The sequence below is a fragment of the Maylandia zebra genome, linkage group LG7 (assembly GCF_041146795.1).
Source record: "Maylandia zebra isolate NMK-2024a linkage group LG7, Mzebra_GT3a, whole genome shotgun sequence".
Classification (NCBI taxonomy): domain Eukaryota; kingdom Metazoa; phylum Chordata; class Actinopteri; order Cichliformes; family Cichlidae; genus Maylandia; species Maylandia zebra.
In genome coordinates, this window is record NC_135173.1 from 29,475,719 (window position 1) to 29,598,864 (window position 123,146).

Genomic DNA, 123,146 nt, shown 5'->3' on the forward strand with positions numbered 1-123,146 from the left:
GAACTCTAATTTCTCTTTCTAAAGAGAAGTGGACTGAGCAACGGGAGCGGAAGCTCTTTAATTGAAACTCTTTGGAGAATTTCCTTAAAGAGGATGTTGTTTTGATTTTATTTTTGGGCCCTTTAATGTGCGTTTGTGCACTGTAGGAAGCCGGCTTTAGACAGGCAGGGTTTGTAAACTTTACAACTTTCAATACAGTTTCTACTCAAATCACATCTATTCTATCATTGTGTGGTTCCTTCTCTGCTGATCCTTTCAAGGCTCCATAGTCTTACCTAGAACTTTCTGATACTGGTCCAAAGTCGTCGAGACAATAATTTAATGCATATCTCATGTTGTTTAATTGTAATACCTGTTACACACTCACCTGCTGTAGTTGAGCGTGAAGGTGAGTGGGGTCAAGGGCTGCATCTCTGCTGTTAACCTCAGGATTTGATCACTTCCTGTTTGTGTGATGCTGTCTGAATAAAGAGTTTGTAATTTATGGAAGAAAACAAACAAACAAACAAAAAAACAACAACACACAAACTGACCACACAGCTACTCTCAGATTTATTTCTAACTTGACCAATATCAAGTTTACAAAAGTGAACTCATCACAAAAGTTACATGTCAGATGCACCAAGCAGCACGAACACCAAACGGATCCACTTAAAGCTCTTTAACAAGTAAGGCACCTGAAAACGGCTTCAACACAGCACGGGAATCAAGATGTGATGAGATCATCACAGGGAACCAGCATGAGATATCAGCGCCCTCTGCTGAGGTCATGCTGTTGCCATCTTTTTATACAGTCTGTGGAATGTGTATGGGTCGACCCGAGCTTACGTTAGGGTCTGCGCCGATGTCATCAGGAAACTGTGGGCTAAAAGAAAAAGAAAAAAAAAAAATCAAGGAAAAAAAACCCAACAACAACAACAACTAAAAAAACATGAAGATTTTGCTCAGAAACCACACACGCAGCCAGCACGTGGGCAACGTGACAGTGTTTATTCAGCCCAACATTTTAATTTTGTAGAAGCTTTATCTTCTTCCTGTTTATTTTCTTCCCTGAACTTTTCACTGTTTTACTGAAGCTCTTTCTGACCTCAGGTTATAGTGAACCAGAACAGCGGGACGCACCTGTGCTACCTGCTCCGAGTCTACAGGTCGTAGACATCGACGTGAGCACCGGAGGTGTAGCTGTCCTCCAGAAGCAGCTTCATCAGCTTGGCGCAGGACGCCTCACAGCTCAGCAGCTTGCCTTCGGCGAACTGGTCACTAAAGAACTTCCTGATGCTGGGGTCAGCTGACCTGGAGCGAGCCTCCACCTGCATGGCCGTATCCAGCGGTCCTGGAGTGGTCACAAAACAAGAAGTGATGACATGGACAGCATGAAGCCTGCTACTGCTCAGCATGGCTAATGAATCATTATGACAGATTTCTTCAGCTCGGTCTGGTATGGCAGGCCAGAGAGGTCAAAACTAAACCGCTTTCAAACCCCCCCCCCCCCCAAAAAAAAAACCACATTTAAAAACATTTAAAACTTATTTTAAAATTTTAATTTTGTCCTTTTTCACAATGAATTCATTTTATTTTGTTTACAGTCTGAATTTTATTTTTTTTAAATTTTTTTTTACTATTCAGCTAAAAGCCATGGAAGTATTTTATTAAACCCACATTCGTAATCTGTGTCCTCACATCCTTCAGTTTGATTTGAATTTTGACCCTTTCAGCCCTCCATACTCACATCTGAAGTATTTTGCCTTCAGTGAGCTTCTTGTCTTTTCATGGAAAACCGAACCAGCTCAGCAGGCCACGCCCCCTGCCTCACCTGGTGAATAGCTGAGCACCCGGACGTCCGGCTCCTCCAGTGCCAGCACCTGGAACATCATGTCCCGGGCAGCCTTCCCAGTGCAGTAGAGTGCCCAGGATGGGAAAGGCTTGATGGCGCAGAGTGAGCTGATGTTCACCACGGTGCGCCTCAGACCTGGGCGCTGCGGGAATGCCTGCAGCACCCGGGCGGTGAGGCACCAGGCGGAGCTCACGTTCAGCGACAGGTACGAGTCCACCTCGGCGAGGTCGCTGAAACTCACAGCGAAGCGTGACACGTCACCCAGAGAGGCTGGAGGAGGTGAGGTAATGAAGGTCAGAGGTGAAACCAGCATGAATCACAGAGGTTTAAAGAGTTCATGCATTAAAACATCAGGAAGCAGAAACATTAAAATTCATTTGGATTATTTAACAAAATCAATAACAACATGTTCAAAAAAAAGTGATTAGGAAGAAGCAAAAACTTATAGAATCCCCCCAACATTCCACCCTTTAGCATCCAGTAATCATAACAGGGACTTGATAAAAGACTATGAAGAGGGGGTTTAAAAGCAATCAATTTTGAAATAATGAATGGCATTTTAAAGATTAATTGGCTCCGATCTTTCTTAAAAAATAATAATGAGATCTGGTTCTTGATACCATCTCTTATTTTCAACAAAGTTGGGGGGATCCAATTCCTTTTAGTATGTGATTTTGAAATTTCTAAACTACCCATAAAACTTTCCAAATTTCATCAACAAGTTTTGTTAAATTGGAAATTAATGTTTAAAAATAACTTTAGTCCCCACAACGTTACATTGTGGAATAATAGGGTGATATTGAATCGGGGGAAATCTATGTTTGTGGAAGAATGGATGACAAAATAAATTTGGTCTGTGACACATAATGGATGGAAATGGACATATACTTGAATTAAACAGGCTTAATGAGAAATATGACATGAGTTGCTCGTTCGAGTTCTATAAAAAGGTTTCACAGAATATCCCAATAGTCCTTGTAAATACGATAAAGAACAATTTTTCAAATATAGGGCTTTGGAGTTGACGTCACGCCGCAATGCATTGTGGGAGCGCAGCTCCATTTTGGGGGTCTACGATCCAAACAAACACACTGTATTGGAACGGCGACTACGACAAGAAACATGCTTAAAAGCAGCTCGAAAGAAAACGGATGGTATAGAGATCGATTGCGTCCAGAGGCGAAGCAGCAGTATTTGAAAAAAATAGAGTGCATCGCAAATCTGGACCCATACGACATATGGCAGTGGAGTAAAGACCCAGACGACTTACCGCCACTGTCCTACCCCGATATCTTCACCTATCTTGTTTGTGGAGTAAGTGCTTACACTGCGAACCAGTTTCGTAATTACAAGTCACTGGAGGCGCATATCCAATTTACAAATGGCTGGGTGCAAGATTTGGCTATTTTCAAGCCGCCAAAATCTGAGTACGTCGTCATTCATACCAAGGTAAGTCAGCTGGAGTGCATCGAGTGACATAGCCATTTTCCACCCCCCACCATAATTAATGTTATACCTCTATCATTGAACTGCTAAAATATCGTTATCATATTATGTGCCCATAATTGTATAGTAGATGCAAATTAACACATTGATAATCGGGCAAATTATTAACGCCAATCAGTGTCCTCCCTGTCTCATTTCATTTATTGTCTTTACATCAACCTTGTCCTTGCATGTTACAGGTACTGCACTCCCAAAGATTGAATGAACCTGCATTACGACCATGGGTAATTGTAAGCACCACAGGGAAGGTCGAAACTGCACACTGCACCTGTATGGCCGGAGTTGCTGAGACCTGCACCCATGTCGCTGCACTTCTGTTTAAAGTGGAGGCAACAGTGAGGATACGTGGCACAAAGACAGTCACAGATGAACCAGCTTACTGGGTTTTGCCGGGGAACACAACCAAGATACAGCCAGAGGTTGGCCATAACATTGACTTTACATCTTCAGCAGCACAAAAAAAGACTCTTGATGAAAATATAAACGGACCGTCTGTGGTGAAAGGCAGAAGAAGCCGTCGTTCAAAAAGAAAGATTCCCTCTGCTACGTTTGAGGAGTTGTCACCAGTGTTAGACACACTTCAAAAACACAATAAAGCAGTGTGTTTGTCTGGATTGGAGAAATACTACACATCACACACTGTACAGTCATCCACATTACCACTGTCTCTGGCGTGTTTGCACAGCACAGGTGCACAGTCCCTTGGCCTTACCGAGCTACAACTGCACTGCGTAAAGTACATAAACACAGCAAAAGTTACTGAAGAACAGGCAGAAGCTATTGAGGTACGCACAAGACTGCAACACAAGAGCCCAGAATGGTATGCTTGGCGTGCTGGGAGGATCACAGCTTCAATGATGCACGCTGTGTTTGCCACCACTGTAGAAAAACCCGCCATTACTGTGATTAATCGTGTTTGCTACCCTGTTAACTCTGTCTGTAATGTGCAAACAACTTGGGGACTGGAGCATGAACAGGATGCTCGACATGCCTACACCCAGACAATGTCAGCATGTCACAAAAACCTACAGGTCCGTATGTGTGGTTTTCTTGTTAACATGGCTTTTCCTGAAGTAGGAGCATCTCCTGATGGACTAACCACGTGTGAATGCTGTGGGAAGGGGTGCCTAGAAATTAAATGTCCATTTAAATATCGATGTGACAGCATTCAGCAAGCGTTGAATGCACATGACAAAGACTTCTGCCTCGAGTTGACAGCAAAAGGACTTAACTTGAAGAAGACACATCGCTTCTACTCACAAGTGCAAACACAGGTCTTTGTGGCCAACGCAAAGCACTGTGACCTCGTGGTATGGACACAAAAAGACATGGCAATTTTACGCATCTTCCCAGATGTGCACTTCTGGGAATCACATTTAAAGAAAGCTCAGGAGTTCTTTCAGAAGGTGTGCCTTCCTGAACTTGTAGGAAAACATTTCTCTAAGCGAAATGCAGCCCCGAGTGGTCACAACGTTTTTTCTTCTGGTGTCTAGTTTTTTGTCAGAAGTGCATTGAAATATGTATAACTTGATTTCAAACGTGCAGCACTTACCATGTACCAATTGTCAAAGTGTGAAATAAAGAGTGCAAAGCAGTTATTTGTTATCTTGCTTTTATTATAACGTAATTTTAGTGAAACAAAGAGTTCAAAGTGATGATAAACTTTCGCTTATAGTATACAGGTACAGAAATGGTTACATAACGCAATGTCAATGTGTTCATACAGTCACACATACAAAAAACTAAAAAGGTTTTCCTTTTTTAAACAATTATTAATTAACAAGTACAAGTCTCAATTGTGCCTGGTTTCACTACCACACTGGGGCACATGTTAACCAAAACACAACACACCCTCACAATTTTATCAAGGAATGTAACGTCTTCACCCTCACATGGAAGAAGAGAACGGATGGGCATGGTAGTATGTAGCATTTTGAATTTGTTGCGCAAACTGCCAATTACTCGTTCAACATGGATTCTTAGGTGTGCAATGGCTCGTGTATTTTCTATGTCCTTGGCATCTAGTTGACAGAAGCCCCTTGTAAATGCTGGGATCTTTACCTCCGCACACATCATTCCCACCGCATCTCTGATGTCAAAGCCTCTGTCAGCCAAAACTACATCCCCTGGTAACAGCTTGTTAAGTATGCCACATTGCTTTGTGATGTGTTTATCTGATGCACGGCCCCCCCACCCCTTAGAAATGAATGAAATTGCACCTTGTGGAGTAATCCCGATCAGATATTTCATGGTGTGTGTACCCTTGTAGTGTGAGTACGTTTGAGCACGAGCCTTTAAATTAGATGGTCGTTCTGTACGAATTTCAAAACAGTCTACAATGATGGCTACACGATTTCCAAAAGTGTCCGTAAATTGTGGTGGCATTGTTGCTTGCAAACAGTGCCTCTCTGGCCAGTGTACAAGTATTCCAAAGCGGGCATACAACACGTCAATTGTATCAGAAAAGACAGAAGAAAGAGTTTTGTGGGAGACATTGAACAGATAACTAAGATGCTGAACAGGAAGATCAAGTCTAAGTCGCATAAGTGTGAGTAAAAGCATTTGGAAATGTGACAGTTTCTTTGATGCTGGTAGGAAAACTTTTACATTCTCGAGCACGGACATAAAAATAGCAAAACAAGTAAAACCGGTGTAATATTTCACTTTTTCCGTGTCACCCTTTAAAAAGTTTTCATTCAGCTCTGTCTTGTCCAACTTTGATTTAAGCTTTCTGTTCTCCTCCAGCAGCCGGTTTATTTCTGCTCTGCTCTGTACACAGCGCACACAATCATTTGTCAGTTGTTGATCTTCTTCGGGGTTTAACGGCAGCTGGCATCCTTGTACATGCAGTGCTGCCATCTTCTGTTTCAATCCGTTATTACACTCTTAAATCCTGCTACATATTCCTGCGTCTTTTGTGATCTTACAAAGCTTCAAACGACGCGTCGACTATTAAATCAGTCGTCGACGATTTTGATAGTAGACATAATCGTGACTAGTCGACTAATCGTGGCAGCCCTAGTCCACATAATAATTATTATAATTATAATATATTAAAAAACACACGCTGTATTTTAAAGAACATACATTAAGAAGCAGATTATATAAGATTTATATTTTAAATAAGACAAAATTTGGATTTTACAGCAGTAAAATGATTGTATCTCTACAGTTTAAAAATGTAATAAGCTTTGCCCCTGCACAGAGTGGATAGTAAAACAAATGGAATCATCATCAATACATTATTTCATATTTATTACTTCCCTCTCCTCATTGCTTTATTATTGTAGCTCTAGTAATAAATAATAATAAAAAAAGATTCTGGATCAGCACAGTGATGCCCGTAGTATATACAGTATTCTGAAGAAGGTCTAAAATGTCCCTGTGTGTGCGTGCATGTGTGTGTTTTATTTAGATGGATTAAAAAAAAAAAAATTACTCATGATATAACATTGTCCAGACATGCCTGGTAAGGACATGAGGAGGAAACAGCAGGAGCTGTGTGAGGCTACTAAAGGCAGTGCTATAACATTTTTCTGTCATCATTTTATTATAGATTAAGTGTAAGAGTTGTTAGGTGTGGATAATTAGATTATAGTTTATTGCAATAGCAAGTTGTGCCTTGTTCTCAGATAGACAGCAAGTGGAGAGTGATATATGAAATGATGGGATGGAAGGAAGAAGAGAAGCAAAGAGTGATTCACAGGCAGAGCCTAAATTATTTCTCACAGTTTTTGTTGCCTTATGGTTCCAAGCGCTGTCACCAATCTTTGCATTTTGTTATTATCTCATGACACTTGTTTAATCAGCTACCATCTCTCCTATGGACTTTTTAATGTCTACAGTCTCAGATCAACACAGCCCTGCCCTCCAGCACTATCAGCAGCAACCTCTCAACAGCAACATTGTACCCATCAGGTAAAGCATCGGCTACGTTTGCTTTGCCTTGTTGCCCATATTAGATTCTTGATGAATGTGTGTTGTTGTTATGCAGCCTGGTTCAATGTGCCCCTTTAAACCTCTCTGCACAGCCCTGCCGCAGACCACATAACTTCACTTCCAAAAACAAACATTTAATTTACAAAACTGATTTTGTTTTTCTTCCAAGTCACTGAGCTAATTTACCACAGGCAGCGAGACAGGCTGCGCATCTGATTGGACGAAGTGAGGGCGTTACAGGTGCCTCCTCTTCAGACATCACTTAGCAGCACAGCCGTGTAATAATAATAATAATAATAATGATGATGACTTTCTGCCAAACACACACTAAACACACGTGACTCCACGCAGCCCGTCCTCACCTGCGTTGTTGACCAGCATCACGTGATCCATCTGCTCGATAAGCGCGTCTTTCGCGGCTCTGATAATTGCCTCTAGCCCCTCCGTCCGACCCACGTCAGCCACTACGCTCTCCACCCTGAGCCCGGCTCGGCCCGCCTCTGAGGCGGCCAGCTCTGCCTGCACATCATGGAGGTCCTCACCGGAGCGAGCCGCCAGCACGAGTCCGGAGCCCGGCGTCACCAGCCGTGACAGCTCCCGGGACACTGCCCGGCCGAAGCCCCTGGAGGCCCCGGTGATGATGCACAACGCTCGGCCCAGACTCGCAGACTCCGCGGAAGACATTGTGGTGATGATGATTCTTCTTCTCCTGGGCTTATATGGCTTCAGTCCAGCGGCACTCTGGCGCCACCTCTCGGCTTCATCTGTCTGCACCTTGAAAGAGTTCATTCACTGAGGCGCGTGATCCCCCCCCCCCCCCCCCCCCCCCCCCCCCCACACACACACACACACACACACACACACGATGACCCGGAGTCAGAGTTATGAAAGACGAAGCTGAACATCATGAGATCATATATGAACGGAGTGCTGAACACAAGCTCACGTCTTTAAAGTTTCACAATTATTAAGATTGTTATTATTGCACATTTCCAGTTTGGACCCAGAGTTCACAGTGCAACACCCTGTCAAACTCAGAGTATGATGGTGGCTAGTTGCAGTCCAAGATGAATGTAAACAGCTGCAAAACTAACTTTTAGTCTGTATTTGTGACTGAGTAAATAAAACAGAGACAGAGCAGTGGCCGGGCTCTGTGCGTGGACGTGCTGCAGTGTGTTGAAGCACAGGAAACAGGTATACGAATGGCTACAGACCAAACCTGTAAGTCACAGGTTGCCCCACCCCAAATCCTACCCGCACTTCCTGTTCATCTCTGACACAGGTGGGATCTGCTTTCAAAAGAAACTTCCTGTTTTTTTCAGGCTTTAATCAGCAACTGAGTCCAGAAACAGCTTACTGAGGTCATAGGTTAGCTGAGCAGGACTCTCATTACCTCATTAATTTCAGAGGAGTTACTTCCTGCTGGACATTAGGGAGAGTGGGTCAGGGGAGGTCAGTTCATCTTCTGTATACAGGCTTTAGGCCCACACTCAGCAGCTCCAGTGGGAAACATCCCTCTTAGTTTGGATTTATTATTATTACAGCTTTGAAATTCATATGAGTTGTTCGCACTAAAGTAAAAAGCACCATCACTTCATGTGGAGACCCTGTCGGCGCCAGCTGCGGTTGCAAGGCTGGAGCCGATCAAAAAAACACCCTGATGACGACTGTGTTTAGACTGTTCCCCCCATTCCATGCAAGGCCACCTGGGTTGGGTGGAAGACTGTTCATCCCCCCTCCCTTTCCAAACGCCTTCCACGCTTATTCCTTTCCGATGCTGACGGTGGATCAAGGAGACCAGCGCACGCAGGCCCAGATGTACTGTCTAAATCGACTGTCTCACCCTTTACCCACCCCTGTTGCTTCTCATGTGTTTCTTTGGTGTATTTTTTTCATGTGTTATGTGCAGAGGTGTTTTTTTCTGTTCTCAAACTGATCTCCCTGTTGGAGCTCAGTCTGGGGGGAGTTATTTTTTCTCCTTATCTTTCCTCATGTGGTGCATTTTCCATTGTTATACCTCTCTGACCTGTCTTCCCCATGTGATTTTTTGTGTAATGTATGTATGGTCGGAGGGTAAGATGGCGCCGCCATTGCATGCAATAGGTCGGCAACCTTATGAAATTAGGAAATTTACCCTTGTGGGACTAATAAAGGTATATCAAATCAAATTACGAGACTCGAGCCGGTGACTGAAGGACTGCAGACTTATCTTCTGAAATATGGACGGAGCTTTAATCCAGGAGTTTAATCAGATCCTGCATCCTCTCTGATGGCCAGCAGGGGGAAACAGGAAGTTTATTTTGAAAGTGACCAATCAGAGTCAGAGAGCAGCAGGAACGAGGAGAGGGTTTATATACTTCCTCGGGCCAAATTTTTTAAATATTTATTCATACAGTGCTTTATTCTAATGATAATGAGAGTCGGTGTAACGAGGGCCACACAACACACCCAGCAGCAGTTAAGAAGCATTTAGCAGAAAGCCAAAAATATGCCACAGATGAAGGTTTGTGAGATGTTTTTATAGTTGTTATAGCTGCCGGCTGCTCGTCCTGATTAGTTACGAGCTTCCTCATGATCGTCAGTTTGTGTCTCCGGTTTGCAAATTGTTCCAAAACCCTCAATGTGCATGACACACTTCATTTGACACGCATGCAAACAAAGCAGCCTTTGTATTTCATACCACACAGATTTCATTATTTCATGTTCCATATTTCAGATGAAAGGACACAGACAGGAAGTGATTTGCTCTGTTTATTTCACTGAAGTCAGAATAAACAAAACACCAATTTACAGCTTTATGATGAAATCATTAACGTTAACACGTTTATGTTTCATGTCTAACGTACATTAGCACTTTATAAAAACCTCAGTGAGTCTTGCTGACTCACACACAGAGTGCAAAGGTTTAGGTGTGTGCATGAGGCGGTATCACTAAGCTATAAAATAATAATAGTAATCACAATATCAGTATGCTAAAGTCAGGAAGATAAAGCAACTCTTTTAGGATTTTAAATTAGGTCAAAATCACCGACTATATGTAAAAGATTGGAACTTCATTCTTGGTAACAACCAACAGGGAGCAACTCTTGTTTCACAGATGTATGTATTGATATGCCCCTCCTCCTCCCTTCACCTTTGACCTCAGTGAATGGTTTATTACCGAGTCGTGTTTAATAAATCGTGAGATTAATGAAGGTCTAGAGTCAAACTAGTGATGACTGTTTCTATCTTTTTATACAGTCTGTGACTGAAACCACAGAGTGTGATTATATTTTTCAGTTTAACAGATGAGCTTTGTCCCCACTTCCTTTTATTGGGGGTCCTTTTATATGGCCGACGCCCAGCCTGTAATTAGAGCAGCAAACACAAGTCGGACACTAGCTAACTATGTGACACACTGATGGATGATGTGGTTTTGGCCTCTGGGATGGACCAGTAAAGGAATGTTAACAAAGCCACGATGTGAAGTCATGACAGTAGATCCGGTCCCCGCTCTGGGAGTCGGGAACCCTACATGCGCACCTGCCGACCTCAGAGCTACATGTTGGATTCGCTGTGGCCGCGTTTGTCATTCTCGAAGTCGCTGTCCTGGGAGATGAGTTTGTAAGGTTTCTTTCTCTCCTTCTCCTCCAGCACTGAGTTTCCCATCTCCACATCTTTGCTGCGGAGCTCGTGTCGGGACAGGAACTCGACAATGCCAGCGCCAATCGAGTCGCCCAGGACATTGGTGGTAGTGCGCAGACGATCCCTATAAGAAACCAGAGGTCAGAGGGCAAAGACACACAAAGGGCGAGCACATGTGCTTTCAGACTGTCCATTCAAAGGAAGAAATCTTTAAAAGATCCACAGAAACACCTTCATTAATCTCCTGATTTATAAAACAATAATTGTGTTCTGGAAGCCTGCTGAAAGCAGAATAAACAGTTTTTATTCTGTGGAAATGGATGCTGCAGAGGTTGTTCCTGTTCGGAAACACTAAGCTTTCTGGAACTTTGTGGATTTAATCTTTATCACAGGTCTACAGTCTGTGAATGAGCTTTCAGAGCGGAGCACGTGAAAGGATTGGCTTACTTTCAAACGTCCTGCACACCTCTCTGAACTTTCTGCTTCCTGCAGGCTTCCATACGCTCTCATTACACAGACGTATGAGTGTCTGAAGCTGCAAACAGCAAAACACGGAGAACACCAGTTGGTCTGAGAGCCAGCTGGTTTTCTGGTTAGGGTATAAAAACAGCAACCACAGACCAAAAAGCTGAACATAGCAGCTGAACAAATCTTAGAAATATGGTATCTAACCAGATTCTTACTCTGGATGGCATTACCTTGGCCTCCAGTAACACTGTGAGGAACCTTGGAGTCATTTTTGACCAGGACATGTCCTTCAATACACGTATTAAACAAATATGTAGAACTGTTTTCTTCCATTTGTGCAATATCTCTAAAATTAGGAATATCCTGTCTCAGAGTGATGCTGAAAAAGTACTTAATGCATTTATCGCATTTATTACTTCTAGGCTGGACTACTGTAATTCGTTATTCGCTCTTCCCTGAAAAGCCTTCAACTAATCCAAAATGCTGCAGCAAGAGTCCTGACAGGGACTAGAAAGAGAGAGCAGATTTCTCCTGTATTGGCTTCACTTAATTAGCTCCCTGTAAAATCTGGAATTTAAAATCCTGCTCCTCACATACAAGGTCTTAAATAATCAGGCCCCATCTTATCTTAATGACCTTGTAGTACCATATCACCCTATTAGAGCACTTCGCTCTCGCACTGCAGGCTTTCTTGTTGTTCCTAGAGTATTTAAAAGTAGAATGGGAGGGAGAGCCTTCAGTTTTCAGGCCCCTCTTCTGTGGAACCAGCTTCTAGTTTGGATTCAGGAGACAGACACTATCTCTACTTTTAAGATTAGGCTTAAAACTTTCACCAGGCTGCTGGGGGATTCCCATGATGCACTGAGTGTTTCTTCTTTACGCATCAAATGTTAATAGACCTTTCTGCATTTAATCATACTTGTTTTTACTCTCTGGCTCTCTTCCACAGCATGTCCTTGTCCTGTCTTCCTCCCCTCACCCCAAACGGTGGTGGCAGATTGCCGCCCCTCCCTGAGCCTGGTTCTGCTGGAAGTTAAAACTTTTCCTTCCCAGTGTCACCAAAGTGCTTGCTCATAGGGGGTCATATGATTGTTGGAGTTTTCTCTGTTTTCTTTGTATTATTGTAAAATATTATACTACTACTAATAACACAATATAAAGTGCCTTGAGGCAACTGTTGTGATTTGGTGCTGTAAAAGTTGAATTAAATTGAATTGAATAGATGGTTGGATGGACAGATGAATGGATGGGCGATAGATATTCGGACTTTGTGGCATAAACCAGGATAACTGAGCAGAGTTGGCATATCAGGCTCTTCACTTCCTTCTGTTCCAGGTGGAAAGTCCTCCTGAAGCATCCTAGTTAGAGCAGAGTTTTTTCTTATTACCCCAGTTAGCTGAGTAATTTCAGGGAAGGGTATTCTAATTGAAACGATTAATTTGGGAAACCTAATTATGTTTCTATGTTAAAACTCACTGCAAAAATATTTAATACAAAAGGGAAGATGTGGAGCGAGACTCATGGGAGCGGGAAAAATGTGTCACTAGGTGGTTGTAGACATGGAGCTGTATTTGACCTTTAAATGAGAGATAATTCATGTACGGGTACTTTACACAACAGCGTTTATACTTGATAAGACTCCTTTCACATTAGCACTGAAAAAGAGTGGTTTCAAAAGCGAAGGTTCTGGAAAGCTACTGATTACAGAGTGGTGAAATAATGTTATTGTTAAGGTAACATCAACACTAACCTCCCTGTGGATCCAATCATCCAGGTACTCAAATCCCACAAAGCTGATCTTGTTCATTAAACAGTTTGTTAAACAGTAGCTTTATTGAATGTATGTGTATGCAATGTTTTCTAATGTCGTCTAGGATGTCTAACTCACATTACTTGATGGATCACTTTGATTTTAAATGGATCACACCAGTGAAACTCGCCTTTCTGTCAGTGTAAGGAGGTTTACCTGCGCGTTTAATGCCTGAAATATTTTAGTATAAGAAAAAGAAGTGTAAGTTTAACAGGATGTCTCAGTTTTTCTGCTTTTCTGCATGATAAATAAAAGTGGCCGTAGAAAATGAAAGAAATATGCCACAATGCAGCTTAAATTGTAAGAACTAAATGGGTAAAACAACAGAGAAGGTTCTGCTAGCTGATTGCCCAGAGTGAGCTGTAGTGATCAAATACAACATTTTTCGTAGTTTCTTTCTTTCCGTCTTTAGTACCATCATAAACACCTTGAGGCAACTGCTGTGATTTTGCATGATATGAATACAATTGAATTGAATATAAATTTGAAATTTCTATCGTAGATGGTGAAAAACAAGATGTTTTCTGATAATGTTTATCTCTTACTTAGATACTTTGGTGTAGTATGAATGGCCATATCAGTAGGAAAGGCTGTGAAACTTGTAAAACATATGAAAATACTGTTAAAAGTCCAAAATCTATGCTTTCCTTCACATTTTCCAAAGCCATCCAGTGGCCTTGTGTTTAAAGGCCTTGGTCTTGGCGAAGCATGTGTAATGGTCCGAGTACAGAGCCCCGTGAAACACCAAGACTCTCTGTTCAAACTGGAATCTGTGGGATAAATCGGAGTCTAACCAGCACAGCGGAGGTCCTTTAAGCACTAAAACAGTGAAGCCACCGGCGATGAAGACAAACACAACAAAGTGCTGATGAAGATCAGCACTTGTGAAGGTCTTGTTGCCTACATTTACATGATGAGTGAGCTGGTCTACCAACAGTGATTACCAACAAGAAGGTACTTACAGGAACCAATCAACTGCAATGATGAGAGTGATGTCATCAGTGGGAAGTCCGACGGAGGTCAGCACAATCACCATGGTAACCAGACCTGCCTGAGGGATGCCGGCAGCACCAATGCTGGCTGCAGTTGCTGTGATACTTTTAGAAGGAGAAAGAGACATAAATCCACAGAGTTTGAGTATGAAGACGCCTGTTAGGACTTTAGTTACCTGATGGTGATAATCTGTCCAAAGTTCATCTCCATGTTGTTGACCTGAGCAATGAAGATGGCTGCCAATGCTTCATACAGTGCGGTTCCGTCCATGTTGATGGTGGCGCCCACGGGCAGCACAAAGCGAGTGATCCTCTTATCGATTCTGTTGTTTTCTTCCAGACATTTAAAGGTGACTGGCAGCGTGGCCGAGCTGCATGATAGCAGAGAGGAGGAGGATTTTAAAGCATCCAGAGAAACAGAGAAAAGTGTTTCAGACACACTATTATAGTGCTCAGCACCGAGAGCGGGTTCATTTTTTACGCCTCATTTACAGACATCTCTAGTTGAAACAATAAATGTGGTAAAAATAACGGAACATGTCAACAAGAAGAACAAGATCGTGTTTTAGAAAGAGGTTTTCACAGAACAATAACCAGCTCATATATCTACGACAACAGCTGCAACTACGTACTGCTCCTGGAACTAAACCATTTACTGCAACTACAGCAGCAAAACAACTGCTGACATTACCCAAACCACTGCAACTGAACAGCAACAACACACCCTACAGCATGTAGCATGTCAACTAAACTGAAAACTGCAACCAACCACCTACAACCAGTTAACCAACTATTCAACTAAACCACCTCTGAACAATGACGGCCATACTGAGATAAGTTGCTTTGGATATGCTACTGTCAGCTGCTGTTAGCTTCTGTTAACTGCTTTTAGCTGCTGTTAGTGAAACAGATTTTGCAGTAGATTTAAACTTATTGCACGCTGAGCACATTAGAAGGAAAGTGTCATTTTTAGTACATCTGATCCTAACATTAGCTAGCTTGATGTTAGAAGCAGCTGTTTTTGTTTAGCTGACTCATTTTCAGCTGTCTGGAGATGGAAGGATCATATATCTAATAACCACATCCACAAAAACGGGAGATGTCCTTCCACAGCTTCCACAAACCGGTGCCCGCTCCTACGTAACAGATGAATCTTAAGTTTATGAGAACAGATCACTTTGTCAGAAAATCTAATTACGGACTAATCAGTGCATATTTATGAGTATAGTATACTTTTTTTGTAAGTAACCTCAAACATGAACAAACCTTGACAAAGTTAAAGCCTGAAAACTAAATGGTGAGATGGAAGACATTTATTTGGATCTTTGAGGGCCCTCAGATATGAATTAATGTGTGATTGACAGAAATTATTTAAGATGAGTTTCACCCAAACGATCCAGTGTACATGTACCTGAAGTCCATATAAACTGGACCATCTTAGTTGTAGTTTTTTAAGTTTCAGCCACATTTGGCTCACTCATTAGACAACGAAACCAACCAACGCAACTTACATCAACCATTACATCTACAGCTACAACTACAGCTGTTTACAACAATGACTGCAACTAGAATGCACCAGTTAAGGTCAAATATTTCTGTCTTTTGAGTAACTTGGCTCATCTTCTCTGGCAAAAGTATATTTAATGAACAAAAAGAAAATTGGTGTGTTTTGGTGTTTCTGTCAATAGAAAACACCAAAACTTCCATTTGTTGAAGTTTGGTAGAAGTTGCTCACCTGGAGGAGGTCCCCAGAGCCGTTACCAAAGCTTGCAGGAGCCCTGCGATGAAGATGAAGGGGTTCTGGCGAGTAATGACAAAATAAAGAGTGGGCAGAATAAGAACAGCATGGATCATCAAGCCGATGATGACCGTGATGGTATACATGCCCAGCTGGCCACCCATCTGGGTCAGATCGTCCATCTCCACAATCTTTCCTGCAATCAGGAACAAGATGCCAATGGGGGCATACCTGAGAAGAAGTGAAGAGTGGTGCGTTACTGCAGATAACTTTCATGGTGGACAGGGAACTGCTTTTTATTCAAAACATTTCCCAGTGAAATCTCAGATGTTTTACCACATAATGATGGCGACCAGGCGCATGATGGCTTCGTTCAGGCTGTCAAAAAAATCCCGCAGGAGCTGGCCCTGCTCTTTCATGTTGCCAATGATTAGACCAAAGCACATGGAGAAGACCACCAGCCCGAGAGCATTGACCCCGTTCACTTGACCTGGCACCGGGATAACTTCCTCTCTTGTGATCTCCATGGTCTCCTGGGTGCCGTTGGTTGAGTTAAAGAGGGTGTCATTCACAGTCACCGTCACATGAACTGTTCGTTTTCCATATTTGGTTTTGAACTGGAGAATGGGAGAATTAAAGGAATAAGGTTAGACGAGCGGAACAGTTCAGCACGCAACAAATCAGAGAGTTTAGATGTAAATGGCTTAAAAGTGTTTATATTGTTTTAAAAATAGGCGCAGTAATATTACTCTGACGTTGTCTCGTCCACCATCATTTAGTAACCAAAAACGATGCATTTTATTTCTTCTTTGCGAATATTTGATCAATATTTATTGAGAAACCATTTGAACTGATTGCTATTCTCTGTCTAAACAGCATCAACATCAGCCTGTCTACAGCTCAGACTTAGCCATCAAATCATGACCGTTTTTTCCAGGAGACCAGGAGATAACGTTATTCAGGAAGTATTACTAGAAGAGAAAAAAAAATCAGTAAGATTTATAATTTCTATTCAAAGTCCTTCTTCACCATCACAAGTAAACCCTCTGGGGTTTGAGTTTGGTTAATGTGCACCCGTGTTTAGAGAGTTTTAATTTTTAGAGGGAAAAATCTGCCCCTAACTGCTTTTTTATCTCATATCAGGATTAAAAATGGACTCCAGTTTGAGTGTCCCTGTTAAGCATTAATTTCTCATCAGGTTCCTCTTCCGAGTGAGCGTGGTTTGGTTCTGATCTACTGATAATCAAGACCAGCTCTTATACAAAAACCTCTCCACCGTCAACATCTGCACAACTTTTATTTAGAAACTTTTTGCAACCAGAAGTTGTCTCTCTCTGTAAAATCAATGAATCTCGGAGTCTCTCACTGATGGATCATTAAAACATGATTGTACACGCGTGTCTTCAACCCCGCTGCTTCAGCAGCAGCAAAACATGCCAGGTTACAAAAATCGAGGGGTGCACGACCTGCAGAAACAACAGTAAACCAGCAGCTTCATCAGTGGATATGAGGCCACTTTTGTCGTACGGCGCCATTAGCCAGTGTGAGAGTGGTGAAGAAGAGCAAGAAGAGTTCTTTAACTTTTCTCATGAATGTAAATGTCAATTATTTAAATGAAACTTTTTAAACAAAGCTAAGTGTTTTTTGGACTGCTGGTAAAGTCATCTTCAGTGCTTTCACTTAAAAGTGTACGTCACTTTAATGTTCAGGCTGGATCTGACTGCAGTGCATACCAGCTCAGCCTGATGGCACGGTCAGGGAGGCTGTATAAAGTGAGACATTCATGTGAATGGACCTGAAATCACAGCACAGCCATCGTCTCACTTCTGTGTCTGCTGATTTTGTCAGATGAAGCTCTGAGTTTGACATGTTTGGAGCTGTTCTGTTGTCTCCTGGAAACCAGTGAGAGGTAAACTTCTGCACCTCAGCATCTCTATGTGAATGAGAGGGTGAAGAAGAGGTGAGAGGTGAAAAGGAGCGAGCTGTGGGTTCATTTCGGGTTCATGCTGAAAGATTCTTGGAGCTGTAATCGTTCAGTGAGCTGGAGTTGGCAGGAAGGAAAATTTCAGACCCAGTGAGAGCTTCAGGGTGACATCAGGTTAAAAAGACTAGTAGCATGTCAAGTTTCATCAGTGCTTAAAGACTGAGCTTTGTTCAGCTGAAATTTCCAAGCACTCTGTACACACCAACATGTAGTTGGAATAAACGATCTATGATCCAGCTGGAGAGATTAACATGCCAACATTTCTGTTCCAGTGATAACAGCTGCAGGAGCTAGTTTACCAGGTATAAAAGATAAAGCTCACCTGTTGCGTGCAGGCTTGGATCAAGTTTGGTGGGAACATATTTCTGAAATGAGAAAACAGGTCATTCTGAGACAGCGTGGACTAACTTCAGTTAAAACTGTGACTGCATCACTGTTGTAGCTACCTGATCAGGTCCAGGAAGGCATCGGCAGGACTGACTTGCTCGATGGTCTGCTGCTTCCCAAACTCATCTTTAGAGCCTTTTCCCGGGTGGATGATGAGCACGATGATGATACCGATGAACACTGCGATAATGGTTGTGGTCATGTAGTAAATCACGGCTCTCATGCCCATCTTTCCTGAGGCTTTGCTGTCCAAAGCTGCCATTCCTGATGGAAAGAGGGCGGGATATGTTTGATCATTAACACAGTTTTTCCAGATCATAGTAGGAATGTTATGAATTAATCGTCTAACAACATATGAGTTTAATGGATGAACATTTGATGGTTTAAAAAACAAATCCTGTCAGAGAAAAACAGGTATTCAGTGAGAGAGGAGAGGGATGACTTATTTTAGTATTAATGGTTAATGGTAATGACTGACTTAGAATTCAGCTACATATTCCAACCCTGGAGGTCGATGCTTGGTTACAGCAGAAAAAAAAGTTCAATTTTGCCTCTTTTGTTAGTGAATCAGTGGGAACCTCTTCATCACCAGACCGGGCTGAAGGCTGACTCTCAGTGAGTATTAGTTTGTAGGGACGACCTCCCTCTGAACCACCTCCATCAGCTCAGCTGGGACACTGCTGATCTTTTCATGGTGTGAAAATTACTACATTTTGTGTCTGTCAGGTTATTACAGCCCAGCATGTACAGTGATTATGTTGTGAAGTCACACAGTAATGCACACCATCCATCAGTGCTTACCTGTAATGTAAAGAGATTTTCACAATCCTCAAAGATTTCTTGAGGTGAAAATGCTAGGAAAATGATTTTAACATAACCCAAACCCCACCTAACCCAGAGGGAGCTTAGTAAAACCAACAAAGCGTTTAGGCCTAATTTAGAGGTAACAGCCAAAGTCCTGACGGTTTGCTGATGATGTTAAGAGGTTTTAAGGAAACAGCTTAATAACAAATCATACCGAGGTTAAAGGTGAACGTAGCTGATGACACTTTACAGCAGTTGTCGCCATCACAGTTACAAACCACTTTTCTGACTGGTTGGTCACCATTTCTTTTCCAAACTTGGAGGATGACCACTGAGCTGTGCACTGTACCTGTTATTAGACTGGAGATCAGCAAAGGCAGGACCAACATCTGCAGCATCCTCATCAGCAGCTCTCCAGGGAAGGAGAAGTACTTCACTTCTCGATAGGTCATTTTGTAGGGGCGCAGCGCGAATCCGAGAACGATTCCTGCAGTCAGAGCACGTTCCTATTAACAACTACAAAACTGAAGAGATGTCTCTGTTTTGCAGCAGGTGTACATACCTACAATAACTGCTCCAACTGTGAAGAGCACAAAGGAGTTCTTCTTCAGGAAGGCCTGGACGTCCTCTTTAGAGATCTCCTCCACTTTTCTCTTGGCCTTCATGGTGCGAATGTGAATGCTTTCCCTGATGCGCTGCATCCTGCTGAAAATATGAAAAATGGAAGCATGATGTCACTAGGTTCGTGAACCTAGATGGTTTCAGAACTCACCAGCACTGAAGCACTGGCTCATTACTGAGGCTTCCGTCAAGGATCCACCTTCTTATATTTTCACCAGGCCTGGATCAACTCCTCAGCCCATACGCTGCTGTGGGTGCCAGTGGTTGTCGAATTTCCTTCACAACTCGTTTCCATGCATTGCGATTGTTGGCGATTGTCCTGGTCTCGTCGAGATTTATTCTGCGATCTCCGATGTCATCTTTGAGCTGTTTTAGCCATGTTTTCTTCTGTGCCGTTCGTTGGATTCTCCACTGTGTTGGTCGTTTTACGCCAGAGGAGTTGGGTACTTGGGTTTGTTTAATATCCAGCCCATTGTATAGAATTATTTCCCTACTTCGAAACAACTAAATATCTTTTAACATAAAAAAAATGCAAGGTCCCAATTAATGTGTGAGATTTCATCTGAGAGGTAACATGATCTAATTTCTAAAACTGTGCCTGTGCCACAGCATGTGGCTGAAACACAAACTGCCCCAACCTGAGACGGGACACCTATGACCTCATAGGTGCTGAGAGGGGAACCCTGTCACATCAAAAGCCTCAATTATACGTCTGTGATCTTGCTTGGGTACGAGTGACGTAAATGTTGTCATCTGATCATGAGTGTGAGGGTCTGTGTGTACTTCCCACTTTGGGACCACAAACTCATCTTTGGAGAATTTACAGTACAATTCATCCCAGGCAATGGACATCAAACATCAGATAAGCGGCACTGAGACTCCAGCTGCCATGTCCGCAGAGTAATCAAGGCAATATTCATCACTGATGATAATCTGAATCCCTAACTGTTCTCCCAAGGCTTCAAAATCAGATGACAGAAAACATAATAACTCTATCAGACATAAAAGACATATTTTTCCTAGACCCAAGTACTTTTTTGCTCCAAAGTTAGGGTGACTTAGCCCTCTGAAGTATTTCTATTACCATTCTGTATTTCATTATCTCTTTCCTCTCTGAGGTCTAAGTTATCGTCAGTAATGACCATCCCCAACCCTAACCCCGGGAGATAATAATGCATCTCGTTTTTAATTACATTTTTGGCAATTAGAGAGCAAACAAATTAATTATTCCAGCTGAAATTGAAAAAGTTTACCATCGCATGAGGAAAGGTTAAGGTAGGGTTACCATCTATGATGGCTTAGATTCAGGCGTTTTAATCCAAATCAGAGATAGATGCTGCTCTTCACCTACCTGTTGGGTGTGGCGTTGGCCCTTCAGACGCTGAGGTTGACCCGGCAGGGAGAGAAAGCAGCAGAGGGACAGAGAGTCTGAGCAATGAAGCTCCTCGGTGTGGGAACCAGAACTCGACTGCAACCAGAAAAGACAGGAGGGGGCATCCAGAGGAGGGGGGCGGGTGAGATAATGATCCTCCCATAATAACACTGTTAGCCCTGTGACACACTTTCAGGTAAAGCCCAGGTGGATGAAAAAGTTTCTGAGAAACATCACAGGATTGTTTCACTGACACATTATCTGCCTTTGAAAGTTCCAGCTCTTCCTCACCTCCAAACGCTCTTCCTCACCTCTTCTGCACTCCTCTCCTTCTTCAGCTTGAAGTGTGACTTTGATGCTCGGTTAGCATCCACATATTTATGTGAAAGGATGCCAATCAAACAATAAGCCGCACCTCCCTCGGGACGTGGTATAGTTTGAGGTTACTCCTTGGAGTAAACGACGCACCACAATTAGCTGAACAAAGTGAAGCTGAGATGAAGAGCGACCTGACTGTATGGAAACATGTTCCTGCGGGGGGATGAGTATAATTAGTGAAGAATACCCCTGAAATCAGGTCGCCTAGCCTCCTACAAACACTGTTCCCCGGTCACTGTGGCAGCAGTGAATGAAGCAGGAACATCGGCCTGTGACAGCTTTACTACACTCGCTACTATTTTTAATACTGCCCTTCGATACCTAAAAACAGGCTGAGCTCAAAGCAGGATCTGACCGACAGAAACAACAGCATCAGCTGATCATCTCAGAGAACCGGCTCTGATCTCTGACACGATGAGGTTGTTAGTGAAGCTGGAGGCGAAGCTTCGGACTGCAGGCTGGGTTTACTTTATGCTGCTCTTGTTTCTCAGACCGAAACTTCTTCATTAAAGCCAGAAACGGTAACATCTTGTGAAAATTGGTTTCATTTTTAGATCGCTGTCAGAAACTCTTCATCCAGTTGTAATGAAACTGGAGTCGTATGGATCCCACAATGTGTGACCTTTGACCTCTACTCTGGCCATGGAACTCACACTAAATATCTTTTTTGAGGTTTGACACACACACACACACACACACACACACACACACCATACTGACAGTTAACCCCGCCTCCCTTCATTGCTGTGATTGGCTGCCCAGTATGCCACCCTGCCCTTAGACTTGGTGTTTCTCAGCTTACGTCACTTCTTCTCGTGCTTTTTAAATGTGTGCAGTAACAAAACGTTGTGCTGTGTTTCTTGTTAGATAAATGTTTTCAGCAGGAAGTGAGTTAAACACCTGAGGATGATGATGTTAGAGTGGGGGGTTGGACACGTTTACCCTTTGATGGTGCTCGGACCTGTGCAGAGGACAGATGAGGCTGCAGGATGTTTCCTTGATACCGAGCTTCATGCTTCATATCATATACTGTGATGAAGATGAGGAGTTCTGTATTCAGCAGGAGCTTCGTCCCTGAACATGATCCTGACCCCGGGTTCACCTGCATCGCTCACACTGCATCAGACAGGAAGCGCTTACACACAGAGCAGCTGCTGCTGTGAGTGAGGCTCAGGTAGAGCGGCTTCATAAGAACCTTTTACTCCTCCTCCTCTTCATCCCTGCCCTGAATGAGAACATCAGACTGTGTACAACACAAGAACAAAGCTTCAGACAGCAGACAGTTCACTCTGACCTCTGACCTTGCTCTCTGTTTCCTGGGAACAGAGTGAGAAAAGAGTGAGCAAAGCCTGAAAATTCACACACCCGAGTTTTTGTTGAACCTCCTGACAAATGAAATATAAACCTTGCACCTGTTTCACATCTATGGGCATTTTTGTACCTTTTTAAAAACTTTCCAGAAAAACTTATTTCAGTTTTTCTGAAAAAGAAATCACACTGCTGATGCGGAAGTCTCTATAACTCCCCCAAACTCTCCAAAGCTCCCATATAAAATATAAATCTCCTGGTGTTCAGGGCCACGCTCAGGTGAGGGGCTGCTCTCAAGTGCTGCCGTTTTTATGGCAGCAGGTTTTCCGTGGGGGGAGTTGATGAAGCATGATGGGTGCAGATGGTTATCAGCACCTTTGACCTCCGTGCTGATGAAGTCAGCAGAGCCGTGCAGGTTCACTGGTTCCTCTGGTCAAGCGTGCCTCCATCTAAACGTGGGAGCTGATAAGACACGTCGATTTTTCCACACCACCCACAAAACGCTGATGAGACAAAGAGCGAGTTTAACTAGATCCAAAAAAGAGAAGCCAAGCACTTCAGACGAACAAGACGAGGAGCAGAGACCTCTGATCACCTGTCCGTGGTTTCTGCTTTTATGGATAATCAAATAATGAAATGAAGGTCTTTGTTTTCACTGGTTCTCACTTTAAAGACATGTTTCATGATTGCTGTGTATAGGTTTTTTTTCCCTTGTGCTTTTCTCGTCTTTAACAAAAGTTTAATTATTGATTACTGAGTGAAACACATCTGACTCTCATTATGATGCATCAATTATCAACCAAGTTAAAATGGTTTCATGAGTTTTTAGATGAGATTCTGACATTTCTGTGGATGGCACACATACCTATATTTAAATAACAGATCTGGCAATACATCACGTTAAACCAGATGTTCTCCCTCTCGCCCTGGTACCGGGGGCATTGGGATTCAAACAATTAAAATGCATTGATACGCTTTTAAGCAGAAAACAGTAAACTTATTTTAAGACAATCATGCAGAAGCTCTCAATGTGGTGGGCCACATTTGGCCTGCAGCCTTCAGTTTGAGACGTGCTGTCAGGTAAGGACCTATAATAACACAGAGAAACCAAGAGCAAGAGCTTGGCGACAGCGGGAAGGAAAAACTCCTTTCAAGCAAGAAGAAACCTCCAGCAGAACCAGGTTCACGAGGGACGGCGACTGGCTGCTGGTGAAAACAATAACATGATTGATTTTATACACAAAACCTGATTAAATATAATTTCCTCATCAACAGCACATTGCTTATTGAAATCTGATTAGATTATCAACAGATCACCATAAAGATACACAAACTTGGGCCCACTTGCTACATTTGCCAAACCTGTCAGGAACCTTGGTGTAACTCTTGACTCAGCTCTGACTAAATCTCTGGTCTGCTCCTGTTTTTATCACCTGAGAAACATTGCTAAGCTGAGTCCATTGTATTAGGCTCAGAATTAGAAATTGTCATTCATGCATTTGTTTCATCTCGTCTGGATTATTGTAATTCTTTGTTTACTTGTTTATGTAAAGCCTCTTTGGAGCATCTGTAAGTTGTTCAGAACGCTGCTGCAAAGCTTCTGACCAAGTCCTCCAAGTACTTCCATGTCACACCCCTACTGATCCAGCTGCACTGGCTCCCTATTAAATTCAGAATCCACTTTAAGGTTTTGACCTTGACTTTCAGGGCTCTGCATGGACAAAAACCAACATATATCAGTGAACTTTTACATCCATACATTCCCAGCAGGTCCCTGAGGTCATGTGATCAGGGCTTGCTGGTTGTCCAACACATGAGGCTGAAAACAAAAGGCGACAAAGCTTTTGGAACTGTGGCCCCCAGACTGTGAAACTCTCTCCCTTTGAGCCTGAGATCTGTGGACTCAGTGGTCGCTTTTAAAAAACAGCTAAAAACTCATCTTTTTAAACTTGCTTTTGGTTGATTTTTATTTTTATGTTTTAGCTTCTGTGAAGCACTTTGTGGTTTTTATCTTGAAAGGTGCTATATAAATTAAATTTTACTTTTTTATTTACTTTACAGCAATCACACACACACAAAGCACGGATCCCATGTACAGGACATGCCGATCCGATCCGGAAACTGGACATCTCACAGATTCCCAAAGTCCAGATTCCATCGCTCTTCAATCAAAATTCACTGAACCAGCAGCAAAAGTAGATCAAAACTACACTACAGGTCAACACCCCCCCACCCCCACCCCTCAAGAAAGCCTAATTTTTACCATTCAGTACTAAAGCAATTTCAAGTTTCACAAATTATGCCAAAATGCAAAACGCTCAGCTGTGTCTAATAAAACCTCTGTCATCATTAATAATAAGTTACCAGTAAAAATCTGTTTAAATAACATAAAGGTTAATAAGTGTCAGGTGAATGATGTCTTTTTTTAAAATAAAGTGCTCATAAATGTTTTCATGTTGTTTTAAACTGAAGGAGAAAACAGAAAGTAGGCTAAGCTTCAGCATCAGGACGACCAGGACGGGACCACCAGACTCCATTCAAAAATCTGCGAAATGTACCTGGACAGACCTGTGAGCAAGTACTAAGTACTTTTACTTTACTCCAGTTCTCGATCCTAGTTTGTGTGTGTCGGTGTGTAAGTGCGTGCTTGTTTGTTTTCTCTCACAGGAAATCTGGAAACGTGACTGGAATTAAACACATCCACTTCCCACGGTAAAGATAACACATCACAGTCACGTCACAGCAGCAGCATAGCGAAACCTTCCGCTTTAATTCCACCGTTAGTGTTAGAGTGAGCGAGGCTGACCTCGTGAATGTGACCTTATCCCGAGTTGATAGGAGACATTAGGCTCGTTTATCCTGATGCTTTTATTCTGATGCGTCACACGTGAGAACGTGTTGACATGTAAACACAGGTGAACCTCCGGATGTTGATCTTCGGTGTTTAGATTCAGGGTTCAGGACTACCACAGGCACAGGCTGTCGCTGACCTGCCGGGAGTCCGTCTGAGTCTCCAATATTGAAATAATATTTATTTAATATTTTTGCAGCATTGAATTAAAAGTATGAATGCAGCAGTGCTGGTGGAGGGTTCGGCTCATTTAACCTTCCACAATGTGAACAGCTGTTCGCTCCGATCAGTTGACCCCATGTTATCATGTTAAAGCTCTGCTGTACCTGACACCATATTCATGTTCAGGTGTGCTGAGGTGACACTTGAGCTCAGGAGAGTTTCTGTCACATTAAATCAAACCTGAAGTCCAAACTTTATGCGCTGAGTTCACTGCTGCTCGGAAATTCCTCCTCTGCGTGTGGAAATAACCAATTAACTCCGCAAGTTCATTACTCCTCAATAAACCATTAACAGCCCCCCCCCCCCCCAACCGAAACCTTCCGCTCTGATTGGTCCGAGCCCCGCTGACTGTGTATAAATGCAGGAGACTCAGCTGGAGACAGCAGACACACAGCACCTCCTCCTCCTGCTGCTTCATCTTTATCCTCAGTGTGAGGCACCATGCTCCGCGGCTCCGCTCTGCTCCTCCTCCTCCTCTGCTCCTCCTCCGCCTTCGAGCCTCTGCCGGAGGAGGCGGCTCCCCGCCGGGCCCGTTTCTCCGCCAACAGCCCGAGTGAGTACTTGTGTTACTGCACTCACAGTAGTCTGCTACAAGTACAAGTACTGCAGTGAACGCATTAATGTTTGGAGTCTGTACCTGATTATTACCGGATCAATAAGCTGATATTTGATCGGTTATTGGCTTTAAATCTTCTAAACACAGCAGCAGGTGTTCTTCATCCTCTCACTTCTGTCTGTCGTTGAAGTATTATTAGCATAAAAACTGTCTTTTAAAAGAAAGCTGAAGTTTGATCAGCGACCATTAATGGACTCATGTATTGTTTTTTGAAGGGGTGGGGGGGTGATCATCTCAGTTCCAGTATGGAGTACTGATAACTTTAGAAAACTTCCTGCCCTCCCTATTTGTAAAAACATAATTTATGCGTCACTTTTTTCTATTCAAATCATATTTTCCTTCCATTTGTTTGCATCATATTCAAGTCACATCTGTCCCATATGCGACTGCTTGATGGGTCAATCATCTGGAAAGCTCTGTGAGTCCAGTGTGAAGCATGTTTGTGTGTTTGCAGCTGATGTGGCCAGATGTTTGAGCGGCGCCGTGACCGTCGGCTGTGGGTTCTTCTCCTGTCTGGAAAACTCCACCTGCGACACCGACGGGATGCACGAGCTCTGCGAGCTGTTCCTGCACACCGCCGCAAGCTTCAACACCGAGGTTAGTGACTTACTGTCCACCTGTCCTCCACCTGTCCTCCACCTGTCGTCTGACCTCAATGTTCTCTCCACAGGGTAAGACGTTCGTCAAGAAGAGTCTGCACTGCATGTCTCAGGGAATTTCGGGCAAAGTCTTCCAGTCCATCCGCCGCTGCAACATCTTCCAGAGGATGATCGCTGAGGTTTGCCAGCTCACAAACTTCTATGCTGCCTTATAAAAATCACTTCAGTTCTTTTTTATTTAGCTTTTGCTCATGAAGTTAAAGCTCCGTATTATATAGATATTAGAAATCCCAAGGAATGTCTCACAGCAGCAGCTGGTGAAGGTGGGGAAGACAAACTCTCCTTTAACTGGAGACAACTCCAGCAGAACCAGGCTAACCTGTTCAGTGTCTCCATCAGTTTATATATGAAAACACCTGTATCACTGTTAGCTTTAACCCCATCCTTTTAGTGTGGTAGCATCCTGTTACCTCTGCAGGTTAGAGGAGAGGAGAAAGTGCTTCTATGATCCTAAGTCAGTGTTTGTCCATCTCATCGAAGGTTCAAGAAGAGTGCTACACCAGCCTGGACATCTGCACTGTGGCTAGGACTAACCCTGACGCCATTGGAGAGGTGGTGCAGGTGCCTACTCATTTTCCCAACAGGTGAGCACCCAGTACACATACAAAATGGTGAGGCAATGCTCGCACCTGCTTTAGAGTGGAGATGCTAAAGCAATAGCACGATAACATACATGGTACCTAATTTAGCTTCTTAGCATGTTTTATAAATCTATAATTATAAAATTGGCCTTAAAGTAAAGTTGCAGCTACACCTAAAAAGTACATGCTACTGCCCCTCAGCTAGTTTCTGGAGGATGGCCAGTTATAAAAGGGGGACATTTAGGGAGGAGTTCTTAGAGAACTTTGGGCTCATACAGTAAATTTCAGTGTGTGGTTTGACAGACATGGTATTCAAGAGTCCCATCTGTCCTCTCACGTGCTGTTGCATGGTACATATTTGCTGCTGACCACTGTTTTTTCATACTGTACATTTTTACTATATAGTTTACTGTGGACACTGTTAAGTGGAGCCTGGAGTAAAACCTTCATGTGATGTTTGTATAGTGGTGGCAATTAAAAATATTGTTGTAAGAACGTAAAAATATCTTAAGAACAAGTTTAAGAGGAATCATTATATTAGCTCCTGTCTCTTTAAGAACTCTTAAAAAAGCCCTTTTTCTTCTGATTGGACACCTTCCGGAAGCCTGCTGAGGGGCGACTCCTGGTGCTTGTGAACTGTATTACTCACTAACAAAGAATTCGTTTTACATTAAAGTTATTTCTCAGTTATAATTTGAGTTTCATCTGGAAATTCCAGAACTTTCTTTTTCTTCTTACAGTTTGTGATATTTGTTCAATTGTGTTATTGAATTAGATTTTTTTTAAAAAAATTAAGAATCGAATGTTCAGACGTATTCTGTGTTGTGTTTTAGTATTATTTAGGTAATGATTTCAGGCTTTCATCTTTGATAGTTTTTGATATATTCATGTTCAAACATGGCCTCAGTCTCAATGTGCAGAAAAAACAGGCCTGAAATGGGTCGACGGACAATTTTTAAGAAATCTTCAGCCGTTAAAAACTTTTTTTGATGTATGAAACTAAACTTTTACACCACTTATTATAAATGTTTAAATTTTGTACTGTAAAATTTTGATGCAAATCTGAAACTGTCAAGCAGAAGGCCAAGGTCTGAGATGAACATGTGTCTGTTTGGCCTGCAGGTACTACAGCACCCTGCTCCAGACGCTGCAGGCCTGCGACGAGCAGACGGTGGTGGCGGTGAGGGCCGGGATCGTGTCCCGGTTGGGCCCCGACATGGAAATCTTCCTCCAGCTCATCCAGAACAAACCCTGCACCGCAGAATCCGGCTCAGCCGCCTACAATAACCCCTCAAGCTGGAGGAACATGCCCGTGTTCAACATCCAGCCGGGCTTCAGAGGCCGAGACCCCACTCACCTGTTCGCCAGGAGGTCCGTAGACAGCCAGGAGGAAGAAGACGGAGTTAAAGCCCACGAGTAGTTGACGCAGCTTGATATAAACACACAGCCAGCCCTGACTACACAAACATCAGTCCAGCCACCGACTGACTATAAAAGCAACTTATTATTATAATGCATATTTATTTTTATTAAGTTAATTTATGCAGGAGGACAAGAGGCCGCGGAGGTGAGGAGATGCTCTCACGCTGGCCGTGGAGCTCATTTACTCCGTGTTGCTCATCTGTGCTGTCTCTGGTTCTGTGTTAGAAATAAACAATGTGATGTGATGGCTTTCGGCTCCTGTCATGTTCTTGTATGAATCCGACTTCCTCTGGGTGGGCGGGGCTTCAGTAGAGTGACAGTGCTGAGCGTGGAGAAACATGAATCGTTCTGGGTCAGTTTGAAACCTTTTATTGACACTGGAATGAGTTCAGGAAGGGCAACAAAAAATAGAACCTCAACTTAAAACAGAGGCCATTGAATAAACTAGAACAAAGCAGAGCTGCAAACCTGAAGCTCAGCTGCCCGACAGTTCAGGAGGAATCGTTATTGAGCTAAGATGATGCCGTTCAAAATCACAAAGCAACAAAGCGTGACACGCAACAGCCGGCCATTTTTATTTATACAGAATGTTTAAAACAACAGAAGCATGTCATGCAGTGCCATTAAAAAGTGTTTATGTTTATTCAGTATTCACATTTAAAGCTATATAGATTCATTCAAGTTGAAATGATTGGTGATACCGGTCCTGTATTTACTGTTTATACGATCATTCTCATGTAAGACCCTGCAATTCACCTTCAAACAGCTTAGAAAGGCCCTGGAGGGATCTGATTGGCTGCAGGGCAGCCAATAGGAAAGTGGAGCAAGCCCAGAGAGCAGGAGGAAAGCAGCACAGCTCACATTCAGATAAAATACAGTAAAATATGTAACATAAGGTCAAATGCGGTGGTATTTTTACTTTTATTTAGTGCTCCTTCACACTCCCAAAGACATCTCTGGTATTAGGAGGGAGCGGACGCGGGATCAGGGTTTTCTGATCAAATGACAACGGCTCAGAGAAAACTGTGAAGCTGCTCCCAAATAGGAAATGACTCACAGAAATGTAGAGACCAGCAATCACAGACAGTCAGTGACGTTCAGCACATACGAGATTAAAAAAAACAACAACTCTGCCAAAGCAAAGTGGGCGGGTCCCAAGAACTCAACTTCAAGGCGAACAATTCAAGCAACTACCAATGAGGGCACAGGATACTGGTAACTGACACATGCTAGTGTCTAAAAAACACACTAGAGGAAGCTTCGATGTGTACTTCCTGCTCCTGCTCAGCGTGTTCCCTCTGTGTTTACCTTCCACTCCTGGAATTTCCAGTATTCTCCGCTTCCTTTGGATTTTGGACTTTGTTTTGTCTGTTTCTGGATTTGTTCATGTGGATTTGACCTTTGTTGTGCTATATCTGCATTCGTGGCCCTTTGATGATACTAATCCTGCTCAAAAATGTAAAAGAATACCAGCGAAACATTTTAAAGTTACATTCTTAGGTACTATTGAAGTACTGTGAATACTGTGAGTAATGCTGCTTTAATATGATGTATTTTTAGTGTCATAGTTGCCCCCACCTGCTGTTATTGAGGGAGCAGCTGTAACAGTCATAGGTTTTGCATTAAAATGAATTTACAGTTTTGTCCCTATTAGTGAAAACGCATAAAGTGCACTGTTATATAATGAGTGTATTTAATAGAGACCGCCTGGCAGATTGTGGTCACTGAGTAAACAGGGACTCCAGAGTAAATATGACCTTGTGTAGGCGTTTCATCTCCGTGTTTCTCTTACAGTAAATGGACGACCCTCGTCCCGCCCTCAGGGGGCATCTGTAATCACACCACCAGGGTTTTAACCATAACTAGAGCCGCTGGTTCAGGCGTAGACGTGCTACGGGACACTTCTGTCGAGGTTGGAGCCTAAATCCCAGGACAAACTAACGTGTCAGTCCTCTCTGTTTCCACTGACGGTGAGTCATCTGCTGCATGAATGACTACAGGTACCACTGCTGTGACCTTTGACCCCACCAGTGCTCAGTCAGGCTGTTTGCTTTTGCTCTGCTCCATCATTTAACTAAAAATAAAATATTAAAGTTAGATGAAAGTGAAAACAAAGTGAAAGCTATAATAAATTTAAAAACAAACAAAGAAATACACAGTGAGTCCAGCTTCTCTAAATCATGCCATAAATGCCATTTCTGTGTTGTGCTGATAATGTTATATATTCTTATATTCAATAAGGAATTAAACATATGTCACACAGAGATGTGGCTTTCCGCTTTCATTAAACCAGGGTTATTATGTTCTAATATTTATTATTATTATTATTTTATTTAGCTTCAAGTTTCCTTTTTATTTCAGCTCTGATGGAGTTTGTTTGATTGTCTGGTTATAATCACAGACGGTAAGTCTGTCAGATTTAAGACATGTAGAACAACATAACAGTAACCCAAAGACTCCAGTGGAGATCCCAGCCACACAAACATCTGCACGAAGCCTCTCGGTAAGTTTACTGTACAATAAAAATAAAATAAATACAGTAAAAGCAAAGAGATCAGTTCATATCAGTGAGAGGTTAAACAAAAGGAGATGATTCAAAGGCCTCTGACCTTCAACAGCCAGCACACTCTGATACTGTTAACAAACACAGATAGACTGAACAGCTGTTTGCACAGAGGGTGAGTGGAGCGCCCTCTGTTTTCAATGATGCTGCAGATGTGTTACAGTCACCTAAAGTCATCCTGTCTTCCTTCTCTCACCCCAACCGGGCGCAGCAGATGGCCGCCCCTCCCTGAGCCTGGTTCTGCCGGAGGTTTCTTCCTGTTAAAAGGGAGTTTTTCCTTCCCACTGTTGCCAAAGTGCTTGCTCATAGGTGGTCATATGATTGTTGGGTTTTTCTCTGTATCTATTATTATAGGATATACAGTACAATATAAACTGCCTTGAGGCGACTGCTGTTGTGATTTGGCGCTATATAAATAAAATTGAATTGAATTGAATTGAAGACTTAGTGACATAATGGTGGTTGAGTTTGGTTTTGTTGTTGCTGCAGAGTGCTCAGAGTGTGGACGTCCCTGTAAGTTGATGCTTAGGACATGATGCATTTCTGGTCCCTGCTGCTGCTGGTTCACTTCTCTCTGGCTCAGTCTGGTCTGGACTCAGAGTACACAGACACAGGTAAGAAGCGTCATGGGCGCTCTGTCTAAATGTGCTTTTGCTGACAAGCATTCTTCAAGAAAAACCATCCCAGTGTTTGCCACCTACCATTGTTCACCCCCAAACACAAACATAATGAGACAGGCAGGGCTGGACTGCGACAAAAAATCGGCCTGGGCGTTTTGACTAGAGACCAGCCCACCAGGTATTATAGGAAAAGCCATAAAGCCTTTGAATGAAAACAAACGCTGTTGTGACAGTGATGTACAGTCTTGTTGGTATATGTATGATTTCTATACATTTTACATCAGATGAAAACTTTGGTTGTAAGATTCAGATAATTATTTAATAAAAGCGAGACATTTTAAATGAGAATAAGAAAGAAAAGTATTTCTTTGTGCCCCCTCTCCCTGCTAATGCCCTACCTGGCCCCCAGGCAAAACTTTGCCAGACCCGACCCTGCACAGTTACCAGCCGTCAGCTACAAAGGATCCTGGTGTTATTTGTCTCTCAGAAACAGTTCATTACTTCCCTTCAACTCATTCTTGTCACCTAAAAGGTAAACCTGTTTCTCCATCACCTGTTCAGCTCTGATGAGTCAGTAAGGACATCTCCTGGTTTCATCTTCATGTTTCCCTCTTACCACATATACAAACCGATATCATGACCAGCAGCTTTACAGCTGTGGCTCCAGCTGATACTAGAAATTAATATTAAATAAATTCTAACAACAGCTAATCAACCTTAAACGTGCTGCTGTTGTTTAGCTCGACATCCGCTGGTTTCCTGTTTCTGGCTCAAAGTGAGCAATAAACAAACAAGAGAGACGATCAGCTGATCATTGATCAGTTTCATGATTGAAGTAGCAACAGGAGAAGTAGTCTGCGTTTAATATGGCTTTTGTGTTGTTAACATGTTTAATGTTATGTATTTTCTTCTATTTAATCTCAAAAAGCTCCTAAAAACAGTCAGTGATCACCAGAGGTGGGTCGAGTATCCAAAAATTGTACTCAAGTAAGAGTAGCATTACTTTAAAATATTATTACTCAAGTAAAAGTGAAAAGTAGTTGTCAAAAAAGTTACTCAAGTAAGAGTAAAAAAGTACTTGGTGAAAAGACTAATCAAGTAGTGAGTAACTGTTTGAAATGTCCGATTTATTTTATAAATAAATGCTATCAGACAAACAAAAATAAATAAATATACAAATTTTAGTATTTTCAAAAGGAATGTATGTAAAAACATCAACAAATTAAGGCACAACAACAGTTTTTTACAACATAAAGCTATTTTCACCAATACCTACGGTGAATAATTTAAATAATTAAACAGTGCAAACCATTTCCAGTGACAAGATAAACTTTATATTCATTTTTGCTCCAAATGGCACAGCAGCCTCAGAGAAAACATTAGAACGATGCATCTTCAACATATGCACATACAAGGCAGCTCAGTTTACCATAAATTGTATGGGTGTGCATCTAGATTAGATTAGATTAGATTAGATAGAACTTTATTAATCCCTCGGGTGGGTTCCTCTGGGAAATTCGATTTCCAAAAAAGCACAGCACCGACAGAAGTTACAGAGTTACAGAATATTATATATATATATATGTATGTATATATATATATATATATATATATATATATATATATATATATATATATATATATATATATATATATATATATATATATAATACACACACACACACACATATATATATAAATACAGAGACAATATAAATAAAATATACGAAGGGGATAAATAGAATAAATAGGAATAAAAATAAAAATACAAGTGAATTGCACATTCTATTTCTGCATATTTAGCAAAAATGTGCCATTTCTTCACTCACTCAGTGAGGTGATGGTTAAGCTTCAGCAGCAGTTTGCTCTCAAGGTTCTTTCTTTGAAGCTGTAACTGTTTAGCAGTGAACAGGAATCCTGCAGGACTAAGAAGTCCTTCACAAGCTCCAGATGCAAGAAGAGCTGTATTGATTTTGATCGAAAGCTTCTTGATGTGGGGAAAGCCATGCAATAAATCCACACCTCCAGTGAATGGACATGAAAGGTACCTCTCCAGCTCCCCTGCTTCTGGCTTTCCCAACCCCATGGATCCATCATATTGTACGAACGTGATAATTATGTATATTGTAATAATGTGATATTATATCGTTCAAACGTGAAATGTATATTGTTAGAACAATATACTTTTCACTCTATATCACGTTATAACGTGATATAGCTCTATACATAACTATATATACATATATACATACATATAAATATACATAACTGTTTTTGGGGTAAATAAAATGCAAGTAGGGATTGAAACTGCAGAATTAATGAATGCTGGAAATGCTAGCACTTGATATAGTGTTTTGATTTTGCTGCCACTGGTACCCACAATGCAATGCGTGAAAGTCACTTGGTCTGTCGGTCCAGCCCGTCGATCTCTATTCTTCCCATTCCTTGCTCAGACGAGCTGTCTGGCAGAAATTGAGGAAGTCTTTTGCTTTCTTGGCCATGCAGCTCTTTTCAGCAAACTACCACTTTCCCTAACAGCCGCATTAGGGGTGGGCGGTATAAACGGTATTCGGTAGAAACGATATGAATTTGGCCAACGGTAGAGATTTTGACTATTCTGCTCTACCGCAATAGCGCATGTTGATGGTGTCATCAAGCTGCGCCTGTTATGGTCAAAGCATCACAGCGGTTGCAAGCAATATCATCTGCAAATTATGCCAGGCGACAGTAATAGCGAAGAGATGAAGCACGTTTTCGAATATGAGTAAAGCCAAAAACTGCGCTTCCTCCACAACCGTACTTTTGATTCATTAATGTTGAATTCTCTCACAGCTGCTCTATTCCTATGTTGCTGCAGTATATTAATGACTAACCTCGTATTGTGGATGGATTATCTCAGTTGTTCTCCTGACTGAAGTTTGGTCTTTTTACAGCATCCTGCCATGCGATTGCATTTGTCCCTAACCATTGGGAACCCCCACTTTTATCGAGTGGGAAAAAGTTAGCTTCACTGTGTTTATGTTATGCTAACATAGCTGTATCGCTAGCGATCACGTAGCACATCATTATATACCAGCTAGTCCAACTTCAGTAACCCTAAAAAAGTCACTGCTGTTTAGTTTTCTGCCTTCATTTATGTCGGGAGTGAAAGCAGAGCTGTGTGTTTAAATTTTTTCAAAAATCTCTCAGTCAGAACATGCTATATCATGTTTAAGTGGAAACTAGTGAGCTAACTTCCTGCTAACTTCTAACTCCGTTAAATTTAATAAATTCTATTTTCATGGATGCCTGGATGTTAAACTTAATTGTTACACCTGGTAAAGCATCAACGCTGATCATTTTATCAAAGATGAAAGAATTTAGACAGTTTTTAACTCTCAGTGATGCAGCAGTGTTCTTTTGACTTTGGGACCTGAAGTGGAAAGTTTTGGACCCAGATTACTCCGCGAGGCTCCTGACTATGGTAGCCATAATGCTCAGACAATCCATCAAGTGGTGCGGCTTCGTAGCTTACCAAATTGGTACTAAAACATTTTTGACAGATTTTTAAGTGACATGTACCACATAAAATTGGTTCGAGGTCAGTAAGCACAACCAGAATTCATACAGGCGCAATGGATTATAAGATGCACTGTTGATTTTTGAGAAAATTAAAGGATTTTAAGTGCGCCTAATAGTGCGGAAAATACGGTATACAGAAGAAAAGAAGATATTGCTAAACATATTGTTACCGCACATGCTTCAAATTATACCGCAATATGGATTTTAGGTCAATTTGCCCAGCCCTAAGCCCCATCCACATGTACCTTCACTCTTTGGTTTAGTCTAGTTTTGAAAGATTATGCCAACTCTTATAACTAACTTTGTGTGAAACAAATGTTATTAAATGACCAACTTACCAGGTCCCAGATACAATAAAAAGAACAGAGGAGGCAAACAGATGTTCTGTGGTTATTTGTTTATTGCTTGACTTGAGGCAGTGCTTGGGGATCAGGAAAGGGCTCCGAAGCTTGACTGAATGTCAAAAATGGGAAAGCCTCCAAAGATAAATGTTCAGATACAGCTCTTGTTGATTCTTTGACTGTCCTGTCTCCTGTCCCAGAACTGGGACCTGGGATGGCACACTACTGGAAAGGCCTGATGTTTAATTGGTATTGGCTCGAAAGCTCTGACTTATCCAATAGCAATACATCTTTCAACATTTTTCAATGTCAGTAAATTTATTTATCTTCAAACACTTCAAACATTTATCACCATAAAATGTTTGAATTGAACAAGGTGGACACTGGGAATGTCTCAGTAATAATGGAAGGTGTTTAGTGGCAAAGAGTTCTTCACTGTAAACTGATGAGGTTTACCTCGTGGTGTCTCCTCACCAGGGATGGCTCCACAGTGGGTACAGCCAAAAATGAAGAAGCTCTATGCTGCGTTTGTCTCCCACATGATAAAAATGCAATGCAAAGCAACAGGACACCCGGTTCCTGCAATACAATGGTACAAGAACGGGAAACTGTTCAGGAGGGATCACAGAATCGGAGGCTTTCAGGTGTGTTTCTGGCTGTAAAGTGGAAATTGTAGAGGCACAACCAGATTTTAAACTTTACTTTATTTTCTGTCTTTACCTGTGCTCAATCTTTCAGATCAGAGAACACACGGGGACTCTAATAATGACGTCATTGGTTCCCTCAGATAAAGGGAACTACACCTGTTTGGTGGAGAATAAATATGGGCGCCTCCAACACACCTACCAGCTGAATGTACTTGGTAAGAGAGATTATCTGGCACACAGGGTCGTAATGTTAGTTTAACATAAAATGACAGAAAGGTCTCGGTCCAAACCAGTCTTGTTATTTTTCTTCAGTGTCCTTCCATGAATGGGTAACAGTATTCATGTCACCCATGACATGAATACTGTTACCCATTCATACTGATTGTGAATGGTACTGTGACCGATAGAACCAGAACACTCAAAAGTTCATTATTAACATTTTGCTCACAAACTGTTTCACTGCTAAATGTAAAAAGCCATTCTAGACTACAGTTAGAAAATCAATCCGCAGGTACGTCCTCCAGGTGTTACTGGTGACATGCTGTTCTCCTCTCTGTGGATATCTAACTCATTCGCAAAGATTACCCCTGTCTTCATCTCCAACCCACCTGTTTCAGAGCGCTCTCCTCACAGGCCCATCCTGCAGCAAGGGCTGCCGGCCAACCAGACGGCAGCTGTTGGCAGCGACGTGGAGTTTGTGTGCCGCGTTTTCAGCGACCCACAGCCTCACATGCAGTGGCTCAAACACATCATCATCAACGGCAGCAGTGTGGGACCGAACGGGCTGCCCTATGTTCGTGTTCTTAAAGTACGTACCAACACCACCAAATTCAGCTTTAGACCAGTTTTAGTAATTTTCTTTTGTTAGCTTTATTTTGCTGTGTGACACTCTTTACATCTATAATGAAGGAGGATAAATCTGATCTCTGTCAGAGCCCTTAGAATATGTTTCGTGAAATAAGCAGATCTTGGCTTAATTGGCTAAGTGATGAGGGTGAATTTGGTAGTACACACCTCTCCAATTAGAAGGAATACACTTTGTATCCCGGTGGTTTTCCCAGTGCTGGGAATGAGAGGTATATTGCGTGTGCATGTCATAATAAAGCTGCTGTGGCAGAATATACATCAGAAGTCCCCAAAATTTGCAATTTGTCTTGAAATCTTTGTTTTTCCTACATGAATAGATGATCCCAGTAGTCTTGGCTCGAGACAGGTGAAAACCCCCCCACAACACTTCTGTCCTGCAGTAATACCAACTGTCCACTATTAGCTGGCATGATGGAGTAACGAGTCAGTCATGTGACCAAAAACTATCAATCAGATGTGCAAATATCTGTGCAGTTATGAACAAAAAAAAATAAACAAACATAAAACCAAACAAATACGAAAATATATCATTATGAATATGAGCAGCTTAAAAACAGAAGAAAACCCTGAGATACATTTCAAAGAAATACACTTAAATTTGTTAAACATCATGACATAATACAAAGGCGCTTGGCACCCACTGCCTAGTACCCACTGCCTAGTTTTAGTCCACAGCTTTCTTAAAACCGCCTGCTCCTGTAAGGAGCTGCATTGGGATCCCTTTCCCAGCACAAGACTAATCCAGGAGGTTGGTCTAACAGAGGAGGTTGCTAAGATAGTGTGAGATGAAGGCACATAATCTGCTGCTCCCAAAGGAACAGATCAAGAAAAAAGAAGACTTTCACTCAGGTGTGTCAACCTCTCATAATTTCCAGCCTCTGAAAACTGTGTGAACAGAACTGGGTAAAGTTGGGTTTTTTTAAAAGACATTTGCAATAACAACATATGGGAACATCACTTTTTGAATCATTGTTCTAACAGCTTACTGCCATTCAGGAAGCAATGTCCTGCTGGGAAAGCTGTTGAATTATGGATGAAAGCTGAGTTAGCTGACTAGACCTCCGATTCATCAGTCCAGTCTCAGCAACAGGAAATCTAACTGAACTGGAAATAAAGCTGAACCAAATCTTTATGCTTCAATTTATGATTTTGTGTTTTTAAATCCTTATATTTTCTCAGATTTGTGACAGGTATAAAGTACCCCCACACACAGCATGACACATTAACAGGTGTTTTATTTCCAGCTGTTTCTGACGCTTACATGGCTTTAAAGCTGCCTCCTCCGGCTTTCAAACCACACAGCTCAGACAGGTGATGAAGAGCAGCTGTGTGGGTAAGCCTCCCCTGACACCACACTCTGAACCCACTTCTCCACCCCCCTGAAATCACTCTGATTTTTCAGAGTGATCTTAGTCTCCTGCACTAGACTGTTGAAGTGGTAAAATTAAAGTTTGCATCCATGAACTGAATTCACTGACTTCGTGAGAGATTTAAGTTTGACTTTTGAGTTTCAGTTTGCTGATGGTGAGGAATTTAACTCAGCTCTGACCTTTGAGGGACACTGATGAAGGATGACACAGATTTTTGTGTGTTTCTCTCTCAGACTGCTGGTTTGAACACCACAGACGAAGAAATTGAGGTGTTGACTCTGAGGAACATAACCCTGGACGATGCTGGAGAGTACACCTGTCTGGCTGGAAACTCTGTTGGGTTTGCCTACAGATCTGCATGGCTCACTGTCTATGATGGTACATGAAGATCTGTACAGGATAGAATACAGAGATATGATGTCAGATCTCTCCTTCTCTGTTAATATTAATATATTGAATAAATATTTGTTCTATGATTCAATGAAAGTATTGAATGAGGGACACAAAATGTTTAGAAGTTGTCAGATGACAAGCAAAGAATCTAAACTGGTAGTTAACCAGTTAATGTTAGTTAATGGGACCACTGTTCGGGTTTGCTCTGGCTTACATGGGTTTTTGGAGACCGGGGCCCTATTTCAGGAAGCCGGTTTAGTGCAAACTCTGAGTAAGTATACCCTGAGTTAATGAAAACTCTGGGTTTTCGGTTTCACAAAGCGAGTTTAGATTAATTCTGAGTGAGTTACTATGACGACACACTCCGTGAAGCTAACCTGCCCCCTAGCAGGTTTACTTCTACTAACCCTGACGTTCTCCGCCTCTTTGTCGGAAACCTGACTGTAGGAAGTGTCAGACATGGCGTGCTCCTTCCTTGAAGAGCCAGTAGATGTTGAAGCCCAAATTCTCCGCAGAGCTCTCCGCCGGGAGAGAGTGATTAGAGCGCGTTTGGACATTTTATCATTTCCTGATGATTTCCTGTGTGAACGTTACCGTTTTTCAGCACAATATATAATTTATTTGAATAACATCCTCAGGCCTAATATTGCTCATGTGACACATCGCGGACATCCTCTCAGTCCTGTACATATTATTTGTATTGCACTTCGGTTTTTTGCAAACGGGAGCTTTCTGTATAATATTGGTGACGCTGAGCACGTTTCCAAGGCTACCGTCTGTCGGGCAGTCAGGAATGTTACAGTTGCACTGAAACGTCTCCTGCACTCGTTTGTGGTGTTCCCCGGTCATAGACCCACAAGATTTATCAAAGAGGGATTCCACAAAATTGCAGGTATCAGGATGAACAAAACTTAATTCATGATGTGGTGATACTTGAACTACTACTTAAATTTTACATTTATTCTCACGGTTCCCAGGCGTGATTGGCTGTAGAGATGGCACTCACATTCCAATCATTGCTCCTTCAGTAAATGAAGGAGACTATGTGAACAGGAAGTCTTTCCACAGCATTAATGTACAGGTACATAGTTCCCTGTAGCATTTCAAACTAACAAATTATTTCATTATAGTAATGGATGCTAATTTGTGTTCTCTGCACTGTGAAGATCATATGTGATGCTGCCAACATTATCACAAATGTGGAAGCCAACTGCTCAGCCTCTGTGAGTGGTGGTGGTGGAGGACCCCCACCTGTTTTTCGGGCCTCCGCTTTTTTTCTGTTGGCTATAACGGGCCACATTTGAGCATACAGAGTAAGCAAATATGTACTTGTAATGTGCTCAGATAATTTCAATAAGTGCTTACAGAGGGGAAATTAATGTAGCCTCTAACTGCAATTGATTTACATCGGACAAACAGACCAAGCACAATGGCTCATAATACAATTACACCTTACCTGTTTGGACTATATTTTTATATTTCATTTTTACTTGCTGCCAGGAACGTTTGGGGCCTGTTGGGTTGCACCTGCGCTCACATCACATCACAAAATAAAATGTATAAAATAACAAATAAAATAACATATGATAAAATAACGTGTTAAATGGGTGGAAATCCCTAGATCAATGTTTAAATTAACACTCACGCATTGACTCTGTCGGCTATGTTTTGCCATGCATGGTCCCTTTCTTTTGCAGCTGAGGCTGTGTTACTTTTTTTCCGCAAAATTTGCATGTTATCGGCATATGCTGCCATCAGAATTTCGGCCTCAAGCGCTGTAAAATACATTGACCGCGCCTTCTTTCCCTCCGTCTCCATGGTGACTCGCTTAATCTGTGCTCCACTAATCAGGGCTTTATGTATCCTCGTGCGCGCGTTTAACTTGGGGTTAAAGCAACTCCGCGTTGACTGAACTAATTGTTATCAGCCTTTCTGAAACCGAATATTCCGAGTTGGACAGTTCGGGGTTACTCAACCCTGAGTATCGTTTTTCACTCTGAGTTTTCTAAACCGGCTTCCTGAAATAGGGCCCTAACAATTAGTTCAGTCAACGTGGAGTTGCTTCAACCCCAAGTTAAGCGCGCGCACGAGGATACATAAAGCCCTGATTAGTGGAGCACAGATTAAGCCTCACAGAGGCTGAGCAGTTGGCTTCCACATTTGTGATAATGTTGGCAGCATCACATATGATCTTCACAGTGCAGAGAACACAAATTAGCATCCATTACTATAATGAAATAATTTGTTAGTTTGAAATGCTACAGGGAACTATGTACCTGCACATTAATGCTGTGGAAAGACTTCCTGTTCACATAGTCTCCTTCATTTACTGAAGGAGCAATGATTGGAATGTGAGTGCCATCTATACAGCCAATCACGCCTGGGAACCGTGAGAACAAATGTAAAATTTAAGTAGTAGTTCAAGTATCACCACATCATGAATTAAGTTTTGTTCATCCTGATACCTGCAATTTTGTGGAATCCCTCTTTGATGAATCTTGTGGGTCTATGACCGGGGAACACCACAGACGAGTGCAGGAGACGTTTCAGTGCAACTGTAACATTCCTGACTGCCCGACAGACGGTAGCCTTGGAAACGTGCTCAGCGTCACCAATATTATGTCCTGTGGTATGTCCTGTCTGTATACGCGAGCAACCCATTGCGGAAGGTGCAAGATTATTGATAAGGAGAGTCCTCAGAATCCAGCGTATATTGCGGGATAGACAGGATCCTTTAGCTCAGCGCGACAGTGTGCTCATAGAGAGATATCGATTTTCCCGTGAGGGTATTATTTACTTAACCAACTTGTTGACGAGGGGGTGCAGGACCACCACCTGTCTTTTTTTGCTCTGCCCTTTTCTTGGTTGCTGTTATAAACAAACAAACAGATTATTCCAGGGTCTCTTTTCAAGAGACTAAAAGCAATATAAGTGATAAATATTACCATTCTGTAGAATATTCTTATATTCCACTTTTACTTGTTCCCATGTTCTAGTGGGTCCTGTTGTGGCTCTAATGTGAAAGAGGATATAATGTAATGTACTATAATATAATATAATATAATATAATATAATATAATATAATATAATATAATATAATATAATATAATAAATTTACCCTACCACCTACTGGTGATGGCCAGAGGGGCCGATGGCGCGATATGGCAGCCTGGCTTCTGTCAGTCTGCCCCAGGGCAGCTGTGGCTACAACCGTAGCTGCCTCCACCAGTGTGTGAATGTGAGAGTGACTGAATAGTGGTATTGAAAAGCGCTATATAAATCCAATCCATTATTATTATTATTATTATTATTATTATTATTATTATTATTATTATTATTATTATTATTAAATTACTTACTAGTTTAATTTGTCAGCAACTTTCTGCCAGCCCTCTCTCCTTGCTTTTGCAGCCTTTGCAGTGTTCCCTTGCGTTTTAATTAAACTCTGAAACTCCTGAAATCCCTCACTCAAGAGTTCTTGCTCTGCTGCCGAAAAATACCGAGCGCGCTCCTTCGACATTTTCGCCGACCAATCAAAGGGTTGCCGATCAATGTTTCTACTATCGATGCGTAGCCCCTGTTAAGCTACCCAGTGATCTCACATTACTTCATCCAGCTGTACTAATCGTCAACAACAGGTGTGCTCGGAGAACCGGAATAGCGAGCTCAAAGTTGGCGCGATAATTTGATCTTGGATGTAGTAAGCGAGGTACGAAGAACGGACCACAGCCCTAAGCGTTACCAAACCCAGCAAGGACAAGAGCCGGGAACCATGGCGCAAATGGGAAAACCTATCAGAATTACCACTGTACCAAATGTAACACCTCAGGTTTTTGAGAGTTGTTAGCTCCAAGTGAACCCGGTGCATTTATTTACAGTGAAAAATGTAAAACACAGTTCAAACCAGTCAGGGCAGCTGGAAGGTCTTATACACCTCCCTGCACTTAATCATTACTTTGTGGAGGAATGTAAGGATGACACGAGAGCTCATCACATTTTATATCAACTTTAATCTCAGCTTCACTCAACCCCAGTGACTTCACAAGGCGGCAAAACATCTCCTAGAATCCAAAACATCACTCCTCCCTCTTCCCTTCTCGCTGGGTATGAGTGGAATCCCCTGGTGGTTTGCCACAACTTATTATTAATCTCTGTCTCTCTTCCACAGCATGTTTTAGTTCTGTCTTCCTTCTCTCACCCCAACCGCAGCAGATGGCCGCCCCTCCCTGAGCCTGGTTCTGCTGGAGGTTTCTTCCTGTTAAAAGGGAGTTTTTCCTTCCCCTTATCACCAAGTGCTTGCTCACAGGAGGTCAGTTGATGGTTGAGGTTTTCCTGTATTATTGTATGGCCTTTACCTTACAATATAAAGCACCTTGAGGAGGGAGGGGTCTGCAAAATGCCGGATGGCTCTTGGGCGCCTAGGACCCTGTTCTCGACCTGGAAGATGGTTTCTTTGGGGTGCAAATTTGTGCTCCTTAAGCATGTTGTGTGTCACAGAAGGCAGTTTTTTATGATCCTCAAAGACAGCCAGAGCACCTGGCTGGCAACCGCTCAACCCTGCAGAGCCAGCTGGGGCCACGGGAGCCCTGTGTTGCTGAGGTGGACCCCAATGCCGAGGCGCAAGTTGAAAATTGCCCCCTTATGAGCAGTGAGAGGTCTGATGTAAATGACAATCTGCGGAGCACTGACATCATAGAGACTCATATGAATAATGACCAGTCTGCAGGTATTTTTGACATAAATCAAAAAAATCAAACAACTTTTGAGTTTGTGTGTGAGGATTTTGTGAAGATGACAATATGTTTGAAAATGTTAAAGCCTGAAGAAAGTGTGGAGGATTATGTGGCAGTGCTTTATCAAAGCTGCCCAATTCAGCAGGGTTTTATTAATTTCAATTAAATTCTATTTTATTTAAGAAGTGCCAAATCACAACAGCAGTCACCTCAAGGTGCTCTATATTGTAGGGTAAGACCTGTAATAATACAGAGAAACCCCCAAAATCAGACAACTTTCTTTGAGCAAGTGCTTGGTGACAAGGGGAAGAAAAACTCCCTCTTAAATGGAAGAAAGTTCCAGAAGAACCAGGGTCAGGGAGGGGCAGCTATCTGCCGTGACAAAGACACACTGTGGAAGAGAGCCAGAGATCAAAATTAAAATTAGATTAATACAAAAGCATTTGAAGTGAGCAAGGTCTCCACTGGTCTCTAGCACTACCTTTATATTGGATGATATATAATCTGGATTTGTTTTAACCAAGTATGATAGACTTGTTGATCATTTTATCACGGGAAAATGCATGGATTTCTCTTTTATGTGCAAAGGTTCAGCCTGTGCACATTCATGAGCACCTTTTTTTAAATGACGCTGTCAGGGTTCCTGGGTCGTTGACCCAGTGATTTCAGTTTGTTCATGTTCAGTTTGGTTCGCCACATTAATGTTCTCACTTCCTGTTTTTTCCCGTGTCAGCTTGTCTCCCGTGTCATTAGTCAGATTATGTTCAGCCCTGTACTCACCTGTTTCCAATCGTTGTCATCATTCACCTGTGTATTTAAGTTCCTCGGTTTCACCAGTTCTCTGTCGTGTCATTGATGTTGATGTTCATGTGATGTTCTGTTGTCGTTTCCGCCTGCGTTCAGCCAGCCAGCCAGCCATTCAGCCTTCCAGTCAGTTGTCCAGCCAGCCAGCCATTTTCTCCCTTTGTTCTGTTCATCCACTCCTCATAACAAATCTGCACCTACCTGCGAGTCCTGCGTTTGGGTTCCTTCTTCCTCGCCTCCACACGACGCCTGACAGACGCTCTTTAATTGTGAAATCCTCTGAATAATACTTAAAGAAAAGTGGACAACCTGGGGAATGTTGCAGTGAGAAGCTGCATGCTAACCCTCAAGCTGATCCTCTTAGTTTCAGTCTTTGTGTTGGAAAGATGCATACGCAGTATTAATCATGATGTTTTCCTTATGTTGTCTCAGAATCACTGCCACCGCAGTGGGTGAGGCCGGACAAGAGACACATCTACAGAGTTCCTGTCGGGAAGACGGTGAAGTTTCACTGCCAAGCGACAGGAAAGCCGCTTCCTGCCCTGCGATGGTACAAGAACGGAAAAGAGGTCAGGATGGACCAACGAGTCAAAGGCCTCTAGAAACAACTTCAGCTTGTAAAGCTTTACTTCACCCTTTCTGTATCTTTCTTTAATCTTGCAGATCAGAGACCACACATGGACTCTAATAAAGGAGTCAGTGGTTCCCTCTGATGAAGGGAACTACACCTGTGTGGTGCAGTATAGACACGGGACCCTCCAACACACCTATCAGCTGAATGTAATTGGTAAGATTATCTGCAGCATGTATACACGGCATACAGCATGCTTTATTGCAAAAACCAGATGGTTCCAGTACTTTGGACTGTGTGTGTCGACCATAACGCTGACCTTCGGTGGGTGTGTCCGAACTTTTCACTGGTCCTGTACAACCGCCCACACCATCAAGGAGGTTGCATGACTGATGGAGGCGGTTTGGCCTTAACAAGTAAAAATAAAATTACAGCACTTTAAGAAGTATAAGAGTGGAAATGCTGGAGTGAATAAAGTGCTGATTTGCTGTAGAGGTGTCCCAAGGGTATTCTTTGTTTAAACCGCATTAAAGCTCACTGAACAAAGTCAACAACAATATATCAAATACACCTAACATTAAAATGTGACCATGTGAAAGAAACCCAGAACTCCCTCCAAATCTGAGATTGCAAATATAACCACATAAAAAGTCAATATCACTAAACTATGGCACAGTGAGCTTTAGTAATAACATTAATGCATTTTCTAAGTACTTACTAAGTGGACAAACATATTGTCAGTAAACTACAAAACGTACAGAGTTTCATAAAGACTTTATCCAGACTAAACATCCTCATGTTGCAGGCAAACAGAATGGCTATCGGTCTCCTCCTGCTCTCTGTGGACATTAGTCGTTTGTATGATCTTGCATCATGCTAACCTTAAACCTTGTTTTGTTACAGAGCGTTCTCCTCAAAAGCCAGACCTGCATGCTGGGCTGCAGGGTAACCGGATCGCTGTTGTTGGTAGTGATGTGGAGCTTGTGTGCGCAGTGATGGGTGACCCACAGCCTTACATACGGTGGTTCAAACACATCGTGATCAATGGCAGCAAAGAAGACATAGAAATATTTCCCTTTGTTCGTCCTCCCAAAGTACGTACACCACAATCAGGCAGCACTACAGGCTTATGTTAGAATTATTTTATGTCTCCAAAGTGTTTTGAAGCTAGATTAATGTTATTCTGGTCCATGGTGGGGTAAGGGTTAACGTCATCAAACCGTGATCTTTTTCTAAACCCAAGCTCGTAGTTTTTGTGCATGAGTGTAACAGGCAGAAAAAATGAATGGGAACTGCACCTCCAGCTCCAAAGATGCACATTCTCTGTCATCACATCTGCAACCACTTGAGTGAAGACTGGAGCTGAGCTGTCATCTGCTTTGTGGCTAGGGAGGGTACCAGGCAGGCCTGACACATTCAAACATAAAAAAAAAATACCATTTATAGGCAACAGTCAGGAAGATCGACAGTTGCAACCTCCAGAATTAAAATGGTATTTCGAGGATGGGACACTGAGCCCAAATGGGAAAATTTCTATTAAATTATCCCATTTGGGCTTAAACCTCTCTATTAAAGAGGTGTCTTATTGGAGCTGCAACATCAACCCTCAAACCACCTGGTGGACACCAGAGATGCAGTAGAAGGAGTCCTATCAAATTTTAGTTAGCTTGTGAGCCTCTGGAGGCAGCTGACATGTATGGGAGGGTAGAGTATAGCTTTGGGTGTCACTAAAACAAAAACTCACATGTTGGTGAAGCCATGAAGCAGGACATTTAGTCGCTCTCAAACCATCCAAAGATCAGCTGCTGACCTTAAATGGGGTCACCTTCCTCCACCTTTTCTGTAGAGGAAGGTGAGGGGACAAGGGTGACAAATCACCTATTATCAGTCAGATGCTATGCTGGTGTACTGGCAAAGACTCCATCTGTTTGCTCAAATTCAGATTCATCAGGAAGGCAGGGATGAGAATCAGCACCTCCAAATTTGACGCAACAGTTTTTATCCAGAAGATGTTGGATTGCCCACTCTGGTTAGTTTCCTTCCAAACCAGAGTAAAGTGAAGTAGGGCATTCATAGAGAGTTTGGTGAAATGTCTGCTGTGCTGGGTGAAGGTAAAGCCGTTGATTTACTTGTAATCTATATTTTTACCATGATCTGTGATGATGAGCTGTGGCCTTGGACCAAAGGCATAAGAGTGCAGACAAATGTGGTGGAAAAGAACTCCCTCTGAAGGATGTCTCGGCTCAGGAGGGTTCCAGAGACGATGGATGGGTAGAAGTTAAGACTTGTATAATGTGTTACAGTTTACTGCGCTCTTACCTGCATATCACCACGATATGCCACTAAACCATGGGATTACTTTTCCTTCTTTTCCTTTCCCACACATGGACCGAGTCTAGTCCCATACTAAAAGAAAAGTAAACTAACTGGCGTAAACTGGCCTTTAGTGTCACACTCTTAAAGTTCTCTCAGACTCCTGACCCAGTGTTTAGAGCTGTATCGACCAGCTTTGATTGGAACCTTTTGAGTGAAACATGTTGGGTGATATCCATGTCCCTCTCCCTCACAGGATGAGGATCTGAATGCGATGGATTATGAGGTAGAATCACTGCTGACTCTGAGAAACGTAACTCTGGCTGATGCTGGAGAGTACACCTGCCTGGCAAGCAACTCTGAAGGAGTCTCTCGTCACACTGTATGGCTCATAGTGATCGATGGTATGTGACCTAATCTCTCTCTGTTCACCTGTTCATGCCCACCTGGTCTCTGGTGAGCTGCTTCTGGGTAGGATTATGGTTAGGGTTTCATGTTAACCACATGCTGGTTACCTCCCAAATCAAGTCATTTTGATGCTGTAGTTCGTCTATTATAAAATAAACGGGCAGACAGGAAGCTAGATGTTAAATGCTTATTATTTGTGTTGTAATTTGGTAATGGCGAAAACAAAGGCCTAATTTTTAGAAAAGACAAGATATTAAATAAGGACTGTTAGTTTATTATGAGTTAATTTTACAGACTACCCAAACTAATTACCAATTAGAAAGAAATAACCAATCATTGGTAGCTACATCACATCAACATTGCTAATGGATGCCTGTATAATAGAAGGTGTGCAACGATTATTTCCCAGAGGACGATTCTGTTTACCTGATGTTTGCATTGGGGTGGGATCGGTCCTGAGTCTAAACACTGATCTGTGGGCCGACCTGTTCAGTGTTTAGCAAACACTGCGTTAGGGATTAGGGAAAAGCACTGCTGATGCTTTCCCCTATGGTTTCACGATGGTTTGGGAACCTTTTGTTACATTTTAATGGAGGTGGTAATTCCCCCCCAAAATGGCATTTCTCTTTCCCGAGCTTATCATACCTTACACAGAGAGCGCCATCTCTCAGAGGAGGGAGCCCTCAGCTGTGAGATTTCTGTGAAGCGAGCAGATCTGGTTTTAAATGCTTTTTTCCTCGCTTCACTCTGCAGAAGCATCGCTGCGGCTCCTCCAGAGGTCTTCTCCAGTCCACTGCTCTTCAGCCCACACATGTCAGTACTGGACCTAGTTTATGTCAGTGGTCCTCTCAAGTTCTGTTAAAAAGTCTGTTGTTTATCTTCAGTTCTGGTGGTGGATGTTCAGAGTTTCAGATAATAATCTCAGCACAGTCATCCATGTGAGCCCAAAGTTCAGACAGTTGCAGTCATTGCTGCAGACTTTTTTCAGACTTCACCTGAGCGTTGAAGCCTCCTGCTGTGTAGCTGCTGGTGGATGGATGGAGGTTTGTGCTTCGCTGATCTGGATTCTGCAGCTCTTTTCTGACTACATTTGACCTCTTTCACATTGGCTCCTTTATGTGTAATGACATGTGTTATAAGAATAAATCTTTCATTTGATACTTTGTTTACTGTGCATCGTGTTTTTTTAAAATCACCCTCACAGATTACTAAAGGAAACTCATAAACACTGAATGATCCTCTCATTGATTACCACTTTACTGACAGCATTTATACCAGTAATCAATAATCAATAATTACCCAATAACCCACATTCGTCCAAAGTCTCATTCTCAGGACTCTTTAAAATGTAAAGAGAGCATTAGAGATCTGATATCGATCTGCAGCAGATCCTACCGATAGGTAGCTAAAGAACAGCACATTCATCGACTTCTGATCACAGATATTATTGATTATTGGAGGAAACTGCTTCACTGATCACAGCAGTGATTGATTCCCTGCTGCTTCTGTTGGACTTCTTAGATAAGCATGACTGTATGTGTGCTCGTTCCTGTGGGGAGGCAGGTCCTTTGATTCTGTGGTGTTTTTGTGGTTGTTTACGTGAAGTTTATAATTTAGCTCATATGTTACATTTAACATCTGCAAGGAAACACAAGCTGTGAAGCCAGTAAAATCCCCAAAATGTCATGCTAAATACTTATTTTGTCAAATCTTATAGTGAGAAATACTTCTCTCAATAGGTTATAATAGGTTACATTGACACCTTCTGGTTTAAATTGGTATTACAGCAGTGTCCAGCCTAATTTATGTTGTTGTGTCTGCAGTTGTTTCTTCATTAATTTCTTTAGGGATTATTACAGTATTCTGATTCTGATGAATTAAGAGCTTATTGTAAGGACCTTTAAACAACATGATCACTTCACTACTTCTAATAAATAACTGAGCTTGTTTACATGAACAACCTGGTTTCATGTTATAAATTCAATAAAATGGTAATATGGATTTGGATTATCAATCACTTTTTTATTTTGTTTTTGATCGAAGTCCTATGGGCAGAAATCTGTGCCATCAGAAACTGAATTTGAATAAGTTCAATTTGAATTTGAATTGCTCAGATTGAATCTGAATTGTAACTTGAATAAATGCTTTTGAAAACTGAATTTGAATTAGTCTAATTTGAAATTGAATTTATATTTTGAAAATGAATTGATTTGCTTTGAAACTGCATTTTATCCTTAAAAAATTCAGCTCTCGAATAATTTCAGTTTCACTTCTCACCATTCAGTTTCAGTTCTACAATTCAGTTTTTTGGAACTTACATCCGGTTCCGGTTCAAGCGCAGATTAATAGAACTACGTTTTACTAGCGGACCGAAAGTGTTACCGACGGGAATCTACAGCGTCTTGAGCTGAATTAAGACTTCAGAAGTCATTCGTCATGTCGAATGACCAGCGGATAAACTCTCAGGTTGGTAATAAATGTACTACATGTATAAGAACAAGCGTCATGTTAACAAATGATAGCAGTAAGGTAACTGTTATGCTTATTGCAGCTGCTAGCTAAAAACGCTAATTTAGCGTAGTTTGCCCTGAATTCAGCTTTGACAAACAAATATGATCGACTGTTTCTAGTAGAATTCCAAAGCTGTCATCTTGTACCCTCTCAGAGTACCCCCTCTGTATGCTTGCAGAGACCCCTACAGTAGGGAAACATGCAAAACGGTGTCCAAACCTTTGTGTTTTAGCTTTATTTATGTCTTACACAGCATCCCAACTCTTTAGCTAACTTAATAACTTTAGCTAAAGTGAATAGTTAGTCTAATTCATTAGTGCAGCATTACTGGATCACCTCTGTTTGAAGTGATATAATATGATATACAACTATCACTGAAACAGCAAACTTTGTAAATAAGCAAACAACACTTCTCATTCTCTAAACGTTTGGCCACAGCTGTAGATTACACTATCAGTGCTTGTTCACTCTTGACAATAATAACATTTCTAAATTTACTTTGTGCATTTACAGGTAAACAATATCTAATATTTTATCTAAATGACTGCTTTGTCTTTGAAAAGGGTGAAGAGCCTGAGGCCGGTGACAGTCCAGTTCTACTCTAAGTACATCCTTACAGTGGCTCACAGGACAAGGCCACATTCCTGTCCTGCCAGAAGAGAAGAGAAACTTCAGAGTCTTCATGCAGTTCAACCACACCTGTCATATTCCATATGACAGGGGTCTCAAACTCCAGTCCTCAAGGGCCAGTGTCATGCAACTTTTCCATGCCCTCGAGGACTGGAGTTTGAGACCCCTGCCGTATGGTGTTCATGCTGTTTTCTACCCCACAGTTACAGCATGTCTGACTGCCTGTTCAGCATATGCAAAAATATATGAGTTTAAGCATGTGATGACTAAGGCCTTCCATTATGGTGTTTGTCATCACATGTCACAGACATCTGGATGATCATTTGGAATAAACAAAACTAAAAACTTGTTACTTCATCTTTTATCTTTATTATTATTGTTGTTGTTCTTATTTTACACTTTTCATTGTTAGGCATTAGGTTTATTTGTAGTTGTCCTTTCCAACGTCTTTCTCTCTTCCATGTTACTGTGTCAGCTTGTCAGCATCTATTTGGGTTTGGAAGTGGAACAGAAAGTCAGGAAATCCAAAGTGCCATTAAAACCAGAAGAGGTTCTTATATTTCAGAAGAAGGGATTAATTCAAAAGAAATGACCTCAATGCCATATTTTATTTAGGAACACTAGAGAGCACTTTGCAAAATAACACATTCTTATAATTTCACCCTCAGATGAGCCAAGCTACGACTGTCAGGGAAGGTGATGTAGGTACAGAGCATGTGAGAGTGGTTAAGTTAATGTCTCTTGTCTAGATGAAGGCACAAGAGGGATCAATGGCAAGGCGTAGAGATTCAGTATCTTCAGTCTTCAGTGGACACTCCATTTCTGGCACAAAACACCTGTAAAAATGGTCGATTTAGGAGGCGACCCGACAACTTCAGCCTGTCAAACATAGTAATGGAGCAGCATGCTTTAAAAAAAAAAAAAATCTAATTAAGCATGCACTCAGTACCCTAAGAATTATTATGGTAGTTAAACACAGTGATAGTTGTATATCACATTATATCACTTCAAACAGAGGTGATCCAGTAATGCTGCACTAATGAATTAGACTAACTATTCACTTTAGCTAAAGTTATTAAGTTAGCTAAAGAGTTGGGATGCTGTGTAAGACATAAATAAAGCTAAAACACAAAGGTTTGGACACCGTTTTGCATGTTTCCCTACTGTAGGGGTCTCTGCAAGCATACAGAGGGGTACTCTGAGAGGGTACAAGATGACAGCTTTGGAATTCTACTAGAAACAGTCGATCATATTTGTTTGTCAAAGCTGAATTCAGGGCAAACTATGTTAAATTAGCGTTTTTAGCTAACAGCTACAATAAGCATAACAGTTACTGTACGGCTATCATTTGTTAACATGACGCTTGTTCTTATACATGTAATACGTTTATTACCAACCTGAGAGTTTATCCGCTGGTCATTCGACATGACGAATGACTTCTGAAGTCTTAATTCAGCTCAAGACGCTGTAGATTCCCGTCGGTAACACTTTCGGTCCGCTAGTAAAACGTAGTTCTATTAATCTGCGCTTGAACCGGAACCGGATGTAAGTTCCAAAAAACTGAATTGTAGAACTGAAACTGAATGGTGAGAAGTGAAACTGAAATTATTCGAGAGCTGAATTTTTTAAGGATAAAATGCAGTTTCAAAGCAAATCAATTCATTTTCAAAATATAAATTCAATTTCAATTTAGTGATGATCATTTTCAAACCATAAATTCAATTTCAAATTAGACTAATTCAAATTCAGTTTTCAAAAGCATTTATTCAAGTTACAATTCAGATTAAATCTGAGCAATTCAAATTCAAATTGAACTTATTCAAATTCAGTTTCTGATGGCACAGATTTCTGCCCATAGATTTGTTCTGTAAAAACTGAAATTAGTAAGATGGATATCGATATCAAAGCTGTACTTTGTGGCCTGCTAAGCCCACAGGGCTGGTGCCGATCAAATCTTCATCTGTTGAAGATACAGTTAAACTCTGAATCACAGAGAATGTTTTGCTCTTTATGGTTTATGGTGTCCTTCATCACTGTTTTTCAGTGAAATGTTGGTTTTCCTGATTTTTCTGACACCACATGAAAGAACCTTCGTTCACAGGTAACCCAGAGTCACATCCACACTCCTGTAGGTGTAATGTGAGCAACCCTCAGCCATCTGTCACTGAAGGTAACGATGGGTCTTCAGCTCACTAGTCTGGATGATTAGCCTCCATCAGGCTTTTCCTGGAACCAGAAACAGAGCGCTCTGTTTTTACCGAAGTTTCTGCCTCTGCACAAGTGAAACGAGAGGGTTAGACCCCAAGAGAACAGGTGAGGTGAATGAAGTTTAAGGTCAGAGTTTTACTCTGTTATATTTAACGTTGCAAGATCAGATCAATGATACAGAACATGAAGAACAAACTGAAGCATGATTAGAGGATCTAATGTTGCCTTTACTAAAGCAAACCCTACACCACCTTCATCTTAGCCCAGTATTTGTAACCTCACCATCATTGACACACTTACACACACCTGAGATAAGCTCTTTAAGCATGACCATGACCATCTCCTCATCTGATCAAAGAAAAGGATCACTTTTATAAGTTCACCACCTCTTTTCATCTTCATACACAAACTGAATCCACAGACTGTACAGGTGTATGACACACATAAATACCTGCTAATCAGTGTGACATCCAATCAAAATCCTCAGATGTTACTCAGCAAACCTGGGGTTCCACCTTCTTGGACAGTCTGTTAGTACAGTAACCTCACAGCTGCCATATTATTGATCAGATGATGTCATTAAAAATGCTCCAACAGCACAAACATGGTCCAGTTCAGGTGAAGTTAGCAGACAGCTAGCAGCTACAGCCGGCTGTGTCACCATCCACCCATCAGTCAAAAAGGCCACGCCCCTAACAATGCAAACTCCCCATGAAGAGGAAATTATTTAAAAATGATCAACAGAGACCAAGCAGTTTGTGTATTGTAAAAGTGTAAATGTGTAAACCTGTTTATTTGTACTGTAAAGGTTTAACATGGGAGTGTATGGAAACCACTCAGTGCAGCACTGAGTGGTTTCTGCTGGACACCGGAGGAAGTGCAAGAATATTGCAATAGCTGTTTATGAATTACAGATAACTTTAGTCCCACAAAAATAAAATAGACCTGTTGAGATGAGATTTCCTCTTACTTTTTTACCTGCTGATCAGTTATGCTAAGCTAAGCTAAGCTGAGCACAAATGTGAATAACTGAATCTGAAATGTTTCCTGTGCTGCGATCATCACATCTTACCAGCAGAGCTCCCTCTGGAGAGGATTTAGACATTCATGGAAGCCTGGGGGGAAACTGATGGTATTAGCGCAGGAAACAGGAAAGACAGGCTGAAGCAGACAGACAAGCACCTGAAACACCATCAGGTTTCCTCTCTGTGGGAGCAAAACACCATGTTTGTGTGAGCCATGATGAAGACTCTCCTCATCAATGGGGCCTCCACTTCTGAGGCCGTCCTTCTGCGCCACACCATCTCAAACCCAATATCATTCAAATATATATTCAGACAGAACTTTATAAGAAACCATTTATGAACGCGCTTGTAACCGATCCTCTCGTCTGCACCAGGATGATGTGATCAAAGTTATTACAGCTCAAACTAAAGCTGACCTTAGTTATTATGACGAAAAACAAAGACTAGAAAAAAAAAATCAATCATCAGAGACATTTTCTAATGTCCGTGCTTCCTTAGACTCATCGTTTCACTTTCTGAGGAAACAAACAGCTGCTCATGAAGTTATTCTAAAGAATAACTCACATTTAATTCACAAAGCATTAAAAACTCTGGTATTTTAATATGTTAATCAGTTATTTTACAGATCCAAGAAAGAAAATCCATAAACGAGGCATTCAGGAGCATCAGGGAGATTTGAGTTTTACACATTTATACATTTATACAGACTCTCGCTCCCACCTTGACCCTTTCATGTCCCGTTTCTCAGATGAGACAAACTTTATGTACAATATTCACACTGAGGACATCTCGTCAGTCCGTGCTGTTTCCTGATCTCAGCTCAGTCCAGCTGTTCTTCACATCAGGCCGCAGCCAAGCAGCTCGTCCCAGGGCCACCACCGCCGTGCAGGAAATGGGAGGAAGATGATTCAGGAAGGAGAATGGCTCCCGGGAGGATTATGTGGAGATGGAGGAGTAAGCTGAGGAGGCGCTGACCGGGGAGTACTGGACCGGAGTGTACTGGATCAGAGGGACGGCCAGGTCCAGGTACTCCTGCAGAGGCAGAATCACACGTTAGAACAGGAAGTGGAAGCTCTGGAGACTTTAGCTCTGTCACATGACACCAAAACTCGCTTCTAACTTTTCTTTGTTCAACGTCACATCAATGCTCTCTCGCCAAGAGACCCACGCCGCTTCAAATAAATGAATACAATCATGACGTTTTTGAAAGTTCAAAGCAAAGCTGCAGTTCCTCTGATGTCCAGCAGAGGCTTCAGCACTGAGGCAGTCACACAGCTCTGCGTTAGCCAACTGCAACTAAGATGAGAGGAAACCAACACAGACTGTGGTATAAATTTCACAGGAGCTCACAGATAACTTTAAATTTACAGAAATAATAAAATATCTGTCTCAGTCTTCCTGATGGTTAGCGAGTGCTCCACCCATCAGTTAAATGTTTAAAGAGGAACGAGAGGGACCAACTGAAGAGAAACAGCTGAAGTGGAGGACATTTGCAGGTTTTACTCCTTAACAAAGAAACGACAAGTCACCTGGTTGGCCATGATGGAGACAGTTCGATCCAAATCCTCGACCAGCTGCTGGAAGGTCGGCCTGCGGGACGGGACGGCATGCCAGCAGTCCCGCATCATCAGATACCTGAGACCATGCAACACACGCTTTACTGCGCAGGTCGGATCAACACATCAACGAACACAATACCAAATAAAACAAAATATCCTCTTTTGATCACAGATGTTTGCAGCTGTGTCTCTGACTTTGTGTTTCCTTATTTACATGAAGTCACGTGCGACTACACAAGCGACCTTCAGATTTGGCAGAAGGTTTGTTAGCTGCAGCTGTCTGGAGATACTTGTTTGACTAGTTTCAAGTGAATTTAGAGCATAAAAGTGGTAAATGTTGGATTTTTAAAGTCGGCTCATCCTCCAGGTCTCATGTTTTCAGATATTGGCATTTAATGAAGCTGTCTCTTCTGCTGAGTTTTCCAGGAATGACCGGCTCCTCTGCTTAAGTGTCAGACTGAAGTGTTTGATGTGATGATATACTCACAGCTCCTGAGGGCACGCCGATGGTTTCTCCATGCGGTGTCCCTCCTTCAGCAGCTTGAAGAGCTCCTCGACAGGGACGCCGGGGTACGGAGACCCCCCGAGAGTGAAGATCTCCCACAGCAGGACCCCGAACGACCAGCTGTGAACACAGAGATAAATGAGCAGCTCTGTAATTTTCTCCCAACTGTCACATGAAAATAACTCATAAAAATCCTCATTTATTGATAATTGAAATATTAAATAGCTATTTCTCTATTCCTCTATATCACCATTTCTATCTCTCTGCTTCAGCTGAAGACAACATCTGAACCATCAAACATGTAAACATTAACCCATGATCTTTAGCACCAACATCTAATTTCACACTCCATAGATCGGAGCTGTCAAACAGCTACTTGCTGCTTTAACATCACCTTCTGCTGGGGTGGAGGTCCACTCCAGGCTGGGATGAGTTTCACGAGTCGGAGGAGAGCAAAGCGGGTGATTGACAGACATTTGTGTCGAGCTTTGAGAGCAAAGTTGCAGATTTACAGCTCGTTCTACGTTCCTGCCCTCACCCGTGAGCACGAGCGTGGGAATGAGCTTCCAGAGGGGCTCCAGGGACGGGAGTTCAGGAGGAGCTCAGAGCAGATTTGCTCCTCCACATAAAAAGGAGGCAGGTTCAGCATCTGAACAGGACGCCTCCTCATGATGAGTTTCTGGTCTAATCGGAGGAGACCCCAGTGCAGACCCAGGACACGCCGGGCTGTAGAGGCGGGCGGACTGACCAAGTATCGACAGTATCGGTGGCAACACAGGTATTGGCATCAGATCAGTACTTAAGTTTGTTCAGTGTTGTACCCATTCATCAGACAACAGGCATGTCTGCAGCCACCTCCCTGCTCTGCTGTGATTAGTCGCCCTGCGGTCACATGAGCAGCACTGAGCAGAGCTGTGCAGGCTGCAGTGCGTGTAGAGCTACTTCACAGCTGTACATGAAAACACTGCAAACACGATGCTGCTGGAAGGAAACCCCTCACACACACCCGGCACAAAGGTCAGAGGTCACAGTACTTCAGACAGACAAAGAATATCCAAGTGGCTCACACAGAGGTGAAAGTGATGTTTCAGTCATGACATCAGTCATGACTGAGAGTTGAGAGTCAGCATCAGCTAATGTTAAAGTGTTTTTGGCCATTATACTATATCTCACAAAAGTGAGTACACCCCTCACATTTTCCTGTTTTATTGTATCTTTTCATAGGAGATATGACACTTTGATACAATGTAAAGTAGTCAGTGTGCAGCTTGTACTACAGTGTCAATTTGCTGTCCCCTCAAAATAACTCAACATACAGCCATTATTGCCTAAACCGCTGGCAACAAAAGTGAGTACAGCCCTAAGTGAAAATGTCTAAATTGTGCTTAATTTGCCATTTTCCCTCCCTGGTGTCATGTGACTTGTTAGAGTTACAAGGTCTCAGGTGCAAATTGGAAGGTGTCTTGAATTTGGTGTTATTGCTCTCACACTCTCTCATACTGGTCACTGGAAGTCTAACATGGCACATCAGGCCAAAGAATTCTCTGAGGATCTGAAAAAAAGGATTGTTATTCTACATAAAGATGGCCTAGGCTATAAGAATATTGACAACATCCTGAAACTGAGCTGCAGCATGGTGGCCAAGACCATATGGCAGTCTAACAGGACAGGTTCCAGTCAAAACAAACCTCTCCATGGTCGAACAAAGAAGTTGAGTGCACGTGCCCTGCGTCATATCCAGAGGTTGTCTTTTAAAAATAGATGTGTGAATGCTGACAGCATTGCTGCAGAGGTTGAAGGCGCGGAGGGTCAGCCTGTCAGTGCTCAGACCATACGGCACACACTGCATCAAATGGCTGTTGTCCCAGAAGGAAGCCTCTTCTAAAGATAATGCACAAGAAGGTTTGCAAACACTTTGCTGAAGACAAGCAGACTAAGAACATGGATTACCTGTGGTCTGATAAGACCAAGATAAACTTATTTGGTTCAGATGGAGTCAGGGATGTGTGGCGGCAACCAGGTGAGGAGTACAAAGACAAGGGTGTCTTACCTACAGTCAAGCATGTTGGTGGGATTGTCATTGTTTGGGGCTGCATGAGTGCTGCTGGCACTGAGGAGCTACAGTTAATTGAGGGAACCATGAATGCCAACATGTAACTTACTAAAGCAGAGCACGATCCCCTCCCTTCAGAAACTGGGCCACAGGAAGGATTCCAACATGACAACAACCACAAACACACCTCCAAAAAGACCAGTGGCTGGCTAAATAAACTGAGGGTAAAGGTACTTGACTGGCCAAGCATGTCTCCAGACTTAAACCCTATTGAGCATCTGTGGGGCATCCTCAAATGGAAGGTGGAGGAGCACAAGGTCTCTAACATCCACCACCTCCATGATGGAGGAGTGGAAGAGGATTCTAGCAGCACCCTGTGAAGCTCTAGTGAACTCCATGACCAACAGAGTTAAGGCAGTGTTGGAAAAGAATGATAGTTACACAAAAAATTGACACTTTGGCCCCAGTTTGGACATTTTCACCTAGGGCTGTACTCACTTTTGTTACTAGCGGTTTAGACATTAATGGCTGTGTGTTGAGTTATTTTGAGATTACAGCAAATTTACACCGTTATACAAGCTGCACACTAACTACTTTACATTGTGTCATATCTTTAATGTTGTCCCATGAAAAGATACAATAAAATATTTCAACAAATTTAAGGGGTGTACTCACTTTTGTGAGCTACTGTAGCTGTTACTGTAGCAGCATATTTTCAGCTCACTGAAGTGTGTTAAATCATTTTTTAAATAATTATATATATATATATATATACACTCCAAACATGAGCTATGAAACACGTCTGTGCTGACTGTCCGCTTTGTTTCCAGCCTGCAGCACAGTTAAACTACAGACGCTGAGATAGACACCTCTACATTCAGCTCAGTTTCAAAATAAAAGCCAGAAGGTCTGTTTTACTGTGTTAACTTCTTAGTTTGAAAGTAAAAGTCACAGTGATTTAATGATCTTTTCGCAAACTGATGATGGTTTGTCATAAATCAGTACGCACTGCGCTCCCCGACATCAGCTGCCTCTATAAGTTAAATATATCGGCATCAGTAATATTAGCCCTGTATTTACTTTGTATCACATAGCACTACTGGGGAGGAGGAGGAAGACAGAACGGGGTCTAGGCATCTCTGCTGAGACTGCTTCTCCCTACCAGTGTAAATTATTTTAAAAACACACATGATGTGATGAGCTCAAAAAACAGGAAGCCGTAAAATGCTGTAAAATCACAGGAAGAGGAAGTCTTGGTTCAAATGCTCGGTAGGCTTCAGAGGACTCACACGTCACTCTGGTGTGTGTAGATTCGGTCAAACAAAGCTTCCGGCGCCATCCACTTCACTGGCAACCGACCCTGCGGACACAATCAAACCCAAAGATCAGCACCCTGTCACCTTTGGCTTTCACCCCGCCAAAATAAAAGTCTGTCCAACTTACATTGGTGGTCTTCTTGTAGTAGTCGATGTGGTGGATGTCTCGAGCCAGACCGAAGTCGGCGATCTTCATTACGCTGTCTTCGGTGACTAGAACGTTCCGGGCCGCCAAGTCTCTGTGAATGCACTGAAGCACAGGGGAGGGTCAGCCTTTACATCATGACACCGAGAATTCAACCGACAACCCAATGCACTCACAACACAGCTACCCCCCTCCCCCTTTTATTCTTAAAGAATAAAGGCTGGAGACTGTTACGGATTCAAATATTGGGGATGGATACAAGAGGAAAACCAAAATAACAACACTGGTCCGGCTGGGTTGAGTCAAACGATGATTTAATGATCACACGTGTGGGAGATGGACACCGTACGCAGACAGCATCAGATCTCAAAATGGTGGAGCATTGATCAAACTCTTATAGCCTCTATTGGCCCCCACCTAATCATAAAAGCCTAAACATTCACATGCTTTCTCTCACACAGCGCCTAAGCTACGACCTTGGCTCCCTGTTTATCTGCTCCTGCTGAGATGGGGCAGAAAACTCCAGTATGTTCTGTTCTCTTCTAATCAGACAAATAAGGCGATGGCTTTCTGCGAACAGTATTTCTTATAACTCAGCAGTATAATGCATCATAAAACAATATCATTCATTCACAATAAATCAGCAGTCTAATGTAATGCAAATCAGTTTAACAAATGTAATAGTTACCACCTTCTTCTAATTCAGGAGAATAATGCAAACTAAAACTACATAATAATTCACAATCTTTAATTAGGGGTCTAACATGGCATAAAATAATATTATAATCCCACAAGACCCCTTCTGTTCATCCAGCTCCATATTTTTAGTAAGTTTGCACCAAGACCCAGCACAAGACAAAAAAATGATGATCAGTTATAATTGTAGGGTCTTTATCTCACAATATAAAACACCTGGAGGCACCTGTTACTGTGCTTGGTGCTACTTAAATGAAATGGAATTAAACTGAAGCACGATTCTTCTGAGCAGCAGAGTCCAGGCATAAAAGTATGGAGATGGGTGTACCTAATAAAGTGGCTGTGAGTATATTTCTGCACTGCGTGTGTCAGATTTCTCGTCAGACGCTCTGTGTTTACTGGCAAAAGAAAACCGATGCCCACAGAGTTCACAAGATCGTTCAAGCATGAAAAGGAGCAGAGTCTGCGCCCTGATGATGTAAAGTCTCTCTGACCTTCTTTGATGCGAGGTATGCCATCCCTCGGGCCACCTGGTACGCTGCCGACACCAGCTCCCTGACCTCCAGGCTGCCCAGTGACGCCTGCCTGGAGCTGCTCCAGTATTCCACCCCGACCGGCCGGCGAGCTCGCAGATACTCCCTCAGATTACCCTGCGCAGCGTACTCCACCACCACATAGAGAGGACCTGCTCCGGGTCATGGCGAACCCCAGGAGAATGAAAGAAACGCATTAATAGCAAATACTCACACGGCAGGAATTTAAAGACCTCAGACGTGGCGGTGCTCACCGTCCTGCGTGCAGGCGCCCACCAGGTTAATGATGTTCTTGTGTTTGCCGATCATCTTCATCATTTCCATTTCAGAGATGAGGTCAGACAGATCCTTCTCCGTGGCATCGGCTGCACGTAGCAACAACACGTAATCTTTCAGCGACAACCTCAATGTCATGCCCCCTGCAGCTCACACTTGCACAAGTTTCCACATTTATATTTGGAGCTCTGCTGAGACTTCACTGAGCACCACCACAGTCAGAACTTTACTTCCTTATAAAGTAATTTGCATTTATTTTATTAGGGGCACACACACAAGCTGGAATGGAGAAGCTAGGGTGGAGGTGGGTTGCAAAGAGGCAGCTGCAGGGGGCATCTTTCACCCTAAACTGCTGCCTGCAAGTTCTCTCACCTTTGAGCATCTTCACGGCGACTTTGGTGACCCGTGTCGGTTTGTTTTTGTCGATCCCGATGGCCTCGGCCAGAACCACCTGACCGAAGCAGCCTTCGCCCAGAGGCTTCCCCAGAGTCAGCCTGAGGACGACAAACAAACGGTCAGCAGATACAGGAGCACGCTGATCTCACGCTCACTTTCATTATATTTAAACCTTAAGGACACACCGAGAAGACGAGGCTGACGTAATTTCAGAAACATGCTGTGCAGCTGACAGTGAGCTCTCCAACTCAGTCTGTAAGCTGGTTGTTTGGTCGTGTTAGTGATAGGTCAAAGGTCACAGAGACAGGCAGGTTACATTAGAATGTAACAGATGAAGAAATAACAGTGCAGTCTTTTCCCTGATGTCAATTGCTGCAGCAATCTCAGGTGCAGATTGGGAGGGGCGAGGGGCAGAAAAGGCGTGGTTACCGGTCACGAGGCAGCTCCCACGCAGGGTCGTAGGGAAGTTCGTACTGGGACGCGCCCACCAGGACGGTGGTGGCCGCGCTGGAGAGACGAGACTGACGCATCAAACACATCCCCGATTGCAGTGAGGATGACGACTCGACTGACACCTGTGGACGCAGAATTCAATTCTATTTTATTTATACAGCACCAAATCACAACAACAGTAACCTCAAGGTGCTTTATGTTGTAAAGTAAAGACTTTACAATAATACAAAGGAAACAAAAAAATAACCCTATGACCCCTGTGAGCAAGCGCTTGGCAACAATGGGAAGGAAAAACTTCCTTTTAACAGGAAGAAACCTCCAGCAGAACCAGGTTAAGGGAGGGGCAGACAGTTGGGGAGGAAGATGAGACAAAGACATGCTGTAGAAGAGAGCCAAAGATGAATGATAACTAATGATTCAATGCAGAGAGGTACAAACACATGTGAGTAAAGAAACACTCAGTGCATCATGGGAATCCCCCAGCAGCCTACACCTATTGCAGCATAACTAAGGGAGGATTCACGGTCACGTGATCCAGCCCTAACTATATTCTTTATTAAAAAGGAAAGTTTGAAGCAGTGCTGTCAGCGTTAATCTCGTTAGAATGATGCTAACGCCATAACCGCATTAATGCAGCAAATCTCCGTTAGCGAGTTAGCGCGGATCGCCCCATGCATGGGGCTGCATCATGGTGCAGCCATGGGCTAACAGAGATTTGCTACGTTAATGCAGTTATGGCGTTAGCATCATTCTAATGAGATTAACGGTGACAGCGTGAGGAGCAGGATTTTGAATTCTGGATTTAACAGGGAGCCAATGAAGAGAAGAAAATATAGGAGAAATCTGCTCTCTCTTTCTAGTTCCTGTCTGTACTCTTGCTGCAGCATTTGGGATCAACTGAAGTCTTTTCAGGGAGTTTTTAGGACATCCTGATAATAATGAATTACAGTTTTTATTTGCCAAGGTAATGCCATCCAGAGTAAGAATGGAATGGGAGTCTAAAAGACACATTGATGGTTTCGAGGTAGTAATTACTGAAGTTAACTCAGAAAGATCAACTGGAGAACAATACTAAACAAATATCAATTGTAGTGAAAATAGCTGTAGATAACGTGAAATGTGAAATGATTCTGAGTAATTTTATCTATAATAGTTAAAATTTTATTTGTGAAGAAGTTCATGAAGTCATTACTAGTTAACTTACTCAAGGGATGGTTGGCTCAACAGAGCTCTGACTTTTTTGTCAGCCTGGCTACAGTGCTGAAGAGAAACCTGGGGTTGTTCTTATTTTCTTCAATCAATGAAATAGTAAAATGTTCTGGCTTTGCAGAGCAGCAAACTATTTCTCCAGGCTAAATGATGATCTTCTAAATTTGTGATACGCAATTTCCTCTCCAGCGCGTTTGAGAGCACATCTTAAAAAGGAGAGAGCGAGGGCGCCTCACCTGTCTCCTCACCTGTCTCTTCAGAGGCATGCTCTTGGCTAATTTCTGCACGACCAGCTGGTTGCTGAAGTCACTTTTCTTCGGCACACAGCAGAGCCTGCAGATGACTGCTGTGGCGGTGAGGACGACGATGATGAAAAACCCAAGGCAGTAGATGAAGATCTCCAGGTACGCCTGCGAGGTCAGTGGGGAGGGCGGAGGGTCTGAGGAGAGATCACATCGGGAACATTAACAGAGATTTGAGCTCGTTTCTGTGCGTGGCAAACCTGCGAACCTTCACATACCATCGACCACAGTGAGCCACGCAGAGTGGTGCGACACCCCAATGGAGTTGGCGGCCAGGCAGGTGTACTCTCCAGAGTCTTCCAGAGTTACACTCCTCAGATTCAGCACCTCCATCTCTCTGTCTGTGGTGTTCATATTAGCAGTCTAAGAGAGACAAAGGGAGCGGCGCTCCTGGGATTATTCATGTTGATGTAAAGCGCTGCTATCCAGGCAGCACACAGGTATCCCCTGAGGTGTGATCGGGGAATAAAGGGAACAAGTTTGACTACATTTATATCAGCTTTCCATACTTTGAGAACACGAGCGTAGGGCAGTCCGTCCGGTCCCACTTTGCTGCCGTTGATGACGATGTGTTTGAGCCACTGGATGTGAGGCTGTGGGTCGCTGAAGACGCGGCACACAAAATCCACGTTGCTGCCAACCACTGCCGTCTGGTTGGCCGGCAGCCCGGCCTGCAGGATGGGCCTGTGAGGAGAGCGCTCTGAAACAGGTAGGATGGAGATAAAGAGAGAGGTAAAATAAGAGGGCAAGAATGATGATTTGCTGTGTTTTTGTTCAGTTTGGAGGAATATGGGGTTTCACAGAGCTTCAGCTGTGCCTGAAATGTTCACCATCACTCTTACCGACTACATCCAGCTGGTAAGTGTGTCGCAGGCTTCCATATTCGTTCTCCACCACACAGGTGTAGTTCCCTTTATCAGAAGGAACCACTGACTCCATAATTAGACTCCACATGTGGTCTCTGATCTGAAGGACAGAACACAGGTAAACCAAAGGGATGAAAAGGAAAACTAACTCTGAAGCTTCCTCTGATGTCACAAACTCACCTTGTAGCCTCCGATTCGTTGGTCCTTCCTCAGCTCGTTCCCGTTCTTGTACCAGCGCAGGGAGGGAAGCGGATTTCCCATTGCTTGGCATCGAAACTTCACCGTTGTGCTTGCAGGAACGGCGTGAAGCAGCTTCTCCATCTTGTCTGGCATCACCCACTGCGGCTCCAGCGCTAATGAGGAGACACAGCCACGTAAGGATCGTGATTACAAACACCTGTCTGAGAGAGAGAGAGCAGTTTGAAGCTTACGCTGCTGCAGCTTCTCGCTGCTCGTCGACAGCTCGTCGGACAGCTTGTTTTCCTCTGACGAAGATTCGTCATCTTCTTCGTCTTCGGAGGATTTCACTGCGTCTGCTTTAAAATAAAAGGCAGTTTGTTTAAAACATGCAGCTTTTACAGTTCTGCATTAACCTCAATGACCACACATGATGTGTATCACAGGAAGATGACTGAGAGCATCTCAGAGGACATCAGACGCTCTGATTCCACATTCAGAAGAATAAACTAACATCCGCCCTTTTTAGACATGAATCGGAATCAAAACACTTTAGTAATCCCAGAAGCAGTGATGTCACAACGCTCCAAGACAGAACAGAAACTATATACTATATAAAAGCATTCTAATTTTAAATATCCCAGTATGTTACACAAATCAAATATATGGTTGACACTGAGGTGCCCCTCTTGATGCTTTGATTCTGTGGAAAAGCTCATACCAGAAGAAGTGTAATGAAGTGTAATGCCAAAATGAATCAGTGAGATTTTATGGGAAACATAAGCTTGTGAAATGGGCACATTTAACATGTGGCTGAAATAAACTGCTAACTGTAAACAGGGCAACAGCTTTAGAAGACTTTCGTTCCAGATCAGGAGGTCAGTTTTCAACAAGACAAACCTACAGCAGCTGGTTTCAGACAGAGGACCGAGGCCCAGGGTCAGATAAAGAGGGATTATTATGAACTGTGAATCATGCAGAGCAGCTCTGGGAGAGTCTGAGAATGAAACCTGGAGCAGGAAGTGAGCAGAACAGTTTCAGCTTAAACACTTCAAAGAAATATCCTCAGCTGTTTCATATTCTCTGACCAGCGGTCACAAACAGAAAACCAAACCAGCATCAGGAGCCTGGAAGGCCTTCTGCTGTAGACTGATGGTGTAAGAGGCTCTGTGGCTCTGAAAGTACAGCTCCTGGTAAAGACATCAGAGAAGAACAGTGAGACAGGGCCGGGCTCGAGGGACGCTGTTTACGAGAAACCAGCTCAGGATCATTTTCTGTTACTGCGTCTGCCACAAGGAGGCGTGGCTTCAACCTGAGCCGAGCAAAACAAGAAACTACAGATTCAAACACTCAGCTGGAGTCCAGATGGTTGGACCGGCACATACCCACCCACATACACACAAACACACACACACCCACACACCACCCGAGGCAAGTGTGTTTGTTGTGTTTGTGCTGCACAGCGCTTCATGTGTTCTCACAGGGCCAGTCTGAGCGCTGTCCTCGCTCTCACCAGGAAAAAATCACTCTAAACGTTTTCAGATGCCTTGCAGCCACAAACAACCAAACCTTGAAAAGTCACTTTCCTTTTACAGAACTTCTCTCATTGGAAACTTTTAGGAGCTTTTATATAACATGGAGACAGAAACACCGCGACCACAGTCAAGATCAGATGTGAACGAGCCTCAAACAAAGGAGGGCGAGGCCCAAACAAGCGCTGCAGCACTTAAAAAGAGGCTAACGTACCGGCGCTGCCAGGAACCCGATTTATCATCAGAGCGCCACGCTGAGCACCAGGCTTTAACCATGAACTGTGGTTATTCAGATAACCACAGCCCTCTGCTTCAGGCTAAAAATAGTAATAAAAGCCAGTGACAGTGACATTAAAAAAAGCCAATTAAAAGAAACAAGTTATTGTGTCTCAGATTCTCTGTTAAGGAATATTTGTGAGTTTATAGCGTTTTGTTTTCATTTCAGTTTTTCAGAAAAGTGTTTATGTGTTTATCATAACTCCCACATTTAACAGCGTCTGAAGCTGCAGCCACGCCGAAGACACCCCGCTTTACTTCACTGCAGAAATTCACCTGCACATGCTTCAGTTTGGTTTCATAAATTAATAAAATGCATAAATTAAATATCCTGCTTCAGAGTCTCCAAGAAGAGAGATGCACTTCTCTGACAAATCTTCAACTGAATTTTAGTTAGTTTAGTAATATCTTCCTTAAACACCAGGGTCTTACAGCAGGGCTGTCACAGCTCAGAGCTCAGCCTCAGTGTTTACATGTATGAATGGCTCTAACTGCTTCAAGCCTCCATCAGGAGGCTACATCGTCTCGTTCCATGCTGGGATCCTGGATCCAGTTAAACTGAAATGCTAAAGCCAGCTGTCTGACTGTGAGGATTTGCTGCTGCTCGCTGGTGTCAGTTATACTGACGTGTCTGAGTTTGGGACATTAAACACGGCTTTAATTCTAGTTTAAATGAAGCAAACTCAGGTTAAACTGTAGGAGGTGTCTGAAAAGTGACTTTAGATACGTCTTTCAGTCATGGTGTCCACCCTCAGACCTCAGATGCTCCTCACCTGTGCGCGTGTCCTCTGTGGCTGGCCTGGACTGAGCCGGAGGGTCGTGAACCAGCAGAACTAGCAGAACCAGCAGGAGGCAGTGAGGGCAGGACATCGTGTCCAACACAGCGACGTGCTCCGAACACACTGCAGCGACAACAGACACACAATGTCAGACTTCCTGCTTTCTCTGAGAGTCAGACTAGTGCAGGTCACCGAGGATGGAAATCTGCCTGCTTCAGATATCTGTCAGTTTGAAGTTAAAAGGATACGTACTGTATGATGTGAATGATTGGTGAGCAGAAGAATCCGAAATGTGCAAAATGCTGCCACAGGGAGGGTTTGTTCCAGTTTTAAAAGTTTTTTTCTACCTTATAAAAGTTTAAAAATACAGAAAACAGTGCATCAACTTAAACTTAATACACTTTTTATCATTAATATCATTTAGTTTGTTTAAATGTACGATCGTAAAATGAAAACAGGAAGTCAATAAAACAAACGAGCTGTGATGAAACGTGAAAAGAAGATGAGTGAAGCTCACTCACATGCACTACAGCATCATTCATGTTTTGGCTACGGCTGCTGATGACCTTTGACCCCTCCGAGGTGACTCACACAGCACAAACTGCATACAATGATTGTGGTCATGAATAAACTTTCTAAAGCTCCAACCTCAACGCTCCGCAACATTTAGGAACTTTGTTTAAATTCCGGGTCTGTGCCAGGAAACCAACCAATTGAAATTAACTTCACCAATTTTGGAGTCTGATATCAGCCAGAGCTTTTGATGGATACCAGAAGAGTTTGGTTGATGTGCAGCTGCTAAGAGATATTTAACCAAATATCAATGAGTGTGAATAGACACACTGCCAAAAGCGCGCACGCACACGCGCGCACACACACACACACACACACACACACACACACACCTTGAGTGACATCCACCTGTCCATAGGGTTTAATATAACAGCTGAAGGGTTTCCACAGGTTTAGGAGTGTTTATGGGAATTTCTGACCATTCTTCCAAAGGCACATTGTGAGGTCAGACACTGATGTTGGAAGAGAATGCTTGGCTCTCAGTGTCTACTCTAATTTATTCCAAAGGTGTTCTGTTGGGTTGAGGTCAGAACTCAAGTTCTTCCACACCGAACTCGCTCATCCATGTCTTTATGGCTTTTGCACTGATGTGCAATCATACTGAAACAGGAAGCTCCATCCCCAAACTATTCCCTGTGCCAAACAGTTTGGAGGTCTGTAGCGACTAACTCGACAGAAAGTTCCTCTGTGCACTTTGATCCTCAGCATCCACTGACCCCGCTCTGTGAGTTTACGTGGCCAATCACTCAGTGGCTGAGCTGCTGCCGTTCCTAATCACTTCCACTCTGTTATAATCCCACTAACAGCTGACTGGAATATTTAGTAGAGGAAACGTCACGCTAGACTTGTTGCAAAGGTAACATCCTATCACAGTACCACGGTGGAGTTCACTGAGCTCCTGAGAGTGACCCATTCCTCCACAGATCTTTGTAGAAACAGTCTGCATGCCTAGGTGTTTGATTTTGTACACCTATGGGCATGGAAGTGATGGAACACCAATGATCTGGATGGGTGACTGAACACTCTTGGCAATATAGCGTATGTACCTGTGTGGATCAGAGAAAACCCAAACTTTTTCTTTAAAGTCGTTAAAGATGCATGCTGCACAGCTATTCCATTGGAAAAAGAACAGTTCAAAGGATGACCCTGACATTCATGCCTGAGGTGAGTAGACGAGACTGAAGGAGCTGAAGCAGCAGGAATGAACAGCTCCTCCTGACCGACCAAGACAAGCAGCATCTGACAGGACGCCTCCAGGCTCATTTGTTTCAGCCCCAACCAACCGGGATGAGACCCCCGTGTGAAGACACCATTCATACAACACACATACACACTCACACCAGCATTGTTGCACTGGGAGTCAAACAGTGAAGCATCCTGTCACTGAGGTCTTCGTGGCCCATCCTCTCTGAGTTTCAGAGCTGAGATGTGGTCCTGTGTGAGCCTCAGCTCCATCCAAAGTATCGCTGAACTCTGATTATTGTTGATTTTTATTGATTATTGTTGATTGTCTGTAATATCTGTGGTGCAGCTCTCTTCAGTTTTGGTGCTTTCTTTATTGTCTTTAACTAAAAAATCTTTAAACATGAAAACTGGATCCAGATAAATCTCTACGACTTCCTCTCCTCATTTCTGAGCCCGGATGATGACTTTTTCCTCAACCCAAGTGTGAACTCGGGTGTGATGGGTCAGCTCAGTCGAGGCAGTGCTGATGGATGATGAGGGTGGTTTCTTAAACCAGCCTGATGCTTTCATTAGGAGTCATTTTGGAAGCTGCCTCCACGTCACTAACATCAGTCAGAGCAGACCCTCTGAATGAAACCTTACCTGCACTAGACTGTGTACACCGTCTATCTGACACATCCACTCCCAAAACAGCTTCACCCTAACACCACCCTGATCTACAGCTTCAGCTCAAACACCACCCTAACCCTCTCCACTCCATCCTTACAGTCTGAACATCACATATTCTTATTTATGAGTGTTTACAGAAGGAACCGACTCACAGACACCTACACCACCTGCATCACCATCCACACCATCACAGACTCACAGACAGAATGATCATTTTAATGTGGTCAGAGGTAAATAACCTTAAAGCTTGAATCAGTGCCTGAGCTCGTGGTTACTCATGATTATTAGGGTTAGTCTAGTTCAGAAATATTCTTCATGCTATAATAAAAATATGGCGTGTGTGTCTAGAAACTTCCAGCTGCTCACATGAGAGGAAGCTGCGGTTCTCCTGCAGGGATCTGAGGATGGAAGGAACGATTTGGAGCTTTCAGCTACTGGCATGATGCAGAACCACCCTGTGTAGCTCCTGTCCTGTGCAATGAATCCAGTTTTAACTTGAAAAACTATTTTGGCTTCCTGCAATGACTGAGCATGACTAAGGCGTCTCCCTGGTGTCATGGTAACGCTATGACCTCAGAGAAACCCACCCGAGTGTCAATCTGACCCTGGCCAAAGCGAGGCTGACGCACCGGCACTGCCAGGAACCCGATTTATGATCACTGAGCCACGCTGAGCACCAGGCTTTTACCAATCTGGGATTTCTGAGACTAATCTGGTTGGTGGAGAGCGAGCAAACAGCCAGTCACAAAGCAGTGCGCTTCAGTCTCTGACACAAACGCCAAAACATGCTTCACACCCCATCAGACACCTGAAGTCACGCCTACTGCTCGCAAATTTCAAGATTAAAGCGGAGTGATGATGATGATGGTAGTGATGAGATCACTGTGAACCTGTTTACAGACACAAACAGGAACAGGAAACTGTAACAAGCTCCAACTACACCTTCACAGGCTCAGGTGTTCTGTTCTGACCTCACTGGTGATGATGACGGTGATGATGATGATTGTGTGTGTGCTGGCAAAGAGGAGGACTCACACACAGCCTGCAGCTGTCACTGACCCACTAACACAGACAAAACATTAGGAACACCTGTGCCTAATAAGCTTTTGGTCCTCACACTGCAGCAAAGCCCAACCTGTGAGGGTCCCTGTGGTATCTAACACAGGACGCTAGCAGCAGATACTCAAATACTTCGAGTCCTGTGTACTGTGAGTCAGAGTACTGCAATTCAGACCTCTCCCAGTTCAGCATCAGTCTCTGCTCCGCTCTCAGCACAAGAAAAAGTGTGTGACTTCTGCTTTACACTGATCTACTCCACCCACACAAACCAACACCATCACAACTCTGGTGCCAGCCTCCTGATTTCAAACTAATCATTTTACATTAAACTGTTCATTTTTCTTCATGTAATAAAGCCTGAGACACACACACACACACACACACACACACACACAGTAAACCCCTGGTCGGAGCATCTGGTCCGGTGTGCGTGTCAGAGAGAGAGAGTACACCTGTACCTGTGAGCAGGTGAAGCTGTGAAGCTTCAGAGCCCTGCGAGTACAAACATATCTGAGCTGACCTCAGAATAGTGAGCCCCCTCCCTCCTCAGAGCAGTAGTACCTCTGTTTTTCGCAGTACTTACAGACACACAGATCCCGGTAGACCTCAGATCAGAGTACCTGTGGAGCTCCACGGTCTGCGGAGTTAGTTAGTACCGGGACTGGGCACCAACAGCAGCCTGCCCGCTATTCCGTCTGCGGCTCTAGTTCACGTTAAAGCCCCGGCGGAGTGATCCAAACTCCTCTTGCTCTTCGCTCTAGAGCCGCGCGTGCAGAGCACAGTCCCTCACGGTGTTTGTCGGCGCACGGTCAGCGGGAAGGCCCGCCCACAGGGGGCGTTTCTTACCCTCCTCCCCAGCGCACCGTGGAGGGCTGGTTTTAACGGTGCTGTGGGGACGCGTGTGGGGACAGAAAGGTCCCCACACTTGTAACTTCCAGCATGGGACATCGGGCTATTGGGTGTGTTTATAGCTAGGTTTAAGTTTGGTTTAAACATAGCCAGACTAATCTTCTAAGTGGCCCGGGTCAAACACTTGGCTCCCTCTTAGACACACAGAAAGAAAACAAAACCTTTACGTCATTGGATTAAGAAACTTCATCCGAAAGACTGATACGTCAGTGTTGTTGTGGTTGGGCGGTACAGTTTTACATGACCATTTACAGTTTCTGGAAATTCTGCAAAGTTTTGTGGCTTCAGTTTTGACTTCAGTGTGGAGACATGTTTTTACGAAAGTGTCAGATCTTCATCATCATCATCACCATCATCATTATCTTTATTTATAAAGCACTTTAAAAATAACCACAGATGACACAAAATGCTGTACATTAGAACTAAATAATCACAATTATAAGATATAAATAAAAGCCAATTTAAAAAAAATTCATTAGTTAATAAATTATTTAATTAAAAGATAAACTAAGTCTCACTGCAGTCAAAAGCCAAGGAATAAAAATGGGTTTTAAGTAGTGCTGACAGCACTAGTTTTAAGATGTGTTCTAAAAGAGGGCTCTCTATTGTGCAAGGGCAAGTTATTCCATAAGTTAGGAGATCTGTCTCACAGCATTAAACTGTTATTTATGAAGTGAGTGTTAAAAAACAAGTACAGTTTAAATCCATGTTTATGTCATGTTACCTCTTTGGATCACTTTCCTGTGATCATAATCAGCTGTTTAGTCTTGCCTCAGTTACATCACCATAAGCTCTCACACAGCCAAGCTTCAGTCACTTCAGAGCCCTTCACACTGATTTAAATTCTCTCCTGGAAGCCTAAATTACCTTAAAGTTGACCCAAGTCTTCACTTTTTGATTTTATTATCTGCTCGATAGGCAGTGTTGGGGAGTAACGGAATACATGTACCACCGTTACGTATTTAAAATACAAAATATGAGTAACTGTATTCCGTTACAGTTACCGTTTAAAAAGGTGGTATTTAGAATACAGTTACTTTGTTGAAATAAATGGATTACACTGCGGTACTTTCCTGTTTCATATTGTCGCGGGTCAGGACTGTTTGGGTTTTGTTTGACAGCTATGTTCTGTTATTGCAGGCGGCAGCGTTATGGTTGCCAAGGTTACAGGGTGACACACTCACTCTCTGCGACTGTGTGTTTCCTGGGTGAGAGAGCGCCTTTTTGTTGTTGTTGTTGTGCTAAGCTAATAGGCAGAATGCTACAGGCATAGCCCTAAAGAATGTAGCATCATGGGCAGTGTAGTCCGTGCTGCAGGGAGAATGGACTGCCATACACGTTATGGGTCTGTGAGCAAGAGAGGGAGAAAAAGGAAAACTACGGGCTGTCATCGAACAGAAACGGGAGGTGGGAGCATGTAAATATAATAATAACCACTTCAGCCAAGAAGAGTGCCTGACGAGCCCAGTTGTAAGTAAGCTATTAAGACTCGACTGTCGTGTTTTCCTCCGAAACAATAAGTTCCGTTGGAACCTTTCAACGCCTCTCTCTGTCTCTCGCAAGCAAAGTTGACCCACACAACAAAGTAAAGCTATTTTTCGGCTACGAGCCCAACACGGAACCCACGGTATTAGCCAGAGGTCCCTTTACTACGGTTCGGAGCCGCGGACTTTCAGTAATAGTAATAAATCACATTCATGTAGTTGTAAACAGCTGTTGGTCTTCCTTGGTCTCTTGTGTTCTGGGGGCCTCTGGATGTCTGGAGTTTTGATCTCCTCCATACCTGCTTCATACCCTGGAGGACGGGGCTGTGGCTCCCCACACTCCCTAGCAGATCGTTACATGGAGAAACCTTTGGAATACAAGCATGCTGATCCACACAGGTGTACACACGGGTATTCACAGACGCGGACTACAGCTTTCTTGGCTGCTGCCTCAAAGCACATTGTGCGCTGTCTATCTTGCGTGCTGCACAATATCGTTTATTATTTAGTATCTACTGTTATCTACTGCTAGCTAGTTTATTGTGATGGTGCTGTTTTTTTTTATTATGTTGCTCTTTGTTGTTTGCTTTCTCTTCTGTTTTTTTTCTCCATACAGGTGACCCGGGTGTTTTTTTTTTTTTGTTGTTTGGTTTTTTTTTTTTTTTCTTTCTTCCCCCCCTTCTCACCGTCTCTTCTCTCCTTTGGTTTTCTTTCTCTCCCTCTCTTTCTATCATTCTTTCTCCCTGTCCTATCCCCCAGTCATGTCTGTCCCGTTTGTAGCAACTGAAAATAAAATAAATTCATAATTATAATAAAGGTCAATCAAATGGACCAATATGGCAAGGCCATGATGATCCACTTGGTAAAATAAATCCGCTTGGCATCTTTCTTGGCCTTAAGACAACAATTCTGATGGCTAAAGATCGAAACGGGACACACAAAAAAACAAAACAAAAAAAAAAAAAAAAAAAAAAAAAAAAAGAAAAAACCAGCATGATAATATCTTAAGTAATCCAAAGTATTCAGAATACGTTACTCTCATTGAGTAACGTAACGGAATACGTTACAAAATACATTTTGGGGCATGTATTCTGTAATCTGTAGAGGAATACATTTTAAAAGTAACCTTCCCAACACTGTGGATAGGAGCTTTACATTTTGTCCCCGCAAAGTCACTGCAAACTGACTGTCCCCATAACACTGATAAACACCTACACTACACACACTCACACAGATGGTTTCCATTGTGAATTCATTGGCAGATTGGTATAATGTGTGTTTGAGAGTGTCAGGCTGTGAACAATGACTGTGTGTGTGTGTGTGTGTGTGGGGGGGTGGGGGGGGGGGGACAGACAGAGGCAGTATTGTGAGTCCATCCAGTCACACAAAGTAAGGTCAGAGTTATTAGAGGAGTGGGCAGGATGGATGCTCCACTGTCATAAACATTTGGGAACAGCTCATAAATCAGAGTATTCACCATAACAATGCACTTACGTCTTTTTAGATAAAAAGCCGTTAAAAAAAACTACTTTGTGAAAGTACTCCTGTTCTAGTGTGGCTATAAGCATTTTACCAGAAAGTCTCCAGCCCAAAGTTAAAGACTTACATTACCATTAGCATATATTAAATATTTACATATTTTAAATGATCTATTCTTTCCTCTCTGAGGGCTGCAGGCCCTCTTGTTTTTATCTTATAATGATAATAATAATAATAATAATAATAATAATAATAATAATAAACTTTATTTATAAAGCACACTTAAAAACCAAGGGTATGCCAAGGTGCTTAACAAGTAACATAGAGAACAGAAGTTAGATAATAGAAATGGGACCAAACAAGTACTAAGTATGCAAGCAGGTAGCTGTCACTGATACATAGGAAAGCAACAGGTACAGAGCAAACAAGAAGTTAAATGAGCATAAAAGTGCATAATATAAAATCATAAAAGAAATATTAACTAGAGGGAAAGGCAAGATTGAATAAGTGGGTTTTTAGTCATGATTTGAACAGTGCAATGGAATCAGATGCGCGGAGGTCGAGAAGAAGGGTATTCCACAGTACCGGGGCAGCCAGAGCAAACACACGGTCACCCCGGGACTTCAGCCGAGATCTGGGTTGGGTCAGAAGTAGTTGAGTGGCAGATCTAAGTGTTCTCGCAGGAGTATGTGATTTGAGAAGTTCACTAAGATAACTTGGCGCTAATTTATTAATAGTTTTGAATGTAAGGAGTTATATTTTAAATTGAATACGGTACTTTATGGGCAGCCAATGCAAGCTAGCTAGAACAGGAGTAATAGGGCAAAATTTCCTGGTACCAGTCAAGAGGCAGGCTGCTGCATTTTGGACTGTTTGCAGTCTAAGAAGAAGAGAAGAGGGAAGACTGTAGTACAAGGAGTTACAATAATCCAACCTGGAGGTCACAAAAGCGTGAATAAGCTTCTCCAGGTCCTCATGCGGAACATAATGCCTAGCCTTAGAGATAAGGCGCAGTTGGTGGAAGCTAGATCTCACTACAGCAGACACTTGCTTATTGAGTTTGAGCAAGCTATCCAGCAGTGCAATGCGCCGCAGCGCGCGTGCACAAAAAGGTCCAAACGCAGACTCAAGCGCTAGCAGAAAATGACACTTTATTATAACAACAAAAGGCAACCCGGGAAAACCAGAGGAGCAAAACGAGGAACTAAAAAACCCGGGGAAACAATGACGCGAGGAAGCTGGAATCGGGACTGTGGGAGGCTGCAACAGAAAAGGAAGAAGATCACTAGGGAGCCGGGAAGCTCCAGGATCTTGGACAGGAACGAAAGTTTCTCTTATCTTTGGTTCATTTGCAGGAGCCAGCACAGGTGCTGATATCAGGTGCTTCGGCCACTGTTTGTAGTCCCACTCACTGATTCCTGTCCTTATATGTTAGAAACGGCATCTCCTCCACCTCTCAGTACTCTCCACAGACTGTATATAAAGGACGCACATGTGCTTCATGTGGGATGGACTTGACTGCAGACAGATTGGCTAACCGTGCATGCTTTTAGCTACAAACATAAGGCCTGGGGCCAGAATTGGCCTGCCAAAGAATTCAGTCTGACCCAATGTATGGCTTTCAAAAATGTGAAGGTGGCCAGAAATTTTGGTCTTTGAACTGTTTTTATAAGTTTTACAGCTTTTCTCCTGACAGTAACCTCAATCATGGTCAAATACACCAAAACAACAAAGTAATAGATGTAAATGTTTAAAATTACTGTAATTTTAAACAGTTACTGAGCTCAGACATCAGCTGACAAGCAGGATCATTTACTCACAGACTACACAGTCAAACCACAGGAGTCACCCCCTGCTGTTGTTGTGCGGTATTTTCTGTTGTGTTGCATTCAGGGCCCATGGAAACCATACAACCTTGCAGCTCCAGTCTGACTTATGGTTGTGTCTTTTTAGATCAACACAGAGACGTTTTGGACTTAAAGTTCACTTCAGAAGGATTTAGGTTAAACATGTGGACCAATGAAGAAGAGCATCTCTGACCAGAGCTTTACTGACCCACAACACAGCATGTGCTAGTCTCTCAGTGAAGGCACTGAAAGTGTGATATAGCCACTGTCCTGTCAGCTGAGACAGTATGGTCAGCACTGTACTGAGAGACAGATGTTTGATTTTTCCTGTCCTAACTGTATAACTTTGCTGTGCTCATTCAGAAAAATCCTCTGAATAACCACAAAAAGCTCTGAAAGTGCTAAAAGCTGCTGACCTTGGATCGAAGCCAGCAGTGAGAAAATTCCTGTATTTATAATAGAAGCCACACAGGAGACGAAGGAAGTTTTCTCTGGATGGTGTCCATGCATTAATGCCCTGCAGGGTTGAGGCATCCTGAGGAGGATGTGGGTTTGATTCCTGGTAAAGTGTGGTCACGGGGCTCTCAGTGGTTTCTCTGCACCTGCTTTACAAACATAGGACAGACTTTGGACTTCACAGCACTGGTTAATGTCTGACTGCTGGTTAATAAAAAGCTCCGCAGTCACAACATGCAAGGTTCATATCCTCTCTCTGTGCATTACTCTCTTCTTGCCTGAGCCAACTTGTTTTCTCAGCATTACTTATGTTCTTTTACCTGAAGAATCTGGATAAACTGAGCTTTTAGCCCAACTTTAGTTAAAAAAAAAAAAAAAAAAAAAAAAAGTCTGCAGTGGAGCCCTAAATAATGTGTAAATATGTCTCCTTTAAACTGAATCCGGTCATGTTTATGTATCCCAGCTGTGTTCCTTTCATGGATAACATCAATGAATTGCTCTGCCAGCCTCTGAGTCAGCAGTCAGTCCCGCAGCCTGGCCACTTGGATCCAGTCATTATTCTGGACTTTGCCTTGAGAGCCAGAGCAGCCCCAGGCCCAGCCCGGCACTAACTACCGAGCCTGTCAAACCACACAGTCAGACCCACCCAAACCCAGAGCCAAACCAGAGCACACCAGAGCCAGGACGCACCAGGCCAAGAGGAAAACGAAAAAGGCACCAAAGCACAGGATGAGCGTGCACTCTGCTGCAGGTCTGCAACACTTTTCTGAGCAGGAAAAAGTGTTTGTGGATGATCAGGAAAACTCGGCAACACCCTAGTTCATGATCCAAGAAACTAAACATTATGAAACAGTACGTTTCCACACTTACAGTAAAGCAGTCAGAGGTGGAAGCAAAGTACACTTACCTGATTACTGTACTTCAGCTGCATATTCTGGTATTTACTCGAGTATTTATTTTAGTCCCACCATTAAACGCAAACATCTCAATGTCCTCTCTTCTCATTTTTCCAACCAGGCTCATTACTTTAGTTTTAAGACACCGAAGGGGAGTTTTTATTTTCCCCTCCAAACTGTCACAGTACGGCTGTGTACAGGCAAAAGTAGGACCCAAACGCAAACTCACAGAGACAAAAGGTAAACTCAAAAAACACAGCTTTATTGCTGGCGTGGAGTGGGACACGAAAAACAATACAAAATAAACTAAACTGGGAAAACTAAAGCACAAGGAGCCACAGGGAAAAATCACACAGCTATGATGGAGACTACGACACTGACAAAGAGAAACACAGGGCTTAAATACACAGAGGGATAACGAGGGAATGAGACACAGAAGGAGGGCACAGCTGGGAGAAATCAGGACTGGACGAGACAGAGACGCAAAACTAGAAACACTCACATGAGGCATGGACCTTCAAAGTAAAACAGGAAGTATCACACAGAGACGCGAACTAGACACAGTGGAGACAGCAACTAAGAAACAGAGACAAACCATAAGGCAGAGGTCTAAGAACCAAAATACACAGAGGGAAATACTCAGCTTTGAACACAAGAGACTAGACTAGAGGGAGTAACAAAAGACCAACCATGAGAACATAATGCACAATGCAGGGTGACAGAAAACAAGAAACTCAAACATGCAAAGACACACCATAAACAGAACAGAGGGGGCACAGAGAGACATGAAGGGCAGGGGAGACTTAACATGGGTTGAAACACAAGGGGGAACTAATAAGCAAATCAACATAGGAGGCCTAATGAGCTAAACATACTATAAACATCAAAATGAACTAAAACTCAAAACACTGGGTCCTAAGACCCAGGATCGTGACACAAACATTGTACGTGACTCGCAGGAGGAACAAAAACACAGAAGATGATCTTGTTGGAACATCCATCACTGCTTTTCATACTGAAGCAGTCAGCAGAGTATACAGAGTATTTTTAACACAGGTACATGCATGCATAGTCTGTACAGCACAACTGACCACAGTGATTTAGAGGACCTAAAAACAGGCAAACAAAACACAAAGATAATTTTTTATTAGATTTACAGCCTCAAAGTGACAAAGTAGACAGAGTGCACATCACAGGAAACAACACAAGGATAAAAGAGCTGAAGTAAAAAACTGCAAACATTAAACAGAAGATTTAGGTTCCATCCCCGTCTGCTCCCGTCTGCATGACATATATCCTCGGACAAGACCAAAACCAAGCTGCATCCAACAGAGTCTGAATGTGTGAAAGAGGCCAAAGTTGTGTAAAGTGCTTTGAGTGCTCAGAGTAGAAAAGCACTGTATAAGAACCAGTCCCTAAACTCAAAGCAGCTCAATGTTCAGTTTATTTATGCAATAAAAATAAAATCCTGAGAGCGCCCATAAAAATTAAAAACAAAAAACAAAAACAAACAGAAAACTGTAAACACCTTACAATGAATCTGATGCAGTTAAATTCATACTCATTTAGAGTGCGTTATACTGTCATAAAGAAAGGCTGCACACGTTTCCTGCCATGTGTTTGTGGATGCAGATGTTTGACCCTAAATATGCTCACAGGTGTTGTTGAATAAAAGGTTTCTTTAAGATCGTGGTGAGTTTAATGTACGTGGACTTGCGTTTGTGGCCTGGAAAATATTTCACCTGTGGCTATGATTTTGAGTCTCTGTCCTGCTGGAACACTCAAACTTCATGTCAGAGTTTTCCTGCTGTGGTGTTTCTGCTCATCTTGCACAGCTGGATGTTTCATAGTGTGCTGCATGTTTGGGGTTGTTCTTTCCAGGTCCTCTTCAGCTGCGGGAAGCCAACAAACCATGTTATGCAAATTAGAGCTGAAGTGACCTTGAAGGCTGAGACAGACCGTCTGAGCAGCTCAGAGGTCATTTCACAGCCAGTGTAACAATTAAGTTTAACATCCAGGCATCCATGAAATCCGAATTTATGAAATTTAATGCCGTTAGAAGTTAGCAGGGAGTTAGCTTGCTAGCTTCCATCTAAATATAACACACCATGTTCTGACTGAGGGATTTCCGAAACAAATTAAGACGTACAGCTCTATCACTCCCGACATAAATGAAGACAGGAAAGTAAATAGCAGTGATGTTCTTAGGGTTACTGAAGTTGGGCTAGCTGGTATATAATGATGTGCTACACGATCGCTAGTGACACAGCTATGTTAGTATAATATAAACACTCAAGCTGGAGGGTGAATGCTAACTTTTTTCCACTCAATAAAAGTTAACGTGAGGGTTCCCGAAGGTTCGGGACAAATGCAATCGCATGGCAGGATGCTGTAAACGGACCAAACTTCAGCCAGGAGAACAACTGAGATAATCTATCCACAATACGAGGTTAGTCATTAATATATTGCTGCATGGGCTGTGCTGTAGTTAAATCGTAAGGTTTTAAAAATGGCGCTTTAAAATGAATAGCGATAATAATAAAAACCGTGAGAGGCTGACAGTGATCACTGACTGGTTTAGGGGCTTGTTGAGATTAAATAGAACAAGATACAAAGCATTAAAACATAAATACACAACAGCCTTATTAAACGCAGGGTAGTTTGGGCCCAGAAGCAGAATTCATCACGTCATCACTTAAAAACCGGATATAAAAGGTTACGTTTAAAAAAAAATTAATGAAAAAGTGTTAATCAACAGATGAGCACAGAGAGTACATCTCGTCCTCAGGTTCAGGCTCAGGCTCACCTTCACCGGCACAGTTATGATCCAGGTTCTGTACCATCATCTCCATCCAGCAGACTATTCAGATATGCATAAACCCAGCAATAACAGAGATGTTGAAAATCATCTGAGGTGGAAACAAAAACATGGAGTTTCAGTAAAACCTTCTGTCAGGACACTGCAGCAGCTCTGTAATATCACCAGACTGAGCATCAGCCAGTGTGAGCCACACAATGCACACAGGTGTTGGGTGAAAACACACGTACATTAAAGGCAGGTCTAGTTTAGACTTGTGTAATGCATTTGCTTCAAGTTAAAGCCATGGTTTTCAAAATAAAAGCACTGTAGAGACGTTTATGTGGAGGTCTGATTTGAAAAAAGAATTTGCCATTGTTTGTGTGTCAGTGTGTTAGTGTGTGTGTGTATGTGTGCTAGTGTGCTAGTGTGTGTGCTGAAACTCTGGACCTGCCTGCAGGTTTTCTGGAGTTCAGCAGAGTCAGAGTGTAATTTTGGCTGCTCTGTAATCACAGAGCTCCTGCAGGGCGGCGTGATAACGCACCATAATGCTGCCTCAGTGTCATCCTCCCTGTGTGGGCTCTCATCGCATGTAATTCACCTCTGAGTGTGTGTGAGTGTTTTTGTGTGTGGTTCTTTCAGCGCATGTCCTGAGGTCACATGGGCTGCAGACTTGTCCTCAGACTGATTAAAGGTTAGTTTAAAGAACAGATTCAGTCTCAAAAGTCTCCAGAGTGCAGGAAGGGAGGCGTCTGAGGAACTGCTACACCCAGGAGTACAAGTACATTCTAAGTACTGTAAGGACTGCAGTGTATTTTATCAAAGTATCAGACAGTACTTCAGGAAAGATTAAATTCAAAGTGAACAGCAGGTTTGTCTGTGGGTGTGCAGATGAAGTACCTCAGGTTTGTACTGCAGTACTCGCAGTAGTGAATGTAGCTGCTGTAGTTTCCCAGATCTTCAGAGTTGTTCCAGTTGTTCAGTCTGCAGAGAGGACAAGGTCTAACTATCCCTGACCCTCCGCTTTCACTGCAGTCAGCACAAAGTGTGTGAACCTCACGCACACTCAAACACAAAAACACAGACACACACACACACACACACACACACACACACACACACACACACACACACACACACACACACACACACAGATAGCCTCCTCCCTCCATAAAGAAAGTCAGACGCACCGCAGAGTCAGGAATGTGGAGTTTACATGGGCAGCTTTATTTGGCCTGAAGAAAATGTTCCAGAAGCCACATCCCACACACACACACACACACACACACACACACACACACACACACACACACACACACACACAATAAAAGCTCCATCTGCTATTAACATTTAATAATTCAGTTCATCGGCACAGAGCAAAAAGTTTGTGGGAGGAACTCAGCTGAAAACTCAAGTCAGGTTTCATGAAAGACACAAAACAGAGAAAGCCAGCCAACAAACACAGAGGATAGAAAACAACCATAAAGAGGAAAAAAGCTCCAACCAGAAACAAAGAAAAGCCCACAAAAAAAACAGCAGACAGACAAGGACACAAGCCTCCACCCACACTGAGGCATCACGGCAACCAAACTAAGGAGAAGGGTCCTACCTGAACACTTGCAGACAGTGACTGAAGCAGTAAAAAGCTTAGTGCCAAACCCTGCAGTTCCTCTAGTTCCCAGGAGAGGCAGCAGTGAGTTCACTCCCATAGACTCCCATGTTAAAACTAATAAACATATGTACAGCTTGATACACAAACTGTTCCGATCTTTATTGATAATTTTCCCCTTCCTTCATAACATTTTCAGAACTCACATTAACACTTAAAGTTTGATGGAGAGGTGGATGGTGACACAGGTCGATGTAGCTGCTAGCTAGCTTCACCTGAACTAGACCCCTGGGCCGTGTTTGCGCTGTTGGACATCATGTGACCAATAATATGGCTGCTGTGAGGTTGCTCTACTAGCAGACCGTCCAAGAAGGCTCCACTTCAGTAGTGAGTGAAATTTGAGTTTGATTGGATGTTACATGTTATGTTAGCAGGAAGGTGTGTCTGTGTGATGCTCCCACACAGTCTAGGATGCTAGACATACAAAATCCATCCATACAAAGTAGTCACATCCAGTGAACGACATCATGATAGTTGTGTCCATCTTTTATATACAGTGCAGGAAAGCACCTGCTCTGCTGGGATTTGGAAAACAAATATGAATCCAGTGGATTATTTTGTCTGTATGACATCACCATATTAATAACAACATTTTCTCTCATTTCTGAGGAGTGTTGTGGATTCTCCACATAACTGAGGTGTCCACAGACTTCTGAAGGTGGAGTTTCCTCTCTCAGAACTTTTGGCAGCGGTAAACGAACATATGCTGCTTGATTTGGAGTGCTTTTGTGAAGTTGACATTCACTTTGTTTTGGTCTTAGAAACACATCTGATTTGTAGGCATGTACCAGCCAATGTGACCAAAGAGATTCAAAGAGACACAAAACAGTCAAAAATCCACAAAAATTACAACAAACGGGTTTAAAACAGACACCAAAGAAGCAAACCAGATGAAAACAGCAAAGAAGAAGGAGGTAAGAAGGAACACTCTGACATGTTGTTGTTCCACTGATGTCATGGTAACACACGTGGCACTGACTCACGTCATATTGAGCACATGTCTGCGTGGGCTGCTGTCATCTCACACACACACACACACACACACACACACACACACACACACACACACACACACACACACACAGTGATGTAAATCGGGGATGTAGATGACATCACTCAGAATAACAAGCTGGGGAACTTTGGTATTGATCATGTTTTGAAGGATCACACAGAAAGGAAGTGATGCGTGAGGGCAGGTGGCAGATGTGCAGCATCTGCAGACCCTGAGCGACACCTGCAGCGAGCAGCCGTGAATGTTGTCGGTCTTTAACCCCAGCCCTGCTGAAAGCTCAGTGAGCAGTCAGTCACGTGATAACCACAGCCTCATCCAGGTCACAAACAGGACGTTGTTGACGGTCATGTGGCAGGAAGTTTTCGGCTCTTCCTGATGAAGACGGTGGACCTACATAAACGGGTCAGGAGCACATCGCTGTGCTCACAGCATTCAAACTCAAACACTTCCACCCACGCCGAGCATTTTCTCCCCTCCTCAGAGCTGACCGTCCAAACAGAAACCAGCTCTGTCTCCATGAAAACACCCACAGCTTCCTCTGCTGCATCGCCACAGGAGCGCATGGATCCAGATCATGATGTCAGTCCACAGCCTTTACACTGTGAGTCTCTCTGCACTAATGGCTCCACCCACTCCAACCTTCTGACCCGGAGCTCCATGGTTAATTCAAAAACGACTCAAACAGGAAGAGGAAGCACTGTGTTTGTTTGTAACCTGTGGTTTACACATGTGCATTGAAGTCTGATTGGACACAATGCTCTTGTCTCTTAACCACAAACCACCAATCAAGCTCCTCCACCACCAGCCTAATTTCCCCATCTAAACATTGTCCGATATGTTTGGACGAGAATGAGGAGATGCAGCAACGCTGAGAAACGCCTCCTTCACCACCACCACCACCACCACCATCATCATCATCATATTCTGGCTCCAGCGGGCTCACACTGCTTTCTGAGGACCTCCTGTTTACAGGAACAGACCACAGACAGAAACCAGATCCTGAAACAGGCATCAACAGGACGCTGCTGGGTCGGGTCAGGAGACCTTTTTTAATATCTTAGATTATCTTGCTCAGCTTTAAGCAGTGACTTTTTCTACATTACTCACTAAAAGTGACATTCACTCAATGATCTTAAACATTTCCCCTGAGTTGAGTTTGTGAAGAAGTCTGAGATGAGAAGACGAGGTCTGACAGCAGTACAGGAGGCCATCCACACCCATTGTGAGCAACCGTCGCTGAGCAGAACTGGTGGCCTATGAAACCAGCCGTCAGCAGTCCTGAAACCCCATCCCATGCAGTTCAATCCTGACTTATGATCAGAGACCTGCGAATACAGACGAGTAACAACGACAGGTGAAACAAACAATTGTGGCACGAGCATCTACCAGCAGTGCTGAAGTCTACCGCTGACTGACAGGCGAGGTGGTGGTAGATCCATCTGAGGATTACCTACTTAAACCCGAGCCTGGAGTGGTGACCAGCCTTTAGCTTCAAAGTCCACAGTTTGAATGGACTGAGTGATTGACTCATCAGCTGTTTTAAAACAGATCACACCGAACTAAAAGGTGAAGAAAGCAATTGAAACAACTCAAATTCTCAAGTGAATAAACCTCATCCAAGGAGGTCATCAATCACGCCAACCCTGCGTCTCTGAGGCCGGGATGGGAACAACTGGGAACAGATCAGAGGGAAGACGTGATGGTGTCTGCAGATTGTGCTGCTGTTTGAAAGACTTCCCGTTGAAGAACTTCAAGGATTTCAGTGTGGTTACTGTGGTTTTCTGTAGCAACAGTACACACCTGCATTTTTACAAACTCACAGCTGCACTCTTATTACTCAGGAACAATCGTCTTGATACATGCTTAATCATCCAGGTGACTTCTTGAGTTTCAGCTGACTGCAGGGTTCCAACCTTATAAACAGTACATTTGCATAATGACTGAAACTAGCACCACTGATGAACAATGAGGTCAGTTTCCATCTGTGAATCGGGGAAACCTGTGAAATCTGCGAAACCTTACAAAGTGAAATATGTAAAATTTGTAAGGTTGGGGAAACCTGCAGTCAGCTGAAACTCAAGAAGTCACTTGATTGACGATGGAACATTTCTCCCACTTAATATCCAGATGACCAGAAACTTTTTTGATGACTCAGGAAAAATAATGTCTACAAATACATCTCACCAGGTTTATTTGTGGAGTTCATTTCAGGTTTTCCCTAAAGAAAATTGGCCACAAAAATATTGTTTCCATAAACTTTTCATAATTTCTTTTTCTTCTTCTGAGGAAATTGAATTCACTGTTTTTTACGACCTGCTGAAACCTTAAAAATGAACCGCGATGCAACAAACTGCTGCTCAGCTCATAATCATGTTCATGCAGGACAACAAGAACACCACCAACCTGTGACTCTTTAAATCTTTTACTCACAGTAAATCATCACTCAGGGTGGTGATGCTGCCCCCTGCAGGCAAACCCAGGTTTTACATCCAGCAGCACTTTTAAAAATGTCCAGTAATCATACGTCATCAGTTTGTTTTAAAACATATTTACATTTCCCAGGATATTAAAGGAGTACAAAACTATAAAGAAGAATTTACTAAAAAAAACAACAAACACATTTGATTTCATTCAAACGTCTTACAAACTCAGAAGGTATGACACACTGAGACACACTAAACTGGTTTAAAGTAACTCCCCTCCCTTCATACATGGAGCAAAACACTGAGTTTCACCTGCTGAGAATGACAGTTGCCCCAACATTTTAAGGGTGAACATGAAGTTTTGGCTCTTCCTGAGCGCTGCAGCTCAAACCTGTAATCACCTCTGTTACCATCACAGGCCTGACTCGTGTTATCTATACCCAAAGATGTCTTTCATCTCACTGATTCATTGTTTAATATAAGATACACAAATACAAATGTAAACAGCATGATAGAAAGTCTTCATCACCTCATTGTGATGAGAGCGGATCTGCTTCACGGAAGCTTCAACAAGTTTTGGTGTTTTGAAAGTCTGAGAGTCATAGTGAGGTTGGAGGTGTTTCTCACAGTAGGAGGCCCCACAGACCCTGGTGGCTTTACGTTTCCTCCCACTGCAAACATCACAGGCCACATCTTCAGGTCCAGCAGCGTGGAGCTCAGGCTTTCTCAGCTCCTCCACTAAAGCTGCTAGTCCAAGCACCCCCACAGGCTAGCCAGTACCGGTCAACCATACAGCCTCCATTGGAACAAAACCAATAGGAAACCCTACTAACTCCTCCCGGGACCCCTCAAGAGATCAGTCGTTGCCTGCAAGAAGAAAAATCCTTCCAGAATGGAAGAGTTAATAACACAGAACAATCCATTTATATCAATAATATCAGTGATGATAATGTAATTAGTACATTTTTATAAATCCAGTCAGTGATTAAAATATTCTCAGAAAGGAAAATTACTTGTGTCCAATTCAATCTCATGCAAAATCAAGATACTACAGTTACATCTAATGAGTTAATGAATAGAGACCATGGTTCGATAACAGAGGCAACAGAGCTCAATTAGGAGATTCAACCAATCATTAATGCTAAAGGATTGTTTATTTTGCTAATTAATAGGTATTATTTTCTCACCAATGGCTAGAGTGGTGAATATGTGTTTAGCTTTTTTGGTTGGATGACTGAGGTTTTCTCAGTAAACACAAATGAGGAGATAATGGGACTCTGCAGCCAAACATGGAGGTATGTGTTTGAGTAATTTCACAACAAAAATGCCAAACAGGCGAGCAGATCCATAGTGCAAGAAATATGTGTCTGTGGTGTTTTGAGAACACTGAGTGCAAATATCAGAATCAGAGAAGCCCATTTTATTCACCCTGTGATGTGTGATATGAGTTCTGTGGAGGATTTGAACTGAAAGGGTTGTAAATTTGTTTTTTGTGATTACAATTGTATGTTTACAAATCTGTGTCCAAAAATCTGATTCTGAGGACTGCTGAGAGTATATTTGGAGATGGGTAAACTGATACAGTGAAATTAATCTATTCAGTTCGGAGAGTTTCTTGTTTTTTGGATGAATGACTTTCCAAAGAGCTGCAAAAAAAGGAAGGACCAGCTGACTTTGTCAAAGGCTTTTTCTACAATCACACTTGTGTGGGCTGGTGAGGCACAAGGGAAAGGTTCAGCAGGTGGAGACCACAGACTGCTGCTCTCTCCTGGCTCGTTCTTCTTTTAGCAGATACGATGATTTTCTAAGTTTGTGCTTGTTGAGTCTCTACTAAAAACTTTGCTCCTTTGCCACCTGACAGCCAATTAAGTCCACAGGGAACGGTTCTGGCTCCGTTCCTCTTCACCATCTACACGGCAGACTTCTCCCACAACTCCACCAAGTGCTTCCTGCAGAAGTTCTCTGATGACTCAGCAATAGTCGGCCTCATCACTGATGGGGACGACAAGGACTACAGAGGACTGACTCACGACTTTGTGGACTGGTGCCAGCTGAACTACCTCCAGATCAATGCCAGTAAAACCAAGGAGCTGGTGGTAGACTTCCGCAGGCACAAACAAATTCAAATTTTTTATTTGTCACGTACACAGTCATACACAGTACGATATTCAGTGAAATGCTTAGACAACTGCTCGTGACTTAAAGAAAAAAAAGGAAAGGGCTATGAATAATGTTAAGGAAAATGTTTTAAAACACTTCTTCAGTAAAGACTCAGAGAAGAGAAACACACAGAACTTCTTGCTAGCAAGGGCAGCCTCCAGACAGAGAGACTCGCGCTAAGAAACTGCCCCTGTCTTTATTTTATACTTCAGTGTGTGTGTGTGTGTGTGTGTGTGTGTGTGTGTGTGTGTGTCCTGCTGATCAAACGGTCATGAAAGCACAAAAGGTACATCCTTGGTCACAAAGAGGGTAGTCTCCCCCACCCTAGATGGTTCACCCTAGATAACACGGTGAGGAAGTCCAGCAGTTAAAACACTTAGACTAGAACAGACGTAGCTACGTTAATCCTACCATAAAACAATAAAACAAGGTACGACCTCTCCCATGCTTCTAGGATGTGGGGGTGAACACCCTAGAATGTTACAGACCTCCTAGGATGAGACATTCTTTCAATATGCCACCAACTATATACTTCTACACACAAGTGATTACATGCAGTATTCTACCATATGCAAACTTCTATCACTAAAAGATTATACTGACTACTAGATACAATTTTCCCTTGACAAATAAGATAGGAAATAAATATTGAAAAATTAAAAAGTGTAAATTTAACTAGGAAGGAATAAAATATAAGAATAAAAAATATAAAATATAAAAAATGAAATAACTGTACAACACAATTTAGAATGAAGGGTAAATTTAACTGGGAAAGAATAAGATAAAATATATAAATTAAAGTTGAAAATAAAATAACTGTACAACAAAATACACAATACACAATATAGAACTATATAAGAATGTATGAAGAAATCTAAATAAATAAATAAATATATACACAATAACAGCAGCTGTACAAGTATTAACTGGAAATGAAGAATATAGTGACCAGTGTTGTGCAATCCACATTATGTCTTGTGCAGTGCAAATATGCTTAAAGTGATTTAAGTGATGAAGTGAAAACAATGTCCAGAATGTCCAGTGTGTGTGTAAGAACTGTATGTGTGGGTCAGTACTGTGTGGTGGTGTGATTGAGAGACCGTATCGCCTGCGGGAAGAAGCTCCTCCTCAGTCTCTCTGTGTTGGTCTTCAGGGAGCGGAATCGCTTTCCTGACCTCAACAGAGAGAACAGTCTGTTGTTGGGATGGCTGAGGTCCTTCACGATCTTCCTGGCCTTGGTCCAGCACCGCCTGCTGTAGATTGAGTGCAGGTCAGGGAGCTCGGAGCGGATGGTGCGCTCAGCTGACCGCACAATCCTCTGTAGAGCTCGTCTGTCCTGCATGGTGCTGTTCCCGAACCAGGTTAAGATGTTTCCCGTCAGGATGCTCTCTATGGTGCACGAGTAAAAGTTCCTGAGCACCTTGGAGGGCAGTTGGAAGTCTCTCAAGCGTCTGAGGTGGTAGAGACGCTGACGGGCCTTTTTCACCACGGTGTTGATGTGACAGGACCATGACAGGTCCTGCGTGATGTGAACTCCGAGGTATTTGAAGCTGTCCACTCTCTCCACTGGGCACTCGTTGATGACGGGGGTCTGGTAGTTCCTCTCCTGCTTAGTGTTGAAGTCCACTATCAGCTCCTTTGTCTTACTGACGTTTAGGAGGTTGTTCCTCTGGCACCAGTTCTCCAGATTCCTAATCTCCTTCAGGTAGGCCGTCTCGTTGTTATCAGAGATCAGGCCCACCACGACGGTGTCGTCAGCAAACTTGATGATGGTGATGGAGCTGGTAGTGGCCACACAGTCATATGTGTACAAAGAGTACAGCAGGGGGCTCAGAACACACCCCTGGGGGGCTCCAGTGCTGAGAGTGGTGGAGGCTGAGACATGTCCGCCCATCCTTACTGCCTGTGGTCTGCCAGTTAGGAAGTTGGAGATCCACTGACACATAGATGAGCTGAGTCCCAGATGCTTCAGCTTGGTGGTGAGTGTGGAGGGAATTATGGTGTTAAATGCAGAGCTGTAGTCTATGAAGAGCATTTTAACATAATTCCCCCTTCTAGTGTCCAAGTGAGTGAGTGATGTGTGGAGGAGATGAGAGATGGCATCGTCTGTGGAACGATTTGGACGGTAAGCGAACTGTAGTGGGTCCAGTGTGTCTGGTAGTGAAGAAATGATGAAGTCTCTGACCAGGCGTTCAAAGCACTTCATCACTACTGAGGTGAGGGCTACAGGGCGATAGTCATTGAGAGAAGCAGGGTGGGGTTTCTTCGGGACAGGAAGAATGATGGACTCTTTGGAGCATGTGGGGATCACCGACTGAGATAAAGAGATGTTGAATATCTCAGTGAACACAGGAGCTAGCTGGTATGCGCAGTCTCTTAGGATACGACCTGGGATGCCGTCTGGTCCTGCTGCTTTCCTGGTGTTCACTCTCTTGAAGGCTCTCCTTACTTCATGCTCGGAGATGACGAGCACGTTTCCGGTGCTGGCAGTATCTTCCTGTCTGCAGCTGTTAGCGCCGCTAGTACTAGCATTGTTGGAGTCCTTAGCTGCAGCCTCGAAGCAAGCATAGAAAGTGTTCAGCTCGTCTGCCAGAGTCACGGCCGCGTTCGTCATACCGGTTGTTGGTGCTTTATAGTCCGTTATTGTCCTTAGTCCCCGCCACAGGCTCCTAGAGTCACTCTGTTGGAGTTGTGACTCTAGTTTCCTCCAGTAGCGCTGCTTCGCTTCTTTCACCGCCCTCCACAAACATCCTCCACTGCAACCACTGAACATCCGAGGTATGGACATCGAGGCTGTGGACAGCTACAGGTACCTTGGTGTTCATCTGAACAACAAACTGGACTGGACTCATAACTCAGATGCCCTCTACAGGAAAGGGCAGAGCAGGCTGTACCTGCTGTGGAGACTCAGGTTGTTTGGAGTGGAGGGCCCACTCCTGAAGACCTATGACTCTGTGGTGGCCTCAGCCATCTTCTATGGTGTGGTCTGCTGGGGCGGCAGCATCTCTGCTGGGGACAGGAAGAGACTGAACAGGCTGATCAGAAGGGCCAGCTCTGTTCTGGGATGCCCTCTGGACCCAGTGGAGGTGGTGAGTGACAGCTGGTGGTTAAGCTGTCATCCCTCTTGGACAACATCTCCCACCCCATGCAAGAGACTGTGACAGCACTGAGCAGCTCCTTCAGTGGGAGACTGTGGCACCCACGGTGTGGGACGGAGAGATTTCGCAGGTCTTTCCTCCCCACTGCTGTCAGACTCCACAACAAAGACTTTTGCAGCTGATCAACAAACCCACACATGTGCAATAGACTGCTATATGTGCAATTCTTCTGATGAAGTTGTATTTTTGTATTGTCCTACTCCGTTGTATATAGTATTTGTATTTCTATTTTATTCTATTGTATATATTATTATATTCTATTTTATTCTATTGTATATAGTATTTTATTCTATTGTATTTTATTGCATTCCAGTGTTTTCTAATTTCTGCTACATAACTTTGCACTTTTGCTGTAACAAAACAAATTCCCCACCTGTGGGACTAATAAAGGTCATCTTATCTTAAGTCCTTTCCCACTGGGTTCACCCAAAAACAGCTATACTAGTTTTGTTTTAATTACAACATGCTGAGGTCGCCTGCTGACATCAGTTTTCATGGATCATTTGTGTTGATATCAATATGGAAATCTAGTGTTGTATATAAATCTTTGTGAAGTCATAATGTTGCACTGAAAAAAATGTTTTAAAGCAGGGATGTACCCCAAGGACTAACACATTGTTGTGAAGTTGAGAGATGACTCAGTATAAACTAAAGCGTTTACTTAATCGCTGATTACATGCTAACCTGTGTATTTTATTATCTGTACACATATGACAGGAGCACATTGGCTGAAATCTTTGGTTCCTATAAGCTGTAAAAACACAGATTTTTAAAAAAAAAAAAAAAGAAATAAGGCGTGCTGTTCAGCTCTCTCAGTGTCCTTTCATGATATTACTCAGTGTGGTTTCTTGGAACTTTTTTCAAGGTGAACTTTGAAACAATGGTCAAATGCTTAGCCAACCTAATGAAAAATGAAATCAGCTGCAGCTCTTACCATGTCTGCCATGTGAAAATAATTACTGCAGACACCAGACTGCTAGCAAACAGAGCAGATTACATCCTGCATCCATTCAGGGAGAAAATGAAGAGTCATTTAAATCGTGTGGGGTTTTTTGTACGTGTGAATCCTGAATGTGCTCATCAATGTCAGATGGCACACTGATGAGGCACGAGCATCAGACAGGTCTGAGATTTATCCTCCATGCTTTCAGACTCTGCCAACGGCATTAAGGTGCAAACTTTCTGAGAAAAACCTACTAACATCAAAGTTAAAGAAAAACCAAAGAAAATAAGAATAAACTGAAATAAGAAAACAGGAACCTGTAATCACTGATTTGGTTCATGCAGATAGAAACATCCAATTCGGACATTTCAGTTCTGGTCCAATAAACACACAGAGGGTGATAAACTTAAGAAACAACAGATTTATTAAACATAATGAAGAGCAGAGGAGACACCCTGCCTCACTCCTGACAGTCACTAAAATCTCAGAAACACTGACGTTTATGTTTTATTACAACAACACCTGTTTCTGCTTCTTATTAAAGGCTCATTCCAGTTTATTTCAGCCTGCTGCACCTCCCACGCCGAGGGGAAATCAGCCGCTCAGAGGTGACATGAGGAAGGTAAAGCTGGTCCCAGCACCACACTGAAGGGGGTGATCAGGATTGACTTCTCATTCATCCTCATTTTTCTTCCATGAAACTCTTTGACATGAAATTCTGTTTGCATCTACATGATACAGGGAAATGCTCACTGATTTGAAGCAGGTATAATGAAAAATAAGACCAAGAGTAGATCCTTGAGGAACATCACAGAGCTCAGGAGCTGCACTGAGGCCTAGTTTGTGATGGTTTTTTTTTTTTATGAACTGTCAGTGATGCAAAGAATAGGTCCCCTTTAAAATATACTATATACAATCCTCAACCACAAACCTGCGTTACATTTACAAAAAATAAATAAAATTAAGAAATACTGCACGCATCAGAACTTCAGACGTGTCTGAAAATGCTGAAATAAAGCTGACGTTATGAGCAGCCACAACATTAAAGCCTCTGCAAAACACCGAACATCTCACTGGGATCCAACGGGTCCTGGTGTTCAGGTGGACGTTTCTGACACTGTCCACTCGCCCAAGCATCACAGTAAGCCAAGCATGGCACGCCCCTGGTGGCAGCAGTTTCCCACAACAACATCAAACTGCTCAGCAGCAGCTAAGAGAACAAAGAGCGTAAACTGGGTTTAAGGAGGTTAAAGCAGAACGAAGAGGAGCCACCGCCTGTGAAGAAGCTTCAGAGTAGGAACAGCAGGTTTTAATTTTGTGGCTCACCCACTTTTTTGGGTCGAGAGCAGAAAAAAAAAAGTTTGGCATTCAATGGTCGGTGTGGCACTGTGAGTGTACATGGTTATGGAAAACGGGTTCACCGCACGCTCTGAGACATGTGTAGAGGCGTAAGCATCTCCTCAAAGATGGCACCCTTCACGTTGGAGCCCCGCAGGTTCGCCTCCTGAAGGTCGCAGCCGGACAGGTCGCAGTTCTGCAGGAACAAGAGAGAAAATGAACCTGAAAGCATCACGGACAGCCCGTGCATTTCTGGAGCTCATTGAAGTTTTTATGCATTTGTGTCTCCTCCACCTCCTGAAGATTTCTTAAGTTGAATAAATGGAGCCAATTAAATTATATTAGTCATGCTTCTCTCCAGGTACTCCGGCTTCCTCCCACAGTCCAACGGTGTGCAGTTAGTGGGGTTAGGTTAACTGTAGAGCTGGGCGATAGAACGATGATATGTATTGCAAAATAACTTTTTCTCGATAGAAAAATTAAACTATTGCGATAGACCTCACCGCTCGTCCTCTTAACAAAAAAAAAAAAAAAAAAAAAAAAAGGAAGAACAGCCAATCCAAATAAACTAGCGCAGAGCCAAACCAATCACAGCCGCAGCGTCACATCAGGTGACTTGTTATGTACAGCACAAGTGCCAAGCCGCACATGTGTATTTGTTTGGGAAGCAGCCAGCCGCCGTGCCGCCTGGGTAACTGAGGAAATGAGTGTGCCGACTAGAGAAAAATCAACCGAGAGCGTGACCGAAGGTTACCGAAGAGAAAACATGATGGTTCCAAGGCCGGAGAGATTGTCGAACGGAAGAGCCATAGAAGTTCCGTAGTGTGAAGGTATTTCGGCTATTTCAAGTCTGACAAAAAAAAAACAAAAAAAAAAAAACAGTAGCGTGCACTGTAAATTGTGCCAAAAGCAAGTCTGGAAATACAATAAAGCGGTGCATGCTCAATCTCTGACTGGAAGCGCTAATTCGTCATTCGGCTTTTGTCAGACTAAAGTAACTGTTAAAACTGTTTGAAAAGCTAAGCTATACAACAAGGAGAGATCGAGAATTTCCTTTTAGTTCTCAGTTTATTTGATATTGACAAAAGTTAGTCAGTTTTGTCTGTTCTTCTGTAAAACAAACTAAGATTTATTTTTAGAATTAATATTTTGTTTCTAAGTGGAATTGACAATTTAGTCTGTTTCGTTTGTTCTATTTTGAAACTTAAACGCTTTAGCGGCTGCCTTTTGTGTAGTTTGCAATATTTGCCTTTATTTATCTGAAAAAGTCTCATGTTCCTTAAGTACATCTACCCTGTTGAACTTATTATGGGAAATGAATATTTAAATCAAAACAATACTCGTGAGCAACGGTACATTTAAATCTTACAAATATAGTTATTTGGCTGATATCGTGATAGATATCGTTATCGCCTGAAATGAAAAAAACATATCGTGATATGAAAAAACCTTATATCGCCCAGCTCTATTTAACTGGTGATTATAAATTGCCCATAGATGTGAATGGTTGTCTGTCTCTGTGTTAGACTGGCAACCTGTCCAGGGCATACCCCGCCTCTCTCTCCAAGACAGCTGGGATAGGCTGCCCCCCGTAACCCTCAGTGGGATCATTAGAAGAGAATGGAAGTGATCATGTCTGACTGAAGCTGCGTCATCAGCTTTTTAATGTTACAGGTCAGATTAAATCACATCTTTAGCATTTGGACCGAGCACGAGTCCATGGCTCAGTCAGTCTTCCCGCACAGAAAATACATCTGATTCAGCGTGGCACAGGCACTTGCACAGTGTGATGTGTTTAGGAAGCGAGACATTTATCAAGCTCATCAATGTGAACAGGACACACAGGTCAGATCTGTTTTGAACTCCAGCCTCACGTGTGAGTGTGCGTGTGCATGTCTGTACGGACCTCGAGGTCAGTCCCAGCCAGAGTCGCCCCCCGCAGGTTACAGTTCTTCAATTTGGCATTCTTTAGCGTGGCGACTCTCAGGTTGATGCCCGTCATCTGACTTCCCTCCATGTCCACACCCTTCAGGTTGGCCCCTGACCCAACACACACACAAAAATATAAATCTCTCTCTCTCTCTCTCTCTCCACGACAACCAGTGTCTGTGCGTTTATCTATAGATGGTTTGTGATTGGCTGCTTCACCCTCCAGGTTGGCCTTGACTCCTGCAGGATCCTCAAAGTTGCAGCCTCGCAACGACGCTCCTTCAGCGTTGGTGCACAGCATCTTCACGCCCTGCAGGTTGGCGCCCTGCACACACACACACACACACACACACACACACACACACACACACACGATTCTGACAGAGGAATCAAAGCCAGATACAGCAGACACCTGTCCCACCTGCCGATCTGAACCCAGAAGAGTGATCAGAAACAAGTGTCAAAGTGCTGCAGGTCATTCAGACTGTGACAGATGATCACCCAGGTGCTCAGACACCAGGTTGAATCATCAGATTGTGAAAATTAAACTGATCTGGGTTCAGTTTCTAACAGAGCTGTGGAGATCTCCTGGGCTGTTGAAACTTTGAGGGCTCAGAGTTATTGTACACGACAATTAGGTGATGGTGGGCGGCGACTCACGTCAAGGCAGGCCGCGGACAGGTCGGCTCGCTCCAGGTTGGCCCCGCTCAGGTTAGCGTGGGTCAGGTTGGCTCCTCTCAGGTTGGCCATCTTAAAGTTAATGTAACGCAAATCCAGACGAGAAAGGTCGGCACCGGTGAAGTTCAGACCCTGAAACAAAACCCACAGAGCGCCCACTGTTACTCAAGTTACCTGTGGTGTCTTCAAATGCCTGACCAAGCCAAGATAATCTGAGCACAGGTGATCACGCCCCCTCACCTGTCAGGTAGCTGCTGTGGGTAACCAGCAGGTAGGGAGTGTTAACTCGACCAAACACAGAATGGCCGATTCACAGAGGAACTGTTTGGTTCCCAGGGGTTAATCTCAGCTAATGCTGTTGTTACCATGACAACCAGGTACACAGACACACAGTGCTCACCTGACAGCGCAGCTCGGACTTTGTGGTCGTGGCCAACAGGAACCTGATGAACTCTTTCCGGGTCAAAGGTGAGTGATCGTCAGGAGGCTGAGAGGACTGAACACAAAATACCAATCACAGCAGAGTACGCGCACGCGCACGCGCACACACGCACGCACGCACGCACGCACACCCACCTTTATAAGGGCCTCCAGCTGTTCGGCAAGCTGCTCGATCCCAAAGAAGCGGGCTTCCTCCAGCACACCTGCACAGGTAAGAACACTGTTAGCAGGCTGTGTCTATGGGCTGAACGGGCGCTGTGAATTTATGTGGCGTACCGAGGGGGTTGATCCCCTCGTTGATGATGAGCTGTCCGTGCCGCAGGTAGTTCAGGATGGGCTCGAAGTAGTCCGGGCTGCGGTCGATCAGGTATGCGCCCTGGCGGTCACGCTTGTTCGCCCACACGTCTGAAACGTGCGCATGATTAAAGCACGCTGCACATGCACCACTTCCTGCTGAAGTGAAGCTGTGCTCACCTTTCTCTCTGAACATGTGGGCCAGCATACTCTCCGGCTCCTTACTGACTAACGTGCTCCTGAGCAAGCAAACACACACAAGATACAGATTAACAATGACCTTTAACCCTCCACGTCAGGGAGGTTCAGCTTCACAGAAACAAAATCATGAAATTTGTAATAAAGCTCAGAACAAGCTGATCAGCAGCCTCTGATCACCATCAGCAGCCTTCAGGTGAGTGACAGAATAATCTGGATATTCTGCATCGCTGTGGAACAACAGCGGCCCCAGCATGTCACTCTGCACATTACAGCACCTCCAACTCCACTTTTAAAGATTTTGACAGCTGAGCGTCATTAAAGACTGATTATTAAGGTCATCACGAAAACAAAAACAGCCGATTTAAATCAGTGTAAAACCTGCCGTGACGACGGTTATGCTTACCGCGTCGTCGTAAAGCAGCGTCCACCGACGTTGAGAGTCAGCCAATCAGTGTGAGTCTGATCCTTATCAGGGCCTCTGGGGTCATCCTGAGGATCTGGACAGGTGAGCGCACAAGTAGCATTAGTGCAATAAACATGAGTCCAATCAGCTCTTTTACCAGCAGACACCAACAGGAAGTCTGCACAAAAGGTGGGTGGGGCTTATGTGTCAGATTAGGGACATCATTTGGATGTCAGAGTAGAAAAGAAAAAAAAAAAACAACAACAAACAAACAAACAAACAAACAAACAAACAAAAAAACCCCAAAACAAATCAAATCACTTTTATTGTCACATCACATGTGCAGGCACACTGGCACAGCACATGCGAGTGAAATTCTTGTGTGCGAGCCCCACAAGCAACAGAGATGTGCAAACACAACAACACAAACGAGCAAAATACAAGAATGGCCAACCTGAAACTAATAAATATATGTACAATATATAATAGTGTATGCATTTCTGGATGTGTATACTAAATATTTTCCTGTGTGTGTGTGTGTGTGTGTGTGTGTGTACACACATTTTTACAAATTAAATAGTATTAAAAAAAATATATATATAATAATAATAATAATAAAATATATAAAATATACAGAGTTGAATATGTGCAAAACAAGTGGCATTTATATACAGTGTGGAGTGCATAATGTTGAAGTTCCAGTAGTGAAGCTGAGGTGTCTATGACGTGTTCAGCAGTCTGATGGCCTGATGGAAAAAGCTGTCTCTCAGTCTGCTGGTTCGGGACCGGATGCTGCAGAACCTCCTTCCTGATGGAAGCAGTCTGAACAGTTTATGGCTGGGGTGACTGGAGTCCTTGATGATCCTCCCCGCTTTCCTCAGGCACCGCTTCCTGTAGATGTCTTGGAGGGAGGGAAGCTCACCTCCAATTATCCGTTCAGAGCACCGCACTACTCGCTGGAGAGCTTTGCAGTTGTAGGCGGTGCTGTTGCCATACCAGGTGGTGATGCATCCAGTGAGGATGCTCTCAATGGCACAGTGATAGAAGGTCCTGAGGATGCGGGGGCTCATGCCGAATCTTTTCAGTCTCCTGAGAAAGAAGAGGCGCTGCTGCGCCTTCTTCACTGTTTTGTTTGTGTGTACAAGTTCAGAGCATGTGCAGGAACTTCTGCACACTCTGAGCTCAGAGTCAAAAACACCCCAGCAGCACACCTCTGACCCCTGGGCTGCAGGTCATCACACTCACCTTCAAATGAGTCTCCCTCAGAAACGTAGAGCACATCATCGTCTCTGCACACACAAACATAGGAAACAGTGATGGTCGGGCTGTCTCAAAACAAACAAACACACAAAAAAGGCAGGCATATACTTGCATATTAAATAAACATAGAAAAATAAGGTATAAATAAACAAAAGTGTGGAATCATTAAAATGATCTAAAATTAAAAAGGGATTATATCTATGTGCCCGGTTTTTATTGTCACTTGCGTCACTTTTTGCCCTCCACAGGAACATTTCACCGCTCACAGGTGGAAACACCTTGAACGCCTCTGCAGTTCCGTGGATTCACTGTTACACCTGCACAGGCCCCTCACCTGATCAGCGCGATGTCGTCGATGAGACCGCCGTTCCCGTTGTACACATTGGAGGCTCGAATGCCCAGCTTGGAGCCGGCCACACACAGCAGGTCCTCCAGCGATCCGTACACGGCCACCACCTGCGCGCTCGCGGACAAAACGCACCGTTACCGCTTCCGCCCGCCGAGAGATCCGGGGGCGTGCTGGAGCGGGAACAGGCCATTTTTGTCCCCGCCAGCACACAGACTCCCGCCTCACGGTTATAGCTTACCTTCCCGTTCGTGCACGTGCCGTTAACGAACAGCGTGACTCTCCTCATAGCGAACAGCTTCAGTCGAACCGGCCGCTCCCGCCCGGGAAAGGAGCTCCTTCGGCCACAGCAACAAGCGCTCTCCCTTTCCTCTTCCACAATCCGCTCAGACACCCAGCGAGCCAATCAGCGGGCCAGACTGGAGACCGACAGCCAATCAGTGAACAGGGGGCGGGGCCCGTGAGTTTCCGTAAAGAAACTCACGGATTGAGGGACAATTAAAGTATATTTTATCTTAAAAAAAAAAAAAAAAAAAAAAAGTATCCAACTAACAAATTAAAAGTAACAGAATTTATATTTAGAATCAATATTTAGAATCAAATAGAAAAAAGTGAAGCAAATAACTGAACACGAAAAATAAAACAAAGTTAGAAATGTATCAAATGATTAAAATAAAAGCAATGCAGACCTACACAATTTAAAAGTGAAAGCAGAAGCAACACCCCTCAGACACTTCGCTGATACTGGTTTGAACTTCTAAGTTTAATTCTTCAGCATGCTGCTGGAAACTGGTTGACTTTGACATTACATCATTATGACAGTCATACAGCTGCTGCATGTGTCAGCTGCCTCCATGCCAACAGTAAAAATGTGACTGGAGGCCACCTGAGTGCAGCTTACTCCCCATCATGTTTGAGATCTGAGCTCAGTGAAATCAGAAGATGGGTCACTGAGGCCATAGAGGGATGGCGTTGTCAGCCACAACCCTCAGGTAGGCTGCGAGCCCCCTCCCCCCCCAAACACAGTGCTTTCAAGTGTCACGTTAAAGTTTTGAAAGGGTCAATTTGAAGCACACAAGCTCTTTAGAGTTGCATGTGATGTAATATTACTGAGTGGAGGTTTTCATTATACCTGTATAAATAATAATAAATCAAAGGCTGTGAATAAAGATGACAGACATCCCTGATTTAAAGAAAAAGCTTTATTAAAAATAATCCATATGGAGCTGCTGACAGACTGCAATCAGAGCAATCAGCTAGTTAAAATACACCAGAAACACCATAGTCCAGTTACAGTCTAGTTCTGACCCACTGGGTTCCATAACGGTGTGAGCAGTTCAGCTTGAGGTCGTATTGCAGATCATTTGACCAGTGTGAGGCAAGACGCAGTATCAGTGTTCACACTGTCTGGTAAAGACAGTTTAAACTCCTCCAGGATTTAGTTAAAAACAATTCTGCACCATCATCTCCGCCTCTAATTGCCGCTGCCATCCCTGTGGCGCTCTGCTCTCTGAACGTCACCATAGTTGAGGATGCGCCTGCCGGCATGCATGATGAACAGCTGCTTTGTGAAGTACACCTTCAGCACACCTTTGAGCAGCACGTAAGCACTGCCACCCTGTGGAGCAGACACCAGTAAACCAGTCAGTACCACCGGCTTCTTAGCCAACCAATAATCTCAACGCGTGTTACAGAGCACATCATTCTCCAGAGGTCAGAGTACATTCACCAGCAAAGCGCGCTGCAGGTGAGAGGTCACAGACGGGAACAGTAGCTGCCCAGTTAGAACAGCAATGGAGGGAAACATGAGTGCGCCACAAAGCATCCTGGAGGTCAGGAACTGACGCTTCCCTCTGGGCTCATCCACGGGAATGGGGGGCAGGTACTGCTGATTATCTGTGGGGAGGGGCAGACTCACCTTTAAACAACAAGCTCTGACAGAGCAATTCCTCATGATAGCGAGCAGAGTCAAACAGTAACACTGACGTTGCAGCGACAGATGTCTAAACTAGGACAAGAACATCAGCACAGCACCCCCCTCTGACTGCCTGCAGTACTGCACATGCCATTTACAGCAAACCTTGACGGACTTTACAAGGTCATTTGTCCCGTGGCAGCAAATATGGCACAACTTAGAATTCAGTTTTATTTATAACCAGTGAATAACAAGGAAATTTTATACCATAAAGAATATAAATTCATGAGTTAATCAGCACACCTGAAAGAATATAAAAGGTCTTAAAACATTTAACTTTAAGTGAAACTGCTCATGCATCTGCACTGCGACATATTCCGGGTGTGCATGTACCTGACGGCAGCTTTGGTTCGTAGCAGCATTTCTGCCACAGCTTCAAGACGCAGTCATTCCAGCGGACGGTCTTCCCAAGAATGAGCAGTACAGGGATGGTGGGCAGGCCGGAGAGCAGGAGCACAGGCCTTGCTCCCCGTATAGCCATCATACCATTTGCCCGTCCCATAACCTGTAGAACACGAGGTGTTGAGGACTCTGCCAATGTGATGCCCTTACAAGACGTTCCCTCTGTGTACCTGCACGACAGTCACAGCGCCGTAGCTCAGAGCTGTCCAGTACGCCGTCCCAACCAGCAACCCAAGGGTCCCATATGGACCGATGGCTGTCAACGTTCTGTCCACCACTCGCAGAAAGTCCACCAGTGGGCCTGAGGAGACACAACCCAGGATCAACGTTAACCCACTACGCATTCTCCACTGACAGGACACACCACCCTTCCTACACCTGTTAAACACCATGTGTTCAGTTTCTCCCTTTGCCTGAAGGGGTAGTAGAGAGCTCCACCACACCTCTGAGGACCTATGATATGACCCTGAATAAGTTGACACTCACCCATCTGTGGGAAGATGACAGAGTACGCCACCTCACACAGCTGACATCTGATTGGCTGCTGGCTCACTCTCAGTCTAGTGTCCAGCCAGTACTGCAAGCAGGTCAGGTGCACCCACTTAATGCTTCCTCTGCACCTGCAGGGACTCAGCCACTCAGCACCGGGGTCATCCTGCTCTGTGGCAAAACACACCCAGCAGTGCCTGAAATGAGACATGAATGAACCTCAGCTTCAAGTTCGCTCATGAAACAGTTAAAAGGTGTTAAAACACACAAGGCCTCACTGCAGCTGCACGACTTGTACACAAGACGGCAGTATAGCCCCTGAATTACCCAGAGTCACCACACACATGAAAGAGTTCAGCCTGAAAATGAGCCGAGCAGCAGAACAAAAATAAAATTAGAAAAAGTTAAAATTTTACAAAAATGTCTTCATAACAATTCTCAAGGAAAACAAAATGTATTAAAATTTAGAATTACAATCAGCATCTTAATTGCAACAACTGAAAGAAAGTTACTGGTACATCTGCATACACAAAAAAGTGAAAGAGTTATTTTAACTTCTTTCAGCTTTGTGGAATTAAAGTTCATTCTGAGGATAAATCTTACTTCTCAGATGGCTGCAGAGCCATGATGTTACCAGGCATAGTCTGAACCACAGCAGGCTGCTCCACTCAGTCTGGAGTTAAAGGTGACATCGTTAAACAGATAAGGGAAATTAAAAAAAAAAAAAGTTTAAAGAAAAAGCTGCGACTGTCAAAAGATTTAAACTTAGGCATCATTTTAATGACGCAGGAGAGAAACAGACAATGCTACAGAAATACTCAAGAAAACTGCTAACATGCATTTAACCTACATCTTAATTGTAATCGGTTGGAGTAAACTTCTTTAAACTGCAAGGGGGGAGGCAATAACACAAACCTTTAACACTTCCAAAGAAACCATCAGAGAAGCAGCACAGAGTGAAAACACGCTCTAATCAAAAACTGATGATCAGGCAAACTCCAAAAACACGGCAGTGTCAGGGCGTGACACGTTTGCAAATAATCAGAGTTCAAAACCCACACCTGCGTCTAAAAACAGACCACCATGTCCATCCATCTATATTAAACGTGCCAGCGTGAGGTGGTAGCGAGTACATTAGAAAATGAAATACAATGAAACTTTAAAAAAACAAAAAAAACAAAACAAAGTACCGACACGGAGAATGCGTTTTGTTTATTTGGACACGGAGAAAGTACGTTCAAATTAAATGTCTGATGTTTAAAAAAGTGACAGCGGGTGAGATAAAAGCGCAAAGCCCCTTAGCCTCGGACTGCGGCTAAGCTAATGGCAGGATGTGGGTCAACGAGTGCCCAGATTTCTGACAGGGATCCGAACCACCAACCCCGAGGTCCGTCAGAACCTCACACCTATGCTCAATCACATCTCCGCTGTCTGTGAGCACTCAACCAGCCAGCAGCTACCTTACATAGATCATGTTTTTACTTTGCAAGTTCTTGATTAGGGATGGGTTTTGATTATCGCTTTTCTGATTACAATCCATGCTAAATTGAATAAAGTGATATTGATTCATTAAAATCCCGTGTCGATTTGTAAATTAACGTTATTATGCCTGAAACGCCAGCATCTCAGGTTAAACCTCACAACATGTCGTCAAACACCATGCAGCTAAAACAGTAACTGGGAGCAGGTTTACGGATTCTGCATACAAACGTAAACACAGAGCGCGGACCCGACGCGTCAGAATCAGATTTTGGTGTGTCGTTGGGTCCGCGCTGTTTGCCTCTTTTTTTTTCGCTGGCTTCTGCAGCTTTCATAACTCTGTTTACATCTCTAATTAAGTCTCACATGTGTCAGCTTTCTTTTAATAGATACGAAATTATGGATATATACTGTTAAATGATCAGAATTGTAATATTTCTGACTGAGGCAAAACTTTCCAGATTCCAATCAAATTGAATCGGATCCTGTATCGAATCAAAATGATTCTACAAATCAGTGACGATGCAGCCGTACTCAGCTCCCTAAGCATTTTCCCTTTCCAGTTCACAATCAATCCCACCCCTAGGTCAAAAATATGTATAGGAATTGGCCTAATCTAATATTTTGTATGAACCTGTCCAGCTGTCCAGTGATTAAACGACAAGTAGATGGAGGCAGGACTTCACAGCAGGGGCATACTCCATAATGTGCTGTGCATTCTCATATGTATATTATATATATTGCTCACTTATTGTATTTAACAACATCAAGGAGTTATGAGCAAAGAAAGGCCACCATAGTGCATGTTTAAATAGGGAAAGTTTATTGATCAAAATGTATTACGCAGATACGCATTACATTTTTTTCAGCCCCCAATCGAGAAAACAAAACCAATTACATGTTCAAAGCAACGGAACGGTGGCCCAATATCAGAGAGAACTCCACTCTTGAGTGAGCAGTGATAATTGAGCAGTCCGTTTTATTTTGCAGATTCAAGCTGCTCTTCAAAATTTTCACCACCAGATGTCACCGGAGAGGACTGTGTTGAAAAGCTTCGAGTAATGAACCGTTTTTCAATACAAGCTTCAGTGCTTCGGAAAGCTTCATTTGGCCATCACTAGTTTTTATAATTTAGCTAACAGCACATTAGCTACTAACCTACATATCGCGCTGGCACAATACAGCACTTCTACAAAGCTTACCTGTTAAAACAGCGCGTGCCACTGCCGTAAACCCTCCACTCACCTGAGAAATGCATACCGCTCGAGCCCAGTGTCAGCTGTGTTTTTATCATTCCCCAGGCCCCGTGGACCCGCCCACTTTGGCTTTTTTCTAGCTTTCTGATTGGCTGGATCCCGTGACACTGGTAATGCCTTGAGGGTACCCGGAAAACGTATTTAAAGCTGCATTTGTCGACTTTTAGTGCAACTACTGGACTTTTTTTTATTTTATTACGAGCAACATGAAGTGTTTATCTTTTATGTTGTCACTTTCGGTGAATATATTGTCATCCTTTTTACCGACTAATAAAATGTAAATGTAGATTAAATAAAATAATTTTTAGCTGATATTATCGTTAGAAAACACTGCTAAAAACCTCTGTGTAGTAAAGCGCTTTAATTGCATTATTTGTTAAATGTGATAGTTAACTGTGATCTGCCAGCAGACCAGCAGAAACGCTGCCACTCGTTGACAGCGTATAGACATGCTGATTGGCTCTCCGTGATGCCAGTCAGGATCTCTGGAGCTTGATTGGCTGTCTGCACCGTGAGCCCGCCTCGGTGCTGTGGTTGTTGTGGACGGGGCGGCAGCAGCGGCAGAGGAGCGTCGACAGGCGTAGAGCGGAGCTGCTAACCGGCGCTGATTTTTACATGATTAAAACACTAAACGGGCACGAAGACTCACGCGGATCGATAGAAACACACCTGAAGCGCACGTGCGGTCATGGAGTCCTATGACATTTTAGCTAACCAACCGGTGGTGATTGATAATGTAAGTATGATGATGTCATTCATCCACACCCAGCCCGAGGCCGCGGGCTAACCGTTAGCCTGCCGCTATTGTGTCGGAGCTAATAGGTCGGTGCTCACCTTTCCTGGAGGTGCAGCGGGGTTCCTCTTTCCTCTATGTTCCCTCTATGACGCTGCCAGCTCGCCTCCTCTGGCCGGCTCACTTCTGCAGCTGTTAGCCGCTAGCCGGATCCGCTGCTAGCTCCGGGCAGCAGCAGGTTAGTGGAGCCGGATCCGGGGCGTGTTAGCTGTCCGTAGTGCTGTAGCGGCATCAGCTCACTCCTCCACCCGGCTCTGCTGCTAAATAACCAGCAGACAGGTTGCGGGAGTCACCCCGAAGCCCCACATGTAGTACAGCAGACGGCTGCTAGCATGTTAGCATGGCCGTGACACTGTCAATAACCGAGAGGAGCTTCATCATCACATAGAGCTAACCTTAATTCCGTCAATGAAAGTTAAAACCTGACTATATTTTTTTTATTTCTCAGTGACGTGCCCTGTGACGTGCAGCTCTCAGCTGGAGCTGTGTCTGATTTAAACGTAATGAATCCAGTGTATGTTCCACTCATGCCTCTTCACCCGCTCAGGCCATCAGTCTGAGCAAAGATGTTTCAGCTCCTGTCTCTTTAAGCCTATTGTTTTCTCATTGGATGATCTCAAGAAGCCAGCTGAGGCGCTCTGAGCGTTGTCTACAAAGACTGCCTGACCTGTGAGCAGGAGTCTCAGTTTAGTGTGTTTCAGGTTCAGAGACTGAAGGTTTCTCATCTTGGGCTGATTCTGTGAATTTAGGGAGGACCCCCTCCTGGGGTCATGAAAGGAGGAGCCTCACAGACCTGCAGGTTGTACAAAGAGAGCAAGTTTACAGTCACTTACTCAGACTCACTCGAAATTGGCATATTTTGTCTACAAGAAGCGGAAAGGTGGCAACCAGGAAGGCAATGCTTTGGCAGCTGTTGTATTTCAAACCAAAACCAAAGGTGGGGTGCCTAAACTCCACCGGGTGTGAGATTAATGGTGGGACGAGCTCCACCCCAAGGCTTCCACCTGCAGGGATTATTTGCGATCTAAAAGTTAAAATAAGGTTTCATGTGCATGTGTGGCTGTGAGAGTGCGCTGATGAAGAGTTCAGAAACACAAATCAATAGGTCAAAGATCAAGCCTCAAACAGTAATCACAGTGAAGCTGATAGTTGGTGCGTCTAATGAACAGTTTTCAGTTCAGTTTATTTCAGCGTTGGTACGTTTCACAGATTTTACTTGGTTGTCTTTACTCAGGTTTTACTTCACTGAGAAGGTTTTGGTATCGAGCTTTAGACCGCTGAGCTTCTCTGAGTTCTTTGTGAGACATGGTTTCAGATCTTTGGGATAATTAAGCTGCCGTTGTCGGGGTTTGGCGTCTGGCACTCCTTCCTGTTCGCTCACTCACAGCAGGAACTGAAGCTTTGTGCAGCAGAAACAACTTTTTTTTACTCGGAGGACAAAGTGTCTGTTGAAGCAGAGGAGCTGGGACTGCTTCCAGCCTCGGGCGGCATCTCATGACCTCTCAGCTTCTTTAACCCTGTGATGCTCAAACGTCATCTTTCTTTTCCTTGCAGGGGTCGGGGGTCATCAAGGCCGGCTTTGCGGGAGACCAGATCCCCAAGTACTGCTTCCCCAACTAGTAAGTTAACGGAGACTCCATGATCTCTGTTGCTGTTTAACCAAGCCTGCAGCTCACTCTCTCAGTGCTCTGTGTGTTTCATGTGCAGCGTCGGGCGTCCGAAGCATGTGCGCGTGATGGCGGGAGCCCTGGAGGGAGACCTCTTCATCGGGCCCAAGGCCGAGGTACCGCTGCTCCTCCTCACTGCCGATTAAACTACATCCCTGCTGACACTCACTGCCCTCTTATGATGCTGTTATTATTATTATTATCATTATCATCATCATCATCATCATTGTAATTATTATTATCATAATTATCATTTTTATTATCATTATTGTTGATGTTGTTGTTATTGTGTGGAGCTTCGATGGGCCACACCTTCATCACAAACGCTCCTTTAAAGTCGACTCTTTATTGTTCCTGCTGAGGTCGGTGCAGAGGCAATCAAACCTGAGCTTGCAGACCTTGGTGAGGCAGTGTCATCTTTACCGAAAGGCGTTTAATGTGTGAGAGCACGTAAATGTCATGTATTTAGTAACCTTATGATGGCGATTGAAGGTGATGAAGGATGTGATGCTTGAGCTGCTCATCTCTAGCAGCTTCAGGAGGTCCAGCAGCTCTGCTCTCACTGGAGGAGGAACAGGAAGTTATTGCCCTGCAGGATCAATAAAGTTTCTTGTTTTGAATACAGGGTTTGTTTGTTTTTTTTGGTTGTGTGTTTATTTTTTGTTTTTTTTTTTTTTGTTTTGTTTTTTCCAGATAATTGTCACATGACCTTCTCACAGCATCTGCAGCTCTCTTTTTTCCATCAGATCAAAGCATGTGACTGTATCACATTTTCAGGGAATAATAAACTCTCCCCCTCCTCCTCCCGTCAGGAGCACAGGGGCCTGCTGTCGGTGCGGTACCCGATGGAGCATGGCATCGTGACCGACTGGAATGACATGGAGCGGATCTGGCAGTACGTTTACTCCAAGGAGCAGCTGCAGACATTCTCCGAGGAGGTGAGCTCCTCTCCGGCTCTCTCACTTCCACACACGAGCTTGTCGCGACACCGCTAACCCTGTGTTTTTTTTTTTTTGGTTTTTTTTTAACCTTTCCCAGCATCCTGTGCTGCTCACAGAGGCTCCTCTGAACCCGAGCAAGAACAGGGAGAAGGCGGCTGAAGTGTTCTTCGAGACTTTCAACGTGCCGGCACTCTTCATCTCCATGCAGGCCGTGCTCAGTCTGTAAGAACTCACTTCCTGTTTGTGTCCTCCTGTTGCTGACTCAGCATTGAGCTGAGGGCTGCGTGAACCTCAGCCTCATGTTTGCTCAAGAAACAGTTAAAGGTGTTAAACACACATGAGGGCTCACTGAAGACTCTCTGCAGTTGCATGGCTCCCACACAAGGTGGCAGTATAGGCCCTAAATTACCCTGAGTCACTGCAAGCTCTCTCTCACTCAAACACACACACACACACACACACACACACACACACACACACACACACACACACACACACACACACACACAGGGTTCTGTTCTGATTGTAGGTGTGTGTTCCTCATTTAAGGGGAGGACCCTGACCGCCATCTGTGACGGCTCACTGAGTCTTTGTGTGCTTTGAACCAATCAGATGTGACTTTGGGTCACATTATGATCTGAGCCCCTCTGTGATGGAAGGCCTTCACACACTGGGCAAGTAAAATCAGCATGAGTGTTTCTGTTCTTAAAGCAGCTGTCGAACTTCACAGAATGAATGTGTGACACTCAGAAGCTTGGAACATGCTCGATGTTTCAGAGTTTTGACCAAACGGATCGCTGCATTTGGCAACAAGTACGCTTGTAGCTCAAAGTGTACACTGGTACTGAATCTATGCTACATCAAAACCGTAAATAATCCATTTTGACGTTACAACTAGCTGCTGCTGCCTCCTCAGGTGTTGTCTCAACTCTGCCAAGGAGCTCAAACTGCCCACTGTCATGAAACATGGCCAAAGCTTCGACCCTGGATCACAACAGGAAATCCTCCTGCTGCTGCCTGCATATAAACCAGAATCTGGTTCTTCCCTTTCTTGTTCAGAAATGCCAGTACCAGCTCATCATTGCTACATGTCCACTCCGTTTTTTTTTTTGTTTGTTTGATTTTTTTCACGGTGCGCATTGTGAGATCAAATTTTCATCAAATTTTCGTCAAAAATGTTCAGATCTGAAAAACGTGCCAACCCCGGAACAGAGTCTGTGCAGGATGCAGACGGTCGATTATTAAACACGTGAAGCCTGAATTTAACATGTTGCTGGGCTGAGAAACGTCCTGATGTTAACATGACTGGATCTGATGGGGTTTTGATGGTTATCCTGTTGTGTCTGTGTGTTGATGACATTTTAATTGTCTCTCTAAGTTAGAGAAAAGTGCGTGTGATGCATGTTGCGTCGTCTGCGCGTCTGTTCACCAGACAGAATCAGAGCAGGCTAGAAGGCGTTTGCTGAGTCTCTATCATAACCGTGATGGCCTCTGTTTTCCTACAGGTACGCCACAGGCCGCACCACCGGCGTAGTGCTGGACTCGGGCGATGGCGTGACCCACGTGGTGCCCATATACGAAGGCTTCGCCATCCCACACTCTATCATGCGTGTGGACATCGCTGGGAGAGATGTGTCGCGGTACCTGCGACTGCTGCTGCGTAAGGAAGGATACAACTTCAACACGTCGGCCGAGTTTGAGGTCGTTCGCACCATTAAAGAGGTGAGGCGGTGGCGGTGCTGAAATGTGAGTCAGGTGTTATGAGCGTTTCTAATATTCTCATGTCCCTGCAGAGAGCCTGCTACCTCTCCCTGAACCCTCAGAAGGACGAGACCTTAGAGACCGAGAAGGCTCAGTACGTCCTCCCTGACGGAAGCACTTTAAATGTAAGTCCTGTTCCTACTGATTGGTCGTTCCTGTGTAGCGTTCCTCCCCATTCCCCTGACATGTGATCTCGCCGTTTTCAGATCGGCCCCGCCAGGTTCCGCGCCCCGGAGCTGCTGTTCAGACCCGACCTGATCGGAGACGAGAGCTCAGGCATCCACGAAGTCCTGGCCTACGCCATCCAGAAGTCCGACATGGACCTGCGGCGCACGCTCTTCTCCACCATCGTACTGTGTGGCGGCTCCACGCTCATCAAAGGTCAGTGCATGCACTGCAGTCCGTAAAACTTCCTGTTCGCAGCGGCGAGTAACACGGTACTGTCCTCACTCAGGCTTCGGCGAACGGTTACTGACTGAAGTGAAGAAGCTCGCACCCAAAGACGTAAAGATCAAGGTAAGCTCTGACTGGGACACACCCACAGTAACCTCTGACCTCCTTCTCCTGCTCACTGAAGTACTCGCAGCACAGGGGCATCCCGAGCCTGTTTCTCATGAAAATGCTCGGGAGGAGGAGGAGAGCAGAGATGAATACATTTAAAAGAAATATATTTATGTATTCACAAAGAAAATAAAATGCTTTGTAAACCGTGAAGAAGTCTTGGAGAGGAGCACTCGGTGAGGAGATGTCATTTAGGAGGTGTGAGTGAGGAGGTCTCAGCAGGAGGTGTCAGTGACCTCTGGTTTCTCTTTGGCAGATCTCGGCCCCCCAGGAGAGGCTGTACTCCACGTGGATTGGGTAAGTCTTTGATTCACTCGTGTGTCACTGTGTGTCTTTGTGGCTATCCCCTCTGATTGGTCCTTCCTCTGACCTCACTTCTTGATGCAGTGGCTCCATCTTAGCGTCGTTGGACACCTTTAAGAAGATGTGGGTGTCGAAACGGGAATATGAAGAAGACAGAGCACGTGCCATCCACAGGAAGACCTTCTAGGCCAATAGCCCCTCAGAACTGTCCTCATTGCTCCCCCCCCACCATCAAACGCTAGAGGCTCCCTGACATCAGTGGGTCCCTCCTCCCCCTCCTCCTACCTACATCCACCTGCTTCTAACCCACCGTTGACCTCCTGCTCCTCAACCTGCACACACACACCTTTATGTGTGCTCGTCTCCATATTTACCTCCTCTGACCCCCTCCCCTCCATGTTCTTCCTGCTGTCAGGTGGTGGTGACAGCACGCTCTGAACGTGACACGCACACCCACACACGCACCCACACACACATGCACACACACTCGCACACAAACACACACTTGCATGTGCACACACAGACGTGTGCGCACACACACACAGGGCTGTGGGGCGTGCTGGAGGTTGCGGGTGGAGCTGTGGATGCTCTGAGCTCCACACTGAAGCCTGTGAGGCATGATGACATCATAAACCTGAATGTTTTGTTTGCTGATGTTCAGATTTGATTTCATGTCTGTTTGTAGCTTCTCTGACATGAAGCTCTGTGCTATTAAACTGTATTATAGATCTGATCTGCACATGTATTCTGTCAGCACGGTTCATTTATCGTCGCCGCTCATGATCTTCTTTACCAATGAAATGTTTTTTAGGTGAACATGGCATCACGAGTTTGTGTGGAGGAAAATGTTCAGCAATGTCTTTATGTCGGCTTTTTGTCCGAGCTGACAGATTAAAACAAAATTTGGGAAAAGCTTCACTCAGTTTTCTTTTTCTTTGCTTTAGAATTTATTTTATCATGAAATATTTAATTACAAAGTCGTCATCATGGTAATTTATTATAAATTAATTTTTCATGAAATATTTCATCATAAAATTATCGTAAATTAATTTACCTCCAAGTAATCTATTAATTCATCAAATTCATTATCATAGTCATTTGTCTATGTGTAATCTATGATAACACAATCGCAAAGGGTTTAATCATAAATTAAATCAAAAAATAAAGTCATTATAGTAATTAAAGTAAATTAAAGTAAGCCACGATCAGGTCTTCATTAAGTGATTTATTACAAAGTAATTCATCATGAATAATTATTAATAATAATAAATAAATGTAAAAGATTTTAAATCAAAGTAGTTCATCATAAAGTATGTTGATCGGTTTTTATTACCGCTAATCATTTTAAAGCTCAGTTTTTAAAACCTTACGATGTAACTACAGCTCAGTCCATGCAGCAGTATATTAACCCTTTAAGACCTACCATAGAACCAAGTCCGCCAGAGCTTATATTATATTTTTACATGCTGTAGTGCAATTTTGGGAGTATTTCAAGTTGCTATATATCAATACAACCATTATAGCCCAATTTTTAATAATATGTATGCATTAAGTGCATAGTAATTAAATAAATTGCAACAAAGTGCAATAAACTACAAAAAGTTTGAAAACCATTTTTGTTTTTTTAACATATATTTCTAGTTGAAGGAATTTAAGAGGCTTATCCCGCAAAACTGTAAATACAAAAAAGTTGCATAAAATAGTTTCCCACCACAGGAAATTTACTTTGAATGTCTTCATAGTTTCATTTTTGAAATACACCAATTTTTATATACTGCAGGAAAAACGAAAATAAATATTATAATGCAGATTTGCAAAAAAACAGCATATGCATCAAATAAACAATTTCCAACAGTGCAATTTGAGTTCTAAGTATCCCAGAAACTATTCAGAAAAGCATAAAGTCAAACATAACTTTTAAAAATACCAGTATAGGCTCATAAGGTAAAAAACTACATTTCCGCGAAAATGACGTCACTTCCGGTTTCATATGCAAAAAAAATTATTGCGCTAGCTTACATGGTTCCGGTTCTACAGGGATTTAAAAATAGTTATGCAAAACGGAGCGTCCCCGCTTCGACCGGTTTTAAAGGGTTAATGACTAACCTCGTATTGTGGATGGATTATCTCAGTTGTTCTCCTGACTGAAGTTTAGTCCGTTTACAGCATCCTGCCATGCTATTGCATTTGTCCCTAACCATCGTGAATCCTCTTGTTAACTTTTATCAAGTGGAAAAAAGCTAGCGTTCATCCTCCGACTTCACTGTGTTTATGTTATGCTAACATAGGTGTGTCGCTAGCGATCATGTAGCACATCATTATATACCAGCTAGCCCAACTTCAGTAACCCTAAGAACGTCACTGCTGTTTAGTTTCCTGTCTTCATTTATGTTGGAAGTGATAGCAGAGCTGTACGTTTTAATTTTTTTGAAATCCCTCAGCCAGAACATGCTATATTATTTAATCTGGAGACTTCCCACGTACCACTAGAGGGAGCCCAAGTACCACCAGTGGTACACGTACCCCAGTTTGCGAACCACTGCTTTTCAGAAAGCTAATTTCCGGTGCTTGTATCTGCAATCTTGTTCTTTCTGTCACTACCCAAAGCTTGTGACTATAGATGAGGGTAGTGACGTAGGCCAATCGGTAAATTAAGAATTTCGCTTTCACGCATGGCTCTCTTCACCACAACGGACCGGTACAACATCCGCAATACTGCAGCCGGAGCACCAATGCATCAATCCCGCCCCCTTCTCCACTTACTCGTGCACAAGACCCCCGAGATACTCCTCTATTTGGGGCAGAACTCGTCCCTGACCCAGAGAGGGCACCTCAACGCACGCCTTGGGTGCGTTGAGGTGAGCCAGACTATGTCTATCCTGTATCTCTCAACTTCAAACACTAACTCAGGCTACCGGAGAGGTGACATTCCATTGGTTGTCTCGGTAACTGGGGATTGGTCCGCAGGGCCTCCACCCATGGCTGCTGCCCAGCCCACGTTGCACCCAACTCCTACGACGCCTCCTTCAGGTGATGGGCCTACAGGAAGGTGGACCCATGTCCCTTTTTTGAGCTGTGCCCAGCTAGGCTCAATGGATTAAGGCCCAGCCACCAGACTATCGTCCTCGGGCACCTTCCCTGGCCCTGGCTTCAGGGCGGGGTGAATGGTTCCCTTGGTCTTCTGTTCATGGGTTTTTTTGAATTGCTCTTTGTCTGGTCCCTCTCCCAGGACCAATTTGCAATGGGAGACCTTACCAGGGCACAAAAAGCCCCTGACAACATAGCCCCTGGGACTCCAGGGACACACAAACCCATTCACCATGATAAGGTACCGATTGATAATCCATCATAAAGTCTTAATTCTTTTTTCATAAAGTATTTCATCTTAAAGTAACTTTGACTGTACCCATGCACAGCCAGCTGGTCATGTCATGTTATACAGTGATACAGTCAGTGTTGGGAAGGTTACTTTTAAAATGTATTCCATTACAGATTACAGAATACATCAGAGGTGGGACCAAGTCATTGTTTTGCAAGTCTCAAGTAAGTCTCAAGTCTTTATCCTCAAGTCAAGTCTCAAGTAATGTCAGGCAAGTCAGAGTCGAGTCTCAAGTCACTGGTGTAAAAGTCCGAGTAAAGTCACAAGTCTGAAATTTTGAATTTCAAGTCCTTTCGAGTCTTTAAAAAAAAACAAAACGAAAAAAGCATGTTGCAGTTATGCTAAATGTAAATATTAGACCATGTAATTTTTAAATCTGTGTTTTTCTCAACACATGACAAAATAGTGAACTTAGAAAATATACACAAATTGTGAAATTGCACCTCTTTAAAATGCAGCTCAATTAAACCTAGCTCCAAGAATAATTTTCACCGACAGTTCTGAGATAAGCTGCATGTTGTTCTTGGATGCGGTTGTAGGACCGGCTTTAAAATCGCATGACAAAGATATCATACATATTAAAAAAAACTGCATCACCAACGTAGCCTGGACAACATTTGCTAGTTAGATGAAGTCAGCTATCTCATCTTAGCATATTTATATGCATATTTATAATTATACGCTTCTTGGAGTGAGTGCATACACTCATGAAGTTTAGTAACTTCCGGTCACTGCAACAAGCCCAGGTACAGTTTACCGACGGATGGGTACAGGACCTTGAAATGCACCGTGTAGAAAGTAAAGACCATCGTACGTATCATAAGTTTACCAGTCTCACAAATCGTCGTCATAAATACACATTCGTTAACAGTTTATTAATATAACCTTTGAGCTCAATGGTAATTAATTAGCAGTGGAAATAATTTCTGGTACGCGTTACAGAAATGTAGCAGTGACAATAATATTGTATGCTGTAATCGCATTGGACAATTAGTGATACAAAACAACTGTTTTACCCTGTGAATAAAAGTATATGTTTTTGTCAATGTACCATGGTAATAACAGAAGCGAAACGCAATATTGTGTCAGGACAATTCACTATTTATGCACAATAAACAAAGGAGCATAGCGCGACAATTTCTGTTCAGCGCCAGACTTGCTTGTAACCTATATCACCAATTATTGATTGATTGATTGAATCTTTATTTTGAACATGTTGAAAAAGTATAAAAAAAAAAAAAATAGAATTAAAAGAGACAAATGAACAAAGCAAACAAAAGGAAAACGAGCAACCACAACTCCAAATAACGTCCATGTTCAAAAAGGAGCAGGAAGAAGCATAAGCTTATTTAATCCCACCCCTTTTCCACTATCTAGTATCAATAGACTACAGAAATACCTCCTTGTAATTACATTATATGTTATGTGTAATTTTTTTTTTTTTTTTAAATATATACACATATGCCTCTCAGAAGCATTTTCAGGGGAACGGTAAGTGACGGAAGTGATGTTGTAGGTGACGTCAGACGCCGGAGATTTTGGCGGAGAAAAAGCAAATGGTAGCATAGAGTTTAACAAAGGTTTTCCAAGCTTCAGTATTACCAAATATACTAATCAATTGTCATATAACTAACAACATCTGTTTTATCATCTCTAACACCCTGGAGGACAACGGGGAGAGTTTAGACGCTCTCCAAGATTACATCGACCGCTGTTTTCAAGATTTAGTAATGCATAAGGCCCAGAGTGCATCTTCCCCGGCCAAAATCGAGACGCCGTCATCGAAGAGAAGTCGCCAGGCAGACTCCCCCGGTACAACATCGCCTGCCGGCAAAGACATCGCAGAAATCCTGGAGTCAATCGACAAGCGATTGTCCAGTTTCGATGCGAGGCTGTCCCTGGTGGAGATTTTACACCGGGAATTTAAATCTCTGAGAGAATCCCTGGAATTCAGCCAGCGGCAGGTGGAAACGCTTGCCGCTGAAAATGCCACGCTACGGGAGTCGGTTAAATCTCTCACCGATAACGTGACCCAGCTAAACATTGAAAATAAAAAAATAAAAGAGTCCGTTATCGATCTACAAGCCCGTAGCATGAGAGATAATCTTGTGTTTTCTGGTATTCCAGAAACTGCCGGAGAGGACGCAGAGGCAACGGTGAAAAACTTCATTAAAACCCACCTGAAGCTGCCGGAGGACACCGTAAAGAACATCGACTTCGATAGAGTACCGGGAGCCCACGGCCTATTGTGGCCAAATTCAGTCAATTCAAACAGAAGGAACAGGTGAAGAGTCGCAGCAGAGAGCTGAAAGGAACGGACTTCAGCGTGAACGACCAGTTCCCCAAAGAGATCCTGGAACGACGCAAGGTCCTGTTCCCAGTTCGACGTAGCTTCATCCAGAAAGGCTCCCGTGCTGTCATCGCCGTGGACCGGCTCTACGTGGACGGACAGCTCTACCGCGACCTCGGCACCACACCGTGGTTATATTAACTGCACTCCAGATAAGAACCCGCTACACTCTTTTCTTATTCATTCACACTCTCTCCTTTAACATGAGTTTAAGCTAGTAATATCAATATGATGTCATAGCAGATATAACACCGTCACCCTCCGTCATTGCTTTAATTGGAATGTTTCCGTTTCGTTTCTTTTTTGTTGCTGTCGCTCACAGTTCATGTGGTTTCTTTCTTTCTCTTGTCTTTCACTGCTGTGGTCACCTACTTCCCCACTCACCTACAAACAACAACCTCTATTTCTCCATATTTTCACAACACGATCACGCAAACACATCAGCTCAACGGCAGCACATTCACAACAACCTCACAGCACGCACAGACTTGCAGGACACATAAGCAAGCCACGCTTGTTCATATTAGTGAATATTCACACACATAGTCAGACTTATGGAGCCTCTCACCACACTTCTTTTTCTCTTTCTATTTACAAACAAGGGATGTTTCCATATTCTCTCCACCTGTCTAAACGAAACACCCAGCATACATCATTAGACATACACGCACAATTAAGGGCATGCTGAGGTTTGTCACATGGAATGTAAATGGAGCTGGCACCAGAGGAAAGAGGTTAAAGATATTTAACCAGCTTAAAAAACTACAGGCAGATGTTGTTTTATTACAAGAAACTCACAAACCTGTCACAGGTTTAAATGAACTTAAAACACCTGAGTTTCCTAACGTGTTTGCAGCCTGTTATAATTCTAGACAACGGGGAGTAGCAATTTTAATACATAAAAATGTTAATTTTACAGTACTCGATACAGTTATAGATCCAGAGGGTAGATTTCTAATTATTAAACTATCAATATTGAACAAAAAACTATGTATTGTTAGTATATATGGTCCAAATGTTGATGAACCCTCATTCTTCCACGGTTTTTTTAGTGCACTCTCTGAACACCTTGATTGCACACTCATTCTTGGCGGTGACCTCAACCTTGGACTAAATGAAGAAATGGATAGGCTCAACACAACAGGAACTCAGCGTAATTGGCAGTCCACAAATATAATCAAACAGTATATGAACGACTTTGGTCTTTGCGATGCATGGCGCTCTCTTCACCCCACCAGTAAGGAATATACTTTTTTCTCGCATGTTCATCACTCTTACTCTCGTCTGGATTATTTTTTGGTCAGCAGCTCACTGCTGTGTGACATTTCAGACACTGAGATTCATCCTATAGCTGTCAGCGATCATGCTCCTGTATCTTTAACACTAATGCACAAGAATAATACTACGCCAAGTAAAAACTGGAGATTTAATATATCACTACTTAAAGATGAAGACTTTATTAAATACTTTAAAAAGGAATGGACTTCATATTTTGACTTTAATGACACTCCCGGAATATCTGCTTCTGTTCTATGGGAAGCAGGGAAAGCTGTGATGAGAGGTAAAATAATTTCTTTCTCATCACACAAAAAGAAAGAAGAAAACAAAAATATTCAGGAATTAGAAAAAAACATCAAATCACTAGAAGAAGCCTACGCGTCCCACCAAGATCAGGAAACATTGAACAAAATATGCAAAAAAAACTAGAATTAAATGAAACTATTAATAAAAAAACACAATTCCTTATACAAAGACTTCGCTTGCAGAATTTTGAACACAGTAACAAATCAGGTCGATTTCTAGCTAACCAGCTAAAAATAAATAAAGAAAAAATAACTATATGTGCTGCTAAAGATTTATCGGGGAACACAATATATGATCCTGGAAGAATAAACAACATTTTTAGGGACTTCTATGAAACTTTATACTCACCACAAATAAACCCATCTAAAAATGAAATTGATCTGTTTCTTGACAACGTAACTCTTCCAAAATTACTAGACAGTCAAGCAATGGAACTGGATTCGCCACTGACGCCAAGTGAACTCCAGGAAGCCCTGATAAGTATGCCCAATAATAAGGCTCCAGGTCCAGACGGCTTCCCTGCAGAATTCTACAAAGAATTCTGGACAATTTTGGCACCAGTATTCCACAGCATGTTGCAGGAAATCGAGGAAAAGGGCAGACTACCACCAAATATGAATTCTGCCAACATTAGTCTCCTGCTAAAACCAGGCAAAGACCCTTTATTTCCCTCAAGCTATCGTCCAATTTCTCTTTTAAATGTAGACCTTAAAATAATCTGCAAAGCTCTCTCAAAGAGATTAGAGAAAATGACCCCCCTCTTAATTCATCCTGACCAAACTGGTTTCATAAAAGGTCGGCACTCCTCAACAAACACTCGTAGATTACTTAATTTAATAGACTACTCATACGATAAAAACATCGAAACCATAATATTATCTCTAGATGCAGAAAAAGCATTTGACAGAGTTAACTGGAAATTTTTATTCGCAACTTTACACAAATTTGGTTTTGGAAACTCTTTCATAAACTGGATAAGAATATTATACAATTCCCCAACAGCTCGTATCAGAACAAATGACCAGACATCCTCCAGCTTCTGTCTCCTGAGGGGCACCAGACAGGGATGCCCACTCTCCCCTTCACTTTTTGCAATTTTTATCGAACCTCTAGCAGCAGCATTTGGACAGGCTACAACAATTAAGGGCATAAAATGTAAGAACATAGAACATAAAATCAGTCTCTATGCGGATGATGTGTTGCTTTTTCTGCAAAACACACAAACCAACCTCTCTGAGGTAATTACTTTAATAAACTGGTTTTCAAGAGTTTCAGATTATTCAATTAACTGGCCAAAATCTACAGTTCTCCCCATTAACTGCTCCTTCCATAATTCTTCCTCTGCCCCACTGCAATCCGGAAATATTAAATATTTAGGTATTAATGTCTCTCCTAAGCTTTCAGACTTAACTAAACTAAACCACATCCCACTTCTAAAGAAAGTAGAAGGCGATCTGACTAGATGGAAATCTTTACCCATATCACTCATGGGAAGGGTCGCCACTATAAAAATGATGATCTTGCCAAAAATAAATTACTTATTTTTGATGATCCCTAACAAACCATCACAAGATTGGTTCAGATCTCTGGATTCATATATTTCCAAATTCCTTTGGAAAGATAAACCCCCGCGTATTAGCTTAAAAACGCTACAAAGAACCAAGGATAGAGGAGGATTAGATCTGCCTAATTTTCACCAATACTTCTTAGCCAACAGGCTTCAGTTCATCTCAGAATGGTTAAAACATACCTTCTTAGTTGAGCCCTGGCTAGATGTTGAACAGGCACTATGCAAGGATCTAGAGATTTCAGACCTACCATTTATTAGCTCAAACATCAAAAGACATGAATGCTTTAAAAGTATCAACATCAGCTTTTCTCTGACAGCGTGGTGGGAGTTTCTAAAAATAACGGAGTCTTCATTAATCCCATGCAAACGTACACCTATCTGGAATAACCCTGACATATTACAAAACAATAATATGATTAATTTCCCAGAATGGAGTTGTAAAGGAATTAAATACTTAGAACATATATTAGAGGGAACAGAATTTATTCCATTTGACAGACTAGTTGCACAATATGGGATCAACAAGACAAGGTTTTTAGAATATCAACAAATTAAATCCATAGTAAAAAAGAAATTTAACCTCAGTCAAGTTGAATTACAAACACCACTAAGTGCGGCACATTTTCTTACTCTTAAATCCCCCAAATTATTATCTAAAATATACAGAACACTTTCTAAATTAGATGAATCAATATCCCTTCCTACTGCAAAGTGGGAAGCAGATTTATCAGTCAACCTAGACCAAAACTTCTGGTCTCAGATTTGCTTAAAAACTTTTAAATTAATTAAAAATCCCGGTCTGCAATTAATACAATACAAAATACTTCATAGAGTGCACTATACAGGTCATCGGATGTTCAAGATGGGCTTTACATCTTCCAACAACTGCTCACACTGTCAAGGCAATACACCAGACAATTACATCCACGCTCTTTGGTTCTGTCCACCAGTGCAAAAGTTTTGGCGCGAGATATGTGAAGACTTATCAAAGTGTCTGAAATGTAACATTCCAACTTCCCCCTTAGTGTGTCTACTGGGCAGCTTAGATAATGTCACTTCAGAAAAGAATATAGCCCATATGATCTTCACTGCCCTATGCATAGCCAAGAAAACAGTCCTCATGAACTGGAAAAATAAAAATAATCTTAATTCTAACCAATATAGAAATTATCTATTAGATTACATTAGTCTTGACACAGCCTCTGCCACCACATTAGATCAATTGCTCTGGGCCCCTTTTATCAGCTCCATCACCTAGTGGGGGTGGGGGGTCATAGTTTGGTCCCGCCTTCACTGTTGTGATTGGTGAGGGGGTAGGGACAGGCTTAGGGCGTCGGGGGGTTCCCCGGAGGCATCTTCCTTGGGGGGCTCAACCCGGGGTAGCGGTCACGTCCGGTTGGGGGCTCTGTTGGCTCTCAGGTGACTGTTTCCTCGCGGCTGCGTGCAGCGGGGCTAGGGGAGGGTCTGTGCTGACGGACGTGGGTTACTGACCTGGCAACCTGGCTGCCCCTGGGTGGGTCCGGGATGGGCGTGAGGTTCTGGGGGCGCTCCGTCTCTGGGCTGGGGCCCGGGCCGGGCCTCGGGGGCTTGGGTCCTGGTTGGTGTGTTGCCGGGGTTGTGGGCGGGTGGGTGCATGGGGGCCCGGCCCTGGAGCAGGGTGCCGCCGGTGCGTCGAGCCGCCTGGGGGGCTCTTCAACTGGTGGGGAGGATGGTCACATCTTGCAGGAGCTTTCTTCTCTTCAGGAACTCTCTGCAGGAGGGGGAGATACAGGAGAGGTGGAGGAAGATCTCAGCCTGGGCGTTTACCGTCTTATGTAGTCTGGAAGATGTGTGGATGGTGGGGTGGGTGCAGTTTTCTCTGTGGTGGGGTTGGGTGGACTGTCCAGGGCTCTGTGGAGCCGGAGGGCGCTACTGCACTGGGCCCCGGTCTGATGGGCCTGGGCCCCCCTTCCCTGGCGGGTCGCGAAGGGTGGGAGTGCCTACTGGGGTCAGCGGGGGAGCTGGCCCCAGGGAGGGGTTACCTGCCCCTCCCTTCCTTCCCTCCCCATCTCCAGCTGCCTCCCTCTTCCCGCTCCTCCACAACCACTCACACATGCAGGGCCTTGGAGTAGGGGTATGTCACCAGGGTGCAGAGGAGGCTACCCCCCCCCGTCCCCTTCTGGCTGCCTCTGCCTCAATTTTATCCCACAACTTAGACATTCACATTATTCACACTCTCATTACACATACATATAGGATCTTGGGGGTGGGCACAATCACGGAGTCCAAATCACCATCAGGGTGTACACCTCACCCCTGGCGTCGTTGCCCACCTCTCAATTTTAAATACACTTAGTCATTGAGGGCTAGCAGGAGGGACCATGCGCTTACCTGCTGCTCCTTGGCAGGTAGCTCCATGCCCTCCTGGGTTTTAATTGCACCTTAGAACACATATGCATCAACACTACAATGAGCGGGTGGAGGGAGGTTTGGAGTCTTCTCCCACCCCCATTCTCTGCGGCCTGCTGTAGCGGGAGGGCTAGTAGGAGGAGTTGGCCGTCCGACTGCGGTCTGGGGTGTGGGGCCTCCCTGCTGCTGCGGAGTCGGGGTGGTCTGCCTCTCCCCACCGCAGGGAAAAGGGTAACACCACCTGGGTCTGGGTGCAATTCCCCCCTCCAGGGGCAAGGGTACCTAGACCCGGTTTGTAGAGTACGCTTGGGGAGTGTGATTGTGTGTACAGCGTCTCTTTATGTCTGTCTCCACGTTGGTTGAGTGTGGAGTGAGTGCATATGAGAGCATGAGGGTGGGAATGGATGTTTGTGTCTGTGTGTGCCTGTATGTCTGTGTGTATATGTCAGGTTGGGTATCAGACGCCACCTCTCTGGGGACATCTCAGGCCCTCCAAGGTTTGGAGGCCTATCTCCACCCACCACCACTTCCCCTGCCGGTGGCGGACTCCCTCAGGTATCGGTGTGTTGGTGGTTCTTTGTGTCTGGGGGTGGGCGTCCGGGTACACACCGGCTCACTCCTTGGCGGCCGCTTGTCGGGGCCTGGGGCCTGGGGCTCGCTCGGGCCCCTTTGGAGGTGGGGTGCCCCCGGCCTCTCGGCCTGGGGCTCGGTCACTCAGGCACAGCTGGGGGCCGGCGGAGCTCACGGGCGCGTCACTGCAACTCCCCCTGACTTCTGCTCCGCGGCTGCTGGGCGAGCCCTCATCTGGGACTCTCCTCAGCTCTTACTGGAACAGTGGCGCGGCTGCCCCTCTGTTGGTCTTCCATGGTCTCTTGTATTCTGGGG

At 43.4% G+C, this 123,146-nt stretch overlaps 9 protein-coding genes across 17 annotated transcripts; 3 read left to right on the forward strand and 6 right to left on the reverse strand.

Moving 5' to 3' along the window:
* Positions 1-529: 529 nt before the first annotated feature.
* On the reverse strand, positions 530-7,993 carry LOC101472150 (sepiapterin reductase). Its single transcript, XM_004556145.3, has 4 exons — positions 7,642-7,993; positions 1,814-2,104; positions 1,123-1,333; positions 530-865 (listed from the first exon to the last, which is right to left on the reverse strand). The coding sequence occupies exons 1-3, from the start codon at positions 7,961-7,963 to the stop codon at positions 1,143-1,145; spliced, it is 804 nt and encodes a 267-aa protein (XP_004556202.1). The 5' UTR covers positions 7,964-7,993; the 3' UTR covers positions 530-865; positions 1,123-1,142.
* LOC143419453 (uncharacterized) lies at positions 4,238-7,621 on the reverse strand. Its single transcript, XM_076886216.1, has one exon. The coding sequence runs from the start codon at positions 6,197-6,199 to the stop codon at positions 5,117-5,119; it is 1,083 nt and encodes a 360-aa protein (XP_076742331.1). The 5' UTR covers positions 6,200-7,621; the 3' UTR covers positions 4,238-5,116.
* A 2,024-nt stretch (positions 7,994-10,017) lies between the features above and the next one.
* On the reverse strand, positions 10,018-24,643 carry LOC101471878 (excitatory amino acid transporter 1-like). The gene is made up of 10 exons (XM_076886217.1): positions 21,059-24,643; positions 19,649-19,791; positions 19,436-19,573; positions 18,342-18,546; positions 18,218-18,260; positions 16,248-16,528; positions 15,909-16,142; positions 14,350-14,544; positions 14,144-14,278; positions 10,018-11,027 (listed from the first exon to the last, which is right to left on the reverse strand). Exons 2-10 carry the CDS (start codon positions 19,785-19,787, stop codon positions 10,817-10,819), a joined length of 1,581 nt encoding a protein of 526 aa, XP_076742332.1. The 5' UTR covers positions 19,788-19,791; positions 21,059-24,643; the 3' UTR covers positions 10,018-10,816.
* Positions 24,644-26,195: 1,552 nt separating this feature from the next.
* LOC101471582 (stanniocalcin) lies at positions 26,196-29,365 on the forward strand. Its single transcript, XM_004556143.2, has 5 exons — positions 26,196-26,391; positions 26,909-27,051; positions 27,125-27,232; positions 27,594-27,697; positions 28,817-29,365. Exons 1-5 carry the CDS (start codon positions 26,280-26,282, stop codon positions 29,112-29,114), a joined length of 765 nt encoding a protein of 254 aa, XP_004556200.1. The 5' UTR covers positions 26,196-26,279; the 3' UTR covers positions 29,115-29,365.
* Positions 29,366-30,421: 1,056 nt separating this feature from the next.
* On the forward strand, positions 30,422-49,471 carry LOC101470524 (uncharacterized). Of its 4 annotated transcripts, XM_076886221.1 has the most exons (13): positions 30,422-30,641; positions 30,911-31,086; positions 31,478-31,619; positions 32,169-32,293; positions 36,679-36,845; positions 36,940-37,063; positions 37,466-37,656; positions 39,319-39,463; positions 45,448-45,584; positions 45,679-45,802; positions 46,490-46,680; positions 48,156-48,303; positions 49,061-49,471. In XM_076886221.1, exons 4-13 carry the CDS (start codon positions 32,212-32,214, stop codon positions 49,135-49,137), a joined length of 1,386 nt encoding a protein of 461 aa, XP_076742336.1. In that variant the 5' UTR covers positions 30,422-30,641; positions 30,911-31,086; positions 31,478-31,619; positions 32,169-32,211; the 3' UTR covers positions 49,138-49,471. The 4 variants fall into 4 exon arrangements, with proteins under 4 accessions (XP_076742336.1, XP_076742333.1, XP_076742334.1 ...); XM_076886218.1 differs by lacking the exon at positions 31,478-31,619 and having other exon boundaries at positions 30,423-30,641; XM_076886219.1 differs by lacking the exon at positions 31,478-31,619 and having other exon boundaries at positions 30,423-30,616.
* A 5,775-nt stretch (positions 49,472-55,246) lies between these two features.
* LOC101470033 (fibroblast growth factor receptor 1-A) lies at positions 55,247-77,536 on the reverse strand. 2 transcript variants are annotated; one of them, XM_004556137.5, is made up of 17 exons: positions 77,376-77,536; positions 67,749-67,877; positions 65,422-65,526; positions 65,171-65,343; positions 64,967-65,090; positions 64,634-64,824; positions 64,343-64,487; positions 64,071-64,261; positions 62,590-62,735; positions 62,137-62,258; positions 61,743-61,853; positions 61,450-61,640; positions 60,242-60,364; positions 60,088-60,158; positions 56,728-56,865; positions 56,211-56,316; positions 55,247-55,713 (listed from the first exon to the last, which is right to left on the reverse strand). In XM_004556137.5, the coding sequence occupies exons 1-17, from the start codon at positions 77,491-77,493 to the stop codon at positions 55,618-55,620; spliced, it is 2,280 nt and encodes a 759-aa protein (XP_004556194.1). In that variant the 5' UTR covers positions 77,494-77,536; the 3' UTR covers positions 55,247-55,617. The 2 variants fall into 2 exon arrangements, with proteins under 2 accessions (XP_004556194.1, XP_004556193.1); XM_004556136.5 differs by having other exon boundaries at positions 64,059-64,261.
* Positions 77,537-92,879: 15,343 nt separating this feature from the next.
* Positions 92,880-99,768, reverse strand: LOC101469399 (BTB/POZ domain-containing protein KCTD9). The gene is made up of 12 exons (XM_004556135.5): positions 99,605-99,768; positions 99,352-99,473; positions 99,003-99,046; positions 97,758-97,851; positions 97,334-97,392; positions 97,136-97,264; positions 96,995-97,062; positions 96,819-96,914; positions 96,401-96,550; positions 95,960-96,065; positions 95,718-95,851; positions 92,880-94,007 (listed from the first exon to the last, which is right to left on the reverse strand). The coding sequence occupies exons 1-12, from the start codon at positions 99,650-99,652 to the stop codon at positions 93,891-93,893; spliced, it is 1,167 nt and encodes a 388-aa protein (XP_004556192.1). The 5' UTR covers positions 99,653-99,768; the 3' UTR covers positions 92,880-93,890.
* Positions 99,769-100,547: 779 nt separating this feature from the next.
* On the reverse strand, positions 100,548-104,997 carry LOC101468706 (E3 ubiquitin-protein ligase MARCHF5). Of its 4 annotated transcripts, none has more exons than XM_004556132.3 (7): positions 104,911-104,997; positions 102,833-102,902; positions 102,227-102,426; positions 101,911-102,041; positions 101,672-101,843; positions 101,093-101,259; positions 100,548-100,981 (listed from the first exon to the last, which is right to left on the reverse strand). In XM_004556132.3, the coding sequence occupies exons 2-7, from the start codon at positions 102,868-102,870 to the stop codon at positions 100,838-100,840; spliced, it is 852 nt and encodes a 283-aa protein (XP_004556189.2). In that variant the 5' UTR covers positions 102,871-102,902; positions 104,911-104,997; the 3' UTR covers positions 100,548-100,837. The 4 variants fall into 4 exon arrangements, with proteins under 4 accessions (XP_004556189.2, XP_004556190.2, XP_076742337.1 ...); XM_004556133.3 differs by having other exon boundaries at positions 104,954-104,972; XM_076886222.1 differs by lacking the exon at positions 104,911-104,997 and adding an exon at positions 103,080-103,324.
* Positions 104,998-105,138: 141 nt separating this feature from the next.
* Positions 105,139-111,908, forward strand: actr1b (actin related protein 1B). Of its 2 annotated transcripts, none has more exons than XM_076886223.1 (11): positions 105,139-105,203; positions 107,312-107,376; positions 107,465-107,540; positions 108,237-108,362; positions 108,463-108,587; positions 109,871-110,087; positions 110,159-110,251; positions 110,333-110,507; positions 110,581-110,642; positions 110,944-110,984; positions 111,075-111,908. In XM_076886223.1, exons 1-11 carry the CDS (start codon positions 105,171-105,173, stop codon positions 111,175-111,177), a joined length of 1,116 nt encoding a protein of 371 aa, XP_076742338.1. In that variant the 5' UTR covers positions 105,139-105,170; the 3' UTR covers positions 111,178-111,908. The 2 variants fall into 2 exon arrangements, with proteins under 2 accessions (XP_076742338.1, XP_004556187.1); XM_004556130.4 differs by lacking the exon at positions 105,139-105,203 and adding an exon at positions 105,486-105,700.
* Positions 111,909-123,146: the final 11,238 nt, after the last annotated feature.

What these genes read in the sequence shown, in the direction of transcription:
- LOC143419453 (XM_076886216.1), bottom strand. Translation starts at nt 6,199, where the DNA reads ATGGCAGCACTGCATGTACAAGGATGCCAGCTGCCGTTAAACCCCGAA.
- LOC101472150 (XM_004556145.3), bottom strand. Translation starts at nt 7,963, where the DNA reads ATGTCTTCCGCGGAGTCTGCGAGTCTGGGCCGAGCGTTGTGCATCATC. An exon ending in GATGCTGGTCAACAACGCAG is followed by an intron (nt 2,105 to 7,641) that starts GTGAGGACGGGC and finishes CACCTCCTCCAG; the next exon opens with CCTCTCTGGGTGACGTGTCA. An exon ending in GGTGCTCAGCTATTCACCAG is followed by an intron (nt 1,334 to 1,813) that starts GTGAGGCAGGGG and finishes TGACCACTCCAG; the next exon opens with GACCGCTGGATACGGCCATG.
- LOC101471878 (XM_076886217.1), bottom strand. Translation starts at nt 19,787, where the DNA reads ATGCAGCGCATCAGGGAAAGCATTCACATTCGCACCATGAAGGCCAAG. An exon ending in GATCTCCAGTCTAATAACAG is followed by an intron (nt 18,547 to 19,435) that starts GTACAGTGCACA and finishes TCTTTCCATCAG; the next exon opens with GAATGGCAGCTTTGGACAGC. An exon ending in GGACAGATTATCACCATCAG is followed by an intron (nt 14,279 to 14,349) that starts GTAACTAAAGTC and finishes TCCTTCTAAAAG; the next exon opens with TATCACAGCAACTGCAGCCA.
- LOC101471582 (XM_004556143.2), top strand. Translation starts at nt 26,280, where the DNA reads ATGCTCCGCGGCTCCGCTCTGCTCCTCCTCCTCCTCTGCTCCTCCTCC. An exon ending in TCCAGAGGATGATCGCTGAG is followed by an intron (nt 27,233 to 27,593) that starts GTTTGCCAGCTC and finishes ATCTCATCGAAG; the next exon opens with GTTCAAGAAGAGTGCTACAC. An exon ending in CCTACTCATTTTCCCAACAG is followed by an intron (nt 27,698 to 28,816) that starts GTGAGCACCCAG and finishes TTTGGCCTGCAG; the next exon opens with GTACTACAGCACCCTGCTCC.
- LOC101470524 (XM_076886221.1), top strand. Translation starts at nt 32,212, where the DNA reads ATGATGCATTTCTGGTCCCTGCTGCTGCTGGTTCACTTCTCTCTGGCT. An exon ending in ATGGCTCACTGTCTATGATG is followed by an intron (nt 39,464 to 45,447) that starts GTACATGAAGAT and finishes ATGTTGTCTCAG; the next exon opens with AATCACTGCCACCGCAGTGG. An exon ending in ATGGCTCATAGTGATCGATG is followed by an intron (nt 48,304 to 49,060) that starts GTATGTGACCTA and finishes TTCACTCTGCAG; the next exon opens with AAGCATCGCTGCGGCTCCTC.
- LOC101470033 (XM_004556136.5), bottom strand. Translation starts at nt 77,493, where the DNA reads ATGCCTCAACCCTGCAGGGCATTAATGCATGGACACCATCCAGAGAAA. An exon ending in AACGAATCGGAGGCTACAAG is followed by an intron (nt 65,091 to 65,170) that starts GTGAGTTTGTGA and finishes TCTGTCCTTCAG; the next exon opens with ATCAGAGACCACATGTGGAG. An exon ending in TACACACACCAGAGTGACGT is followed by an intron (nt 56,866 to 60,087) that starts GTGAGTCCTCTG and finishes CTGTGTTCACAG; the next exon opens with CTGGTCGTTCGGGGTCCTGC.
- LOC101469399 (XM_004556135.5), bottom strand. Translation starts at nt 99,652, where the DNA reads ATGAGGAGAGTCACGCTGTTCGTTAACGGCACGTGCACGAACGGGAAG. An exon ending in GACGACATCGCGCTGATCAG is followed by an intron (nt 99,047 to 99,351) that starts GTGAGGGGCCTG and finishes TTGTGTGTGCAG; the next exon opens with AGACGATGATGTGCTCTACG. An exon ending in AGTCCGAGCTGCGCTGTCAG is followed by an intron (nt 96,551 to 96,818) that starts GTGAGCACTGTG and finishes GTTTTGTTTCAG; the next exon opens with GGTCTGAACTTCACCGGTGC.
- LOC101468706 (XM_004556132.3), bottom strand. Translation starts at nt 102,870, where the DNA reads ATGCCTGGTAACATCATGGCTCTGCAGCCATCTGAGAA. An exon ending in GCGCTGTGACTGTCGTGCAG is followed by an intron (nt 101,844 to 101,910) that starts GTACACAGAGGG and finishes CGTGTTCTACAG; the next exon opens with GTTATGGGACGGGCAAATGG. An exon ending in CGAACCAAAGCTGCCGTCAG is followed by an intron (nt 101,260 to 101,671) that starts GTACATGCACAC and finishes CCCTCCCCACAG; the next exon opens with ATAATCAGCAGTACCTGCCC.
- actr1b (XM_004556130.4), top strand. Translation starts at nt 105,653, where the DNA reads ATGGAGTCCTATGACATTTTAGCTAACCAACCGGTGGTGATTGATAAT. An exon ending in TGCAGACATTCTCCGAGGAG is followed by an intron (nt 108,363 to 108,462) that starts GTGAGCTCCTCT and finishes AACCTTTCCCAG; the next exon opens with CATCCTGTGCTGCTCACAGA. An exon ending in CTGTACTCCACGTGGATTGG is followed by an intron (nt 110,985 to 111,074) that starts GTAAGTCTTTGA and finishes TTCTTGATGCAG; the next exon opens with TGGCTCCATCTTAGCGTCGT.